At 37.8% G+C, this 121,896-nt stretch overlaps 1 protein-coding gene, 1 long non-coding RNA gene and 1 pseudogene across 2 annotated transcripts; 2 read left to right on the forward strand and 1 right to left on the reverse strand.

The window, feature by feature from the left end:
* Positions 1-56,421: 56,421 nt before the first annotated feature.
* Positions 56,422-66,687, reverse strand: LOC129036721 (uncharacterized). The gene is made up of 3 exons (XR_008502631.2): positions 66,520-66,687; positions 60,824-61,097; positions 56,422-56,718 (listed from the first exon to the last, which is right to left on the reverse strand). It is a non-coding gene; the product is annotated as an uncharacterized LOC129036721 (long non-coding RNA).
* A 132-nt stretch (positions 66,688-66,819) lies between these two features.
* Positions 66,820-121,543, forward strand: SNX2 (sorting nexin 2). Its single transcript, XM_054488259.2, has 15 exons — positions 66,820-67,058; positions 87,369-87,486; positions 91,798-91,961; positions 93,968-94,034; positions 94,180-94,223; positions 95,569-95,710; positions 100,360-100,438; positions 107,218-107,293; positions 108,232-108,345; positions 108,600-108,693; positions 110,130-110,335; positions 117,484-117,627; positions 118,812-118,892; positions 119,008-119,079; positions 121,029-121,543. The coding sequence occupies exons 1-15, from the start codon at positions 66,951-66,953 to the stop codon at positions 121,077-121,079; spliced, it is 1,560 nt and encodes a 519-aa protein (XP_054344234.1). The 5' UTR covers positions 66,820-66,950; the 3' UTR covers positions 121,080-121,543.
* On the forward strand, positions 88,189-88,329 carry LOC129037750 (small nucleolar RNA U13; annotated as a pseudogene).
* Positions 121,544-121,896: the final 353 nt, after the last annotated feature.

The following is a 121,896-nucleotide window of genomic DNA, read 5'->3' on the forward strand; positions in this document are numbered from 1 at the left end:
TTTACTTCTGATCATAATAATTATCTTTACTATCATAAGTGCATTTAAAACTTTAATAGTAGTGTAATTTGTACTTATTTTTCTATCAGGGTTGAAGCTTTCAATAAAGCATTTGTGTATCTGTTCTCTTCTTAAACTAGAAATTTTGTCCTGGAAACATTATTTTACCATTGTTCTTGAGATTTTCTACTGGTATATCAACAAAATCACTATTTTTCTTGAACTACATCAATGGCTTTATGCCACTATATAAAAGTTTCATAATTGACAATGTACCAGGAATTAGGAGCAAATGGACTGCCAGTCTGATTAAATCTAATATTCAAATATTTAAATTTTTTACTTTTTTTTTTTTTTTTTTTTGAGACAGGGTCTCACTCTGTCACCCAGGCTCAGGTTGGAGTGTAGTACCACAATCATTACTAACTGTAACCTCAAGCTCCGGGGCTCAAGTATTCCTCCCGCCTCAACCTCTGGAGTAGGTGGGACTACAGGCATACATCACCACAGCCGGTTAATTTTTTTTATTATTTTTTGTAGATATGAGGTCTCATTATATTGCCCAGGCTGGTCTCAAACTTCTGGCCTCCAGCAGTCCTCCCAAGTTGGCCTCCCAAAGTGCTAGCATACAGGCCACTGTATCCAGCCTTTTTTTACTTCTGATTCACCCTTTTTTATTCCTACTGCCTGTGTGAAATCAGCACAGTTACTAATTTATTTGTCTCAGGCCATGAGTCACATTTAATAGTGACACAGATGTGGAGCCTTTGTATGGCTGTGTTTGTCACTTTTGATCCATTTATTCATTTTTATGAATTGAACATATGACAATATATAATAACTATAAAAAGACAAATTTAGCACATGGATAACAAGCACATTGTGTGTAAATATGCCTCACTTGATGAACTGACTAGCACAATTCTTGTCATACATGCACATTTTTAAGAATGTCATACTTATTGAGATACAAAAGATTCCTGTGAAAATGTTAAATTTCAAAATTTACAAAATATATATGAACAAAATTGTTCCATTTTTCCCCCTGAAGCCTTCACACTGTCTGTGGAAAATTTAATAGGTCACTGAGACCCCCAGTAGTCCATGGACACTTGAGGAACATTAAAAAATACTTGGGCTACAGTTATTCCAAACATAGAAAGAGGAATTTTTTTTTTTTTTTTTTTTTTTTTTTTTTTGAGACAGAGTCTCACTCTGTCGCCCAGGCTGGTGTGCAGTGGCGCAATCTCGGCTCACTGCAAGCTCCGCCTCCTGGGTTCAAGCGATTCTCCTGCCTCAGCTTCCCGAATAGCTAGGGTGACAGGCACGTGCCACCATGCCCAGCTAATTTTTGTATTTTTAGTAGAGACGGGATTTCACCATGTTGGCCAGGCTGGTCTCGATCTCCTGACCTCGTGATCCACCCGCCTCAGCCTCCCAAAGTGCTGGGATTACAGGCGTGAGCCACCGTGCCTGGCCAGAAAGAGGAATTTGAACTCCAAATCTATGGTCATTTCTGACTTGAAAGTTCTACACCTCCCATTTAATTACATTTAAAGGAAAAGTATTCCTATAGCAAACAGCAAAGGATGTTATTAGATTCATGAGCTTGACTTTATAGTTTATCCCTCCTAACTTCTTTCATTTTGACTTACTCATTAACTATGAGCACAATTCCAATTTCCTACCTGCCTAGAATCTTTGAAAATTCAAAAAGATGTCAAAGCACTTTCCCAAAATCTGTCAACGTTTAGGCTGTATTAGTATTGATTTGAGTTCATCGTAAATGCTCTAGACTGGAAGACAGAAAGAAGACCAACATGTAGAAGCGACAAAGTAGTGTTTTGTTTGTGTGTTTGCGGAGAGGGGGAGAAAAGGGGATGTGGAGGACCAGCAAAAGCTAGTGCTCTCTGTGAGTGGCAAGGAGCTTCCAGAAAAAGCAGAGTGCTTTTTGGAGGTATTCAGTGAAACCATCAGTCATAATCTACCTGGGACTCTATAGAAGAGATTCAACACTAAGAAGGAAAGTAGGGTGATCTCTAAAGTCCTTTCCAACTCTAAGATTCTATTACAAGTAGAAAACAAAACAGGACCTTTGTTGTAGCACTGGACTCTATAAAGTTTCCATAAATAACAGTATTATCACAATAGAATTGATTGTAATCAAAAGAGTGAAGCAGTCATTTTTATATAATGGATCATAAAAATAGTATTGATTAAAAAATATTAACACTGTACATATTAAAATAAAATCCTGTTTATAACATCACAATATTGTTCTTAATTTCTAAAAGAAACCCCAAGGGCTGTGGCACCTGAATAATCTCTAACAATGAACATATTGCCTTAATTATTAACATGAGCAATTAAAATATAGGAGAGGCAAATTGCTCTTTTTTCTCTAAGAGCTTTATCTATTTCTCTAAAGGACAGCTAAAATCATCTAAGCACCATAAAAACTGGTGAAATCCTAAAAGGAAATTAGCAATTTCTAAGGTAAATATAAATTACTTTCTTTTGGACTCGTTTTTTGATTTGTTTTGTTTTAGACATTTTCTTTCTGTTTTCTAATTAAAGCTTTAGCTGTAAATACAAAATAAAGCACAGGAAAAATGTTCCACAGTATTTGTCTCCAAAAAAGACCTAAGATATTTCAGTACTTTAACTCCAGCTTCTAATGTCCCAGTCAAATGTTACTACAGCATTTTTGCTTTTGACAGATGTTAGAAAACAAGCCAAGGCAGAAAATATCAGATACAGTGAATACAGTGGTATTGAATACAATAGTAATAGTTAACAAAATGTTCCTTTTGGTAACAGATTACCAACCAATAAAAGCAAATTTACTGAGATAAAAACAAAATATCTGAATTGTTAATTGTTAGAATCTGGTGCTATAGATTTGAGATGTCATGAATTTGCTTATATACATATATACACACACTATATACTACAGATATAGTATATACTGTATATATGAGATATATATACACTATATATACTATATAGAACACCATAATATAGTATGTATACTATATATACTGTATAGTATATATAGTAATAGTATATAACATACTATTAGCATAGTATATATAGCATATATAGTTTATAATAGTATATATACTATCATATATACACACTATAGTATATAGTATACTATAGTATATATAGTAATAGCATATATTTTATACTATTATATAGTATATAATAGTATGTATAGTAATATATACTATTATATGGTATGTAATAGTATATATAGTAATATATACTATTAGTATGGTATATAATAGTATATATAGTTATATATATATATATATATATATATATATATCCTAACAGTATATGTATAGTAATATATACTGTTAGGATAGTATACAATAGTATATGTAGTAATATATATACTGTTAAGATAGTATACAATAGTATATGTGGTAATATATACTGTTAGTATAGTATACAATAGTATATGTGGTAATATATACTGTTAGTATAGTATACAATAGTATATGTGGTAATATATACTGTTAGTATAGTATACAATAGTATATGTGATAATATATACTGTTAGGATAGTATACAATAGTATATGTGGTAATATATACTGTTAGCATAGTATACAATAGTATATGTGGTATTATATACTGTTAGTATAGTATACAATAGTATATTTAGTAATATATACTATTACTACAGTATATATTACTATATATACTATAGTAAGTGTGTGTGAATATGTATATATATATATATACTATTTACTTCTTACATGACTCTCTAAGCAGTGTTTAGGAAAGTGGATTAGAAAGCACATGCTGAGCTCTCAAAGATCTGGTGATACCCATGTCTCGCCAAATTAATGGAAATATTTTCTCTTTTTTGCAGAGATCTACATAGGGCTTGCTCCCTTAAAGAAACTACATAACTTGGGGCCAGGCGCAGTGGCTCATGCCTGTAATCCCAGCACTTTGGGAGGCTGAGGCAGGCAGATCACGAGGTCAGGAGATCGAGACCATCCTGGCCAACATGGTGAAACCCTGTCTCTACTAAAAATACAAAAATAGCTGGGCATGTTGGTGCGTACCTGTAGTCCCAGCTACTCGGGAGGCTGAGGCAGGGGAATCGCTTGAACCTAGGAGGCGGAGGTTGCAGTAAGCTGAGATCGCACCACTGCATTCCAGCCTGGTGAAATATATATATATACTATTGTGTGTGTGTGTGTGTGTGTGTGTGTGTATACACTATTTACTTCTTACATGATATATATATATATTTCTATATATATAATTATATATATATTTCTATATATATAATTATATATATATTTCTATATATATAATTATATATATATTTCTATATATATAATTATATATATATTTCTATATATATAATTATATATATATTTCTATATATATAATTATATATATATTTCTATATATATAATTATATATATATTTCTATATATATAATTATATATATTTCTATATATATAATTATATATATAATTATATATATATTTCTATATATATAATTATATATATATTTCTATATATAATTATATATATTTCTAGATATAATTATATATATTTCTAGATATATAATTATATATTTCTAGATATATAATTATATATATTTCTATATATATAATTATATATATTTCTATATATAATTTTATATATTTCTATATATATAATTATATATATATTTCTATATATATAATTATATATATATATTTCTATATATATATATATTTCTAACTTCTTACCATGGGTAAGAAAATAAAAAGAGGGAAAACTGGACATTTTAAAAGAAAAAAATTATGCTACGCCCTGTATATAATGATCATATTGCATTGTTTGAAATGTGAAACAATGATTATGTTGCTGATAACTGAAAATTTCTAGATAAGAATTAATTTCTGCTCCAAATTATTTTAAGATCCCTCTTTACCTTAAATGCTATGAATATTTCTCTTCTAGGATGCACAGAGATTGAATGAAACAGAAAGATACTGTATGAATAGAAAAAATTATTTAACAAAATTAAATTCCATAAATATCTATGCTCCATGTGGCACAGTAACTCCTAATACATGAATGAAAAGCACTATTTCCTGATAGGAAATGCTCTCCCCACTATGGATACAATTACTTAAGTCCATAATTCCTTGCATTACCAAGCCAACTGAATAGAAGCCAAAGCTGCTCTAAAGATTACATTGTAAAAGAAGCAAAATTTGTTGATTTGTAACTATTTTGAAGTTTAGTCTAATAGCTTAAATTTTCCCATTCCCAGGCAGTATGTAGAGATTCAAAAAGTACTATTTATTGGATGTCAAAGAGGGTGTAGTTTTTTTTATTTTTTTATTTTTAAAATTTCTTTCTTTCTTTCTTTCTTTATTTTGAGACATGGTCTCACTTCATCACTCAGACTGGACTGCAGTGGCACAATCTCGGCTCACTGTAACCTTCGCCTCCTGGGTCCAGGTGATTCTCCCACCTCAGACTCCGAGTGCCTGGGACTACAGGCACATGCCACCATGCCTGGCTAATTTTTGTACTTTTTGGTAGAGACTGGGTTTCACCATGTTGGCCAGGTTGGTCTCAAACTCCTGACCTCAAGTGATCTGCCCACCTTGACCTCCCAAAGTGCTGGGATTACAGGTGTGAGCCACTGCACCCAGCCAGGATGTAGTTTCTTAAACTGAGATCTAGAAGTGGCTCCTTAGAACTTTTTTTAAAAGCATGAAAATGAGCCAGGCACAATGGCACATGCCTGCAACCCTAGCTACTCAGGAGGCTGAGATGGGAGGATCATTTGTGCCCAGGAGTTCAAGATCAGCCTGGGCAATATAGTAAGAGCTCATCTCAAAAAATAAATAAAAAATAAAACATTAAAATAAGCATATGCTCAAACCAAAAGTAATTCGAAAAGGCCTGACTCCAAATTAGGCCAGAGATCTATAGAAAATTAATCAATTATCCAAAAAAAAAAAAAAGAGCTAGTGAGTATACTTTCTTCTCATTTTACTCCTTTTTGGTTGATGTTCAAAGAAATCTGATTCTAGAGGGAATGGGACTCCTATTCAATTTTGTAGAAGTTACTATATGCATCAGAAAGCAAAAGGCAGCTAGTATCTGTTGGAGATTTTCTGGGATTTACCTGAAGGTTTAAGAATCATGGCATACAGGAAAAACTACAAACTCTAAAGTTTGTAGACAAAGTTCAAAGTCACAGTTTTCTAGGTTTATGTAAACTCTTTGGATCTCAGTATTTTTTTTTTCATTTAAAAAAATGGGTATACTAATTCCTCAAAAGATTGAAGATAATATATTTAAATGTATAGAATATAAGGGTCACTCTCGCATATTATATTAAAAAGAGAAAACAGAAAGCCACTTAAGGAGCTTTAAGCAAAATTATATTCATAAACTGTTTTGAAGTCAGAGATATTAGATCAAATTGTAAATTACATGAGGTTCTAATCCTATTTAATTAATTACATTAGTATGTTTTAGAGATGACATATACCCATAAGTCTTGAAAAACTTAAAGAAAAATGTCAGTTAATGGCAGAATTAACTATTATAGGCAGTAAATGGTAAAGAAAGGTAATATATTAAAAAGTAAAAGTCTTATTGTTTCATTTTTAAACTTCTAATAAGGACTGCAGAAATTTAACATCCAAACTAAACAATCTAATAGAATTACTGAATATATACTTGACTGAAGGAAAATAAACATTATTTTGTAATCAAGAACCATATCTGAGTATGGTAATAGAGAGGCTAAAGAGGTAAGTAACAAGGAAAAAAGATGCATTTTATTTAACCTCAAATATACAGTGTTCTCCTGGGTGTCATGATCTTCCTCATTCCTGGACCAGATTCTGTAATTCTACCCTAGTGACCCTCTAGCCCTTAGCTTTCAAACTGCAGAAGAGGGGCTCCCTACATTTTTGTGTAACATTATTGCAAGAACTCCAATACCATGGTGTTGAATATATGTGACATAATTCAGTAGGGCAGCTCTTAGTCATTTCACTCAAAATCTTCTTGCTCTGCTGAAGGGGCTTTGCTGAAAGACAAATCCTGATGACTGACAGCATATGGCACTCAGATTTTTCTGTCCTCCTCCCTAGAACTTGTATCCTGAGTCATGCTCACATGTCTGGAGCTTCACCCATAGGAACTCTCTTCTGGAAGAACTTTCATTAAATTTTGCCAACAGCCTTCTGTAAGATTGCTCCACTCTACTGTCAGAAATGCTGATTTGTCTGAGGATCAAGCAAGGACTCACAGGAGTACTTTTCCAGGAAGCTCTTCAACCCCCATGCAAATAAGTTTCCAGCCCATTATTAAATAGATAGCTCCAACCATGTCTGAGATGCCAGATTCAACCACTTCCTGCACTGCAGAGAAATCACTGTTAGTGAACAAAAAAGTAAAAAACAAAAAAATCATGTTCTGCCTTATAAGAGGCAGCTAAACAATGGGTACACGTGGACGTATAGAGGGAAATAATAGACATAGGGGACTCCAAGAGGAGAAAGGGTGGGAAACAAGTGAGGGTTAAAAAATTATCTATTGGGTACAGTGTTCACTATTCAGGTGATGGATACACTGGAAGCCCAAACTCCGCCATAACACAATATATTCAGGTAACATACCTGCAAATGTACCCCCTACATCTATAAAAATTTTTTAAGATTAAAAAAAATTTAAGGCAGAAGGATTCATGTAAATTGGGGTAATCCATGGCGTGTTGGTTGGGCACAGATAATCCAAGCCCCCCCCCAACACAATTTTAATGCTCTTCTTTTGTCATAATCAGGAGACTGATTTTTTTTTTTAATTTTTTTTGTGGAGACAGGGTCTCACTTATGTTGATCGGGCTGGTCTCCAACAGCTGGCCTCAAGCTATCCTCCTGCCTCAACCTCTCAAAGTACTGGGATTACAGGAATAAGTCACTGTGCCTGACTGAAGCTGGATCTTAAAAACACTATAGTTCTCTAAAAGTATAGAGCCAGTATGGTGCTGTAGCCAAAGGTAAAGCCATGCTTTGTCAGAATAAGGTATTGAATACAAAACAGTAGCTCATTCCAGTATTGTCATATATGGAATACTGCATACAGTTCGGGTTGCTAAACTACAACATAGAGTCAAGAAAAATAAAATTCCAGGGAAGGATGGATAAGAAGTTAGCAATATATAAGTTTTGCTAATAAAGCATATGAACGCAATAAGAATGCTTTCAAAATCCAACTCAGTTACATATGAGGGAAGGAAGAACCTACTCAATACCTGTGATTACCTCCCAAGCCTTGTCAGCATTTTATTTGTTTTGAGAAAAATGCTTATTTTGGGTGGGGCATGGGGGCTCACACCTGTAATCCCAGCACTTCAGGAGGCCAAAGAGGGCGGATCACCTGAGGTCAGGAGTTCGAGACCAACCTGGTCAACGTGGTGAAACCCTGTCTCTACGAAAAATACAAAAATTAGCCAGATGTGATGGTGGGCGCCTGTAATCCCAGCTACTCAGGAGGCTGAGGCAGGAGAGTCACTTGAACCCGGGACGGGGAGGTTGCAGTGAGCCAAGATCATGCCACTGCACTCCAGCCTGGGCTACAGAGTGAGACTCAGTCAAGGAAAGAAAGGAAAGGAAAGGAGAGGAGAGGAGAGGGGAGGGGAGAGGAGAGGAGGGGAAGGGAGGAGAAAGAAGCTTATTTTGAGATAGTTTTAGACTTAAAATAGAAAAAATGTATATAAGTAGTATACAAAGACTTCACATATACCCTCTACCCAGCTTCCCTAAATGTTAATATCTCTCCTAACCACAGTAAAATTATCAAACCCAGGAAATTAACATTGATATTATACTATTAACTAGTGTACAGTATTTATTCAAATTTCACCAATTGTCCCACTAATACCCTTTTTCCTGGTCCAGGATCCAATCCAGAATCTGACACTGCACATAGTTGTCATATCTCCTTTGTCTCCTCAGTCTGGACACTTCTGTAGCCTTTCTCTATCTTTCTTGACCTTTACATTTTTTAAGAGTATTGGCTAGTTTTTTTTTGTAAAATATCTCTTAACCTTAGTTTGTCTGATGTTCCCTCATGATTAAATGCTATTTATACATTTTTGGCAAGAATGTCTGGCTATAAGATAGAAATATATATAGAAAAATTACGAAAAAGAATGCCCATAGAAGTTCTGTTGAGCCCTTCTCAGTGCATCTTATCTAAAAGAACGTGATGCCAATGTGTCTCATTACTGATGCTAACTTTGATTTCTTGTTTAAAGTCAAGTCTACCAAGTTTCCCCTCTGTAATAATTTCTCACTGTAACTAATGAGTATTTCATGGAAAGATACTTTGAGCTTCTGTGAATATCCTTTTTCTCATCACTTTTACTCATTCATTTTAAGCATCCATTAATAAATCTTACCTATAGTATCTATTACTGAGGTGTTTGTCAAACGATGATTTTCTATTTCCTCATTGTTTCTCTTTTTTTTTTTTTTTTTTTTTTTTTTTTTTTTTTTTTTTTGGTGGGGTCTCACTCCATCACCCAGGCTGGAGTGCAATGGCACAATCACAGCTTACTGCAGCCTTGACTTCCCAGGCTCGGGTTCTCCTCCCCACCTCAGCCTCCCGAGTAGCTGAGACTACAAGTGCATGCCACCACACCCAGCTAATTTTTGTATTTTTCGTAGAGATAGGATTTTGCCATGTTGCCCAGGCTGGTCTCAAACTTGTGAGCTGAAGCAATCTACCCACCTCAGTCTCCCAAAGTGCTAGGATTAGAAGCATGAGCCACCACACCAGGCCTGCTTCAACATTTATTAATCGCGATTTTAAAATAAGAAAAAACTGTCGGCCAGGCACAGTGGCTCATGCCTGAAATCTCAGCAGCACTTTGAGAGGCTAAAGCAGGTGGATCACCAGAGATCAGGAGTTTAAGACCAGCCTGGCTAACATGGTGAAACCCTGTCTCTACTAAAAATACAAAAATTAGCAGAGCACGATGGCGGGCACTTGTAATCCCAGATACTCGGGAGGCTGAGGCAGGGATAATTGCTTGAACCTGGGAGATGGAGGTTGCAGTGAGCTGAGATCATGCCACTGCACTCCAGCCTGGGTGACAGAGTGAGACACTGTCTCAAAAAAAAAAGAAAAAAAAAAGAACTGTCTACCTATTCCTGTTTTTGTTTATTTATTATTTATTTATATCAATATAGACTCATGAATGTTTATTTTATGGTTTATAATCAATTACCTAAAAAAATTTTTTTTTGCTCAATTGTTCTAGATTTGGCCGAGTACTTTTCCCAATTAACTCCTATATCCTTTTGGTAAGACTCCACATCACCTTTTGAATACTTCTTACTTTCCGGCTGTGGAAGATGTTTCAAATTTTTATTGTACTTTTCTTGCTCTCGCCCTGGAGTCAATCACTTCTTCAAATAACCATTTTCTGTTTGTGCAGAAAGGGAGAGAGTTAAGCAGAATATTTTTAACTCTAGAGTCAGTCCTGGGCTTTTTCAAGTCTCTTTCTGATTCTACTACTTGGAGATACTTGCCAGAAAGTAAGTTATTTGAAAAAAATTTAAAAGGCTTACAGGACCATTTTTAAACTTTGGCTGAGGCAAACTCAGATGTAATTTCCCCATCTAACTTCTGGTCTCCTTGTTATTATAAGTTCCACATACATCAGAAATAAAGTTCCCTTGGAGACTGGAGAACTCCATCTACCATTTTAACAAAATATTGAATTATGTGATTCTTGGTAGAGAGTAACAGAAGTCTTTTTTTTAAGGGAGTTTTTTCAACATTCAGAGAGTTCCAAAAGGCTAGCTAGATCTCTAGTCTGAGTTTTCTGGGGGATAAAATATTTCAGACCCACTGAAGAAAACTGAGGAGCCAACGTAACTCATTATTGTAGGGTTACAGACATCAGACTTTTTAGAGAAATATGATTCAGATTCAGGTTTAACGTGACAAAGATTGCTGACTCTTTCCAATATTCATTCTCCTTTTTTTTTTTTTTTTTTTTTTCTGAGATGGAGTTTCACTCTTGTTGCCCAGGCTGGAGTGCAATGGCGTTGTCTCAGCTTACTGCAACCTCTGCCTCCTGGGTTCAAGTGATTCTTCTGCCTCAGCCTCCCAAATAGCTGGGATTACAGGCACCCGCCATCATGCATGGCTAATTGTTGTATTTTTAGTAGAGGCAGGGTTTCACCATGTTGGCCAGGCTGGTTGTGAACTCCTGACCTCAGGTGATCCACCCACCTCATCCTCCCGAAGTGCTGGGATTACAGGCATGAGCCACCACGCCAGCTCCTCTTCTTTCTTAATTAGTAAAGCCCCAAAATTTCTCAGAAGTAGGTTAACCAGAGCAATTCCATCTTAAATAGGAGCTGGATAAAATGAGGCTGAAACCTACTGGGCTGCATTCCCAGACGGTTAAGGCATTCTCAGTCACAGGATGAGATAAGAGGTCAGCACAAAATACAGGTCATAAAGACCTTGCTGGTAACACATGTTGCAGTGAAGAAGATCGCCAAAACCCACCAAAACCAAAATGGCGACAAGAGTGACCTCCGGTCGTCCTCACTGCTACCCTCCCACCAGCACCATGACAGTTTAGAAATGCCATAGCAATGTCAGGAAGTTATCCTATATGGACTAAAAAGGGGAGGCATAAATAATCAACCCCTTGTTTAACATGTCATCAAGAAATAACCATAAAAATGGGCAACCAGCAGCCCTCAAGGCTGCTCTGTCTATGGAGTAGCCATTATTTTATTTCTTTACTTTCTTAATAAACTTGCTTTCACTTTGCACTGTCAACTCACCCTGAATTCCTTCTTGAGCGAGATCCAAGAGCCCTCTCTTGGGGTCTGGATCAGGACTCCTTTCCTGTAACATAGCCACCCACAGTAGTAGAGCTATACTTTCCAAGCTTCTTTAAAGCCAGGTGTGACGGTGTCACCATGGTCTGGCCAATGAGATGAGTAAGTGACATTTATAACTCCCCAGTTATATTCTTAAAGAAATGGGTCATGCCCACCACTTTCCTTTTTTCTGCTTCCTCATGATTGAGACATGGACATTCTAGCAAAAGCTAGAGAAGTCATCTTAACACAAAAAACATGGAAGTCACATGCTAAAGAGGTCACACATTAAAGACGACAAGCTACAGCCTTGACATCATGGAGCTGCCATGTTAGGTATGGTCAGCTTACACTTAGGTTGAAACATGAGAAAGAAATTAACTTCTGTTTTTCTTCAGCCACTGGTATTTGGGGATCTTTGTTATAACAGTTAAACCTATATCTAACTAATATAGAAGCAGTATCTGGAAGGGGGACTTCCGCAACAAAAGACATATGTAATATTAATATAGCAATTGAACAGGAAACAGCAAATATTCAGATAAGCCAGGGTGGAAAGCTGGTGACTTATTATGTCATAATGAAACTTTGGCTAAACTGTTACCTGCCATACATTGGACGGTAAGCCATAAACTGTCAGAGTCTGTAACTCTAAGGCAACTAGTTGGAAAAACTCAGGATCTTGGTGTGTGTTGGCTGCTTCTTGCCACTTGAAGCAAAATCTTACAGAAGAGATAAAGTCTGAAATAGTTTCCCCTAAAGGAGGAGAACTCTATTTTATGAAAAGAGGCATTTTCTGTCTTGCCTGAAATATAAATTGAGTGAAAGTGCAGTAATTTGGGTGCTCAAAGCTTTAAAAAAAGTCTTTTTGGTTTTTTGTTTGTTTTGTTTTTTGGAGAAACGGTGTCGCTCTGTCACCCAGGCAGTGGTGCAGACAGAGCTCACTGCACCCCCAGCCTCCTGGGCTCAAGCGATCCTTCTACCTCAGCCTTGGGCCACCATATCTCGCTAATTTGGGGGGTAGAGACGGATTCTTACCATATTGCTCAGGCTGATTTCAAGCTCCTGGCTTCAAGCAATCCTCCTGCCTCAGCCTCCTAAAGTGCTGGGGTTACAGGTGTGAGCCACCGTGCCCAGCCAAAAAAGCCAATTCTTCTTTACTGAACACAAGCAAGAATAAAAGGCAGCTCTCAAGAGCAGCTGTAAGTGGAAATTAGAATGTGGTCCCCCATAAAATGGAGAAGGAAAGGAAGGAAGGAAGGAAGGAAGGAAGGAAGGAAGGAAGGAAGGAGAGAAAGAAGAAAAAAAGAAAAAGAGACAGAAGGAAAGAAAGAAAGAAGAACGAAAGAAAGAAAGAAAGAGAAAGAAAGAGAGGAGGAGGAGGAGAATGTGGCCTGCAAACCTTTTTTGAGCACTTTTGATAAAGTCCCTGACAGTCAGTGAGTGCCAACTCAGTCCAAATATCAGATGATGGCTGTGGCCTCCCACTCAGTCCATTGTTTTAAATGGCCTGAAGATGGCCATATTAAAATTGAGAGGGCAAATGGACAGAGCACAGAGGGCAGTAAGTAGGTCAGATACTTTAGTTTCAAAACTGTATTAGGGTCAGATCTATGTTTGTGGTTACTTGTACCTGAAACTAATGATGCAAGTAAACCAGAAAATTTAACTGGGGCAGGCAAGGAGGGGGATATTTTATTTCCAAGGAAATTATAGTCCTGTTGTTTTTTGGCTTCTGCTCCTGTATTAGTCAGAGTCCCATTAGGAAGGACTTAAATTCTGTAATTTGAGGAGAGTTTAATTAAGGAATTATTTGTACATGGTGAGAAGAAGTAGCAGACGGAAAGGAAGAGTAGGTCACCCCTTCAGCTTGGAACAGTGGGGTGCTATTACCATCCTTTAGTGAGGAGAGAAAACAGTTATTGAAAGTAGCAGACAAAAAGAGATGCCTGACAGGCAACAAGACCTTTGCTTGAGGGACACCAAAAGCCTAGGGCAACCCTGTGAAGGAGAGAGCCAGGGGAAGAAATACCCCAACATTTCCCTTCCTCTGATCTTCCTCCAGGGCTCCCCATTGGCTGAACCCAATTGAGAACAGAACAAGGAAGTTCTATTGAGGTAATCCTGTCAGTCTCCCAGAAAAAAATATTAGGGTAGAGAAGGAGAAAAATAAATAATTTAGAGGAGTAAATAAATAATATTCCACATAACTGCACACCTACACCAGCAGGAAAATGGGGTACAATGCTATGCAGCCTTTAAGAAAGGTTTATTCTCCAGTGTCCACCACAGATGAGGCCATGGGAGACTATAAACAGAGTTCCTCCTAGAAAACAGAACAAAATGTTGCCATGTGAAGATCTATTCCCAGGGAAGGGGTCCTAGCAGTTTCTGTTCATCTGGACCAGTGACAGCCTCTTTCCTTTTCCAAATGGAGTCTTAACTGTGGTTATTATGTTGTGAAGGAGAGATAACTTATTTTTTGGTTCATAGGTTGCTAGGCCACGAGGAAACATACCCAGACAAAATGAGAGCATTACACATAGACTTTGCTCAAGATGTGGTAATTAGATAGGACCTTTGAGTTATCTCCTCTTTGATAGGAAAGGAAATAAATATGCTTTGTTTGTGAGAAAAAGCGTGTGCACAGATATTGATGTAGTTAAAGGCACTGACTGTGGCAGAGGTTGTTAATTATCCTTCAATATCTATTCTCCCCATCTTCCTTTAGAAATAGAATCCCAAAATTATATCTGGGCACATGGCCATCAGTCTCCTTTGCAGCCAACTTTGGTCATTTGACTAAGTCTTGGCCAATAAAATCTAAGCAGTGGTAATGTTGGAATTCATTCTTATGTCCTTAAAGTAAAGGAAAAGATCTCTGCTTCCCTCTTTTCTTCCTTCCTACTGACTGTGATGTGGACGGACATGTGCAACAATGAGAGCAGTCATATCTGGCTATAGGTAGGAGCCACATGTTGGAAATGGCAGAGCAATGAGATGGATGAAACATGGGTCCCAACATTATGAAACCACAATTATCCCCAGACAACTTATTCTTGAATGTTATTTAAGGATAAAAGAAAAAGTCTCAATTATTTTGAGTATACATTACAGAGGCTGAAACCTCTACCTTAACTAATACTTAAACCAGGTGTAACTAAAGAGAACAGGAAATGCAGTCACCCTGGAGAAAGCCAAGAGAAAGGAACCTACTCAACATTTAGGGAGGACTATGCCTTCTCTCACACCCAGAACACTCTCCAAGACCATGACCATTTGGGAGAATATTGCAAATATATGTTGATATGAAAACCCTAGACATTTCCTCATTGGAATTGCAAGTGAAAGAATCTATCAGATACTCAGTCCGGACACTTACCAGATATTTATTTTCTGCTCCTAAACTGAGGTGGCCCCATATACAAAAAGGGTCCAGCATGGCCCTAAAACCAAGAATTACTTGGGCAAACAGCAAATTCTCCCTTCTTTGAGGGGACAAAGAGTGATTTTTTTCTTTCTGGCATACAAAGCATAGGGGGAGGAAAAAATACACTTGGAAATGACAAAGAGTACTTTATTGAGATTGGAGAAAATCGTGTGAAACCCAGGGCAAGGAAGGAGTCTCTACAATGACCAGTGAAGGGGGAAAGGAGGAAGAGGCAAGCAGGACTATTACCAAGAGAGAGAGGCATGGTGGAAGTTGATTCAGAGCTGAGCCAAATGTGTAATTGAAACCAGAACTAGTTAGGACAAAAGTACAAGTTTAAAAGTGAGATCACAAAACCAATTCCAAGTAGCCACAGTGTTTATATGTAGAGATGGAATGGATCCTAAGAGCCTTAGGAGATCTCTTGCCTGTTTTCTAAGCAAGACTCATTCTAATGCCCAGCAGGGACACTTGAGGGCAATGAGTAAGTACATCCCCATTTGATCTTCCTATCAGATGGGAAATTCCCATGTGCTTTATATAGTTTGAAGTTTTCTTTTGAAATGCAACTATGGAAATGAAATTAAGATAAGAAGCAACTATTAAAGTCTTGCACTAGAAACAATGAGTTTTACTTGACTATGGAGTTTGTTTAACTAAGGTGATTTGGAATACCTTAAATACCCAGGAAGGAAGATGATCCCCTTAGGGACTTACGGCCTGTTGTTCACAAGCAGAACTAAAACTAGAGACTCACAGGATTGGTAAATATCTTTTTCTTCTTATTCCCTTGACAAATGTTTGCCTGCTTGACAGAGTCCATTACTCATTTTAAAGGATGCTCATTGCCAGTTTCCTAAGTATACTATTATTAAAAGATGAGTACATTTTTTGAAAATGTCAATAAAACTTTAAGTTAATTTTAAGACTGTAAGATGGAAATATCTATGCAGATGTTGTATATTGATTTCTAAAAATATTTTCTTCCCAATGGCTGCTTCTCAATTTTGGGTTTCGGGATCTTTTCCCTCATCTACATTAACTGGAAAATTAGCACAGGGAATTTAAGTAATGCTATATGAATTCTCAATGGTCAATAGAACTGAATCAGAAGGCCCAATTTGTTATCTGCTAACCAAGAAATTAATTCTCTCTAATACTACTTCCTATCTATATGGTCTCATACAAGCCTCTAAACCTCTCTGTTTTATTATGTTTAAAACGAGAATAAACAGCTCAAAAATTAGCTGGGCGTGGTGGCAGTCGCCTATAATCCCAGCTACTAGGGAGTCTGAGGCAGGAGAATCACTTGAACCGGGGAGGCGGAGGTTGCAGTGAGCCAAGATCGCACCATTGCACTCCAGCCTGGGCAACAAGAGCGAAACTCCCTCTCAAAAAATAATAATAATAATAATAAAACAAAAATAAATAAATAAATAAATAAATAAAATGGGAACAAAGGCCGAGTGCAGTGGCTCATACTTGTAATCCCAGCACTTTGGGAGGCCTAGACGGGCAGATCACTTGAGGCCAGGAGTTCGAGACCAGCCTGGCCAACATGGTGAAACCCCATCTCTACTAAAAATACAAAAATTAGCTGGGTGTGGTTGCACACGCCTGTAATCCCATCTACTTCAGAGGCTGAGGCATAAAATCGCTTGAACCCTAGGGACAGAGGCTGTAGTGAGCTGAGGTAGCACCACTGCACTCCATCCCGGGGAACCAGAGCAAGACTCTGTCTCAAAAAAAAAAAAAAAAAAAAAAAAAATTAAATTAAATTAATTTTAAAAATAAGGCCGTGTGCAGTGGCTCACGCCTGTAATTTCAGCACTTTGGAAGGCCGAGGCAGACGGATAACGAGGTCAGGAGATCGAGACCATCCTGGCTAACACGGTGAAACCCTGTCTCTAATAAAAATACAAAAAATTAGCCAGGCATGGTGGCGGGCGCCTGTAGTCCCAGCTATTCAGGAGGCTGAGGCAGGAGAATTGCTTGAACCCGGGAGGCTGAGGTTGCAGTGAACCAAGATCGCGCCACGGCACTCCAGCCTGGGTGACAGAGTGAGACTCCATCTCGAAAAAATCAAATAAATAAAAGTAAATAAATAAAATTATTTTCTTATCTACATAGGGAAGCACAATTGAAAGAATACATGTGAGGCCAGGCGTGGTGGCTCACGCCTGTAATCCCAGCACTTTGGGAGACCAAGGAGGGTGGATCACGAGGTCAGGAGATCCAGACCATCCTGGCTAACATGGTGAAAACCCGACTCTACTAAAAATACAAAAAAATTAGCCGGGCATGGTGGTGGGCGCCTGTAGTGCCATCTACTCAGGAGGCTGAGGCAGGAGAATGGCATGAACCTGGGAGGCGGAGCTTGCAGTGAGCCAAGATCGCGCCACTGCACTCCAGCCTGGGCGACAGAGCGAGACTCTATCTCTAAAAAAAAAAAGAAAAAGAAAGAATACATGTGAAACTATACCATAAACTCAAATGCTGGTAGACTCCAGGCCTTTAGCTTAGGTAGAGCTGCCTCCAGAACTCAGCATCTCCAACTCTTTCTCTTGTTCAACGGCATTCTAATGCCAGCTTCTCTTCTTGCCTTCTGAGTTCTTACATTCTCCTTGCCTTCATTCTCTCTGTGTAAGAAATTGGAATTATATTATCTACCTAATGCAATTGGTATAAGGGCAACCTAGAAAGCTCCTGGTGCAATGCTTAGCATAAGGTCAACTCAATAAATCCAACTAGAGATGGGCAAAAGCAATCAGAGGCCATCTAATCCACTTCTCTTATGCAGTTGAGGAACCAGTGCTGAGAAGTGAGGAAACTGTGCAGTTAAGCATAGAGCAGCAGATTTAGATCCCAGGTTTCTGGACTCTCAGAGCTCTTTCCACTGCAGATTGCGGCAGTATCAAAACAAATAAATGATCAAGGGGGAAATCATCCAGGCGTGTTTCCCAGTAGAGTCTTTCAGTGAAACCAGTATGAGAATGAAATGAGGGGCAAGGAAGGGAAGGAAAAACAAAATAAACTCCTTTTCTCATGGTTCAGTGGGCTATTATAGCTATATACATCACACAAATCTTCTAATGAAAGTTTTATAATTTGATAAAATATATTCTGATACATCACATAATGGAAGATTATCCAGCCACCAAAGAGTCTGAAGTAGACCCATAAGCACTAGCATAGAAAGGTGTGCCCAATATTTAAGGGCAAAAGGTGCTGCGTGGTATCTACAACATGATCCCATTTTTGTTTCATGTATGTAAGTCTTATGGTAGTAAGTCTGGAAGGACATCATCCTGATCATTAGCAGTGGTTATCCTTCCATATAATAAAGACCTTTCCTTTTCTATTTTATTTCTGTATTATTTAAATTCTCAGATTTTGATCATTAGGAAAAATAAATCCTTCTTAAGTAAAAAAAAAAACTTTTGAAATAAAGATCAATTGCATGAAAGTGCAATTATTCAGTATTACGAAAGATTAAGAGCTTTGGCAAGAAGAATGAAAATATTCACCCCCTTTCTTGAAGATTATTGCATTTCCTTTATGTGAGCAATATGAGCAAAAATAAAAAATAAAAATAAAACAACAGAGGCAAGCACTTAAAATGGAATATCTTTTCCCCACATCCCTAACTAAATTAAAAAAATGCAAAGCAGGCTATCTTGGAAGCAAGTATAAAAACTCTTCCCAGCCCCATATCTAAAAAGGAAACAAATCCAAATTATGTCTCACAGCACATGCACAATAGCCCTGCAGCGTTTTAATCCGCTGTTACTTGGTATCTTAGTCCTAAGGATCTTAACCTTGTCTGGGAATCCCCTGAAATATACCAAAAGGTATACATAGTGCATGTGTACAGTTTTCTGGGGAAAGGAACTATAATCTTCATCCAAACCTACGAATATTAAGAACCACAGTATTCATGTATTCACACATATTCATTCTACAAACACTTGAGAATTGATTTCTTCCGTGCATTGTTATACATGCGGTAGGAATATTATGAGTCACTCTACACACATCATTTCTAATTCTGCCAGCAATACTGCAAGTAAAGATTATCCCTTTTTTACCAGAGGGGAATATGGAGAATTAAAGGTGTCTACAAATTCTTTTTTTTTTTTTGAGACGGAGTCTCTGTCCCCAGGCTAGAGTGCAATGGCATGATCTCGGCTCACTGCAACCTCCATCTCTCAGGTTCAAGTGATTCTCCTGCCTCAGCCTCCTGAGTAGCTGGGACTACAGGCATGCACCACCATGCCCAGCTAATTTTTGTATTTTTAGTAAAGATGGGTTTTCACCATATTGGCTAGGATAGTCTCAATTTCTTCACCTCGTGATCCGCCCTCCTCTGCCTCCCAAAGTGCTGGGATTACAGGTGTGAGCCACCACGCCTGGCAAAGGTGTCTACAAATTCTTTGACACTCCTTCCATTGAGAGTTGGGGCGCGACGCTCCTTCCCCTTGAGTCTAGATGGGCTCTGTGACTACGTTAACTAACTGAATATGTTGGAAGTGACACTGTGTCAATTTCCAGGCTCAGGACTTAAGACACAGGCATCTTCCAGTTAATGTCCTTTGGAATAATAGCTCTTCAAAGCCAGCCATCACATTGTGAAAAAGCCAAAGCAGCCCCCTGGAGATGCCCACACAGAGAGGAGCTGAGCTCACCAACCTGCCAGCCACATAGATGGGCTGTCATGGAAGTCGATGTTCCAGTCCCACTCCAGCTGCCCCAGGTGATGCTGTGTGGCATAGAGATGAGCCATTATCCCCAATGAGCCTGTGGTAGGCAGAATAATGGGAAGATGTACATATCCTAATTCCGAGAACCTATGAATATGTTACATTACATGGCAAAGGTGAATTCAAGTTGCAGATAGAATTGCTAATCAGCTGACCTTGAAGTAGGGAGATTATCCTGGGATATCCAGATGGGCCCAATGCAATAAAAAGGTCCTTAAAAGAGGAAAAGAGAAGCAGGAGAGAAGGTCAGAGTGATTCAGTGGGAAAACAACCTGACCAGCTGTTGCTGGCTTTGAAGATGGAGGAAGAGACTGTGAGCCAAGGAATACAGGCATCCTCTAGAAGCTGGAAAAGGCAAGAAAACAGATTCTGCCCCCGGATCTTCCAGAAAGATATATACCCATGCTGACACCTTGATTTTAGCTCAGTGAGAACTGTGTTGGATTGCTTGCCTACAAAACTGTAAGATAACAAATATGTGTTGTTTTAAGCCACTAAATTTGTGATAATTTGTCACATAATAGAAGACTAACACAGAGCCCTTTCCAAATTGCACATTTATGAGCAAAATGAATTATAGTTCAAAAACCACTGTGTTTTGGGTTGGTTTTTTCCTCCGTGATAGATAACTAGAACAATAAAATTAAGCTCAGGATAATTAATCTTTCCAAGTGACCCAAAAAGTTCAATTACTTGGCTCTGGTATGACATTTTTCACTGTGAAAACCTTCATGGTCAAAATGTCACCAGCCATTCCCCCCTGCAGGCTTCCTGGACATCACTTATCTCCTTGCCACCCCCTGAATCTGCTCTCCCAGGGGTTTCAAGTGCTCTCTTTGCATCAAACCCCATGTGGTCTTTTCTCTGTCCTCATTCTCAGTGGTGACATTGTTGACCACCACTTCTCTTTCTTTCTCCAAGAAGAGGTTCTTACACATACCATTACTTCAATGTCAACATATTAAAATCCAAACATATCATTCTTAAAAATAATGACTACTTAAAAAGTTAATAGTACACAACAGCAAAATTAACAACTTTTTAGTAGGCTATCAAACATTTTTATGAATGCCTAAGCCTCTTGTTTTAACTTACTTGAAGATGTTTCACAGATTTAATTTTCTATGTTTAAGTATCTTTTTTCAGTGGAACCATAAATGCCCTTTTAAATTAGTGGCAGTGAAAGTAGTTATCCTGGAAATAATTATATTTAGCAATTCAGTTTTACAACAAAGCTATTTTAATCAGCTGAAATAACACTCTTCACTGGTCATTATATTAACTAGAGAAAGAGAGTTACATTTTCAGTCAGGGATAAGATCACTTCAGTTCTTCAAAAGGAACTTTCATAGTAAGTCTTCCCACAAAGTCTCCAAAGTAAAGTGATAATTGACTGGAAAATAGGATCATTCTCCTTCATTCCTCCTCATTTGTTGAAGACCACCATTTCTTGATGTTTTTAAAGACCGATGATTTAAAGAAAGTCCATTTCTCCTAAGTGAAACCAGTGAGAGATATTTCAAACCCCAGAGAAACTCCCTCTGGCCTACCAATCCAAACACAGATTAGGTGCAAGCATGTTTAACTTCAGAATATAATGAACCAAGTAGCCTTTTGATTCAAATCTCTGTGATACTCCCAGAAGTGTAGCTGTGAGTCAGAAGAGATAGCAGGGAAAATATATCACAAGGTGTTATTTGTTAAAAAGATAAACATAAAATATAAAATTTATGTTTTATGGTGCTGTGTGGTATCTACAACATGGTCCCATTTTTGTCTCATGTATATAAGCCTTATGGTAATAAGTCTGGAAGGACATCATCCAGATCATTAGCAGTGGTTATCTTTCCATGTAATAAAGACCTTTGCACCAAATATTGAGTGTTTATAAATATTGCTCATATATGAAGCATACATGAATGTATTTCCCTGTAAACCAAGTCTCAATTGAATTTTTGTGTTCTTATTGCAATTTTACCAAATAAGGAGAATTGATAGTGTGAATCAAAAATAAAACAAAAATAGTATTTGAAACTAGGCTTTCATTATTAGGAAAGTAAAAAGGACTTCCAAGAACACTTGGGGAAACCTTTCAATATACAAAGATTAAAAAGTCACTGGGTGACAGAGTAACTGGTCTGTTTCCCTACAGGCTGCAGGAGTGAGCTAATAAGGATACAAATTATTTTGTTGGGCTCCAAAAAAAAAAGAAAAGAAAAGAAAACTGTGAAGGTGTAAAATAACTCTACCAGTTAGCACTCTGTAGTAAATGATGGAAAATCCAACTCAAACTTGCCTAGTTAATTAGAGAAATATATTGGTTCATATAGCTGAAGGCTCAAGGACTAAGCTTCAGGCATAACCTGATTCAGGGGCTTATGCAATGCTATATGAGGTCAGTTAATCTCCAAATTTTGATTTTGTCATTCTCTGAGTGTTGGCTTCATCCTGAGGCTGTCTCCCATTGTGACAGTAGCAATGTCAAGCCTCATGTCCTTACATCACTGGATTCTGTGGAAATGTGAATGCTCTTCTTTCTCAGGAGCCCAGCCAAGGTCTCCCCATGTCTCCCTGTCTCTGATTGGGTTAGATGCCCATCATCAACCCCATTACTTGACCAGAAGAATGGGATATGCTAATTGGTTTTCCCAGTTTCTCCCTGGCACCAAGGAAACAGTCACACCCATACAAATATGGCAGAACATAGCGGGGTAGTTTCCCAAGGGAAATTTAATGTATTAGAAAGTGTGAATGTTTGTTAGGCAATAGTGTCCACTGTAATAAACTGGTATCAGATGTTAGTACGAGACATTTTTTATTGATACATGTTATTTGTATAAATTTACGGGGTATATGTGCTATTTCATTACAAGCATAGAATGTGAGAATATTTAGGATATTCATCACTTCGAGCATTTATGATTTCTATGTGTTGAGAACATTTCAAGACCTCTCTTCTAGCCATTTTGAGATACGCAATACATTGTTGATAACTAGTCACCCTACTCTGCTAACTAACATTAGAAATTATTCCTTCTATCTAACTGTAGGTTTGTATCCATTAACCAACCTCTCTTCATCTCCCCTTGCCACACACACACACCCTTCCCAGCCTCTGATAATTATCATTATCTCTCCCTCCACAAGATCAAGTTTTTTAGCTCCCGCATGTGAGTGAGAACATGGTATTTGTCTTTCTGTGCCTGGCTTATTTCACTTAACATAGTGACTTTCAGTGCCATCCATGTTGCTGCAAATGACAGGATTTTATTCTTTTTATGGCAGAATAGTATTCCATAGTATATATAATATATATCATCACATATATGTCATATATATATATATGTATCATCATATTTTCTTTATCCATTTGTCCATCCTGGACCCTTAGGCTGATTCCAGATCTTTGCTACTGTGAATCATGCTGCAATAAACATGGAAGTGCAGGCATCTCTTTAATATACTGATTTTATTTCCTTCAGATAAATACCCAGTAGTGGGATTGCTGAGATCATATGGATAGTTCTATTTTTAGTTATTTGAGAAAACCTCATACTGTCTTCCATAATGGCTAAACTAATTTACATTCCAATAGTGTGTAAAAGTAGTAAAAGACATTTTGAGTATTGTTTGTATATGTGTAAATGAGAAGTAAAGTCATTTAGGTTTATAAGATGGTTTAATATGCAAGTAAACAAAATGTTCAGCCCAGCCACTTTGATACCTAATGAGATAATGATTTTGTTGCTCTTTCATTCTCTGTGTGTTTTTTTCAACTTTGTCTCCCACAACATCCATCCATGCAAACTTTGCTGTAGCCTCATCCATTGGCTTATCTGGATTGCTTACTTCTATACCTTGATCTTCCCAATTCCTAGTGTCTGGAATGTCCCTTCCCCTCTTCATCCTCTAATATTCTAAATTCTCCTTTTCCAAAGCCTGATTCATAGCTACTTTCTCTCTGAAGCAATTTAGAAATAATGACCGTTTCTCCTACATTTTCTCATAATTTTTAGGTTAAAATTTGCGATTTACTACCAATTCCCACTCTCTAGATCATGGACGATATTATTTTGATGGTGGAAGTCATGCCAGCTGACCTTGATATGATCCTAAGTTTATTCTCCATAGAGCACTTCTGGAAGTCCCTATCAATCAATCAATCAAAGTTTGCTCATAAAATGAAACTTACTGGCCGCTTTGCATGAACACTGGGTATTACATTCTCATTCTTTTCATTTATAACCCTAACAGCTTGTATGTTATGAGTATATAAAGCTTTGTCCCTAGAAAATGTTCAATAAATGGGCCGGGCATGGTGGCTCACGCCTGTAATCCCGGCACTTTGGGAGGCCAAGGCGGGTAGATCATGAGGTCAGGGGCTCAAGAGCAGCCTGGTCAAGATAGTGAAACCCTGTCTCTACTAAAAAAAAATACAAAAAAATTAGCCGGGCATAGTGGTGGGTGCTTGTAATCCAAGCTACTCGGGAGGCTGTGGCAGAGAATTGCTTGAACCCACGAGGCAGAGGTTGCAGTGAGCCAAGATTGTGTCATTGCACTCCAGCCTGGGTGACAGAGTGAGACTCCGTCACCAAAAAAAAAAAAAAAGAAAAGAAAAGAAAAGAAAATGTTCAGTAAATGTTTGGCAGATGGCACTTAATGGAATGGAGTGCAAAATCTAAGGGTAAACTAAATGATGGTGGTAACTGGTACAAAAGCTAATTATGTATTAAGGATATACACTTCTGTGATGAGCATTTAAAATGTGAGCACTCCAGGTTTCCTTTCCCCAAACAATATGTTTTCACAAAGTAGGAAATAAAATTTTAATGTACATGAAAGCTTTCCCTGAGGAAATGGTCGGAAACCATTTAAAGCAAAATACTGACATTTAACTATTTTTGATTCTAAGAAATAAAATATTTCAGCAGATTCACTTATTTAGAAAACACAATCTGTGGTAGGTGATATATTTGAGGAGAGAAAAAAAAAATCCATCCTCACAACCAGATCTGGTTGGGGAATGATTTCTGGAATTGTGAACAATTATTGTGTATATTTTTAGCTACGGTTTCAGATGGCCTTATAGTGTTGGGAATTATAGCATTTTATAGCCCAGAAGTGATTACATAAAATCATGTTAAAGTGATTATAATAAGAACTACGAAGGCAGTAATGTTTGCTGCTCTGCAGAACACTTTGCCCAGGAGACTCTTTAAAGCTGAATGGAACAGAAAATGCTGGTAGTCATATTAGACCTGTTCCTCCAGTAAAAGTCCACACTCACTAGCAACCACAACCTGGCAACATTTTCTTTGAATCTCACATCTCATCTACTACTGAACATCAAAACAGCCAGTTACATCCTTGTAAAACAAGACAGATTAGCAATTTAGCAGCATAAGTGCCTCTTCCTTCATCTCCCTATCATTTTTATTTTTATTTTATTATGTTTCTTTGTTTGTTTGTTTTTGAGACGGAGCCTCACCCTGTCGCTCAGACTGGAGTGCAGTGGCGTGATCTCGGCTCACTGCAATCTCCATCTCCTGGGTTCAAGCGATTCTCCCGCCTCAGCCTCCAGAGTAGCTGGGATTATAGGCACCCACCATCATGCCCGGCTAATTTTTGTATTTTTGTAGAGATGGGGTTTCCCCATGTTGGCCACGCTGATCTTGAATTCCTGACCTCAGGTGATCTGCCCTCCTCGGCCTCCCAAAGTGGTGGGTTTACAAGCGTGAGCCACCGCGCCCAACCGCCCCTCACCCACTCCCCTGTCATTTTTAATTTAAAAAGTTCTGATTTGAAAACACTGGTTTTTAATTCATTTAGAATAGTCAGTGAAGGGAATATAAAAATGTAAAAATTACAAATTTCAAAACGTCTTTTTTTTTTTTTTTTTTTGTGACTAAGTCTCCCTCTGGCACCCAGGCTGGAGTGCTATAGCGCGATCTCGGCTCACTGCATCCTCCACCTCCCGAATTCAAGCGATTTTCCTGCCTCAGCCTCCTAAGCAGCTGGGACAACAGGCGCGCGCACCACCACGCCCAGCTAATTTTTTGTATTTTTAGTAGAGATGGGGTTTACACCATGTTGGCCAGGCTGGTCTCGAACTCCTGACCTCAGGTGATCCACCCGCCTCGGCCTCCCAACGTGTTGGAATTACAGGCTTGAGCCACAGCGCCCGGCCTTCAAAACGTCTTTCAATTCAAGCTATATGAAACTCCCAAGTTTTAAGCAGTTTTTAATATCAAATAATTAGTTCCTTGTCATTTTTCTACATTTATTATTAAGAAACTTCTAAGTAGGACATTTATCATGGTTTTCCTACACAAATGGCATTTCAGTGTATCCATGTAGTTGATTAAAGAACTTTTTTTTTCTTTTCTTTTTTTTGAGATGGAATCTCTCTCTGTTGCCCAGGTTGGAGTGCAGTGGCGCAATCTCGGCTCGCTGCAAACTCCGCCTCCTGGGTTCACGCCATTCTCCTGCCTCAGCCTCCCGAGTAGCTGGGACTACAGGCGTCTGTTACCATGCCCGGCTAATTTTTTGCATTTTTAGTAGACACAGGGTTTCACCACATTAGCCAGGATGGTCTCGATCTCCTGTCCTCGTGATCCGCCTGCCTCGGCCTCCCAAAGTGCTTTACAGAAGAATCTCAACTAATAAAGGCAGAAGAAATGGTAACAGAACCCCCAACGAAATAATAAATCTAGTCAATGAAACATCAATGGGTACTAATACCACTAGGTGAAATGTTCATGGGGAACTTTATAATGGATAGATCAGGTTGATAATACCTGAACATATTGATCGATCTTAGCATTATTAAAAGTATGTCAAGCAAACTGTATGTGATAAACTGGTAAATGTTTTATCTATTGCTGCATAATAAATTACTCCAAAACTGAGTGGTTTGAAACAACAGTAAACATTTATCATCACCCACAATTTCTCTGTGTTAGGAATTCTGGAGCAGTTTAGCTGGTGGTTCTAGCTCAAGGAATCTCATGAGGTTGCAGTTTAGGTGTCAGCTAAGGTTATTGTCATCTGAGGGCTTTGACTAGGGTTGGAGGATCCATTTCTAAGATGGCTCACCCATATGGCTGTCAGCAGGGGGCCTCGACCCCGTGGCCTTCTCCATAAGGCTGCTTGAGTTTGCAGCTGTCTTGATTGGCTTCCCCCAGATTGAGTGATCCAACAGGGAGAGAGAAAGAAGTCACATGCTTTTTATGACTTGGCCTCCTAAGTCCCATGTCATTATTTCTGCTATGTCCTATTGGCTCACAAGTCATTCTTCCTAGTCATTGTGGTAAAGGACTACACAAGGACATGAATATGAGAAAGTGAAGATTACTGGGGCCATCTTGGAGGCTGGCTACCACAAATAGGAAGTAATCCTATGAAGTATTCTTGCCCTATCCTCTGTAAAACAATTCCAGGATCTAATCCAACCTGTAGGTCTAACTACCCATTAGTTATAGCAAATGGAAGGCAAGAGGAATGGGTAGAGGAACAAATTAAACAACACCACAGGGAAGCAATCAGTCTCTTCCACGATGTGGGACTATTTAAAGAGCAAGCTCTGATTTCCTCAGCCAATAAATGATACGGGGGTAGGGGAAGGTGGGGAACAGTTACAGAGTGAAAGAGATTTAAGAGATGTAACAACCAGAAGATAATGATTCAAACAAACCAATTGGAAAGTACTTCTTCTGTACAGTTGTGAAAATGTCAAGGACTGGATATTAGCTTATATTAAGGAATTGTTAGGCATGTTCAGGAGGATAATGGCATTGTGGGTGGGTGTGTTTAATATCCTTATTTCTTATATGCTGAAGCATTTACAGTTGAAATGCTGTGATGTCTGAGATTTCTTTTAAAATAATTCAACAAAAATAACAGATAGTTGGGAATAGATGATATGAGACTGACAAAAATTTAAAAATTGTCATCGCTGACTGACAGGGTAAAGGGAGTTCATTTTACCACTCTTTCCAGTTCTGAATATGTTTTTTAAATCTCCACAATTTTAAGCCATAAAAAGTTTGGGATTAGTCACAGCAGTTAGCATTACGCAGAGATATCTAGAGGAACTGCAAGGTGGTTAGCTGTGTTTGGGGATGAGGCGGGTCTGCAGCTGTGGTTCTATACTTTCATGAACTTAGAGTCTGTGGCAGGACAGAAGATGAACTGCAATGCCAGGGAATGATGGGGGAGGTAGGGCGGTCAAGTGGGAGTAAATTGCAAAGTCTGCACAAATTGATGATAATGGTCTCTTCTGGGGAAGTGGCAGCAAAACTAGAAAGGAAGGAAAAATCCTAAACTGGTGCTTGGCCACAGCCTACAATAATCTGCAGTTGCTTCCTGTCAGATCCCCACTATTTCCTGTGTAACTTCCCTTCCTGGAGCAACACTTATATATTTTTCCCTTTTAGTAAATCTGTTACTGTTCCAACTCCAATTTCCTTAACTTCATAAAAGTTTTTTGTTCTGTTTAGAGTTTAAGGTTTGTTTGTGAGGGTGCTAAAAAGGCCAGGGCAGGGAAAGAGGATAAAACTTGTTTTTGCTCTTCCTTTTAATCTATCTTTGCCATAGGAATATTTCAACAATCTTTTAAAGCATATGATACATGTTGGGAAAGTTGGAGAAAGTCACCGTATAAATATGAAGTGATAAGTATCATGAGGATAGAGCAGGGATTACAAAAGAAGACAAAGAAAGACTTTGATTTTTATAACTCTTTTAAATCCTCACATTTTAAAAGTACTTGTATTTGAGTTGAACGAAAGGACTCAGAGCCAATTTTAGAAGGTTGTTTAAAATGTTTATATCTTCTCAGGCTTTCCTGGATGGAAACATTAGCAATTAAAAAACTCCAAATTATTCATGGAGAAGAATAAAGTATTGTCTAAGGGATTGGAAAGCCTCAGAAGAAATCATCACAGAAGTTGTTTTATCAAATTCTTGCTACTAAAAGACTGTATTTTATCCCAAAATAGAATAGGGTTACCTAGCTATTCATGGCTCAGAAAAAACAAATCATCTTGTTGGTCAGCCTCAGATATAATTTGTAATTAAATATGGGAGTGAAGCAATAAGAAAAGTTATCAAGTTTCAGTGTCCATAACTGAAATAAAGTTAATTACATGACTGTTCAGAACATATAAAAATACCTTATTGTATATATAATGCTTTTGTTTGGGAAATTTGTTTTAATTTCTTTCTATACCTTCTACAACAAGGATGTCACAATGATTTCAAATAAAGAAGTTAAAAATCTGAACCCCTATGAAAATCAAAGCACAAGTTGTAAAATTCAAAATTATGTCAAACTGATCACTTGGGGCTATATAGAACGATAAAACCTGATTTAATTATACCAGGGTGCTCAATAAAGAACAGGTTTTTTAAAAGAACCTGTATTTTCTTACCAAAGGCCCCTGTTTCCTTACCCCACAGTGAGCTAGATTATGTGTGGCCATGAAGGACCGATGTCTCTATCTGTGCTCTCTCTGGGCTGAAGGGTGGAGGTGCCCAAAAAAACAAGTATTACTGCTGCTTTCTAACTTCTTGCACTTTCAGTGTGGCCCCTGGATCAGCAGCTACCATGCTACCTGGGAGTTGTTTTCTTTAAGAAATGCAGACTCAGACGGGCACGGTGGCTCACTCCTGTAATCCCAGCACTTTGGGAGGCCAAGGGGAGCAGATCATGAGATCAGGAATTGGAGACCAGCCTGGCCAACATGATGAAACCCCGTCTCTACTAAAAATACAAAACTTTGCCGGGCGTGGTGGTGCGTGCCTGTAATCCCAGCTACTCAGGAGGCTGAGGCAGGAGAATTGCTTGAACCTGGGAGGCAGAGGTTGCAGTGAGCTGAGATCATGTCACTGCACTGTGGCCTGGGTGACAGAGCAAGACTCTGTCTCAAAGAAAAAGAAAGAAAGAAAGAAAGAAAGAAAGAAAGAAAGAAAGAAAGAAAGAAAGAAAGAAAGAAAGAAAGAAAGAAAGAAAGAAAGAAAGAAAGAAAGAGAAAGAAAGAGAAAGAAAGAAAGAAAGAAAGAAAGAAAGAGAAAGAAAGAAAGACAGAAAGAAATGCAGACTCTTAGCGCCTACTCAAAACCTACTGAATCAGAAACTATATTTTAACAAGATCTCCAGGTGACTCATATGCACACTATATTGTGAGAAGTATTGTTCTAGAACACACAAGAATGTTTCAGATTCCAATGCTCACCTTTCACTTCAAATCTCACCTATCTGATGTTTCCATCTGGTTCGCTGAGATGTTTCCTTCTTGGCTCCATGCCCTCCAGCCCTGAGGTAGGTGCTACCACTACATCTGACCTAGGCTTTCAGGATAATTAATCCTGGCTCAAATCCTAGAACCTAAGGTTGGGAGTCCCTTGAGGGCAGGGCACAAGTTGAAAGAATGTCTACATCCATTTCAGGACCTGCCACACAGCAGAGACTCAAGTACTTTTTGAAGAATTAATAAATGATAGATAAGAACATGGCCTTTGATATCAAACTGAGCTAAGTACAAAACCTAACTCTTCCACTTACTAGCTGCATAACCTTGAATAAATTACTTAATTTCACTGAACTTCACTAAAATGGGAATCATAATCCTATCTCAATGAATTCTACTGAGGATTGAAGAAAACTGAATGTACCTAGCATTATGTACATATTTCATTCTAAGGGGTCTGGGTTTTTTCATGTATTAATAAAATAGTACTGTTTTTCCATTTTTAACTGTTGTCTCCTTCCTGTTTAGTTTACTTAGGCTGCCATAACAAAATACCATAGACCACCAAAATTTTTACCTTGGACTTTCCAGCCTCCAAAATTGGGAGAAAATTAATTTGCTTAAGTCACGCAGGTTCGGTTTCTAGCTAGGGCTCTCTTCCTGGCTTGCAGTCAGCCTTCTTCTTGCCTTCTCCTCACATGGCAGACAGAGAGAGAGAGCTCTTTTCCTCCTCTTATAAAGACACCAAACCATTAGGATTAGGGCTCCACCTTCATGAACTTACCTACTCATAACTACCTCCTAAAGGCTCTGTATCCAAATACAGTCACATTGGGGCTTCAACATTTGAATTTTGAGGAGACACAATTCAGTCCGTAGTATCTCCAATACATAGCATTGCAGTGTTAACAGTTGTAACAAAAAACTTCTGTGTTAGACAGATTTACATTCCTTATAGCAATGCTATTATTTCTTTGGCCCTATAATGTCCTGATATTCCCTTTATTTAAGTTTTTCGGTTTCCTCGGCATTCTTTACCCATCTTAATATAGAGTCTATTTGGGTCTCTCCTCTAATAATTATTACCATTTTTTTTCTAGAAAACTGTTTATTCTTCTAGAAAACTGTTTTTTCTAGAAAACTGTTTTTATGCTTCTTAAAATCCTTAAACCTTTGATTAAGTCAATAAACTGCCAGAAATACAAGCGATACTTATAAGCATTTTCTTACAGCGCATCAAGATAAAAATAGGTTAAATATATGATTAGAAAAATTCTTTCTTTGTTTCTTTCTTTCTTTGGTTAAATATGTTATTAGAAAAATTCTTTCTTTCCTTCCTTTCTTTCTCTCTTTCTCTTTTTCTCTCTCTTTCTTTCTTTTCTTTCTTTCTTCCTTCCTTTCTTTCTTGCTTTTATTGAGATGGAGTTTTGCTCTTGTCTCTTGTTGCCCAGGCTGGAGTGCAATGGCGCGGTCTCATCTCACTGCAACCTCTGCCTCCTGGGTTCAAGCGATTCTCCTGCCTCAGCCTCCCAAGTAGCTGGAATTAGAGGCGTGCACCACCACGCCTGGCTAATTTTTGTATTTTTAGCAGAGATGGGGTTTCACCATGTTGGCCAGGCTGGTCTAGAACTCCTGACCTCAGGTGATCCACCCGCCTCAGCCTCTTAAAGTGCTGAGATTACAGGTGTGAGCCACTGCGCCCAGCAACTTACTTTCAAAAGGATTAGGCAATCTAGCATCCTCTCCTTTACTTTCTGAATTCATTTCTGACTTTCCTTCTGCTTCCTTATTCCAGTGCAAAACTGCATAATTCTTTAAAAAGAGCCATTACCAGCTGGGCGTGGTGGCTCACACCTGTAATCCCAGCACTTTGGGAGGCCAAGGTGGGCAGATCAAGAAGTCTGGAGTTCGAGACCAGCATGACCAACATGGTGAAACCCCATCTCTACTAAAAATACAAAAATTAGCTGGGAGTGGTGGTGGGCGCCTGTAATCCCAGCTACTCAGGAGGCTAAGACAGGAGAACTGCTTGAACCCAGGAGGCGGAGGTTGCAGTGAGCCGAGATCGCGCCACTGCACTCCAGCCTGGGTGACAGAATGAGATTCCGTCTCGAAAAAAAAAAAAAAAAAAAGAGCCATTACCAACTGGGCACCGTGGCTCATGCCTGTAATCCCAGCACTGTGAGAGGCTGAAGTGGGTGGATCACTTCAGATCAGGAGATCAACCTGGCCAACATGGTGAAACCCCCATCTCTACTAAAAATACAAAAATTAGCTGGGCATCGTGGTGGGCACCTGTAATCCCAGCTACTTGGGAGGCTGAGGCAAGAAAATCGTTTGAACCCAGGAGGCGGAGGTTGCTGTGAGCTGAGATCAAGCCACTGCACCCTGGCCTGGGCGAGAGAGCGAGACTTTGTCTCAAAAAAAAAAAAAAAGCCATTACCTATTTTCAATCCATGACTAACAACAATTATGAAGAATATGAACAGCCTTTCCCCCTAGTCCTTAAATGCTAATGTATTTTTTGACTGCTATGATCATTTGAAAACCATGCCCAGTTGAAGTCTTAAATATTTCCAAGAACCTTATAGAGATAGACAAAGCATTTAACTCAGAGAAGCACTTAATTAAAGGTGTTTATTATTCAATAAATATCTAGCTCATGCATTGTGTTTGGCAAGAATAGAAAGATGAGAAAAATACAGATTCTTCCCTCTGGGTGCTGGTTGGCTAGTGGGAAAGACATACATATGAACAAAAATAAAATATTTGTTCCTCATGAATGTATCTGTAAGATACAAATGACTGGCGGTATTTCAAATATACTTGGACTGGGGATATAAATTCACATTGGTGGCAGGAAAACTCCTCAGTAGTATTGTCTAGGTTTGCTACCTTCAATTCCTCTTCTCCCATTTTGTCTCAAATACACGCCAGGTAGGCTTTAATCCTCACAGCTCTACTGAAACAGGTCTTGTCAGGGTCACTGGGTCCCTAGGTAATCTCAGTGTGCCTGTGGTTTAAATTTCATTGTAACATCTCACAAGTGTGTTTCTCCACCCTGAATCTTTCCTCATCTGAACTCTAGACCATTCATTGGAGTGTAAAATAAATGTTTCAAAATTATATCTAAAACTAAATCTTCAATTTTCTTTCACAAATCTTCCTCCATGGCCATTCCTCCATCCTACTATTCACCTTGCTGCTCAGGCCAAAAATCAAGAATCATCCTTCATTCTTCTCTTTACCTTACATTCTTCAAAATTTTCATCAGCAAATTCTGTCAACTCTACCTTGGAATAATATTCCAAACCCAACACCTATCACCACCAATGCTCCCACTGCTCCAAACCATCACTATCTTTGCCTGAATCCTAAAATAGCCTCTCAACTGTTCCCTCAGCTTCCATTCTTTCCACTTTGCAGTTGATTCTCCACACAGTTGTCATAGGCATTCTGCTAAAATGTCAGCCAAATCGTTCACTTCTCTGCTCCAAAATCCTCTAATAGCTCCCCATCTTACTCACAGTAAAAGTCAATGCGCTCAATGGCCAAAGATCTATGCAGTCTATAGTTGCCACCCCCACCCCCTGAACTCATCACCAGCTCCTCTCCCCACCCTGATTGTGATCTCACCTCACTGGCTTCCTTGCTATTCTTCAACCACACCAGGCATGCTTCTGCTTTAGGGCCTCTGCCTTTGCTGTTCTCTGCCAGATCTCTATCTGTATAGCTTGCTCCTTTAGATATGCACAGCTCACCTCCTTTAGATCTTTGTTCAGATATCACATTTTCAGACAGGACTTCTGTTTTAGACATGTTTCAATCAAAGAAGCAGAATTAGTTGAAGAGAGAAGGAGAGAGAGAAAATGAATTTGTTACATGGATTTGACTTAGTCAATTGTAGGAGCTCATTAACCAGACTCTGTAAGGCTGTTTTCTTTGCATTTCATGCTGGAGTTTGAAGTCTATAGATTAGAGAGTAGGAAGGAGAGATGGATATAAAGTTGAGGAGAGCCTGGTCAGTGGGCCGGAATCCAACAGGGCACGCTGGACCCCCTATCAGTTCTCATTGCCTCCAACCAGATGATGGGGCTGTCCTACATAAGAAGCCAGCTCCCTTCATCACAGAACTAAACACACACCTGGCCCAGGAGTCAGAGAAGCTGCAGGAGCATGCCAGGGAAGGTGAACAGTTGCAGGCCCAGCTTCTGTGCTATATTAATGAAGTGAGCCAGTAGAAGGGCCACAGCATTACCTGTCCTGACTTTCTAAACATAAAAAACAACGTGGTGGCTGTTTCACATCTTCCCTCCAAATATTGCACAAAAAAACACACAGGAGAGACATAATTCAGCCTAGTCAAGTTACACATTACAAAGCCACCGCCTCTTTTATGATTGCTCAGTCTAAAATTGCAGCCCTGCCTCCAGCATTCAGTATCCTTCTCTTCTGTGTTATTTCTTCTCCATGCCACTAACATTCCATATATTTTACTTATTTGTTTTATTTAGCATCAGTCTTGTCCTACTTCAATGTGAGCTTCATGAGGATAGAGATTTTTTTTTTTCATGTTTATTCACTGCTCGGTGTCTCATGCCCAGAAAAGTGTCTAACACACAGTAAATATCTGTAAATATTTGTTAAATAGAAGAATAAATGAATTATGTAAGCATTTAGATGAAAAATTTTAATAGCCTATAATTATGATTATTTGTCAATAAAACATTTACACACAGATTTTCTAAATGAAGCAAGTGAGCATTACAGATATAGGAAATAAATTCACAATCTATAAAATAATAAGGGAGGTAAAGAACTAATGGCCTATAATTATTTTCACTCCCTGTTCCTTGGAAACAGGGAACAAGTTTATAGACAATAGCAGAAGAGCAAAAAGGTTTTGTAAGATCTTTCATGTAATATATGGAATAGTGAAGATAATACTTTGTTAAATAAAAAGGGCTGCTTATCACCAGACTTCTCACATTAAATAATTAGGCACTTAAAAAATTTACTTGGCTGCTGCTTTTTTTTTCCTTTTTTTGAGACAGGGTCTGTGTTCTCTCACCCAGGCTGGAGTAGAGTGGTGCAATCTCAGCTCACTGCAACCTCCACCTCCCAGGCTGAAGTCATGCTCCCACCTCAGCCTTCTGAGCAGCTGAGACCTTTGTAACAGCCAGCTTAAGGTGTAGCTGCAACCTTTGTAATAGCCAGCTTAGGGTGACCTCTCAGGGTAGTTAATCTGTCATCTCTGTGGAAGTGATCAGTTTTACTGTAATTACTGCAACGGGTCTTGAGTGTAACGAATCAAGAATCAGCCTGGAAGGCAAGAATCTTCCGCTAAGTCATGTGGGAGGTTGGGGGTAGGGTTGAAGGGTAAAACCGACCTCTGAAATATTCATTGGTCAGTTGGTATGCTGACCAGAAGGTGCCAACACAGTCCTCCTCATGGGAGACATAGGTGAGAGGCATGGGAATGGTGCACTGCACTCTCAGAGGAATAAAACTGTTCCTACAGTAACATGCCTTGTGGTGAAATACTATGGGATGTGAATTCCTAGACTGGGCTTCACAGTATGGCACAGGTCACTGGCAAACTCCTCCCTCAAAGAGGGCTTTGACCAGGGTCTCACAGGTTTATCTTTTTTGTTGTTGTTGTTTTGTTTTGTTTTGAGATAGAGTCTTGCTCTGTCGCCCAGGCTGGAGTGCAGTGGCACAATCTCAGCTCACTGCAACCTCCACCTCCTGGGTTCAAGTAATTGTCCTGCCTCAGCCTCCTGAGTAGCTGGGATTACAGGTGTCTGCCACCATGCCCAGCTAATTTTTGTATTTTTAGTAGAGATGGGGTTTTACCATGTTGGCCAAGCTGATCTCAAACTCCTGACCTGGTGATCCACCCACCTTGGCCTCCCAAAGTCCTGGGATTACAGGCATGAGCCACTGTACCCAGCTGACAGGTTTATCTTATTATTACATTACTCTTGTAACCTTATAACTTTATATGTATGATTTATGTGTTCTCTTTAAATGTTGGTCAGTGATAGGTTTAAAGGAAGATCAATAAAGGAAGGAGAATGATGCCTAAGAACTTTGGAACTTAAGTTTTTAAATATCAACTTAAAGAAATCAGACAGGGCACCTAGGAACATATATCTTAAAGACCAATTTGCATTCTACATGCCTGTTATCAAATGGATACCTCCTTTACCTAGCAATATTGCTTTTACTCAACAGCCTAATAACCTGGAAAGTAGTAAAACTAAATGTGTACCTTATTGATAAGCCATCAAAAATATTATAGTATTTCACCTTTCTCATAAAATACATGCTAAAAACTGTATTAGGATATTAACATACAAGTTTACCTCTCTAGTGGGATGAGCTGTGAATCCAAAACAAGATGATTCCTTTGGTCTTTTCAAAAGTAGCATTCTAGCATAGAACTGCAGAAAAAAAAATATATATATATATATATATGGCAGTTTTCATAAATCAGGATTTATCCTCGAGCCTTTCACACATGTCTTTAGTTCTCTTTCTAGGGTTTTAAAGTAGCATAATTTATTTATAATCCCTTAAAGATCTTAAAGAAAGAAAGAAACAGTATAACAGTATAACAGCATCAACATGCATTAAACAAAGCTCATTTTTTCATTCCTGGAAACATGATGAAAATTAAAATTACTATGAAATGATCATATTTTTCTCCCAGAAGTGGGGCAGTGTTTTATTTAGCTTTGAGTTCTCAAAGTTAAGGCTAGTGCCTGGCATATCATAAGTGTTTTATAAATGTTTTTAACCTGTGTTGTGCCATGAGGCCCAGTCCAGGAATTCATACTTTGTAGTATTTTACCACAGGGCATACTGCTGGAGGAACTGTTTTATTGCTCTGAGAGTTCAGTGTTCAGCCATTCCCATGCCTCCCACCTATGTCTCCCACGTAGAGGACTGTGTTGGCACCTTCTGGTTAACATACCAACTGACCAACACGGCATATGACTATATGGCATATACACGAAATATGTAGCTACATGCCTGTGTTGTTATTTAAAGGCACACTCTAATAATTATCAAATGACTGTAAATGTACTACACACATGGCTTACACCAAAATATTTGAGATGTCAGTAGCACATTGTACTGATTAGAATGCTTTCAGCTGCTAGGAACAGAAAGGTTTGTCTTACTTTGTTAAAACAATACGAAGAAACATTTTCACATGGTAAGAAGTCATGAGGTAGGGTGGGTTCAGGGCTGGTAAATTCAGCAGCCCAATGATATTTCCAAGGATGCTTTCTCATGTTTCTGCTCTGCCCCTTCAGTATATCAGTCTCATCCTCAGACTAACTCCCCAACCCTGCCAATGGATAATTCCAGGAATTAATAGAACATTCAGAGACAGAAGGGAAAGTCCGAGTTTCCTTTTAGGATCACGGAAAATTTTCCCAGAATCAACCATTCACACATCCATCAAACTTCTCCACAAGTCTCATTGGCCAGAAGTGCGTCACATGCTTTTCCTGGACCAATCATTATCAATGGTGATAAGACTGCTATTGGTGGTTTAGAGCAATCAGGATTACCACATTCCCACACCTGCCAAGATGCAGAATATGTGGCCAGGCGGGAAAGAAGGACACCTGAACAAAATGAGGATTTTACAAAGATGGAGGAAGGGGAAATGGTCGTTGGGCAGGCATTCTACTACAGGAGTAAAAATATAGCTTTTTAAAATCTTTAATTATAATGAATATATTAGTCACAATTAAATTTTTAGCAATATTCTTTTCTGGCAGAATTTTATCTTTTTATTATATAAGGAGAGTTAGGGGTCAACATCTAGGCATGGATGGAAGCGAGACTGTGGAGATCAGCTCATTCTTTACAACATTAGCAGCAGGAGAAAATGAGAAGGCAAATAGGGGGTCAAAAAAGGGAGGCAGAAGGGCCTGTAGCACTTAGAGGAGAGTTTTCTGCCATCTGCAAGTGTGAGCCAGCTTTTGCTGGACAAAAGACTTGATCTGGGATGAACTGTTTGCCCAACCTGGCGAGCCTGCTGATTATTGGCTGTACATGTAACCTGGAAGCTTCTGGTTCTGTGAATTGAGCAAAAAATCTACCCATAACATTTGGAAGTACAAATGGGAAGTACAAGTGGTGTCTCCTCAGAGAATAATGGTAGGGGCAGAGATCTCAGAGCAACCCTGCTCTGAACTGACTTCCAGCGAGCTGGAGTTGATAAAATGGAATGTTGTCAAAAAGTCGGTCTCAAGAGTCTTGATCTCAATGGTGTCATATAAGGATATTATACTGTATGGTATTATCTCTTATGTTATACTGTGTTGTGTTGCGGGATTTTATATACTACATATCTACATTTGTATCTACACCCACACACACCTGTATGTGTAAGAAAAAGACAAGGAAAGAGGGAGTTTGGAATGCGTTACATGTCACTTGAGCAGTTTTGGCCAGAGGCAAGAGCTTCAGGGAACTCCTCTCGTGGTTCAGCTGTTCCAGCACATGGAGTGCTTCTGCAGTGCTCTGCAATCCTTCAGGAGCCCATTGTGCTCTCTCTCCCCAGCTCTTCTTTCTCGAGGTCTAAAGGGGCTTCCTTGGTGTGGCTGCGGGATCCCTGCTCTCCACATAGTCCTCCTCCCTCTGAGCAGTGTGGCCCATTTAGGGCTCCTGTAAGTTTCCTGTGAAGTCCTGGGCAAGCTACTTTTCCCTCAGGATGCTTTGTCCTGCCAGCCAAATCATGTCCCGTTGAGGTCATGGGAGATGGAGTCTTTTACACAAGACATTTGCAAATGAGGGCTCAAACTTGAATCTACAAGTTGGTGCTGGTGGCAAAAACTTGCAGGTGTCTGTTCCCATCTTCTAGCACTCCCCACCTCAGCGTCCATTCCACATCTTTCCGCTTGCAGAAACTCTCTGGTCTCCTTTGAGTTTCTGTCTTCTCTGGGGTTCAGTGGGAGCCACGACATGTGTGGACCCTGGAGCTAGGGGTGGCTGGGAGCCTCAGATCACCCTGGATGTTGCATAAAGGGTCAGGGTTCAATGGCACTGGCAGGAACCTCCAAAATATGTTTCAAACCCATCAGCTTCTCTCCACATCCTAGGGAAGGGTCCATCCTTTCTTCCTGGACCATTTGCTGGTGTCTCTTAACTAATCTTGCTATTGCTCCCACAATCTGCTCTTCATATTGTAGCCAGAGTGACAGCTCCACATGGCTGGGGAGTCCTCACAATCATGGCGGAAGGCAAGGAGGAGCAAGTCACATCTTATGTGGATGGCAGCAGGCAAAGAGAGGTTAGCAATATTCTTTTTTCTTTCTTTCTTTCTTTTTTTTTTTTTTTTTTTGAGACAAAGTCTCACTCTGTTGCTCAGGCTGGAGTGCAGTGGTGCGATCTCGGCTCGCTGCAACCTCCGCCTCTCGAGTTCAAGCGATTTCCCTGCCTCAGCCTCCCAAGTAGCTGGGATTACAGGCCCATGCCACCATGCCCAGCTAATTTTTGTATTTTTAGTAGAGACGGGGTTTCACCATATTGGTCAGGCTGGTCTCAAACTCCTGACCTCTGGTGATCCATTTGCCTTGGCCTCCCAAAGTGCTAGGATTACAGGCATCAGCCACTGTGCCCGGCCAGCAATATTCTTAATTGCCCCATGAGAATGTAGGAAGATGTTTCTGAAACAATTAAGATGTTGTTGTTTTCTAAAAATAATGTTTCAAAAATGCTTGTTCACTTTTTTCTCTTTTTGTATTGTCAGCAGAGGTCTTCATGATTATCTCACTCATGTTAGTTCATATTATTATGTACTCACAATATTTTGTTTTTCTTCACTGAAAAGCATTTTTTAATCCACACTTTTCTATGTACTTTGAATACAATTGTGAACAAAACAGACCAAAATTCCTGCACTTATGGGGTTTACATGGTGTTACTAGTAGGATGTGCCTCATATGAAAGACATTTTAATAATGGGTAATAATTTTAAAATATAAAACATCAATTTTTGATAGCCTGAAAGAACAACCCAGTTTCTTGAAAGTTATCCTGAAAAAAAAAAAATAGGTAAACATGGATGCAAAACTATTCATTAAGTAGCCACTCACCACAATAGTCTATAACAGGGAAAAATTGAATACAGTCTAAATGTTCAAAAATCAGAGACCTAGCTAGGAGAGAAAATTGTGTATCTGTATAGATAATCATTAAAAATAATTATGCTAGGCCAGGCACGGTGGCTCATACCTGTAATTCTAAGTTTGGAAAGCAAAGGTGTAGGATCCCTTGAGCCCAGGAGTTCAAGACCAGCCTGGGCAACATAGTGAGATCTCATCTCTACAAAAAAAATTTTAAACATCAGCTGGGTGTTATGGCACACACCTGTAGTCCCGGCTACTCAGTGGATCACTTGAGCCTGGGAGGTCAAGGCTGCAGTGAGCAGTGATTGTGCCTCTGCACTCCAGCCTGGACAACAGAGCAAGAACCTGTTCCCCACCCCCCACAAAATTATGCTGTTTAGTTATTATTTAGAATATTGAATAGTCATTAAACATAATTATGTGAAATAATATTTATTTGTAAAAATGTTAATGATGTAATAATACTAAATTTAATAGTATGGAAACAAAGCAGCATGGAAACCCTCTAATGACTCCTTTTTTTTTTAATTGAGATGGAGTCTCGCTCTGTTGTCCAGGCTGGAGTGCAGTGGCGTGATCTCAGCTCACTGCAGCTTCCACCTCCAGAGTTCAAGCGATTCTCCTGCCTCAGCCTCCCGAGTAGCTGGGATCATAGGCGCATGCCACCACAGCCTGCTAATTTTTGTATTTTTAGTAGAGACGGTGGTTTGACCTTGTTGGCCAGGCTGGTCTCGAACTCCTGACCTCAAGTGATCCACCTGCTTCAGCCTCCCAAAGTGCTGGGATTACAGGCAGACGTGGGCCACCGTGCTGGCCTCTAGTAACTTTTTATCACATATGAATAACACCAAACTGTTTTGTTGTTGTTGTTTGTTTTTCAGACAGGGTCTCGCTCTGTCACCCAGGTTAGAATGCAGTGGCATGATCACAGCTCACTGCTTCCTCAACCTCCTGAACTCAAGAAATTCTCCCACCTTACCCTGAGTAGCTGGGACTACAGGCACACACCACCATGCCCAGTTATAATAATTTTATTTTTTGTAAAAGCTGGGTCTCACTATGTTGCCCAAGCTGGTCTCCAACTCCTGGGCTCAAGCAATCCTCCCATTTTGGCCTTCCAAAATGTTGGGATTATGAGCATAAGGCACTGCACACTAAACTATTAACAGTAATTTTTCCTAGATGTTATGATTTGGAGTGAGGTTTTTATCCCCTCTGTTGTCCAGAATTTTTTTTTTTTTTTTTTTTTTCCGAGACAGAGTTTTGCTCTTGTTGCCCCGGCTGGAGTGCAATGGCATGATCTCGGCTCACCGCAAGCTCCGCCTCCCGGGTTCAAGCGATTCTCCTGCCTCAGCCTCCCGAGTAGCTGGGATTACAGGCATGTGCCACCATACCTGGCTAATATTTTTGTATTTTTTGTAGAGATGGGGCTTCTCCATGTTGATCAGGCTGGCCTCAAACTCCCAATATGAGGTGATCCACCCAACTTGGCCTCCCAAAGTGCTGGGATTACAGGTGTGAGCCGCCACGCCCAGCACGTTTTCCATATTTTTATTTTCAAACATGTATTGACATGATAAATTAAAAGGGAGCAAATTAAAGTCATCAATGCTGACCTGAAAGTCTCATTATAATAGCATCAACCATTTATTTAGTGTTTTCCATGTGCCAGTCAATGCACTGAGCACTTAACATTTGTTAGCTCACTTAATCCTTTCAACATCCTTATAGGTTGGGCAAGCCATGTTCTCCATTTTCTCCTCAGGCTGTAAATGATAAATTTAACCATTTATTATATTAAATATCTTGCCCAAGATAACACTAGGAAGTGGTTCACCCTGAATTCAATCCAAAGTAGCCTGACTCAGAGTCTGTTCTTTTTTTTTTTTTTTTTTTGAGACAGAGTCTCACTCTCTTGCCCAGGCTGGAGTGCAATGGCGCGATCTCGGCTCACTGCAAGCTCCGCCTCCCGGGTTCACGCCATTCTCCTGCCTCAGCCTCCCAAGTAGCTGGGACTACAGGTGCCCGCCACCATGCCTGGCCAATTTTTTTTGTATTTTTAGTAGAGACGGGGTTTCACCGTGTTAGCCAGGATGGTCTTGATCTCCTGACCTCGTGATCCACCCGCCTTGGCCTCCCAAAGTGCTGGGATTACAGGCGTGAGCCACCGCACCCAGCCAGAGTCTGGTTTCTTAATGGTTGATGCTTTTCTGCCTACAAATACAGACTGTTAAAAGCAGGTTGAATATGGCAGAAAATCAATGAATTAGATCACAAAACTTAGGGAAAAATATAAAGAGATAAGCAGAACTGTATCAAGAAAGCAAAATGACTAGAAGCTTCTCCAACGTAAAATAAAATGATCTTTTTAAAAAACCTAAAAGCTGCTTCATAAACATTTATTGGATTAATAAATATGTAAAACACTACTGGTTTGGCTAAAAATTATTTAAAGAATAACTTTCAACTTTTCAGTTCATTAATCAATTGTGGAAAAATCCTGTCCATTGCTTCTTTTATTTCCTCCTTCCTTTCTGTTGCTGAGGTTAACTCTTTAATAACCAGAGATAAAACAAATGTGTATTACCTGCTAATTGACTACTATTCTACTGAGAATGATTTTATGGTGAAAAGGTTAAGACTATTCTAATAGAAAACAGTCTTTTTCTAAGTTTTTGTTTTTGTTTTTTTGTTTTTTGTTTTTGTAGTTTTCACCCAGTGCAAGAAATCATCAAAAGACAAATGGGATATACACTAATAAACAAAACAAAACAAACATGATCTCTCTACTAACACAATTTATAGTCACCTAGTTGGAAAGAAAGATCATAGCTCATGATTAGAGAGAGCTGTTAGAGAATTGTATGAGACACCTCCTGTGCGCTGCTTCTTAGCCTCTTTTCCTCGATTCTTAATCCTGTCACAGCTTTGGTGACCAGTAGCAAGTTCTACCACCTTCATGCTCAGCCTGTCAGCAACAGCACCTCACCTCAGCCTGTTTTAAGTACCTCTTACTCCCTATCCCGGGGTCTCTCTGACACTGTCCCAGAGGACATTCACAGAACTCACTTAGCACTCACACGAATACAACTGCACATGTGTGTCTTCTGCTCCCCAGGGGAGGTGCCCTCTAGAGACTGCAACATCCACCCCCTCTTGCCCTCTGGCTAATTGTGTTCACCCAGTGAGAGGCAATGGCAGGAGATCAGCGAGCAAAAAAAAACGTGGATCATTTCTTCTTTCATTCCTGTCCTGTTCCAGCAGAAAGTTCCCATGGTGACTCTGTCGCTTTATAACTACAGCTCCTGTGGGCAATCCCTCTTGCTTGCGTCAGCACGTCAGCATGTAACAGGCCATTTCCTCCCCTGGTCCCTTCAGGCGGGGCAGTGATAACATTCCACTGTTGCTAGTCCCTGGATGCCTCAGCAATCCTTGCTGGTTCCCTTAGCCCTACCTACACCTCTGTAAATAGCTCTCTTACTAAATTATCTTCAAAATCTCAGCTTAGCATTCCTTCTGTTACAATTACAGACAGTCTTTTAAGAGCTAATAAGCTACCTCCTTTGTAAGAAAAGTACAGGCAAAAAGAATACAAGTAATAAATTAGCATAGTTTAATCAATGAACTCTATGCTAGAAAGCTGAAAGAAAGAAATCAGGTTGAAGAAAGTATATCATAAGAAAAAGATATTGGGGCCGGGCACGGTGGCTCATGCCTGTAATCCCAGCACTTTGGGAGGCCAAGGTGGGTGGATCACCTGTGGTCAGGAGTTCGAGGCCACCCTGGCCAACATGGTGAAACCCTGTCTCTACTAAAAATTTCAAAAATTAGCTGGGTGTGGTGGCGGGAGACTGTAATCCCAGCCACTCGGGAGGCTGAGGCAGGAAAAATGCTTGAACCCAGGAGGCGGAGGATGCAGTGAGCCAAGATTGTGCCACTGCACGCCAGCTTGGGTGACAGAGCATGATTCTGTTTCAAAAATAAAAAAAAAGAAAGAAAGAAAAAGATATTGGTTGGGCCGGGCATGGTGGCGCATGCCTGTAATCCCAACACTTTGGGCGGCCAAGGGGATAGGATCTCTTCAGCTCAGGAGTTTAAGACCAAGCTGGACAACATGGTGAAACCCTGTCTCTATAAAAAATACAAAAATTAGTCAAGCATGGTTGCACGTACCTGTAGTCCCAGCTACTTGGGAGGCTGAGGTGGGAGGATTGCTTGAGCTTGGGAGGTCGAGGCTGCAGTGAACGGAAATTGTGCCACTGTACTTCAGCCTAGGGAAGAGAGTGAGACTCTGTCAGGGAGAAAGAAAGAAAAGAAAAGAAGAGAGGAAGGAAGGAGAGAAAGAGGGGAAGAAGGGAAGAAGGGAAGGAAGGAAGGAAGGATGGAAGGAAGGAAGGAAAGAAAGAAAGAAAGAAAGAAAGAAAGAAAGAAAGAAAGAAAGAAAGAAAGAAAGAAAGAAAGAAAGAAAGAAAGAAAGAAAGAAAAGAAAAAGAAAGAAAGAAAGAAAGAAAGAAAGAAAAAATTGAGCTTATAAATACAAGTCAAAAGTTTGATAGGGAAATGAGATAAAGATCATTCTTATTTCTAAAGCTGAAGATACAATTACAAGGCTAGTCAAAAGAAATCTAAATACAAGAACTGGACTTGTATTTAGTGTTTTTGATGTTTAACCAAATTAACTGTTATTGTATCCACATAAACAGTTCCTAAACATGTTCCTGGGAAGAGATACAGTGAACTAGCAATATTATTCATTCTAACAATATGTTGTCAGCAATTCACATGTTTGAAATTGTCATAAACAATGACTTCAAGTCTAAACACTATTAGCACAGGTCACTTGATTTACAAACACTAGATAAATAAATGAGCTTTTAGTAAATACTAACAATAGGCCAGGCCCTGTGCTGATGTGTTCATGTATATCATCTCCATTTATTTTCTTTAAAACTGTGCTGGAATGTGCAGTTGTCAACTTATTGGACATTCTCTTTCACAGAATCACCTTCTCTGTATTGTTACAAATTAGGGTTGGGCAAAGAGCTTGTTTAAGATTTGGAAGGCAGAGCAAGCAACAACAGTGACTCTTGGGAGATCGTCAGACACAATAAGAAACAGATGCAGAGGTGCCCAGCAGGTCCCAACTTGTCTTCTCTGTCCCCTGACCAGCTGTGGCCCCAGGCTCACCATGCGATGCTTGCCTGTGGACTAACACAGCCTATATCTTGGATAAGAAAATATTTTCTCCTGTACCACCTTACTCAAGAATCAAATCCTCCAGAGGTGGGGGGTGGGAATCCAGTCAGTCTAGCTTGGCTTACTTGCCTTCCCATGAGGACAAGCACTTTGATATACAAGGGATTGCATATTGAGAAATAGGTAACTCCTGGGAAAGGAAATTAAGGCTAGAGAAAAGGGAATGGATGCTAAGGGGCCAAAAATAACAAGAATATCAAGTGTCCAGCCTATGCATTTACCCACTATGTTCTGTGTCACTGACTAGCTAATAATAATAGACAAAATTTATTCAGTATCTTCTCTGTGCCAGTAACTCAGAATTTATATGTACTATCATATTTAATCCACACAATAATCATGGGAGGTAGGTACTTTTCTTTCTCTATTTTCTCCTGTAAACTGTAACTGACCAGAGATGGATCTAGTTAGAGGTTTGACTCTAATATCAGAACTACTAGATTTTCAACACCGATTTTGCTAATTTAGGGGGAACTTTGCTGGAATTTTTATGAATCCATCAAGCAATAATCCCAGTACTGCTAATTTATATTGTAGTGACTAACTGTATAGCATAAATCTCATCCTTCATTACATAGGAGGGTTCTAAGCTGTACAAGATATTTTATTTTATATTATTTGTTAAAGTTAAAATTTAAAAACCTACTTTTTCCTTAAGCTTTTAATTATAATTCATAAATTCTATATTCTATTTAGTGAATTTTAACACTCACTTTTAAGGGAGCTTTTATATGTTAGTTAATCTAATGCTGTAAAATATTTTTAAACTGAACTTAAAAGTATATTACTTTTTTTAACTTTTAGTATTACAATTGACTCAAAAATCTCTATATCAAGTAATTATTTTTTAACAGTTTCGTTGAGATATGACTCACATGCCATACAATTCATCCATTTAAAGTATAAAATTAAGGTGTGCAACTCAAAGTACATAATTAAGTGACTTTACTATATTTCTAGAGATATGTAACCATTATTGCAATCAATTTTAGGACATTTTCATCACCTCACAAAGAAATTCCTCACTGCTTAGTCAAGTGATTCTTATAACTCAGCTGAGTTAAATTTATAGATAAGGTTAATCTTAAATTCTCTTAATTGTGCTAATACTCCATGAACTTAGTAAGATTTTAACTTAAAATCACAATTATAAAACCATTACCCAATTACTCATTTTATTTATTTATTTATTTATTTTAAGATGGAGTCTCGCTCTGTCACCCAGGCTGGAGTGCAGTGGGGTGATCTTGGCTCACTGCAATGTCCACCTCCCAGGTTCAAGCAATTCTCCTGCCTCAGCCTCCTGAGTAGCTGGGATTACAGGCGCATGCCACCATGCTCGGCTAATATTTGTATTTTTAGTAGAGACAGGGTTTCACCATGTTGATCAGGCTGGTCTCGAACTCCTTACCTCATGATCTGCCTGCCTCGGCCTCCCAAAGTGCTGAGATTACAGGTGTGAGCCACCGTGCCTGGCTACTCATTTTATTTATTTTATTATTATTATTAATATTATTATTATTATTATTATTTTGAGATGGAGTTTCACTCTTGTTGCCCAGGCTGGAGTGCAATGGCACAATCTCGGCTTACTACAACCTCCACCTCCCGAGTTCAAGCGATTCTCCTGCCTCAGCCTCCCTAGTAGCTGGGATTACAGGCATGCGCCACCACACCCAACTAATTTTGTATTTTTAGTAGAGACAGGGTTTCTCCATGTTGGTCAAGCTGGTCTTGAACTCCCTACCTCAGGTGATCTGCCTGCCTTGGCCTCCCAAAGTGCTGGGATTACAGGTGTGCGCCACCGCGCTCAGTCCGGCTACTCATTTTAAATTGGAATCATGGGCCCCTTCTAATAGGCCAAAATACCTAAGACATTATAAACATCTAAGTATAGACTATTCCTTGACAAAAAAAATTAATAACATGGTTTTGATTTACTTCATCATTTTTACATTTAATTCCAAATCTTCCCTGAGCTAAAAATACACCTGCCCACTAAAGAAAAATTATGTCAAACAAACATAATTTGAGATTAGCTTTCTAGAGCAAGTTTGGGGAAATATTTTCTTCGCTAGATGAAAATGCATACCAATAAGATATTTTGGCCAGGGTTTGAGATCTAGAACTAGAAACACACTCAGAACAACTTATCTCATAATGGTGAGTGACAAGTCACGCCCAATTTGATAGACACTATATCAAGAGAAGTGGCCGTTGGTGGCTTAGCGGTAGCTGAAGGAAGGGAGTTTGGAATAACCTAGAAGACAGAGAGGCCCAAGTCATATGGTGGCAGGCAGAGCCCAGAACCTTGTACAAAAAGAAATTTTATATGATGAAAGAAGCTGAGGAATTTTCGGACAGGAATGTGTAACATTTTGTGTTGTAATTACTCTGTATTGTTGTCATCCATCCTTCAGCAGAAGTATAATATAGTTTTGTTTGAAACATAAGAGGACAACTGGATAGCCAAGAGTGATGTACGGAAGCATCAGCAATGTAAGCATTGATGCAGGCAGCAATGTAAGTTGATGCAGTTGCAGAGAGCAATCCCCTTTCCAAAATATCCTTGGTTTATTAGAGAGGGCTCTGACTGCTGTGAGTGGGATGGAGGCTTGGGCCAAGTTATTTGGCTATTATAGGAAAGGGTGAAGGATGAAGGACTTCAGAACCCCCAGGCAGCAGAGACTTGAGTTAAAGGAGAATGTAACCACATGCTTCTTAAGGAAAGTTTATTCCTTAAAAGTAAATGAAATAGAGAAAAAATATGGAGAAGAGATGATGGCTTATTTCCTATCATTGTTTCTAAGAAGTCATTGAGTATCGAATTTATGCTGAGTTATAGAATTCTACACAGTTACATTCAGCTACTCAGCAGCTCAGCAACCAAAGGAAAGAATTTCTACATTCTCCTTTTTTACCAATGCTGATGAAAGAAGGTTTCAGCCCCTCATGTCATGAGGGAGGAAATGAATCATTTGGCTGCTCCAGCACCTACTTACTTCCCTTGAATTGCATCAACAGCCCCAAGAATTTTGAATTTGGGTCTTTGTAATTAAATGGAATGTTCTGTCAGTTTTTCATAAGAATTGTTTATCTTCATAACCCTCTGATTTGGCTTTGTATAAAGACTTTAAACAGTGTTTCATGTGGGGCTGTGCTTATGTAGCCCCAAACATCTGGTCTGTTTGGTGAAGTCAGTCAAATCACTGGCTGAAAATAATAGAAACAGATAAACTGGCTACTTATCATCATGAAGACTCAAAAATTGGGCCTTATTTCCCACTTTTAATAAAGATACTTCTAATATTAATTACATAAATAGCCCTTTGTATGTAAACCAGGCTATTTGGGTTTGGCACCTTGAGCCCCTAAGTATAAAACAGATTTTTGAGAAGCAATGTCACTTTTATTTTCCTCTCTGCCTAGGTGTTTTGTTAGTAAAGGGATACAAAGGAAAAAGAGCGAGCTGTGCTTCGTGACACTGTGCCCTAGCTTCTGGGAGCTCTTTCACTCGAACCACCATGGTTATCCTGGCCATGCCTAGCATTTGTCCTACCTAGAAAGCCGCCAACTCCCCCACAGAGAAGTCTGTGAATGCCTAGTGAGAGAAGTTGAAAAAATGTGTATCGCGGTTAGTAACTCTTCACACAACCTCGGTAAGCCATTAAATTTACCACAAATTAAATTTTGGTGGCATTTTATACCTAGCTCTGCAGAACGATTCCTGCAGTTAACAGACTTGACAGTCTACTGAATATCTGTGTGGCTTCTCAACTGCTTTGGGGATAGGAGGTGTAGATGGACAATTACATTAATTTCTGCCTGGGAAAGAAGAAATATTCATGCAAGATTGAGCAGAACTATCATAATGAGTTTGCTTTGTTCTTTTGCCGAGGAACACAGCATCCTCTGCATTGCCCTTCTTCATATGAAAAAGCGTTTCTCAACAGAGTGGAGAAGTTCTTTTGGGCCTCGGTATAGGCCATGTCAGCTGCACAGTGAAAACCAAGAATGTGGCATTCCTTGCAAAGAAAGGAGATTCATTTTGAAATTGCTTCTCAACTTTCACGTAAATTATGCCCAATATTTTAACACAATGACAATATGATCAGCTTTCTACTTCAGAATGTGTTGAGTTTTTTCCCTATCTTTATGCAATCGTGAAGTACATATGAAACCAAGTGGGTAAATATAGTGTTATGGGCTGAATTATATACTTCCAAAAGTTCATGTGTTGAAGTCCTAACCCCACTTCCTCACAATGTGACATTATTTGGAGATAGGATCTTTACAGAGGTAATAAAGTTAAAATGAGCTAATTAGGGTGGCTCTTAATTCAACATGACTGGTTTCCTTATAAAAAGGGAAAATTTGGGCAGAGCACAGTGGCATATGCCTGTAATCCTAGCACTTTGGGAAGCAGAGGTGGGAGAATGACTCGAGCCCAGGAGTTTGAGATCAGCCTAGGTAACATAGCAAGACCTCGTCTCTACTAAAAAAAAAAAAAAAAATTAGCCAGGTGTGGTCGCACACACCTATAGTCCCAGCTACTCAGGAGGCTGAGGAGTTAAAGGTTGCAGTGCACTATGATCATGCCACTACACTCCAGCCAGGATGACACAGCAAGACCCTGTGTCAAAAAAAAAAATTTATTAGCCAGGCATGGTGGCACACGCCTGTGGTCCCAGCTACTTGAGAGGCTGAGGAACGAGAATCACTTGAACGAGGGAGGAGGAGGTTGCAGTGAGCCGAGATAGTGCCACTGCACTCCAGCCTGGGTGACAGAGTAAGACTCTGTCAAAAAAAAAAAAAAAAAAAAAAAAAAAAGGCCGAGTGCGGTGGCTCACGTCTGTAATCCCAGCACTTTGGGAGGCTGAGGAGGGTGGATCACGAGGTCAAGAGATTGAGACCATCCTGGCCAAAATGGTGAAACCCTGTCTCTACTAAAAATACAAAAAAAATTAGCTGGGTGTGGTGGTGCGTGCTGTAGTCCCAGCTACTCGGGAGAGGCAGGGGAATCGCTTGAACCTGGGAGGCGGAGGTTGCAGTGAGTCAAGATTGCGCCACTTCACTCCAACCTGGTGACAGAACGAGACTCTGTCTCAAAAAAAAAAAAAAAAAATTAAATATTTTAAAAATAAAATTATGTCATCAACATATTCATTATAAAATTCTGATTAAGCAATCTCATCAGTCATAGCTGTTCTTCTGGACTCTAATTACGGACCTTAATGAGGCGGTGACATTATTAGAAATGTAAAATTTTCTGGATCGGGCGCAGTGGCTCACGCCTGTAATCCCAGCACGCCTGTAATTCCTGGGGAGGCCGAGGTGGGCAGATCACGAGGTCAGGAGATCCAGACCATCCTGGCTAACACAGTGAAACCCCGTCTCTACTAAATACACAAAAAATCAGCCGGATGTGGTGGCGGGCACCTGTAGTCCCAGCTACTCAGGTGGCTGAGGCAGAAGAATGGCACGAACCCGGGAGGCGGACCTTGCAGTGAGCTGAGATGGCACCACTGCACTCCAGCCTGGGCGACAGAGTGAGACTCCGTCTCAAAAAAAAAAAAAAAAAAAAGAAATGTAACATTTTCTGGATATCAGCAAATACCACAGAAAGGTTGTCCCTCTTCTTTGGCCTTGTAACTTGACCTTCAAGCTCTATAAATTCCTATTCTTGAAACCTCTGGGCCTTGTGACTCTTAGATTACTACATATTAACTTCCTTTTGCCTGCTTATCTAGTATCTTTTACTGCTAACACGAATTTATGTTCATCTTTTCTCTCTGTCACCCTTAAGTCCTTTGCTGGCTAATCCTTCCACCCCCACCATCATCGCTTTTTCCAAAATGTCTCTGGAGAAGCCTTTAGCTCATTAAGGGGACTTTCCAGCACTTTCAACATTGTTATACTTCTGTTTAAGTTTTCACATATCATAAATTTCATATTGTAAATTCTTTGAGGGCAAGAACCACATATTTTATTTATTGGTTTATCCTAAACACCCACTGTGAGGTAGGTAGCCTTTTCCACTTAATTGATTACATCTGTATCATTTTAAATTAGTGGTATGTAATTATTGTCATTTATGATGCTTTCCACATTTCTATAGATCAAATACACACCTTTTGTTAAGAAATAAACACATTTACTTACAGAGTAGTATTCATAAACATAGAAACTGATTTTGCTTTTTGCTTGAATATCTGTTGGTTGATTTTTATCTTTTATTGCTACATTTGACAAACCTAATGTCATTAAAGAATTACGTTATCATTTAAGACCTTTAACCATGTGACTGCTTGTCTCACATGTTTACACTTGAAACTATTCACTATGCAGTAAATAAGCAAGTAATGTAGATATTATCTACAGAAAGAATTCACCTGGGATACAGGATGTTACAAAAACAGAGGGTGAGGACATTTTATTGCTGTAGACTTTCCTCATTCAGCTGGAAATTTGCCCTTTTCATTTAACATTAACTTGAATAGACTGAATTTTGCATAAATACAGACATTTTAATCTTCATCTCTGATGCAACTCAAGGACATACATGACTGTCGTGTCCCATACATCACTGCACTGTTCACAATCTTTCTGGATAGATCTCCTGGTCATGGTGATGCAGTGGCTTCTATTTGCTGTGTGATGCTTCACTGTTCTGATGTGTCTTGTGTCTTTGCTCTTTGTGAGTTTGCATCTCTACATTTATGCTCCTGAAGATATTTCCTAATGGGCATTTGACCTGAAATTTAGGTACAGCCTCCTGATCCCTTTAGCAAAATGTCCTGGGGTGATGTGGGAGTGGTTGGAGAGATTTCAAGGCAGATAGGTAATTGGAAATCTAATGAAAGAGTAGTGAGTAGGAGGGCCTGATCTAGGATCAGATAAGAGGTATAGTTTCAGGGATTTGCCCTGGAGATAGTGGAAGGTCCTACAGAGCAGAGAAAGTAGGTGGGGAAAAAAAAAAAAAAAACCAACTACGTGGAAGAGATAAATCAGAGCCCAGTTCTCTGGAAATGGCTGCAGGAATGACACAGAAAACTGGCTAGTGGGGATGAAGGTGAGTTTCTCTTTTTAGGAAAGGTGAAGGAGAACACAGGTACCCTAGAGTCCTGGGCATTAAGGAGGCCAAGCAATCCTGCCATCTCCTCAGACGTGTTATGGGGCCCAACAACATGGCTGCCAGCCAAGAGCACAGCCAGAATGCTCAAAGCTTCAAATCTCGATTAAGTAGCAATTGCAGCAATATTTCAAATTCCTTATTAGCAGGGAGAAATCTAATGCCTGATCACCTTTCTTTACTGAGGAGAGACAGAGCAAACTACAAATAATGGGGTACTTAGAGCAAAGAGCTTGGATGGAGTTAGAGCTAGAATAGAGAGCTGGCATTTCTCATACAAGTGCTAATCTGAGTAAAAATACATAGAACGCTTTTCCACTCCACAGGATTTTATACAAATTTATTAAATTTATGAAGCTTATTTTAAAATAGGATTATTTCTAAATACTATATAAGAATACAGCAAAATGCAAATTCCTAGATACCATTACATTGTATCACTCACTCTAATGTCCTAAATAAATGCTCACTTTTGTTAAACAGAAATTGTAGGAGGCCATTTTTTGGACTGAGCTCCTATACCAGGCTCCATCAGATGAAACTAAAAACCAAAAGAGTCACTCAGGTCAAAGTTCCATGTCACCAAACTGAAACTGAGTTGTTATCTGGTCTTCTGAGAAATTGGTAGTGAAAGATCAGGCCAAATTTCCCAGACAGACCAGTTTCAATGGACATAAAAATGAAATTCTCTCTGCTTTAATCCTTACCAAAATAAATAAATAAATAACCAGAAGTAACCAATGTTAGTCAGTCAGTTATTTTTCTATTGTTCTGTCTTCCTGTTCCTGCCTTACAAGGGCTATAACTTTGAAACAACCAATGTGCTGTTCTTTCTTTGTTTTTGCTTTCAGCCCTTCTCTGTCTATAAAACCAAGCTCCTCTACTCACAGCTCGTGGGGAAACTTCTATTTTTTAGAATGAGTGTTGCCCATTTCTAGAATGATGATGACTAAAGCCATTTAAGACCTTTAAATTGTTGTAATTTCGTATTCTGATATTTAAAAAATCTATTTATATATATATATTTTTTTTTAATTTTTTTTTTATTTTTGAGACAGGGGCTTGCTCTGTCACCCAGTCTGGAGTGCAGTGGCACAATCATGGCTCACTGCAGCCTCAACCTCCCAGGCTCAAGTGATCCTCCCACCTCACCTTCCTGAGTATCTGGGACCACAGGCATGTGCCACCATGCCTGGCTAATTTTTTAAATTTTTTTGTAGAGACAGGGTTTCACTATGTTGCCCAGGCTGATCTTGAACTACTGGGCTCAAGCTGTTGTCCTGCTTTGGTCTTGCAAAGTGCTAGGATTACAAGTGTGAGCCACCATGTGTGGCCTATTTTGACATTTTAAATCAAGTTGAATTTCCAGTCTTGAGTAGGCCTTCCTTTTTTTTTTTTTTTTTTAAGATGACTCCTAGGCTCTTGATTAGGTTTATCCACAAAATTCCATTCAAGCTGCTGCCATATTTTCCTCTGAATATGCCCGTAGAAAAGGAGATTTGACTGCTTTTTGCTTTCAGATCTCCAGAGGAAAATCTCTTTTGCTATCCTCATGCTTCTTTTTACCTTGTGGTCAAAGCAAAAGAACAACAACAAAACAAACAAAACAAACACAAACACAACACACACACACACACACGCAGAGATAAGTCTTTACAATCTACTTTCATCTGCACACAGCCTTTCTTCTTGTTACAGTGGAAAGTGGGAGAAATGTTTCTCCGGCAACCTAAAGCCAATCCCTCACCTGTGTGCTGAATTCCATCCCCTTTCACCCTTTCAGATTTAAATAATCATGGTGGAGCCTCATGAAGGAAAATTCCACAGGTGATAAATATTCATCTGTAGAAAACTATTGACACAAGAGGATGTTAACAACATATTCTTAAATAAAAAGTCAGGCTGTACAACAATATGTATATTAGAATAGCATTTGAAATAGATAATACAGATACATAGGTAGATAGAAAAGACTGAGAGAATGTATATATGAGTAGTGATTATTCCTTAATAGCAAGATTATGGGTGGGGGTATATGTGTCTGGGGGAGTGTCTGCATTTTCTAATTTGTATGCATAGAGTTTAATTATGTTTGGAAATTAAATTTTAAATACTTAAAGAGGCAAATCATGAGGGTAGCTGTTCACTCCCACTACGAATAAAGTCAAGTCTCCATCCGGAGATTTAGGCTTTGAGTCTTATCCAAGAGCACCTATTTGAATAACACAGTAAGAATCCATAGCGTCAATCTTATGTAGACCTTTTAAGAAAAGCACATTCTTGGACTTATCCCATCCAGATAATTTGAACCAGAAAAGCTGAGGACAGAGCCCAGAAATCTGTGTTTTCTCAAGCCCTGCAGGGGATTCTGATGCACGCTAAAGTTTGAGAATCATTACTCACCATAAGTTGACTTCTACACAAAGACATAGTCCCACGGAGTGTGGAAAAAGCATAAACAAATTGATTGTCATCTGCCCATGCTCTCACGAACAAATGGGAGAGAAACAAAAGAATCCTTAACTAAGAGAAGGTTAAGGGTTCGTTTCTCTCACCACCCTGGGCAAATGGAAGAGACGGATGGGTGGAAGCATTCCTACAGCCAACAAGTCTTCAGGAAAGTTGAGCTTGACCATGCCATAACAAAAAGGTCAACATGGGCCAGGCATGGTGGCTCATGCCTGTAATCCCAGCACTTTGGGAGGCTGAGGTGGGCGGATCACCTGAGGTCAGTAGTTCAAGACCAGCCTGGCCAACATGGTGAAGCCTCATGTCTACTAAAAATACAATAATAATAATAATAATTAGCCGGCATTGTGGCACACGCTTGTAATCCCAGCTATGCAGGAGGCTGAGGCAGGAGAATTGCTTGAACTTAGGAGGTGGAGGTTGCAGCGAGCTGAGATCGTGCCACTGCACTCCAGCCTGGGCGACAGAGTGAGACTCTGTCTCAAGAAAAAAAAGGTCAACATGAATTAACTGGTAGCCAACTGGGTATGTGCTCTACTGTGTTATGCTGTCCCAGAGAGATGATTATTGGACCCTCCTCCCATTGGGCTGGCTAGATGTAATCCTCTTATTGACAGGGGCAGGAAACTAGAGGCACTGCCCAGTCACATCAAGAGAAATCAGGCATCAGGGAAAGGCTGCCAGGCAAAGGGGACTCTCCCTTTTAAAAACATATCACACACTAACATTTTAAACAGAACATTGGTACTAAAAATGCTGCATTTAACTGACTCCCATTAGCCTGCTTTCTATCTAAAAGATATGGTTTAAAACATTTTAAGGGAGAGTCATTACAATTAGTATTTGTCTGGAGCAGCATGCCCCGGCCCCATCCAAAGTGGCTATCCTAGGAAATTCTCATAAAATCAAACTGATAACTATAATAAAAGAATATGCCCATAATTGCACCCTAATAGAGTTTTTAAAATTTGGGAAAAAAATTGTTAGTATAATCCCTACCAATTACAATATAATTTCTCAGATCATTTTAGGCCTCTTTTGTGTAATTTATTCATTAAACATTATGTCATAATTAAACATAAAGATTATTTAATTAGAATATGCCCTTAAATATGGAGGGCAGCTAGGGAACATGTCAAGGCTATTTCTTCATTGGTAAAACGACAACTTTAATACAAAAACATACTAAAGAATAAGATGTTCTCACTACGGACACTATAAATAATAATGAACAAAAATGTCACAGTCTAGGCCAGTCATGGTGGCTCACACCTGTAATCTCAGCATTTTTGGGAAGCCAAGGTAGGAGGATCACTTGAGGCCAAAAGTTCAAGACCAGCCTGGGTGGTAGAGCAAGACCCCATCTCTCTGAAAAAGAAAAATAAAAAGTCAAAGTCTTAATCTATGTAAATAACATATTGACTCTTGGTATAACATTCATTTCCCACTTATGCAAATATTTTCCATTTATTCCATATTTTCAAAAATAAAACCATTTTAAAAATACTTCCTTAAAATTATACCATCTCCTTAAAATTATACCATCTTCTTTATTTCCTCAAATACCTATATTTACTTCCAAGTAATAATTTTTTTTTAAGTTTTAGGCTTTGCTGGATATTATTTTATGAAAGGATTAGTATTGCCCTAGGAAACTTTAAAAAACAATTTTATAAAAATTCTTTCCAATGGATACAATTTTTCTCTGTTTCTAGTTTGCTAGAAACTAGAAAAGCATTGGCTTTTTTTTTTAAGGTATGCAAATGTATGGAAATGATTCTTTTAATAGGAAAAATATCTATGTTCATTATTCTTGTTTCATGAACCCTGTTCTGACAAGGAGCTCACTCCAATACCAGAAATTAAGTTTCTTGGTAAACTCAGAGCTATTTTGAAATTTTATTTGTCTAATAATGATGCCTTGAAAGAAACATAATTCCCATTCAAATGCCATCAGGCTCACTGATTTTCGAGATGATTTCATGTGTGATATAAAAACAGTAGGATCTGAGATTCCGTTGTTAGTCTTAGCCTTCCAATAGATCCTATACATGCTGGCTTGAAATGACAATACTGAAATACCGAGCTCTTTCATGATCACATAAAAACATACCACTGTTATTTCCACCCATTTTAATAGTTCATGGTGGGGCTGGGTGCGGTGGCTCATGCCTGTAATCCCAACACTTTGCGAGGCCGAGGCGGGTGGATAACTTGAGGTCAGGAGTTCCAGACCAGCCTGGCCAACATGATGAAACCCCATTTCTACTAAAAATACAAAAATTAGCTGGGCATGGTGGCACACGCCTGTAATCCCAGCTACTCAGGAGGCTGAAACAGGAGAATCACTTGAACCTGGCAGGCGGAGTTTGCAGTGGTGAGCCAAGATCCCACCACTGCATCCAGCCTGGGCAACAGAGTGAGAATTTGTCTCAAAAAAAAAAAAAAAAAAAAGAATAGTTTATGGTGTAGGAAGAGCAGATTAAGCAGAAAGTAAAATGAACCTCTAGCTCCATATGCCTTACCACCTCCAGGCCACCATTCTGTCTCATCTGCCCAGAATTTAAGGATTGAGATTTTCCTATTGGTTATGCACATTATGTTGTCTAATTTTCCCAAGAATCCATTAAGAAAGTTACTATTTTTATTATCCTCATCTTATAGATGATGAGACTGAGTCACAGAAACTCCAAAGCCTGCATGCTTCTCCACCACACAATATTACCAGAGATAGAGGAACCCCAACCCATTTACACTCATGGAATGCACAACTACCAGTTTTAAGCTATGGAATGGCCTGCATACACTCTTCTTTCCAAAGACTTTTTTTATAGTATTTACGTTTCGATAGTAGCAACTGTGATAAAGAAGAATTCTGCTTCTCAGCAGTGATATGTAGTTGTATTATTTAGGATTAGATTTGGCTGCATGTGACAGAAGTTCTCAAACAATGGCTTAAGGAAGATCTCAGTTTGTTTCTATCTCATGTAAAAGCCTAAGGCAGGCATCTCTGGGCTGCTGCAGCAGATTCTCAGAACCAGGGACTCAGGCCCTGCCTACTTTGTTGCTATACCAGTCCCAGGTTTACTTTATGGTCCAAGATAGCTGCTGGAGCCCTAGCAATTACATTTGAATTCCAGCCTGCAGAAGGAGAAAGTGTGGGAAGGGCAGGCCTTCCTTTTTTAAGACATTTTCCAGAATTTACACGTATAACTCCGTTTGTATTAAATAGGCAGGCCATACTTATTCACATGGCCACCCCTGGCTGTAAGGAAGGAGGAAAAGTTCCCTTTGTTCTGTGTTGCCATGATGCCTGCCAAAACCTGGGTGAAGTAAGAATGGGGTAGGAATGGATTTGGGGAATCAACCAAGTCTTCGCCACAGGAGAGGAAAATGCATTCATGTTGAATGGACACAGGGTGAACTGGGGACCACGGTATACTGGAGAGCATATGCTCACAGAGATATGGGCTACATGCAGCCAGATTTAAAGAGAAGCCAGAAATCTAAATTTTTATGTAAGGTTTCTTGATTCTTAAATATTGCCAGTTGATTAAAATATAAAAAAACAGTGCTGGCCAAATAAAAGCCATCTGTGTCAAACCTACAGGCTGACAATTTGCTTCCTTTGATCTGAAACAACGGACTCTGTTTCTCTTTGAGATTTACTATTTTCAATCAAACAACAAATATTGATTGAGGTCTACAGTGTATAAAGTACCATGTCAAGGGTGATGAAGGACAGAAAGATATAATCTTTCACTGGAACAAGAAAGTCTCTCATGTAGGAGACAGGGTTCATGACTAGAATTGAAAAAAAGAGGTTGCAGTAAACTACTCTTTAGTTTTGCTTCATTTTGTTTTGGTTCTGGTCCAGTTTCTTTACCTAGCCCCTAACACTGTATCTTATTTCCTTAGGTCTTTTCTCAGTGTTTAATAGTTTCCATTCTCATTTTAACTCACTCAAGTAAATGAATCTGTCCCTAGAATTCCATACTTCTAAAATGTATCTCTTGGAAATACTGAGTCTCCTCTTCCTTATTTTGTTGCTAATGTTTTGGTTGACAGAAAAATTGTTTTAAGCCTTTCTTTACATGTGCTAGTCCTTGTAAAGATAACCATATACATATACATATCATAATTTATGTCTGAACTTGACTTATTGTCCTCAAAAGGATGTGTGATGGGACAAAAATTATTAATATGTAAATGTCTATAACATTCATTCCTGCTCCTCCCAGAAGTAGAGAGTGAGAGGTATTGATGGCAAAGACCAAAGTCACCCCATCAATTCTCTTGGGGAAAAGCAGTGAGTGGAACACCAGCTAGTCTTCCCCTGCCCTAGGGTGATGAGTCACTAAACATTCCTGGTGTCGTCTGGTGCTGTCATGACTGGCAGATGGGAATCAGGACCAGCTCCATAATTTGCAAGGCCCAGTACAAAATGAAAATGTGGGTCCCCTTGTTCATAATTATTAAGAATTTCAAGTCGGTTATAGCAGAGCATTAAGCCAAGCATGAAGCTCTTCTGAGCGTGGGTCTTGTGTTGCTGCACAGTTGGCGGTGACTGTAGAGCTGCATCACTGGACACTTCTGGCCAGGGAAGTGGGGAGCAAGTGGGCAGCAGGAAAACATAGGCTCAGAGTTGTAGGGTGAAGCTTTTGTTTCTGGGGAATCTGGGAGTGACAGAAGCACAGGTGCAGTTTACAGTATGAGATTTTTTCTTTTTAATGGAGGGGGATCAGGGTTTTCTTTTTTCCTTGTTTGTTGAAGTGTTCCTATGATGTGCATGTCCCCCTTTATGGTGTTCAAGAAATGTGGCCGGGCGTGGTGGCTCATGCCTGTAATTCCAACACTTTGGGAGGCCGAGGTGGGTGGATCACCTGAGGTCAGGAGTTCGAGGCCAGCCTGGCCAACATGGGGAAACCCCGTCTCTACTAAAAATACAAAAATCAACCAGGTGTGGTGGCGGGCACCTGTAATCGCAGCTACTCAGGAGGCTGAGACAGGAGAATCAGCTTGAACCCGGGAGGCGGAGATTGCAGAGAGCCGAGATCGTGCCATTGCACTCCAGCCTGGGCAACAAAAGGAAAACTCCGTCTCAAAAAAAAAAAAAAAAAAAAAGGAGAAGCAGAAGAAACAGTTATTATTAAAGGATTCATTAATCTGCAGCACTCCACTGTCATTCAGGCACTGAGACATAGGAGTCACACTACACAATGGACCCTTGGACAGTGCAGGGATTAGGAGCCCTGACCTCCCTCCCCCACAAAACAAAATTGGCATATAAGTTGTGACTCTGCAAAAACTTAACTACGAATTGCCTCCTGCTGACCAGAAGCCTTATCAATAACGTAACAGGTGATTAACACACATTTTGTTTATGTATTATATACTGTATTCTTACAGTCAAGTAAGCTAGAGAAAAGAAAATGTTATTAAGAAAATTGTAAAGAAGAAAAAATATATTTACTATTTATTAAGTGCAAGTAGATTGTCATAAAGTTCTTAATCCTCATCATCTTCACGTTGGATAGGTAGAGGAGGAGGAACAAGAGGAGTTGGTCTTGCTGTCTTGGGGTAGCAGAGGCAGAAGAAAATCCAAGATTAAGTGGATCCACAAAGTTCAAACCCATGCTGTTGAAGGGTCAAATGTATAACCATTTCACAGTTCTTAGTAATGTCACTGATTAAGGGTTGGCCCACACTTTTATAGTAATAGGAATTTATTTGTTTGCATTTATGGCCTGTGGAAAAAAACAACAACATTATACTTGGCCATCTATCTCCCTCCTTTCCTCTCTCCATCCCTCCCTCCCTTCATCCAGCCCTCTTTTCTTCCTGCCCTCTCTTCCTCCCTTCCTTTCATCTTTCCTTCTTTCCTTTGCTTTCTTTCAAACAATTGTGAAGACTTTCATTATTTTCCAATAAGAATCTTAAAACATCTTCACTTAATGATAACCAATCATACTTATTTAAGCAATCAAATGATTATTTTTCCCAATACCATTGCAAACAAGACCATAATAAATTCTTATTTGTTCAAGGCTGCCGTCCTATATGTAACCTCACTCACCAGGAGCTATGTTCAAAGATAAGTTCCCTCCCTTCTCTTTCTATATATTTTCTAATTTTTCACAGAAAGTTCCCTCAACCCTTCTGCCTAGGGTAATAGGTCACTCTATCCCCTAAATACAGCTTGTGTTGGGTTCCAAATATCACTTTTATACCGTCACTTTTTTTTCTTAAGAGATGGAGTCTTGCTGTTTTGCCTAGACTGAAGTGCAGTGGCACAATCATAGCTCATTGCAGCCTCAATCTCCTGGACTCAAGGGATCCTCCTGCCTTGGCCTCCCAAGTAGCTGGGACTAGAAGTGCGTGCCACCACACCTGGCTAATCCATCAATACTCTTGAAAAAAAATCCTCCTTCTTTGAAATATATGACACCTGCTATCTCTCCTTGTCATTGGAAACCACATATTTCTGGTCACTCCTACTGACAGGCTTCAAAATCCTTAGTTCCCTTGTTCTCCACCAAGATCATCCTTAAAAAGCCTAACATTGAATCAGTCCAACTATCCACCTCCACTCCTACACCAACATTGCTAGGCTACTGGAGAAAATCTCATAAATGTGGAGATTATTTCTATCACATTGTCTCTACCTCATTTGGGCTTTCAATACTACTTTTCAATCCCTTATATGTCCCTAGCGAATGTTCTCTCCAATTCTACTCACAATCTACTGAAAATGCTCTTCCTCATGTCACTTATGCTGACATTAATTTCTTTTCTCTTAGTAATCAACTTCCCCTCTACCCCCGAAAAATATTGCTTTTGGGTATTGACTTTTTCCATTTCTTGCCCCTATATTTACAAACAAGTCTATGAATACATCCACTGAGGTACACTGATTGCATTCATTGCCCCAATTAACCACCTCCCTTTTCCACACCCTTTGCCCTACAATTTTGTAGTCCCTTCCCATTCTGATCCTGTGCTTGCCCATGTAACTTCCTTTTGTGGAGGCTTGAAGAAGTGCTTGCCTATTTCTGCCTTCTGTTTGGAGCTCTGCTAGGACCTTGAACAGAAGCCCAAGCTAACCTGCTGGAGGGTGAGAGCACATGGAGCAGAGCTGAATTGTCCTAGCCAAGACTGTCCTAGTCCAGCCAGTCTCAGCCAATCTATCAGCTGACCACAGAGCATGAACAAGCCTGAAGATAAGAGTTGCCAAATCTGGTTCAGTAGAACTGCCTACTTAATCTGCAGACTCATGAGAAATAATAAGTAGCGGTTGTTTTCAACCACTACATTTTGGGATGGTTAGTTATGTAACAATGGCTGACTAATACAAACTCTCACCTCCATCTCTCCGCTCTCAGAGGAAGAAGAATCCTTTCTCCTTTTTAAGACAAATTTATCTACTTGCCCTTTATCCCATTGCTGCATTTCAGATCTCATCCTTTTGATTATCTCTCTCTATACTGCATTTTCAACCTCTTGCTCCCTTTTGACCTCTTTCCCTTATATATTAATATAAGCATGTTCAAATCTTTCCCATTAAAATAAAACAAACGTACAAAAATAAACCTGTGTCTTCCATAAGTTATTGACCTATTCTGTCATTCTTTTCATTTATATTCCTTGAAACGATAATAATTTATACTAATGCATTAGTTAGGGTTCTCCAGAGAAACAGCACCAACAGGATGTATATAGTTATAGAGAGAGATTTATTTTAAGCAATCGGTTTATGCAATTGTGGAGGCTCAGTGAATTTAAAATCTGATGATGTAGGCTAGCAGGCTAGAGACTCAGAGAAAAGTTACAATTGGAGTCCACAGGCAGTCTGCTGGCAGAATTTTTTTCTTGCTTAGAGGAGGCCAGTCTTTGTCCTACTATGGCCTTCAATTTATTAGATGAGACACACCTACACGATGGAGGGTAATCTGTTTTACTCAAAGTTTTCCAATTTCTATGTTAATCTTATCCAAAAAACAACTTCACAGAAACAAACACTATAATGTTTGACCAAATATCTGGGCACCATAGTACAGCCAAGCTGACGTATAAAATTAACCATCACAACTTGCTACACTCTTTTTATTTCCATTAACCATTCACCTTTTCAGTTATCATCTTATTAATCTACCCAAGGTATGTGATACTACAAATGCTCTCTTCTTTGTCCTTTTACTTTCTTTACAGCCCTCTCTCATAGATTGCTTCCTATCTCTCTGACTGCTGCTCTTCAGGTTTATTTATGATCTTTCTCCTTCCTTCCTTCCTTCTTTCTTTCTCTGTCTTTTTTTTTTTTTTTTTTTTTTTTGAGACAGGGTCTCTCTGTGTTACCCAGCCTGGTCTCAAACTCCTGGATTCAAGGCGTCCTCCTGCCTCAGCCTCTCAAGTACCTGAGATTACAGGTCTACAACTGTAAATCATCCTTAGGGCTGTGCTTCCCAGACTACCTGGGCCTTCTCATGTAACAGTGGCTCCAGCTACCAAATCTATATCTTCCACTTAGCTCGCTCTTCTGAGCTTCATTTCATTCATTCTTTCATTGAGGGTGTTAATAGGGTATCTATCTTAATGAATGCAATGCACTATGGGGCCTTGTGGCAACTTTTAAAATGTCCCCCCAAAACCCTGCCTCCTGTTATTCACACCCTTGTTTTACTCCTTCCTTTGAGTGTGGGCTTCCAATGAATAGAATACAGCTAAAGTAATGAGATGTTACTTATGAGATTAGGTTACAAAAATACTCTGGCTTGTTTTCTTATTAACTCCCTCTTACCCTCTCTTAGACCTGTCTCCTTCTGTCTTTCTCAAAAGTCTTTGCTCTGGGAAAAGCAAGCTGACATGTTGTGTGGGAAGCCTTACGAAGAGGCTTATGTGGCAAGGAGCTCAGGTTTCAGGCCAATAGCCAGAAATAACTTGAGGCCTGCCACCAGCTATGCTAGTGAGCTTGGAAGCAGGTCCTCTCCAGTTGAGTCTTGAGATGACTGCCTACCTGGTCAATACCTTGATTGCAGCCTTCTGAGAGACCCTGAGTCAGGGGCACCCAGTTAAGTTGTATAAACTAATGAGCTGGTCAAAGGGATGTGGACATAAGTGGTGTGTGCAACTTCTGGAATGTGCCCTTAAAAGGACGGTAACATCATGTTTCCCTTTGACTCCTTTTCTGCTGGCTGGAATGCAGTGTAATTGTTGTGGTGAGCTGACTTGAACTGTGAGGATTCTTGATCCACAAAAACCATGAGAAAATAAATATTTATGGTTACAAGCTGCTATGTGTTTATGTAATTTGTTTTACTGCAATAAATAACGTATACAGGGCTGGCTACTCAGGATCCATCCTCAAATAATGAATGCTCCCTGACATCAACGATCCTTCAGTCCATTAGGGGTGATAGAACAGTGTCTGTGACCACAGCACAACATGGTAGGTGTTAAAATACACACAACAACCGGTGGGTGCACAAAGAGAAGATAATTTCAATCATACTTGAAAGTGAAGTGATTCACTCAGTGATTTTATTTTGTCATTGAATGAGGAGACTAAATCATTTGATGAAAATGAAGAGAAAAAGATGGTGGGATACTTGAGGAGAAAATGACTTTTTAGCACCTATGCTGGGAAGAATAGTTGAAGGAATTGGAAATGAAACAACTAACGGTATTTAGGCAGTGTAGAAGTCAGAATTGGAAATAATGGACTTAAAGGATCTTCAATCTGAGGTTGGGATTTATTATGCAAATACTTTAGCAATCTGGATATACGATTAGAGAAATTGATGGCTGAATTTGGGATTTCATAGAAGATGAAACAGAAAAGCAAGGAACCAAGGAAGAAGATGAGCTGAGAAAAATAGCAAGACAATTATTGCAGTTCTGGCTCATAGGGTTTAGGCTGACTAGGGAAAGAAAGACAATCAAAGCTTCTGAGAGTTTAGGGAAAAGGCACGTGATTCTGACCCACCACAAATCACTGAGACTAAGGAGTCAATGCTATGTTTGGTTTAAGCCTAGGTGATGTATTCCCTCCCTGAGGTGGAGAAAACTCACAGCTGAGAAGAAAGTTCAGGTATGCTACCATGAAAACCATGAATGCACTAGCAGAGACCACTAGTTCCCTACTTTCTTCTAGGGTAAGTGAGCCACTAATTTTTAGGGGGAGAAATAACAACTTCATTTCCTAATGTCTTCTGTAGCTAGAGATGGCCATGCAGCTAACGAGCTGGTCAAAGGAATGTGGACAAAAGTGGTGTGTGCAACTTCTGAACTGTGCCCTTAAGAAGAAGGTGACATTATTGTTTTCCTTTCACTCTTTTTCTGCTGGCTGGAATGTGGTGTAACTGTGGTGGTGAGCTGACTTGAACCATGAGGAAGAGACTACGTCCTAGGGAGGGCAGAACAACAGAAGGGGCCCATGTCCCTGAACGATCTCATAGAACCTTCACACCAGCCCTAGTACTACATGAGGGACAATTAAACTTGTTAATTTTTCAAACCACTTTTGATGTGGGTCTCTGTAACAAGCATCAGGACCTATATTTCACCTATTTCAGATGTCCACTAAAAAAGATAAGCTGGGAATATATATGACCATAGCATAAGACAGAAAGTAGTAAGCAATAAATAGAGACACATGTAAAAATTAAGGATGTGTATAATCATCACCTCAAGTCAGGCTGGGAGCTTTCATAAGAGGTTAAAGTTTCTGACCCATGACAGACTCCAGACTTTCCATAAGGTGGTGGATTTGCAGGCCAGGGAATGTGACTATGTGTTCTTAAGAATCATCCATTGATTTTCCTATCATTTTTCTAGACCTTTTGACTTATTGAGAAAAAAATTATGTGGCTCATGATAAAATTGGAGTGAATCGCAGACGAGAAATTATTCAGGGCCCTTTCGTTATCTAGAGCTGCAATCACTAAATAGGTAACCACTGGCCACATGTGGCTAATTAGATTTAAATTAATCAAAATTAAATAAAATTTTAAAACTCAGTTCCACACACCGGCCACATTTCAAGTGTTCAGGGGTCACAGGTGGCCAGTAGCTACTGTATTGGACAGCACAGATAGCGAACATTTCCATCATGTCAGAAAGTTCTATTGGACAGTTCTAGAGAGATCTAAGAGACAGTACGTGTCTCTCACTCACCAATACTCCATCTCGCCTCAGCCTGTGTGCAATCCAAGCCCAGAGACTGGTCCCCAGGCTCTACCACTTCCTACAGAAGATTTAAAAACTGGTAGTGCCAACAGAAATTATTTAGCCTAGTCCCGCCAAGAAGGTGATGTGGTAATAAAGTCCAAGATTCTGCCACATAAGTCGGGTCAGCAAGTCGGCGGCGAAAAGAGGGCCACGTCCCAGACTTGCTGGGAGGAGACGGGACAAAGGGGCGGGGCGAGCGCAGCGCGCTCCGGGTGGGCGCCGAGAAGAGGCCGGGGGCGGGGCCTAGCGCGGCTGGGCGGGGCCTTGAGAGGCAGGCCAGGGGCGGGGCAGCTGTCGGGTCGGCGCGGGCCCAGCCGTGCGTGCTCACGTGACGGGTCCGCGAGGCCCAGCTCGCGCAGTCGTTCGGGTGAGCGAAGATGGCGGCCGAGAGGGAACCTCCTCCGCTGGGGGACGGGAAGCCCACCGACTTTGAGGATCTGGAGGACGGAGAGGACTTGTTCACCAGCACTGTCTCCACCCTAGAGGTGAGACCGCGTCGCTGTGGGTGCTGCGCTGCGTCGCTGCCGCGCGTCTCACCTTTCCCCTTCGCCGACTTGTCCCTCCCCACCCCCCGGGTTTGCAAGGACCGTCTTGGGGTGACACCTGTGACGCGAGCCCCACCTCTGGTGCCTGTCAGAGGGCTGTGCTTGGGCTGAGCGCAGGGCCTCCTCAGGAGAGCAGCCTGCGGCCCGGGGGTGCCGACCTAATCCTCAGAGGGGCCAGGACCGAACCGAGCATTGCAGCGGCCCTTTCCCAGCTCAGCTGGCCTTCCTGGGTGTCACTTGCACCTCCTCCTCTTCAAGCCAGAGAAGGGTTTGCTCTGCATCCCAGTAAACCTCCACCGAGCTCTCCGGGGGCTTCAGTGGCCCTTTTGAAGGGGTGCTCGCTTTTCCTTTCCCGAGGGAGGGTGTGCCGCTGCCAGGGGAGCGCAATGAAGTGAGCGCTGAGGGGCCGAGGGTCTGTGGGGAACGAGTGGGTGCACTTTCCCAGGAATGGCCCTTCACGGACTGCTGGTTCCTCTTGAGGGAGCTGCTTCTGATTTGGACTGTTAAATTGGTAAATGCGTTTGCCTGTTTTTGTTTGTCTTTAGTTCCTAGACTTTTAAAAGGTTATAGTATTTATAAAATGTAAAGCTGAAGGCAGGATTAGTCCAGGAAACTGCTGTGTGTGTGTTTTCTTCTAAGTTACCAAGGGAGAAGTAGAAACCGATCTCCACTCCTTTTTCCTCTTTTCTCGCTTGATCAGCGATCTCTGAAGCTGTGTGTTCCTGTTTTTGTCAAAGGAAACACCCTCTATAAACTTAACTGTTTTGGGCCCTCCTATATCCAGTTCACATTTGAATTGCTTTGCGTTTGATGAGAGCACCCGCACCTCACAGCCTAATTTTAAGTGTGTGTTTGTGAATTAAAATGTACGAAATTTCCCAGAGGATTGTTTACCGTGGGCTACACTTGCTTTTAAAGTACTTTTAATAAGCTTTCTTGGCTTGTTCAACTCTGCACCAAATCAATTGGAAATTACTGTGAAATATCCATTATCTGAAATTCAGTTACCTGAAACTGGAAACCCGGAAACCGTTTTCAGCACTGATCACATTCTGCTAATTGCATGTGCAGTGTCGCAGCCAAACCCCATCTCCCCTCAGGTTATAGGTTTCCTGCAGCTTAGTGTTAGTTTCCTGATCATCTTTGTGTCTCTCACAAAATCTTGAACATGTGTATTTATTAGGTTGGTGCAAAAGTAATTGCGGTTTTTGCCATCCCTTTTAATAGTCAAAAGCCGCAATTACTTTTGCACAAACCTAATAGTAAATGTTTGCCTGAGTTAAAACCAGCACCTCCTAAAATTAATAAAAATTATCTTGCAGAATATATTTTCGGGGATTAGTATCCTTTTAGCCCTTTCTACTTACTATACAGCTACTTTAACATGTACATGTGTTGAAAGTGTCTGCAGGATCCTAAGACCTGTATTCCTTTTGGAGGATACAGTTTTTCTACCAGCGAGCATCAGAACAAACTTGATTGACCCTAGTGTGAACTAGAATACTGTGAAGGCTAAGCATTCTGTGGGGGTAGTTTAGAGTTGAGTAGAAAGAACTATAATCTGTATTTCCCATGTGAATAAAACTTTTTAAAAAACAGTGTTACAACCTTTTTTCAGTAAGTCTGCAAAGTTCGATTATGAATAATTTATCTTGGTTAACGCACTGTAAAAGTTGTAAACACATTTGTTTTTGATTGTTCATCTCAGCACCTTATTTAATGTACTCATTTAGGGTACTAATTTTCAGAAGGTGGTGTGGCTGTGAGATTTGTAGTCAGATTTTTTTTTTTCTTTTCAAATTTGGGAAGGATAAATAGCAGTATTTCCTCGTATACCAAAACTGCTTTAAAGGAATGTTCTTTCAGTGCTTCACTTTTCTTTTAAACAGTGCTTCTCAAACTGTGGTGTGCCGGAGTATCCACAGTATTCATCTTTAAAATGCAGATGCCTGTGCTTCACTGGAAACTGCATGTTTAATAAGTGTTCTAGATCCATGTTTTGCAATCTTTATAAATAGGGATCTTGTTGAAGTGCAAATTCGGATTCTGTAGGACTGTGTAGAGCCCAATATTCTGCATTTTTAACAAGTTTTCCTGATATCAATGCTTCTGGTCTATAGACAACATTGAGTTGCAAGGCCCTACGTGATTCTGATATAGATCATCAGGCTTGAATAGTTATTACCTAAGAAAATATATACTACTTAAACCATAAAATCGAAAGTAAGACATATAAATTAATGTCTTTTAACTTAAAGTAAGTCAGAGTTTATTATATTATTCATATAGGAACTTTTTCATTTAAGAGCATTTAATTTGCAGGGGGATCAATTGAAATTTAAGTGAAAATCAAATTATAGAATAAAGCTTCAATGGCATAATTGTTAAGCTTGTAACGCCTATGCATTACTATATCTGTACATTTATGTGTATATTTTTACATTTATTATTTTTAATTGACACAATGTACATATTTAGGGAGTACAGTGTGATGTTTCAATACCTGTGTACAATGTGTAATGATCAAATCAGGATAATTAGCTTATCCATTACCTCAGATGTTTATCAGTTCTTTGTGTTGGGAACATTCAAAATCTGCTCATCTAGCCCTTTGAAAATATACAATAAATTGTTAATTTTAGTCAATGTATGGTGTTCTAGAACACTAGAGTTTATTCCTCCTATTTGGCTGTAATTTTGTATGTTAACCCATTTTTGACTGTTGGCCCCTTCCCAGACTCTAGTAATCACTAGTCTACTTTCTACTTCTGCAAGATCAACTTTTTTAGCTTTTACATATGAGTAAGAACATGCAGTATTTGTCTTTCTGTGCCTGGCTTATTTTACTTAACATAATGTCCTCCAAGCTCATCCATGTTGTTGAAAATGACAGGATTTCATTCCTTTTTATAGTTGAATAGTATTCCATCATGGATATATACCACATGCTCTTGATTCATTCGTCTGTTGGCGGATACCTAGATTGCTTCCAAATCTTGGCTATTGTGAATAATGCTGCAGTAAGCATGGGGGCACAGATATCTCCAACATACTTATTTCCTTTCCTTTGGATATTTACCCAGTAGTAGGATTGCTGAATCATACGGTAGTTGTATTTTTAGTTTTCTGAATAAACTCCATACTGTTTTCCATAATGGCTATACTAATTACGTTCCCATCAGCAGTATATAAGATAACTCCTTTCTCCACATCTTTGCTAGCATTTGTTATTTTTTGACTTTTTATTTATTTTTATTTTTATTTTTTTGAGACAGTCTCGCTCTGTCACCCAGGGTGGAGTGTGGTGATTCGATCTTGGCTCACTGCAGTCTCCACCTCCCAGGTTCAAGCAGTTCTCCTGCCTCAGCCTCCAGAGTAGCTGGGACTACAAGCATGCACCACCATGCCCTATTTTTTGACTTTTTAATAGCTACTCTGACTGTGGTGAGATAATATCTTATTGTGGTTTTGATTTGCATTTCCTTGATGATTAATGATGTTGAGAATTTTTTTCTTATGTATATATTTTTTAACTCAATATTAAACTCCTCCCCTTTCAAAATTAATAACAGCCACATAAAGCTATATCAGTAAATAAAACATTTCAAACTCCTACTGTATGTTTCTGTTGTGACTGTGAAACAAAAAAGGGATGGAGACAGAGAAGGGGATGAGAAGGGAAAAAATCTGGCAAAAGCCTGTTCTTTTATGGTACCTGAGAGGCAAGGCTTTAACTTGTTTATGAATACTGTTTTATTCCTTAAATGGTACAAACCTAAGCTTAATGATGCTTGATCTTTAAATACAGTTTTGCATGGAGTAGTAGATAGTACATTTTTTAAAAAAGGTCAGGAATTTATATTAACTACCTGGTTCTTTTTTAAAAACAGCTGTGTTGAGATATGATTTATATATCATATAATTTACCCATTTAGTATGTACAATTTGATGGTTTCTAGTGTATTCACAGATATGTCCAACATCACCTCAGTTTTAGAGCATTTTCATCACATCAGAAAGATACCCTGTACCCTTTAGCTATCATCCCACGCCTTAATTCCCTCATCCCCTCTGCCCTCAACTCTAAGCAACCACTAATATACTTTCTGTCTCTAGATTTCCCTATTCTAGACTTTACATGAATGAATCGTATAATACATGGTCTTTTGTGATGGGCATTTTTCCTTTAGTACAATGGTTTCTAGGTCTGTAGCATGTATCAATACTTCATTCCTTTTTATGACCAAATAATATTCTGTAGTATGGCTGTACCACAGTTTGTTTAACCATTTGTTGATGGACATTTAGGTGGTTATGAATATGACCGTGAGTATTCAGCTATTGTGAATAATGCTGTTAACATTCGTGTACAAGTGGAATTGCTGGGTTATGTGGTAACTCCATGTTTAATCATTTGAAGAGTTGCCAGACTGGTTTCCCAAAATGGGATGAGTTGGAGGCACTTTTTTAAAAAGTTATTTTATTTTTTCAAGTTCTGGGGTACATGTGCAGGATTTGCAGGTTTGCTAATAGGTAAATGTGTGCCATGGTGGTTTGCTGCTCCTATCAACCCATCACCTAGGTATTAAGCCCAGCATGTATTAGGTCTTTTCCGTAATGCTCTCCCGCCCTCCCCTTACAGGCCCCAGTTTGTGTTGTTCTGAGTTGGAGGCACTTTAAACAGTCTGAGGTTAAAGGCCTAAAGAAAGAAAGTGCAAATAATAAAGGAGAAAAGAGAACTTATGTAATAGCAGATTAAAAGATAATATTCAGAAGACTTATAATGCCTCCCTTCAGATGATTCTTAGGGGAGGGAATAATAAGTTTATTTCACTTGAGGTTATGTTATATCAGTGAGGATAGCATTAGGCAGCTAGGACTGCTGGATGGGCTAGAGATGTAGCTTTGGGAGTCTATCTTAAACTTATTGAAAACACTAAACTGAGATCTTTGTGGAAATCTAGTCCTCCTCTAGTGGAGTGTATGAACCAACAGAAGTCAATATAATAAATACAACCGTGTGAATAAATACCTGCCATACCAGGTGATATATGTGTAATTAAAAATCTGCACAAGGTACAGAAACAGGTGATATATGTGTAATTAAAATAGAAATAGTATAGAAGACTGGGGTGACTTGATTGCATAGAGATGATCTTTGAGGCCCTGAAAGTGGTTGAGAATTATCAAGAGAAAGTAGAATAAGACAAGAGACACTTTTGATAAAGAGGAACTGAGAGCAAGTTTAGTATCTGCTGTTCTAACGTAACAGGTGGTAAAAGTGTATATAACTTCTTTTCTTTTCTTTTTTTTTTTTTTGAGACGGAATCTTGCTCTGTCCCAGGCTGAAGTGCAGTGGCGCAACCTCAGCTCACTGCAGCCTCTGCCTCCCAGGTTCAAGCGATTCTCCTGCCTCAGCCTTCCAAGTAGCTGGGATTACAGCTGCACGCCACCGTGCCTGGCTAATTTTTGTATTTTTAGTGGAGACGAGGTTTCACCATGTTGACCAAGCAGGTCTTGAGCTCCTGACCTCGTGAACTGTCCACCTCGGCCCCCCAAAGTGCTGGGATTACAGGCCTGAGCCACCGCGCCCAGCCTTGTTTTCTTAATTCTGTTTTCTAATCATTGGGCCTTCAACTTTAAATGTATGAAATTTTTGAAGATTTCATTATGAATTATCTGTTTCAGAGGGAAAAATTTGTGAACAGGTATTTAAATGCATTAAGCATGGAAAATTACTAGAAAGAGATTTATGAAGAAGCATAATTCAAGTTGACCACTTTCTTTTGAAACCATTAAATTTAAGGAGTTTTGAATGAATTATTTTTAGATCCTATAAAAATATGTTATTTTATGAAGTTGCTTGAGACAGGGATGCTCAGCTTTTCTTGAAGAGATTTTCTTAGCCTCTTCCCAGCCTCTGGCAACCACTGATCTGTTTTCTGCCTAAAGTTTTGTCTTTTCTAGAATGTCATATAGGTGGAATCATACATTATGAAACTTTTAGAGTTTGACTTTCTTTAACTTAACAGAAAGCATTTGAGAGTCATTAAGTTTGTTCTATGTATCAATTGTTAATGGCTTGTTTATGATTGAATTTAGTATTCCATTGTTTGTATGTAACAATGTTGGTCAGCTGAAGGACATTTCAGTTGTTTCCAGTTTGGGGTATTTATGAATAAAGCAATATAAACATGTATTTACAGGCTTTTGTGTGAGCATGAGTTTTCAGTTTTGCAGCGGACATACTTACAAAGTAGGGTGGCTGGGTTGTGTGGTAAATATAAGCTTAATTTTAAATAAACTGCCAAACTATTTTCCAAAGTGGCTGTACCATTTTGCATTGCATCAGTAATGACTAAGAATGACAGTTTTTCCATATCCTTGTTAGCACTTGTTATTATCAATTTTAATTTTAGGCAGTGGTGAGCTTAAGGCTGGTGTTGCTAGCAAGAACTGCATGTTACATTTTTAGGAATTTTATGAACTAGTTAATAAACAGCCATTATTAAAAATTAAATGCAATGAATTTAATATTAAATATATACATATGTAAAGATTATAAATAATTTTATAAAATTTTTATTAATGTTATAAATATGTAAAAATAATAAATATATAAAGCTCCTTGCTTTCTAATTCCTTTACTACATTTCAGTATTACCTATGCTCTTGAGATTAATTATGTCTGTTGTGTCTGTATGTTGGAAGGTATGTGTCTTCCCAACTCTACCACAGAAATCAGCAAAAGCTAAAAATCTGGATCTTCTCCTCTGCAGATCTGATTGCTAAACATTTACCAGCACAACACTGATTTTTAGCCATTCTAAGAGGTGTTTAGTGTTACCTCGTGCCTTTAATGTATATTCACTAATGACTAATGTTGCTGAGTATCTTTTTATGTACATACCATCTGAATATTATCTTTTTTGGTTATGTGTCCTTTTACATCTTTTGCTTTTTTTTTATTTTATTTTATTTGAGACAGAGTCTTGCTCTGTTGCCCAGGCTTGGAGTGCCGTGGTGTGATCTCGGTTCACTGCAACCTCCACCTCCTGGGTTCGAAAGATTCTCCTGCCTCAGCCTCCTGAATAGCTGGGATTACAGGCGCCCACCCCCACTCCCAGCTAATTTTTGTATTTTTAGTAGAGACAGGGTTTCACCATGTTATCCAGGTTGGTCTCGAACTCCTAACCTCAGTTCGCCCTCCTCAGCCTCCCAAAGTGCTGAGATTACAGGCATGAGCCACCACGCCCGGCCTATTTTATTTTATTTTATTTTATTTGAGATGGAGTCTCACTCTGCTGCCCAGGCTAGAGAGCAGTTGGCGCAATCTCTGCTCACTGCAACCTCCACCTCCCCAGTTCAAGTGATTCTCCTGCCTCAGTCTCCCTAGTAGCTGGGATTACAGGTGCCCACCACCATGCCCAGCTGATTTTTGTATTTTTAGTAGAGATAGGGTTTCACCATGTTAGCCAGGCTGGTCTTGAACTCCTGACCTGAAGTGATCTACCTGCCTTGGCCTCCCAAAGTGTTGGGATTACAGGCATGAGCTACTGCACCTGACCTGTTTTGCTCATTTAAAATATTGAATTTTGAGAATTATTTATGTTCTGAATATTTTTTTTCCCAGTCGGTGACTTGGGTTTTTTGTTTTGTTTCTTTGTTTTTGTTTTTTGTTTTTGTTGAGATGGAGTCTCGCTCTGTCACTAGGTTGGAGTGCAGTGGCGTGATCTCAGCTCACTGCAACCTCCACCTCCCCAGTTGAAGCGATTCTCCTGCCTCAACCTCCTGAGTAGCTAGGACTACACGCACGTGCCACCATGCCCAGCTAATTTTTTTTTGTATTTTTAGCAGAGACAAGATTTCACCATGTTAGCCAGGATGGTCTCAATCTCTTGACCTCGTGATTCGCCCATCTCGGCCTCCCAGACTGCTGGGATTATAGGCGTGAGCCACCACACCTGCCCGGTGACTTGTTTTTTTGTTTGATTAACAGTATCTTTCTCAGAGCAGATGTTTAACATTAACATTTAAAGGAAAGCTATCTTTTCTTTTTTTTATTGATAGTATTTTAGATGTTGCATATATGAAATCCTTTGCTAACTTTAACCCACAGTCACAAAGATTTTGCTTATAGTTTCTTCCAAAAGAATTTGGAATTTTATATTGTACATTTGGGATTCATGTTGAGTTAATTTTTGTATGAGATATGGGTTGACATTCTTTTTTAAAAATACAGATAATTATTCCAGCACCATTTGTTGAAAGTCTAGCTTTTCTTTATTGGGCTGTCTTTTTCAGAAATGAACTGACCATATATGTGTGGGTTGACCTATTTCAGTTTTGTTTCATTGATCTATTGAGAATCCTTTCCCAGTCTAAACTGTCTTGATTATTTAATCTGAATCTTGAAATCAAGTCGAATGACTCCTCTTTGTTATTTTAAAAATTGCCTTGGCTATTCTAGTTCTTTTGCTTTTTCTTATAATTTTAGAATCAACTTGTTGATTTCTACTGAAAAATCCTGCTGAGATTTTAATTGGGACTGTGTGGAATTCATAAATTAGTTTCAGGGGAATTAACCCATTAACAATATTGAGCCTTCAAGCTATAAGCATAATCTCTATTTATTTAGTTAGATCTTACTTGATTTTCTTTCACTAATGTTTGTAGCTTTCAGCATACAGATCTAGCACATTTTATTATGTGCTAGATGATTTTCTGTGTAGATAATCATATTGTTTGTGATTGGAGTTTTATTTCCTTCTTTCAGTCTTTATACCTTTTTTTTTTTTCTCTTGTCCTAATGGCTGGGTAGGACCACCAGTATAATATTGAATAAAAGTGGTGATAGTGAATAGTCTTTCCTTTTTCATGATCTCAGGATATAAGATGTTATCTGTAAGGTTTTTTTTTTTTAATGAGCTTAATCAAATGAAAGAAGTTCTCTGTTTCTAGTTTTCTGAGTTTTTATCCATGAACGGATGTTAATTTTGACAAATGCTTTTTCTGCATTCATTATGATAATCATATAGTTTTCTTCTTTAGTTTATTGATAAGGTAGATTATATTGATTTTTTCTTTTTTTTTTTAAGCCCCACCCTTAGAATGTTTTTCAAACTGATTCAAAAAGGTTGAATCAGCATTGCATTCCTGGGATAAGCCCCACACAATCATAATGTATTTATCCTTTTTATATATTGCTGGATGCAATTTGCTAGATTTTGTTTAGGCTTTTGTGTCTGTGTTCACGACAGATACTTGTGTTTTCTTTTTCATGTGTCTTTGGTTTTCATATGAGAAATGCTAGCTTCATTAAGTGATTTGGCGAGTGTTTCCTCTTATTTCATATTCTTGAAGAGGTTGTGTGGAATTAGTCTTATGTCTTCCCTAAATTTTGATAGAATTTACTAATGAAGTCATCTGAATTGTAGTTTTGTTTGTTGGAAGGCTTTTAATGACAAATTCAATTTTTAAAATACAGGACTATTTCATGGTGAACTTTGGAAGTATGTATCTTTTAAGGAATTTATCCGTTCAGTCTCAGTTGCGAAATTTATGGGCATACTGTTTTTTGTAGTACTTATCATCCTGTTAACATGTTTGTGGAGTCTGTGGATGGTAAACTTTTCTCTTTTTTTCCTGATACTGGTAATTTACATCTTCTGTTTATTTATGTATTTTGATTTGGTAGAGGTTTGATATCCTCTTAGGATCTTCTCAAACAATTACCTTTTGCTTTCATTGATTTTTTTTCTCCTGTTGTTTCTGTTGCGAATTTCATTGATTTCTGCTCTTTGTTTTCTTTCTTCTGCTTGCTTTGTGTTTAATTTGCTCTTCTAGTTTTTTTTTTGTTAATTTTAATTTTTTATTTTTATTTTTTATTTTTTGTAGAGATGGGGAGTCACACTATGTTGCCCAGGCTGCTCTCGAACTCCTGGCCCCAAGTGAGCCACTTACCTTGGCCTCCCAAAATGCTGGAATTGAAAGTGTGAGCCACTGCACCGAGCCTGGTTTTCTAGTTTCTTATTAAAGTAGAAGCTTGGATCATGGATTTGAGACTTTTTTCCCTTCTCTTGCTGTTTAGCTATGTATTTCCCTCTAAGCATGACTTTGGCTGCATTCCACAAATTTTGATAAATGTGTTTTTGTTTTCATTCAATTTAAAATAATTTCTAGTTTCTCTTGTGACCTCTTAGTTGATCTATGAGTTATTTAGAAGTACATTATTTAATTTCCAAAATTTGAGGATATTCCAGATAGCTATTACTGATTTCTGGTTTCATTTGGTGATGGTAAGAGAATGTTTTATGCTTTTCATGTTTTTAATTTGTTAAAGTCTGGTTTATGGCCCAGAACATGTTCTATTATGGTGAGTGTTCTGTGTGCACTTTTGAAAAGAATGTATAGTCTGTTTTGTTGGGTGGAGTGTCCTATAAATGTTAGGTCAAGTTGGTTGATATTTTTCTATCTTTTCCTGTTACCTATTTACTTGTTTTATCAATTACTGAGAGAAAAGTGTTGAAGTCTCCAAGATAATTGTATATTTTTAATTTTTATTTCTTGTTTTAGTTCACTTAGTTTTTCTTTTATGTATTTTGAAGCTATTTTGTTACATAGATGCTTAGGATTGTTTTGTCTTCTTGGTAAATTGACCCTTTTATCATATAATGTCCCTTTTTATTGATGGTAATATTTCTTATTCTGAAGTTTACACCTTCTGATGTTTAGCACAACAGCTTTCTTGTAGATTGTCTGCATGACATATCTTTTTTATTGTTTTACTTTTAACTTATTTAATATGTCTTTAAAGCAGGTTTTTTTTAGGCAACATGTGTAGTTATTTTTATATCCAGTCTAGCCATCTCTGTTTCCTAATGGGTATGTTTAGGCTGTTTATTTAATTATTGATGTGGCTAGATTAGATCTACCATTTTATTTGCTTACTGTTTTTCTCTTCAGTTTTTTTCGTTTTCTCCTTTCTTGTGTATTACTTTATGTTTATTAGTATTTCATTTTATCTACTGGGTATTTATTTAATATCATTATATTTAAATATATATTTTAGTGGTTGCTCTGCAGCTTAAAATATACATACCTGAGTTAATATTATACTTCACGTAAAATGCCAAGCTTTACAACCACATAGGTTCATTTACCTTCCCTCCTTTACGCTTGGAAGTCATTGCTGCGCGCACACCAATAGCATAGTTTTGCAGTTGGCACCATCCTCAGGAAAAGTTAAGACAGAATACAAAAAAAAATGGCAAAATGGATCTTTGTAAGGATGGGCCATTTTTTACATTTTGGCTCCCTCCTTAGTCGGCCTGCTATTTTTTACTTTTATATTGTTGCTTTTTGTATTCTATCCAGAATTTTTAGTGTCAGTCTGTTGGGGAGGGAGGCTTTAGTGGTCCTTGTTGATCTTGTTTGGAATCCAAAGTGCCACTTTTTAATTGAAGAGATACTAGCAAAAAAATCTTAAAATTTTTTATCCTGCATACTACCAGGTGATGGTGTGGGGGAATAAAAGAATATTCATTTATTAAGAATACAGATGTCTACTCAGTTGTATATCTTGGACAACTGTAGTTCTGATCATGAAGAACCTGTGCCACAGGCAGAGAAGCCATCAGTATTCCTTTCCACCATCACTTTCTCATTTCTCCACACTCTCCACACTCCTTTCCATCCACTAGAAAATAGCTCTTTTCCCATTCAGTAGGAGCCTGGAAGAGGCATGGAGAGGCAGGACAAAGATAAGTAGGTTTTTGCAACCTTTAAAGAGTGACAGCTCCCTTGGCTGGGTGTGGTGGCTCACGCCTGTAATCCTAGCACTTCGGGAGGCCGAAGCAGGTGGATCACTTGAGGTCAGGAGTTCGAGACCAGCCTAGCCAACATGGTGAAACCCTGTCTCTACAAAAAATAAAAAAATTAGCTAGGCATGGTGGTGCATGCCTGTAGTTCCAGCTATTTGGGAGGCTGAGGTAGGAGAATTGCTTGAAGCTGAGAGGCAGAGGTTGCAGTGAGCCAAGATTGCACCACTGCACACCAGCCTGGGAGCAAGACTGTCCCAAAAAAAAAAAAAAAAAAAGAAAGAAAGGAAGAAAGAAAAAGAGTGATAGCTCCCTGGCAGTTGAGCAGGGCACTCCAAGCTGCTGATGGTTGGACACTTGAAGGAAGTAGATTCCTCATAGCCTCTCCATAGTGATATGACTGCTCCCCAGCAGCCTCTACTTGAGTTGCCCACTGCCCACATCATTCCCATTGTGCAGTCCACTCTTGGGCTCTGGACTATGAGGTGAAAAGGTTGTTTTTGTTATATAAACATGTTTGTTTTTCTTTCTTTGTTTCTGGTGTCAAAACTATGAGTACCCATGGTATTAGTAATATGAACTTTCAGTTATGATAAGAATACATTATACATTGCAAATAGTTTACATGTATTATAACTGTATACTGTATTATAATCTTTACTTCAACAGTAATGTCTATTTTAAAGAACTTAAGAGGAAAAAATAATCTGTTTTATTTATTCAGATATTTACCATTTTTGTTGCTTTTCCTTTACCCGAGGTTTGCTCTTGTAATTTTTCGTTTTAGCATAAAGAATTTCCTTCAGCATTTCTTTTTGAGCAGATCTGTTGGTGATGAATATTCTTAATTTGTACTTCATCTGAAAACTTTATTTCACCTTCAATCCTGAAGGGTATTTTCACTGTTTATAGGTTTCTGCATCAATAGGTCTTTCAACACTTTGAAAGTGTTATTCCACTGTTTTGTAGCCTTTGTGATTTCTGATGAGAAATCCACAGTTGTTTGAATTGGTATTCCCCTGTAAAAATATGTTGTTTTTCTCTAGCTGCTTATATTTTTTCCCCTATAGCTTCCATTTTCAGCAGTTTGAGTCTAATGTGTGTAGGCATAGTATTCTTTGATTTTAGCCTCAATGAGGTTTGCCAGGCTTCTTGAATCTGTACATTTATATTGTTCACCAAATTCGGGAAATTTCAGCTACTGTTTCTTTAAATACTTCTGCAGCAATCTTTCATCCTTCCTTCTGGAACATTTTGGTATTGTCCCATAGATCCTTGAGGCTTTGTTCATTTTTTCAGCTTCTTTTCTCAGGAGAAGTTATCTTTGTTATTCAGATCGGATATTTTCTATGGATTTATTTTCAGTTGCACCAACACTTTGCTCTGTCAATAACAATAACAACCCATTATTCTCTTCGGTAACAGCTCATTCTGTTATTGAGCTTATGTGAATTTTTTGTTTCAGGTAATTTTTTTTTTTCAGTTCTAACATTTTGTTTTCTTTCTTTTTTTGTAGCAGCTTTCTTTTTTTGCAGCAGCTTCTGTTTCTTTGCTGAGAGCTGTCATTTCATTCACTTCAAATATGTTTACCTTTACTTCATGCAATATAGTTAGAAATGCTTTTAAAAGTTTAAAACAATAATACATTCAACATCTGGGTTATTTCTAGGTTGACATCTGTTGATTGTCTTTTCTCTTAAGATTTGGTCACATTTTTTGGACTCTTTATGACAAATAATTTTGGACTGTATCTTAAACATCCCAAATGTTATATTGTGTAGGCTCTGCATCCTGTTATAATCCTCTGGAGACTATTGGGATTTTTTGTTTATTTTTTTGTTTGGTCAGGCAATCAACTTGCTTAGGTTCAGATTCCAAATTTCTGTTTTGCCTTCTGTGGGCAGTGGTTCTAATCTCAGTTCAATTTTCAAAGCTTTTGCTTCTTCAGGTCTGTCTCATGCAGGCACCACTCAGGTCTTAGTCTGGGACTTTGACAGTGACCTAAGTATCAATTGAGTTTTCCAGTCTGTGAGAATTGCTGTGCTGTTTGGCTGCACATGTGCTGCTGCGGGTTGACCCTGAGATTTGCACACATTCATTCACAGAATTAGGAGATCCCCTTCTCCAGTTTTTTCTCTGGGATTTTCCCCATATTCTTCAGTTTACAAGACCGCCCCCCCTTCCCCACCACACACACACACGCACGCACGCACGCACGCGCACACACACACACACACACACACTTCCTCTAGCCTGAAAGATGAGGTTTCTTTTGGCGTTTTGTCTACCTGTGCTGTAGCTCCTGTAGTGCAGCTCCATGCCTGGGACTTGCTTTCAGCAAATCTTACAAGAGAAAAGAGGGGGAGAAAACAGGGATTTATTCATATACACATACTCCTTAGCTCATATGACCCCTTTGTCTGGTTCATCTGGCCATAAAGATGAGATTTCTACCAGAGTTTAGCTGTCTCTGTCTCTATACCATTGCACAGGTCTGTGACTGAGGCCCACTTTCAGGACAAAACTATTAGAGAAAAGAGAAAACGAATAGACTCTCTACCTTTTATGATCTGTCAGAATTTGTTTACTTTTTAGATTCCTCAAGTACCTTTTTAATTTTATCTATAGGCTTTAGTTATAATCAGAGAGAGAGGCTCTAGTTGGCTTACCACTTGTATGAGTTATCTGTTGCTGTGTAACACATTAGCAACTTAAAATAATAAACATTATATCACAGTTTTTAAGGGTTGGAAATCCAGGAGCAGCTTAGCTAGCTAGGTATTCTCATCCAAGGTCTCTCATACAATTGTAGTCAGGATTTCTGCCAGTGCTGCAGTCATCTGACAGCTGAGGAGGATCCACTTTTTTTTTTTCTCACAGAATCTTACTCTGTTGCCCAGGCTGGAGTACAGTGGTGTGATCTCAGCTCACTGCAACCTCCGCCTCCCGGGTTCAAGCTATGCTCCTGCCTCAGCCTCCCAAGTAGCTGGGACTACAGGTATGCGCCACTATGCCTGGCTAATTTTTTTGTATATTTAATAGAGATGGGGTTTCTGTATGTTGGCCAGGCTGGTCTTGAACTCCTGACCTCAGGTGATCCGCCCACCTCAGCCTCCCAAAGTGCTGAGATTACAGGCGTGAGCCACCGTGACTAGCTGAGGAGGATCCACGTCTAAGCTCACTCTCATGGCCATTAAGAGGAACCTTCATATCCTTGCCACATGACGTCTCTATAGACTGCTCAGCATCTGACAACCCATTTTTCCCAATGAGTGGTCAAAGAGAAAGGGTAAGCACAAGACCAACCAAGTTGGAAGCCACAGTCATTTATAACCTAATGTCAGAAGTGACATACTATCATTTCTGCTGTATGCTGTTGGTCACACATATCTACCCTGATACAGTGTGGAAGGGAGGATACATACAAAGATGTGGATTCTTGGAGGTAGGGATCACGTGGGTGGATCCTCCTGGGGGCTAACTCTTGGCTGTAACTTGACCTCTTTGTATTTCTGTTTTCTACAAAAGCAAGATAAAATACAGTATGTTATATTGGGAGAACTGCAAACAATTTCTCGTTACATCAGTGAGCATAAAATGCACATCATAGAAAGATGGTGTGTGGCAGCAGATGAGGGTTTATGGGAAAAACTAGTTACTTACTTTGTATGTATGCAAAGGGGGTTAGCTTTTAGACCATAGTCAATGAGAAGTCATTGAAGAACTATGAGCAACACATAGATTTTTAGATTTCCTTGTAGCAATATGAAGAATATACTGGAAGTTGGGGAAGAAGATAGTAAGACAGTTCACTTTGGTTGGGCAAAAAAAAAAATGGTTTTGGGTTGTCGCAGCAGAGATACATATAAGTGAGAGAAAGGATAGAAGATAGGGGAATTGGCTAGTTATGGAAGATGTGGATGGTAAGAGAGAAGTAGGACTTTGGGAAAATGTCTGGATTTCTGAATTGGGTCACCTACCAAGAAAGGCAGTTGTTTCTTCTTCCCAGTCTTTCTGCCTTTTACTTCCTTTTCTTGTCTTTTTGCATGCAGCTAGAACTTTCAGTATGATGTTGAAAAGAAGTGGTAAAAGGGGACAACCTTGTTTTGTTCCTGATTTTACTGGGAAAGCTTCAAATTTCTCACTATTAAGTATGATGTTAGTTGTAGGCTTTTTGTAGATATTCTTTATCAGGATAACCTCTATTACTAGTTTACTGAAAGTTTTTATCATTAATAGATATTGGAGCCACTTTGCCTTATTTTTATGTGGATGCACTATAGGCTATTTCAATTTTTTTTTTTTGTTTTTTGAGACAGAGTTTCGTTCTTGTTGCCCAGGCTGGAGTGCGATGGTGTGATCTTGGCTCACCACAACCTCTGCCTCCCGGGTTCAAGCAATTCTCCTGCATCAGCCTCCCGAGTAACTGGGATTACAGACATGCACCGCCATGCCCGGCTACTTTTTTTCGAGACGGAGTCTTGCCCTGTCGCCCAGGCTGGAGTGCAGTGGCACAGTATCAGCTCACTGCAGTCTCTGCCTCCTGGGTTCCAGAGATTCTCCTTCCTCAGCCTCCTGGGTAGCTGGGATTACAGGCGCCCGCCACCACGCCTGGCTAATTTTTGTATTTTTAGTAGAAATGGGGTTTCACCACATTGGCCAGGCTGGTCTCGAACTCTTGACCTCAAGTGATACACCTGCCTTGGCCTCCCAAAGTGCTAGGATTACAGGCGTCAGCCACTGCGCCCAGCCTAATGTATTTTTAGTAGAGATGAGATTTCTCCGTGTTGGTCAGGCTGGTCTCGAACTCCTGACCTCAGGTGATCCGCCTGCCTTGGCCTCCCAGAGTGCTGGAATTACAGGCGTGAGCCACTGCGCCTGGCCCTCAATTTTTATAGTAATATAGAACATCTGATTGACAAACTTGTGGTTAATTCTTTGACATATCCATCATTGTTTTCTTAAAACTCAGTTAAATGATAGTCATTGAGTGTTTCACTGCCAGATACTGAGTAAAGAGTAGTGAACAAGATGAGATACTCTTCCTTTCTATGTACAGCGTGCAGTCTATAAAACAGATAATACTTATAATGTGGTAAGAGAAATTATGACAGAGGTAGGTACTCTATAGACGCATATAGGCCAGTCACCCAGTCAGACTTTTCTAGAGTTACAGTTAAGGTTGTCAGGAGTACTTTCAGAGGGAATAATACACAAACTTGTTCTTTAAATTCCTTTAAGTGAAAGTTGCTAAGTTAAAGAGAGGCCCACTTTTGTGAGAATTTGGGACTTTAAAAATTAGTTCTCGAGAGAAAAGAAAGCCTCTTTAAATTTTCCTATAAGAGTTTGAAACTACTTTGAATGTTCTAAAGAGATATTTTTGTGCCATTGAGGGTAGTTTACTTAAAAAGCTGATGAGAAAATCTTATTAATTAGGAGTGGCATCAAAAGACTATTGATCCTACAAAATGCTTAGTAACTGTTGGGCGCGGTGGCTCACACCTGTAATCCCAACACTTTGGGAGGCTGAGGCGGGTGGATCACCTGAGGTCAGGTTTTCAAGACCAGCCACATCAACATGGTGAAACCCCTTCTCTACTAAAAATACAAAAAAAATTAGCTGGGCGTGGTGGCGGGTGCCTGTGGTCCTGGCTACTTGGGAGGCTGAGGCAGGAGAATCGTTTGAACCCGGGAGGTGGAGGTTACAGTGAGATCGTGCCATTGCACCCCAGCCTGGGCAACAAGAGTGAAACTTCATCTCAAAAAAAAAAAAAAAAAAAATTGCTTAGTAACTATACAAGAAAATATTGATACAATTTGCCTTTAATTAAGAAATTCTATTGCACAATCTACCATTAAGAAAGTAAAAAGGTAAACCAAAGATTGGGAGACTAAATTATTAATATATATCTGACAAAGAATTTTTATCCAGAATATATAAGGAACTTCTGCAAATCAATAGAAACAATAGAAAAATGAACAAAATATTTGAAGAGATTCTTCACAAAAGGATATCTAAATTCCCTTTAAACATATGAAAAATTGCTCACCATCATTACTTATCATGGAAATGCAAATTCAGAACACAATGGTACATACTCTACATGCTAGAGTAGCGAAAGTGAAAAAAAATGGAATGTATCAAAATGTTGGCAAGGAATTGGAGCAACAAAGTTTCATATGCCGCTGGTGGGAGTGTAAAATTATACAACCACTTTAGAAGATTGTTTACTAATAACTTCTAAAGCTGAACATTCATCTACCCTGTGAGCCAGCTGTTCCATTCTTAGGTTTATACAAACATTTGTTTACATGTTCACTAAAAGATGAACTAGAAAATTCATAGCAGCACTATTGATAGTATTAATAGTAAAAAATTGATAAACATCTAAGTGCTTATCAACACTAGAGTGGTTCAAGTATGGTATTCACACAATGAAATATTATACACTTATGATAATGAGTGGTCTGCTACTACACAGAACAATATGGAAGAATCTTACATACATAGTAACATTAGGACCAAAAACCAAACACAAAAAATAAGTACCATATGGCTGTATTTTATGAAGAGCAAAAATAGGAATAATTGATCCATACTGGTAGAAGCCCGCATGGTAAAGAATGGGAGGGAGCATAAGTGGAACTTCTAGGTTTGATGGTAATGGTCTTTCATGATCCAAGTGCATTTGCATAGGTATGTTGAGTTTTTGAAACTATCTAGCTGTACACTTTTGATATATACAGTTTTTTTGTGTTATACTTCAATAAAAAGGTTTTTAAAAGACCTGGTTTTGGCCAGGCACAGTGGTTCACGCCTATAATCCCAGCACTTTGGGAGGCCAAGGCAGGTGGATCACCTGAGGTCAGGAGTTCGAGACCAGCCTGGCCAACAGGGTGAACCCCATCTCTACTAAAAATACAAAAAAAAATTAGCTGGGCGTGATGGCGGGCACCTGTAATCCCAGCTACTCGGGAGGCTGAGGCAGGAGAATTGCTTGAACCCGGGAGGCAGAGGTTGCAGTAAGCTGAGATCACGCCATTGCACTCCAGCCTGGGCAAGAAGAGCAAAATTCTGTCTCAAAAAAAAAAAAAAAAGACCTGATTTTAACTATTGTAATACAAAAACCATAATAAAGATAAAAGCTACACACTCTAGGTTTCATTGTGTTACTCATTATACGTTAAGGTTAAAGAAGTATAAGAATGGCTCATTCCTGTGATCCCAGCACTTTGGGAGGCCGAGGCGGGTGGATCACCTGAGGTCAGGAGTTCGAGACCAGCCTGACCAACATGGTGAAACCCTGTCTGTACTAAAAATACAAAAATTAGCCGGGCATGGTGGTGCATGCCTGTAATCCCAGTTATTTGGGAGGCTGAGGCAGGAGAATCACTTGAACCCAGGAGGTGGAGGTTGCAGTGAGCCAAGATTGCACCATTGCACTCCAGCCTGGGCAATAGAATGAGACTGTGTCTTTAAAAAAAAAAATGGTACAAGAATAGTCATTAGCTTAGATGAAATATAAATGTCTTGAGAGGTCACATTTTTAGTTTGAAGCAATAGAAATTTTAGAATAATTGGTCTTAATTCAACTAGTAGTAAGTTTTCCTCTTATAGTAAAATAGTGCTTTGAACTTCTTGGACATGTGACATGTTTTCAGGATCTGTTGAGTTACGTGGAATTTTGGTGTTTGGGTGTATCTGCCCCCACCAGGAAAAAAAAACAAACAAACATGGCAATAACAAAAACAAAATTAGGGATTTTTGAAAATCAAGGGACATGATGTGGTTTTGGTTCTATTGTATATGACTGTGTAAATTTGGTTTTTGTTAATTATAACTCAGTATGATAAACTAGTACCTCCAAAAAGGATGACTAGGAAAGGTTTTCTGGCCAGGGGCGTTGGCATACACCTGTAATCCCGGCACTTTGGGAGGCTGAGGTGGGAGGATCACTTGAGCTCAGGAGTTCAAGCTGGGCAACATGGTGAAACCCCATCTCTACAAAAAATAAATAAATAAATAAATAAATAAATAAATAACCAGGTGTGGTGACGTGCACTTTTAGTCCCAGCTACCCTGGAGGCTGAGGTGGAAGGATCATTTGAGCCTGGGAGGTCAAGGCTGCAGTGAACCAAGCTCACATCACTACACTCCAGCCTGGGCCATAGAGTGAGACCCTGTCTCAAAAATGAAAAGAAAAAAAAGGTTTTCTTTTTTAAATCTTAAGTGACTTTTTGTTAAGAAGGATGATGAGTTAAAAGTGTGTTATTAGTTCATTCTTACTCTCAGAGGAGGAAATATAAATAGCTGTTCTTGTTCTTTCCTCCATTCTTATCAAGAGAATGTTCTATTTCTGTAGTACATGGTGACAGAATTACAACAGGTAAACATGCCAATCCATTACCTATTATTGTTCTTTTTTAACAGTCAAGTCCATCATCTCCAGAACCAACTAGTCTTCCTGCAGAAGATATTAGTGCAAACTCCAATGGCCCAAAACCCACAGAAGTTGTATTAGATGATGACAGAGAAGATCTTTTTGCAGGTAATTGTCATGTATTTATTTTTTAATAATGGTCAATTGCAGTATATTTTCTATTAGATAGAAAATGTCTAAAACAAAACAAATTCTATATAAAGTGTTAGTGGCAGCTCTTGTAACAACTTAGAAGGATGGGGAATTTCCAGTCACATCACTCTATGAAAAATGTGGACTGTCCAGAGAAGCAAAAATGTGGTTCTTTCTGGCTGTAAGCATTTGAGAATAAATTATATATTATAATTTGATTGGGGGCAGTACTTAGATGCAAAAGACTAATGATTGTGATGTTCATACTTTGAGAAATAGCAGTGATTATACTTTTTTATTGCTTAGAAGTTGTCCCAAAGCAAAATTAAACTATGGATTTAAAAATTATTCTATATTTATGTTTGAAAGCTGTTTTAATAAATTGCTGTACTATTTACCATCTGTTCCATTTGACCCACTTTTAGGTGAATAAATTGATGCTTAAGGAATTTGTTTTTGATACAGGGGAAGGATTTGGTGTAGTTCATCCTAACTTAAGAAGGACTCTCTTTAACAATTATCTGCTTTAAAATTAAAATTAATGTTTTAATATTAAAAAGTAACATCTTCCTTAAAATTAATGACACAAAAAATGAAAATGGTAAATTTTATTTTTTGTGTTTAATAGCCTAATTTACCTGAACTGGCTTTCATTGAGTTAAAATTTAATATACATGGATTCTTTTGTGGCTCAGAAGCTTGGGATTTTCACACTAAACATTTTTAACTTATGAGATTGGGACTTCACATTAATCTCTAATCTTTGAGATGTGCCTCCCTCAAACCTTGCTACAGTATTGGCACATTACCCATCTCACATGAAAAAGGAAAAAGAGAAAAAGAGAAAAAATGAATAATTATGTTCTCAACTTTCATAGTGGTTCAATATTCAAACCATTCTGTTTTTTTGTACAAACGTGTTTGAAGATACAATCCTCCATCACAAAAATCCATATAATTTACACCTTGATTCATTCCATGAGAAGTTGTCACTGGAGATGAATTCACATATTTTATTATGTCACAAAACTAAAAGTATGATACCAAATACCAATCATGTTCTCTTTTTAAAATTTTAAGCCAGCTAACAACTTAGAGTCAAAATCACTGTTAACCAGAGTTGTAATATTTCAGTATTTGTTATTGTGTCCTCTCATGGACTTTTTTCCAGGCAGTCTTTCAAAGTTGTTTCATAGTATTTGTATCTTATGCTAAAAGATGACACAAGTTCTTTCTCTGCTTAGCAAGTACTAATCTAAAATTCTGTGTATTCCTTTAATAGTATAGGGTCATACATAGAGGTTTTAAATTATCCATTTTCTTAAAGACTCCTTCACGCTATAGTCTCAGATTTCTATGTAGATGAGTATGTTTAAACCGTACTGTAACAACAGAACTGTGTCTATGTGTGTTTGTGTACATGCAAGGTTTTTTTTTTTCTTAGCAGTATGCACAGCTGATCAAAGAGTTAGCCAAGTGAGGACTGTACAGTGATATTTGCCCACTTAGCTTGGTTGGAAAAAAATTAAAAACAATTTTAAGACAGGTCTCACTCTGTCACCCAAGCTGGAGTATAGCCGTGCCATCATAGCTCACAGCAGCTTTGAACTCCTGGGCACAAACAATTCTCCAGCCCTTGCTTCTCAAGTAGCTAAGACTTCAGACATGTGCCACTATACCTGGCTAATTTGTTCATGTTTTGTAGAGATGGGATCTTGCTATGTTGCCCAGGCTGGTCTTGAACTCCTGGCCTCAAACAGTCCTCCCACCTGGGCCTCCCAAAGTATTGGGATTACAGGTGTGAGCCACTGAGCCCAGCCAGAAAAATCTTTATAGTGTTTTATTCTACCTAGCAGTCTATACTAAATTCTGTGAATCAAATATGGTGAATATCAGTGTTTGTTTTAAAAAAAGAGAGAGATGGGAACTAAAGAACAATAAACATAGTCATCTGTCTCCTTTGTTAACCCAAAAATAGAAACATTTTTTATGCTTTAGCTTTCATCTTAAACTCAGCTGTATTTCATAATGACATCATTAAGTGACTGAAGACCTAATCTGATCATTTTTGTATGAATGAATGAGTATTATACTTGGTTCTTATTTATAATACATTTTAACAGGTGTAGCATTTCTCCTTCTGTGGAGGAGTATGGTTCTAGGAAACTATAATAGGGAGCAGCATATGTTACTGGGATGGTGAAAACTATTGTCCAGTAATGAGAAACCTATACTCGATTTGTCCCTCCTATACCAGAGGAGAGAATATAGATATTGCTCTAGTGACATTGACATAATCAGTTCATACATGTCTCAAAGTATGTCTCCAAGGAAAAATTAATCTTTATAGTTAGCACCTATGAAGCATCTTCCTGAACCTTTAGGTCTGCTTTAAATTAAACCTTGTGAATTTGTAATATATTGGTTTACTTAAGCTAAAAGGTGTCATGAAGAAAATTTAAGACAGCTTATATATATGTATGTTGAATCTAAATCCTACAATTTTTGAATGAAGCAGCCTGTTAGTGTTAATGACACAAAACTCAGTATCAGTAAAGTAAAATGTGATTAAAAAGTTTAAATGACTTTATCTGTACTGATTTCTCAATAAAGTTACTATCTCTCACAATATTTTGCCTGTGGGTCTGTTGCCAAATAACAGTGCCTCTTTCAGATTCTGGGGTTTTTGTTTTGTTTGGCGCTTGTTGTTTTGCTTATTGTTGTAAATATCTCACACTTGTAGCTTTGATATACTACCTTTTTTTTACTTTATCATATTACTCACTGGTTTCATTTCTTTACAAAAAGAGTAATAAATACCAGCAATCACCACAGCCTGAAGTTGCATATAAGCTTTTATTTTGTTACGGTGGGCTTATCTATAGCCTGTTTCAACATATATAGTCCATTTTCCTTCCTCTGGTTACCGTAGTTTGAAAGATTTTTAGTTACTGATCATTTTCGCTTTTAATATGAAAAAGTAAAGAGATCATCTATACCAAGTAAGGATCTCATCAACATGAGATAACCAGTAAGAATAGCTTGATAAAATGTTGACATGTATAACCTTATTTCAGGTAAATATGCTATTACTGCTATACCTTGAGGTATTAAAATTAAAATTGTTCACTGACTATCATTACCACCATCTTGAACCTCTAAGAATCTAAGAACCTCAGGTTAGAAACCACTGGCCTGGTCCTGTGTTTTCCTTGAGGTCCTGCCTTCCTTTCCTAGTATCAATTCTACAAACTAGCAAAGTTGTAGTTTACATTATGGCCACCAATTGTAATTTTCCCTTTCCTGGCTCTGTTTTTTGCATATGCTATTATTCCATTATCATGGAATTCTTTCTTCATTTTTTCTCTACCCATTTCAGTCTTCTCAGATCCATTTTGTAAACTGTTCCTGATTTTTGTCTCCCAGCTCAACTCAAATTGTAGTGTTTGTTCTGTAGCTCATGTAGCAATTAAATGTCTTGTAACATTCTTATCATTGTTTGCCTGGCTATTATTTAAGTCTTTTATTATTATTTAACATCCCACATGCTTATGTCTTGTTTTCCCCAACTAAATTATAAACTCTCTGAGGGCGGGTATGATATTTTACATTTTTGTGTGTTTTTCTGTTGCACTTAGCACAATGTTATGTAGCCTGTAGACATTCAGTTTATTGATTTGGTTTGATGTTTTAAAATTATTAGTATTAGATTTTTCAAGTGAGTGGGCATGTTAATTTAAAACCTAAACACCTATTTGTTTTGTGTCATATTTGTGTATCCAACTAATTAATATCCAGTAATCTTTAGCAATTAATTGCTTTAGATTACTAACTTTGTAGCTTTTCCTAACCAGTTTTTAATCCAAGTTAAAATAGTTGTAGACAGACTTCCACCATAAAATTTGTGTTTATATGTATAAAATAATCATAATATTAGTGTAAATAAATATTTGAAAGGTAAGTTACCACAAGTATAAGATGTTACAAATCCAAACATGAATGTGGAATCATCTGCATCATTGCTTTTCTTTCAGCCTTATCCCTACCACTAGTATAATTAAGCTAACTTAATAGGATTCTTTCTAAAACCAACAGAGTTACAGTTGGTTTTAAAGTTGTGATAAATAAGGATGCATAAAATTCCTTTGTGACAATTATTTTTAAATGACATTATTTTTATATTTGTGGGTAATATAAAAATATTTTTTATAATCCATTAACTGCTATGTAGAATATTGGGGGTTTGCTTGCCAGTGTTCTTAACTAACTTGTTTAATCTATGTCTAGAAGCCACAGAAGAAGTTTCTTTGGACAGCCCTGAAAGGGAACCTATCCTATCCTCGGAACCTTCTCCTGCAGTCACACCTGTCACTCCTACTACACTCATTGCTCCTAGAATTGAATCAAAGAGTATGTCTGCTCCCGTGATCTTTGATAGATCCAGGGAAGAGGTACAGGAAAATGTGTTCTAAATTAATATGTAAATATATACCTTTTTTCCCCACCCAACATCACTCTGCTGTTAGTCATTTCTAATCAAAGCCTTTCAGACATTTGGGGAAAAGAATATTGGACTAAATGAGTTATGGGATCTGGCTTCTATCTTCCCCCACTCTACCCAGTGACCTGGGCATATCATTTACCTTGTTAAGTGAAGGAGTTTTTCATTTCTGATTTTATGATAATAGTGTGCGTTTCCTAGGGTGTCTCTGTTGGTCAGATGATATATAAAAGTGCTTTGAAAACTTAATCACAATAAAGTGATATTTTGAGTAAATTTATTTGATAAAATTTGTAATAAATGCTGTTAATACTTAAAGGTTGATATTGAAAAAGAAGGGAGGATGTATATCAGTTAAAGGTACATTCTCATGATTTGGCAGTAATTTCTGACAAGGTGAATTTGGAAAAGAAAAATTATACGGAGATTATTTTAATGGCAAAATTATATATTTAAAAGTCATTCATGGAAATATGTCCTTAAAATGACCATGATTAAGTAACAACCACATGAAAAATATGAACAATCTCGCAAACATAATATTAAGAGAAATAAGACATAAAAGAATACTTACATAATTCTAATAGATGAACTTTAAAAACAGGTAAAACTAAGGTACAGTGCTAGATGTCAGGGTAGTGGTTATGTTGGCAGGTAAAGAATGGGTTGTAACTGGAGGGGAAGCATAAGAGGGCCTCCTGAGCTGTAGTGATGATGCTTATTTCTGATTTAGGTTCTGGTTACAAACGTGTTCACTTTGTGAGCTTTGTTGAACTGTACACTTAAAATTTATATACTTTTTATGTAATGATTTTTAAAAGTTTTACTTTAAAAATATCTGTACAAGAAGACAACCTTGAAATAAAACAATTATGGTTCGAAACACTTTTCATTTAGATAGTGTTAGACTATTAATAATTGCCTTGAAAAATTTGCAAAGTTGAATAATCTCTGAACTTTGTGCTTGAGAATAACAAAGCTTTCCTGCAGAGCTAATGTTTGGATTGCTTATTTTTAATGGCATTTACAAGGGCTTCTCTGAAGTCTTGACATAGGGTTGTCATTTTTCCCACTTACTGCTTTTTCACTGAGGTTTATAATGCTTTCCTTCGCGTCCAGAAGAACGTGTTTATTAGATAATTAGAGAAATCTTGATACTGAAGTTGCTTTTCAATATAATCACTTCTGCTGGTATGTAAGGTTGTACTGGTAAAAGTAATGACTACTACCTCCTTGGTATTAAAGGGTATAGATAGAACTTTGAAAAATGCTAGTATTAAAATTAATTAAGGAGGTAATTTTTTAAGAACCTGAATCTGAAGATTCAGTATATAGAACAATTCCACAATATTTGTACAAAAAGACTAAAACATTTTTTCTACATCTGAGGAATTAACATGAGATTTTGGGCTGGGCGCAGTGGTTCACGCCTGTAATCCCAGCACTTTGGGAGACCGAGGTGGGCAGATCACCTGAGGTCAGGAGTTCAAAACCAGCCTGGCCAACATGGTGAAACCCCGTCTCTAGTAAAAATACAAAAATCACCCGGGTGTAGTGGCAGACACCTGTAATCCCAGCTACTTGAGAGGCTGAGGCATGAGAATTGCTTGAACCCAGGAGGTGGAGGTTGCAGTGAGCTGAGATTGAGCCACTGTACTCCTGCCTGGGCAACAGAGCAAGACTCTGTCTTTAAAAAAAAAAAAAAAATTGTTACTTCTCCAAATGGTCTTTTTCGTGTGTGTGTGTGTGTGTGTGTGTGTGTGTGTGTGTGTGTGTATTTTATTTATAAAGTCAGGAAATGTGAAAGTTTTTATTGTTTTTCAAAAATGAAGTGCTAGGTGGCTAAATTATTTGTTGTGACAGTGACTCTTACAGAAAATAGGTGATAAAAATTAGTGTCATGACAATAATTTAAATTATAATTTTTAATGCCAAAAAATAAATTATACTTTCTAGATTGAAGAAGAAGCAAATGGAGATATTTTTGACATAGAAATTGGTGTATCAGATCCAGAAAAAGTTGGTGAGTCAATACTTACTATATTTTGTATTTACTTTTTATTAGTTTGTTGGTTTTGTATTGTTTTTCTTTATACATCAGTATAGTATTAAATGAGTTTTATTTTTATGCATGTGATTTTAATAGTAGTGTTTGACTTTTTTTGTAGGTGATGGCATGAATGCCTATATGGCATATAGAGTAACAACAAAGGTGAGCTTTTTGTGCTTTTAAAAAAACTATCGAGCCCTCATTATGTGTAGTATGAGGATATGGCTATGATTAAGGTAGAAGTGATCCCTGTCTTTATAAAGGTTACCACCTAATAAAGATTGCCAAGAAGTAGGTACAATGAGTTGTGAGTGGTTTGATATGTAGTGTTCAGTGAGAGTATGCAGGATGGGACCTGATTTAGACCTCTGGATGCCTAAGCCAAGACATAGGTGAGGGAAATGATGGGGAGGAGTGGGGGAAGAAGAAGAATGCTTGTTCCAGGTGAGGAATTTGCTTATGCAAAAGCCAAAAGTCAAGAAAGCATTGTGCTTTCTAGACTCTCCAAGAAGTGATGCATAATTGAATTGTTCGGCAGTAAGCCTTTGTGTATTATGAGCAGCCACATTTTAAGGAGTTTGGCTTCATCCTAAGTATAATGGAGAGCCATTAAAGAAGTTCAAAGAAGAGTGTGGCACAATTAGGTTTTTGTTTTAGAAATATTTCTTTGGCCTCAGTATGAATTGGGAGGGTCAAAGTAGAGGTCAGCATTTCCAGTTAAAGGGACACTGCAATGATTAAAGGATTGTATGCCTTTAAATCTTAAAAGAGCGTGTCTGTCACAGCAATTCTAGCTGTAAGCAGTAATACTTTATACTAAGAAAATGGTTCTGGAGATGAGCAAAATAAGTGGCTTCTTGAGTTATGTAGGCGGTAGAATTGACAGGACTTGGATGTAATGGGTGAGGAAGGAGAAGGATGCCTAGGTTATTGACTAGAGGGACTTTGCAGCTGTGAGCGTGATCCATGGAGAAAGGCAACATGGGCAGGAACACAGTGAGGTCGAGGATGACAGTTGTTAATTCATTGGATAAATATTCATTAAACACCTACCATGGTGTCAAGCTTTGTTGCAAGCACTGGGGTATAGTAGTAAACAATACAGACAAGGGTGGCATCTTATAGAACTTATGTTCCAGCAGGGGGAAATAGGGTAAGTTTGAAGTGCCAGTGAGATTTAAGTGGAGGGGTATTTGGATATATTGGACTGAAGCTTTGAAAGACATCTGGGCCAGATGTAAAGATTTAAGAATTATTAGCATAAATAGAGTGAATAAGATCAGTTAAGATAGAATAATGCAAATACTTTTTTGTCCTATTAAGATTCTGTAAAATACATCTATGGTTTAGGTTTTTTTTAGTTAGAACCGTATATACCACATTAGTTAGATACTCTGCATTCTTTTGCAAAGTAGATATATGTATGTGTTCACAATTATGTATAACATTAACTTGTGGAATAATTGCTTGCTATTCAAAATTTGAAATACCTCTTCTTCACTTGTAGACTTCTCTTTCCATGTTCAGTAAGAGTGAATTTTCAGTGAAAAGAAGATTCAGCGACTTTCTTGGTTTGCACAGCAAATTAGCAAGCAAGTATTTACATGTTGGTTATATTGTGCCACCAGCTCCAGAAAAGAGTATAGTAGGTAAGCACAAATTTTTCAAAAATTAATTTTTGTTACTGTTACTAGTTCAGTTTTAACTGTATAGATTTGTGGATTTCTTAATCATTCACTGTCAACATTTTATAATGTGTAGAGATAACTGAATTTAAATATTTCATTTATACTAATCATGCATGGATTGAAGAATGTATTGGTAATAGTTTTATTTTCTAACACTTGAAGATTTTTGTTTATGTAATACAGTAATGTTAAATATTGGGTTGAGGCCGTGTGTGGTGGCTCACACCTGTAATCCCAGCACTTAGGGAGGCCAAGGTAGGAAGATCACTTGAGGTTAGGAGTTCGAGACCAGCCTGGCCAACATGGTGAAACCCCTGTCTCTAGTAAAATACAAAAATTAGCCAGGCATGGTGGCACGTGCCTGTAATTCCAGCTACTCGGTGGGCTGAGGAAGGAAAATCACTTGAACTCAGAAGGCGGAGGTTGCAGTGAGCTGAGATCACGCCTGGGCAACAGAGTGAGACTCCGTCTCAAAAAAAAAATTGGGTTGAAATTTACCAAGTTAAAAGCAGTTGGAAGCCCTAACCTTTTAGGGTCATTTGATTACCATTTTACTGAGGCACAATCAGAGAATACTTAATATTATTAATGTGTTAACATTTTTCTAAGGGATGGAGGTGTTAGACCCTCACTAGCCTTGGCTCATATAAGAGCTATTTAAATTCATCTTAGTTCATTTCGTACCTCAATTTAAAGTTTAAAAACATTTCTACTTTTTTTTTTTTTTTTTGAGATGGCGTCTCACTCTGTCATCCAGGCTGGAGTGCAGTGGTGCGATCTTGGCTCACTGCAACCTCCGCCTCCTGGGTTCAAGTGATTCCCCTGCCCCAGCCTTCTGAGTAGCTAGGACTGCAGGCACACACCACCACGCTTGGCTAATGCTTTTTGTATCTTTAGTATAGACAGGGTTTCACCATATTGGCCTGTCTGGTCTTGAACTCCTGACCTTGTGATCTGCCTGCCTTGGCCTCCCAAAATGCTGGGATTACAGACGTGAACCACTGTGCCCGGCCACATTTGTACTTCCATAAGCGATAAAGACTTAGTTAAGAAACTGCAGAAAATTACAAAAGAGGAGGAAACCTCCATAGGCCTACCATTAAAAGACATCTGTCATCTCAAAATTTTGTAGTATTTTATTCAATGCTTTTTCAGTCATAGGTTTTTATTTACCTTTTTCTTTTTTTTTCCTTTAAAGTAATTATCTTCTCTGTATTCACAGTTTTAGTATATGTGCTGCTGAAGTGAGCACTACCATTACTTTTCTTTATACTTAGATGAATCTGAAAGTTTTTTTTTTTGAGACGGAGTCTTGCTTTGCTGCCCAGGCTGGAGTGCAGTGGTGTGATCTCGGCTCCATCATGGTGGCTCATGCCTGTAATCTCAGCACTTTGGGAGACCAAGACGGGCGGATCGCCTGAGGTAGGAATTCGAGACCAGCCTGGCCAACACAGTGAAACCCTGTCTCTACAAAAATACAAAAATTAGCCAGGCATGGTGGCTCCTGCCTGTAATCCCAGCTACTTGGGAGGCTTACAGGGGAGAATTGCTTGAAGTGGGGAGGCAGAGGTTGCAGTGAGCCAAGATTGTGCCATTGCACTCCAGGCTGGGCAGAAGAGCGAGACTCCATCTCAAAAAAAAAAAAAAAAAAAAGAATTTTGCTGATTTTTTTTCCCCCAAGCTGGTGTCAAACTCCTGGCCCCAAGCAGTCCTCCCATCTGGCCTCCCAAAGTGGTGGGATTACAGACTGGAGCCACCATGCTCAGCCAAATTTTGCTGATTTTTAAATTATTGTTTTTACTTTTGTAAACATTAGGTTTATAAAGCAATGTTATTACTACCTGTTACAGTTTCAAAACCTAACGTATTTAGATGAATTCGTTGTATTCTTTCTTTTTTTTAATTCAAAAATTGAGTTTAGTGGTTCTTTAACTTTTTGGTCTTTCAAGACCCCTTTGTAGGGATGGTTCAATCCAAAGTGTTGAAATCTATAGGGATGGTTCTATAGGGACGGTTCAATCCAAAGTGTTGAATCAGGGATGGTTCAATCCAAAGTGTTGAAATTACAGGCATGAGTCACCACACCCAACTGAAATATATTTAATGTGGATTAAATGGTTTAAAACTTTTTTGCTTTTTCTTGAGATGGAGTCTCGCTCTGTCACCCAGGCTGGAGTGCAGTGGTGCTATCTTGGCTCACTGCAAGCTCTATCTCCCGGGTTCATGCTATTCTCCTGCCTCAGCCTCCTGCGTAGCTGGGACTACAGGCGCCCGCCACCACGCCCAGCTAATTTTTTGTATTTTTAGTAGAGACGGGGTTTCACCATGTTAGCCAGGATGGTCTCGATCTCCTGACCTCATGATTCGCCCGTCTCGGCCTCCCAAAATGCTGGGATTACAGGCATGAGCCACTGCGCCTGGCCTGTTTAAAACTTTATATATATATATATCTATATATATATATATATAGATATATATATATATGCACACACAGACACATACACACACACCCCACCATTCTAAAAAGGATTTCAGGCAACTACATGTAATACAGTTTATATAGAGAGAAATTATCAGGAAAAAAATAAATGTAGTCAAATAGTAATATGAAGCCAAGCAAAACAATTTCTTCAAAGTATGGTGAAGTCTTGAATAATTATTAAAGGTGAGTGACAAATTAATCTTTGAACTTCTAATTACATAGCTGGTGGTTTTCAAGTAACTTACACTTATAGCAGGGAGTGTGGAAAAAGAGTCATAACTTCTCTTTGCTGGGAAGCTTTATAACTGCCACTGAAGGGAGAGTCTTCATTAGCACATAACTTACTACTTTGGTAGGACCTTAGTTGACCTAAGAACACTATTCCATTTAAACTATTAGAGCAACAAAGTTGAAAAGTATTAAAAGTTAACTAGTTATGGTAGGTTGTTTGGGGTTTTATTTATTTATTTATTGGTCACAATGTCCCTTAACGATTACCTCTAAAAAGTAGAATGGATAGAAGGTCTTTAACTTCATTGAAGAAACTACCCAGTGGTGAGATTTTTTTTCAGGGAAGTAGAGTTTATGAAACAATTCACATCCCAATTCCAGTAGTTCAGTCAGAGGTAGTTTTAAGTTTTCCTTTTCAAGCCATTGTATTCCATTGGAATTTTAAACAAAACATTAATAGGTGATTAATAAGTTAATTAATGTGCCAAATTGAAGATGTACCAAACTGAAGAATTGTATGGTTTTACATAATCCATTTTTAAAATTTAGGCTTTATTGGAATATAATTTACATACCATATAATTCATCCATTTAAAGTGTCTAGGACGGGTGTGGTAGCACATGCATGTAATCCTAGCACTTTGGGAGGCCGAGGCAGTTGGATTGCTTGAGCTCAGGGGTTTGAGACCAGCCTGGGCAACACAGCAAAATCTTGTCTCTACAAAAAATTAGCTGGGTGTGGTGGTGCGTACTGGTGGTCCCAGCTACTCAGGATTGCTTGAGCCTGGGATATAGGGGCTGCAGTGAACCGTGATCATGCCACTGCACTCCAGCCTAGGTGACAGAGACCGTGTTTCGAAAAAGAAAAAAAAAGAAGGTATCCAATTCACTGGCTTTTAATATATTAAGAGTTGTGCATACATTACCACAGTCAATTTTAGAATATTTTTATTACCCCGAAATGGAATCTGGGATCCCTTAGCCATCATCCCCTAATGTCCTCATTCTCCCCAGCCCTAGGCAGTCACTAATTTACTTTCTTTCTCTAAGTATTTACCTATTCTGGACATTTCATGTAAAAAGGATCATGCAGTAGATGATTTTTTTGTGTGTGACAAATTCCTTCCACTTAGCATCATATGTTCAAGGTTCTTTCATGTTGTAGCATGTATCAATACCTTGTTTCCACAGAATACATTTTTGAAAGGAAAAAGAACAGGAGAATAAAAGAGAAAAATCTGCAGTCTGAAATTAAATTGCCCATACAGAAATAATTAACATGACTTATTTTTTAAATCTGAAGTTATAAATAACTCCATGAAAGAGCTTTTTCTTTCAACCATTGTAAAACCAGCTATGATAAGTAAATAAGAACATTAGTAAATAAGTAAATAGTAAATAAGTAAATTAGAATCTGCAGGAGGGAAAACATAAATTCATGGATTACATTTACTTTTATTTTTTGTCATCCCAAAGTAAAGAATTTTAATTATTGCTCATGAGAAATGAAAATGTTAATTGAGCTTAAATTTATTGATTTGAAATTCCATTATGTATATCAGGTTAGAAACACATTTTAATTTACCAGGAGTATAAAATACAACAGATAAGGGATCTTTTTGATGTAAGCTTTTCTGTAAACAAAAGCAGTATGGGTCAGAAAACTATAAACATTTTATCTGTTCTCTCATGTTTTAAGTCTTTACCAAGTAAAGATGTTAACGTATCATGAGATTTAATTCCTCAAAATGTTTTTGCTTTTTAGATAAGATACCAGTTACAAGTTTAGGGCTGTTAAGTTCAAATTTTGAGTGTATTTTAAATTATGAAGAAATGATTATGAAAGACTTTCACAGCAATATAAAGTCATCATGAATCTCATTCAACTTCTTCAAAGGGATGACCAAGGTCAAAGTGGGTAAAGAAGACTCATCATCCACTGAGTTTGTAGAAAAACGGAGAGCAGCTCTTGAAAGGTAATTCTAGACAGCTATATTTTATTACTCTCATGTTTGTACTTTAATATAAATGTAATTCCATTATATGGCACAACTGTGTTTTAATGATTAAATTTTTTCCAAAGTACCACTTGATGGCTCTTAAGACTGCTATAAACTTTTTTAAGAAAATTACTTCTTTTAACAAAATACTGTATAATTGTTCTGTATAATTTTTATTAATCCTCATCAGTAGTCTAACAAAATAACACCTGTTTTTCTATTATATGCTACAAGCAGAAGCATATAATGGAAAACATATAAAGACATGAGTTAGCTGGGGATAGAATTGTATCATAGGTAGTCACCAAGAGTTACTAAGTAACTGCTAAACTTGGAAAACATGGAAGTTGTGAATGGGGGGAAAAATAAAAATTTTTGGATGCAAATAATCCCACTTTGGTCTTATTTAGGTTTCTAGGAAGTTATACCACATTCATGTACTGTGTTGGATAGTATAGCTAATTATAGTTCATCTAAATTAACTTTTCTGAAGAGTTTTTACTTAGAACATTATTAAATACAGTGAGAAGTACAGTTTGTGCCCCCCTTGTTTTTGTATAATTGATTTTTACTTGAATGTACAAAAGTATTAGTCTTTGCTTGAGTTGACTGTATACAGTTGGCCCTCCATATCTGTGGGTGCCTTATTTGTGGATTCAACTAACTATGGATGGAAAATATTTGAAAAAAAAAATGACATCTATACTAAACATGTACAGACATTTTTGGTCATTATTGTCTAAACAATACAGCTTAACAACTGTTTTCATAGTATTTCCATTATATTAGGTATTATAAGTCTAGAGATGATTTAAAGTATATGAGAGGCTGTCCATAGGTTATTATGCAAACACTATGCCATTTTCTGTCAGGGATTTGAACATTTGCAGATTTTGGTATCTGTAGAATGTCCTGGAACCAGTCCTCCACTGATACTGAGGGACAGCTATACTTAAAGACTAATATATAAGCTCTGTTTTCCTTTAGAGTACTTGACTCTACACATTTCCTATAGCTTTGAAGACTTGTATTCATTGAAGCAGACTAAAAGGGGGACGGATGGGAGGATGGGAAGAACCACACTTCCATAATCTTAGAATTATTCCTTCCTTGCTGTGCTGACAAAGTGAGAAAACAAATATAAATTATCTTAAAGCCCAGCATTTAAGACACAAGTTGGTAATTACCTAGGCTTGAAACTTTCTAATTTCATTGGTTTTTTTGTTTGCTTGCTCTTTATTTTTCTCTGGCTTAAAATCAGTGGTTAGGGTGAATAGCGCAGGTCTTGGGAATGGTATCTATTTCTCTAGGTCACAAATTATTTTTTAAAACTATCTCAAGGCAACTTATTTCTAGTTTTCAGTAGTAAATTGTTTAAATTTTAAGAAAAATGGCACAGTGAAGTTAGATTTGAACAATTTACATTAAGAAAAGCAAAAGAATATGTAGTTTAAAATCTTAGAGAAGGCTTAAAGATGGGATTATGTCTGTGAGAATCTGCAGTTACCCAGAAAAAGGATTTAAATTGCATCAAGAGAAGTTTGGGTTAGGCATTTGAATTGATTCTATTGTAGGAGAGGTCATAGACTGAATATTTTTAAGAATAAAGGTAGATAATGGTCTGCCTTGATTTCACTTAGTCTTTCCTGAAAATGTAACCATGACCCTTTGAGAGACCTTTCAAGTCTTATTTTTCTATGAGTAAATTTGAAGTATTTCAGATGGCATGCCTGATAAGGAACTTAATGAAGATTTATTGTACCAAGGACATATAATTTGATTCTACCTTTACGTTTCTTCCAACTTGACTGCATTGCATAGTACTTACCATACCTTCATATACTATGAAATGTTGAGGAGAGTTTTAAGGGATATTGAAACTTGACCCTGTTTGTATAAAGACACTTTCTTTACTGATAAATGCTACTTGTTAAATGCTACCATAGTGGCATTTGCAATAGTGAAAAAAAGAAACAGTATAGTATGAGGGAAAAGTTCATTTTCAATTAGAAAAAAATCACTGAAGAAAATGTAGGCATAAAGGTATAGAAGCAAAGGAACTGGAATGGTTTCTTTTAATCTAATCTTAATTCTTCTGTCCAAGCTAATTTTCCTGTACACATTTATTTTTTAATCTGTACAGGATTTTAAAACTGCATTTTTCTTGCCCTTTCATATAGCCAGCTTTTCTAAAGTGATTTTTCTGTGGTATTTCTTAAACTTTAAACATCAAACAGGTACACCTGTGGGATACCCAGCCCAGTTGGACCTGGTGGGTTAGGGAAGCATTTTTCTTTGTATTATTTTATTTAATAGTATGATATTTACGTATTCGTTCAAACTTAGATAATCCAGATGACTACCTTGAATGAAAGGATAAATATCTGGTATTAAAGGTTAGGAAGAGAAAAGAAGTGGTTAAATACCCAAGTATTCCCCCGTGCCACACTCAGTAAAGTAAGCAGAGACTGCTTCTATTAAGAGTAGACCTAACATCACTTGCTTGGTTTTCTTGAGAGTGCTTCAAATATTTAGATCATATTGAGTGTATTTTATAGGTAAGGATACACATCTGCAAATACAAAATGAGAAATTTAGAGCATAATAATAAGTGTATAAGATTTATAATTCCTTTTCAGTTGAAACCTGTACTAATACTACACACTTTCTATGTGACCTTAGGTAAATTACTTACATGCATTCCGTCTTTAAAGTGTAAGTGTGAGGCTGGGCGCGGTAGCTCACGCCTGTAATCTCAGCACTTTGGGAGGCTGAGGTGGGTGGATCACGAGGTCAAGAGATCAAGACCATCCTGGCCAACATGGTGAAATCCTGTCTCTACTAAAAATACAAAAAATTGGCTGGGTGTGGTGGCGCATGCCTGTAGTCCCAGCTATTTGGGAGGCTGAGGCAGGAGGCTTGAACCCAGGAGGCAGAGGTTGCAGTGAGCCAAGATCGTGCCACTGCGTTCCAGCCTGTCGACAGAGTGAGACTCCGTCTCTAAATAAATAAATAAATAAAATGTAGTGTGTCAGGATTGTGTTCATTTCAAGCATCTAAAAATCCAACTGGCCTAAACAGTTAATGTAGATTAATTAATTCACTCTTTCAAATCAAAGAGTTTGGAGTAGGCAGCTGTTCAGGATTATCTAATTCATCAGGAAATTCTATTGCTTCTTTCTGATATCTGATAATACAACCTTTTCTCACCAGTCTACTGACTGAGTCCAAAGGTGTTAATTAACTGCAGTAGCCTCCTAATTGGTGTCCCTGATTCCATTCTTGGCACTTCTACTTTAATACAGAACTTTACAGTAGTCATTCTAAAATATAAATCAGATCATTTTAACCCCTCCCCACCCTGGCCCCATGCCCCCATTTTACTCAATAAAAGCCAGAGTCCTTTTAATGGACTACAAAACTTTATATGACCTGCACGCCTTACTGTGTTACCCATTTGATCTCATATCCTCCGTGATCCCTCACTCTGCTTTAGGCCAGACTAACCTTTTGCTGCTTCTCAAACACCCTAGGCATTTTCCTACCTTAGAGTCCTTTCAACTGTCTGCTCCCTCTGCCTAGAATGCTTTGTTCCTGGGTATCTGCATAGCTAACTCATTCCTTGTTCAAGTTCATATGTTCAAATAACATCTTTCAAGTGAAGCCTATTCCAGTCATTGGCTTTCTTCTGACCTATTCTGTTTATATTGCCACCAACCACATCTTAAATACTTGGTCCCATTTACCCCATTGTTCTGTCTTTTTTTCCCATAGCTTTTGCCACCTTGTCACCTGCTTTATCATTTGTATGTTTATTATGTTTATAGTTTATTGTCTATCTTGTACTAAAATGTAAGCTTCACCAGGGAAAGAATCTTAGTCTCTTTTGCTCACTGATGTGTTCCAAGTACTCAAAACAGTACTTAATAGGTAGTAAGAGCTCAGTAAGTATTTGCTGAATGAAAAAGTGAATGTTATCCAAGACCCAGGCTCTTTCTACCTTTTTATTCTCCTATTATGTGCGCTTGTGTTTTAGTTTCAAGCAACATAAATATTTGTAACTCTGTTGCTCTCAAGCATTTTATATAACCTACTTTATTTTGTTTTGTTTTGTTTCTGGCAAATAAATAAGAATTTGAAAGCCTTGAGTGATTTTTCATCAGTAACTTGAAGTAAATTTGAAGAACAATTACTGAGCACCTCTTATTGGATGTGATATTGATCAATTCCATTGTCTTTTATTTCTGTCTCTTTTCAGTGTTTCTGTTTCTCCCCATACCTCTTTTCCTGTCTTCTTCCTACACTCATTTACCCTTTTTGTCCCGTGTCTTTCCTTCGTATTACAACCATCTCTGGTCTTAATTCCGAACTGGCATATGTTTATAAATATTTATTGTTTTAAAATCCATTTTATGTTTCTGTTCTTAATTAAAACATTATGTAAGCTTATATGTATAAAAGCAGATAAGCTTATATATGAGAAACATATATATAACCTAAAAAGAAACATATATTTTTTAGCATATGTATTTAGTATATGTATTTAGCTTTATTTTATGTTGCCCTTGAGAAGGAAAGTTTTATTCCCTTTTTCTGAATATCATTTTTCAAAATTGATTCTTCAGAATGCTAATTTGTAGTAGAGTGGAAAAGATCTATAGTCAATTGAGCTTTGTCAACATAGGGTTTAACAAAGTTAAACTAGGGGTATTTTCTGTAGGAGTTCTCACAACACTTAATAAAATGCTGTTTGATACGAATTTTAAAAGACAGGAATATGTATATGTTTCAAACTTTCTTGATATGGAATCAGTCTTTTTCATGGAATAGTATGTGAGACTAGTAGTATTCTACAGAACTCACTTTGGAAAGCTGTTTTAGAATATAAATGATACAAGGTATTTCCACTTAGGTTTGAAATATTAGAATATTTCCTTTTCTTTTTTTTTTTTTTCTGAGATGGAGTCTCGCTCTGTTACCCAGGCTAGAGTGCAATGGCGCAATCTCGGCTCACTGCAACCTCCGTCTCCCAGGTTCAAGCAATTCTCCTGCCTCAGCTTCCTGAGTAGCTGGGACTACAGGTGCATGCCACCACCCCCAGCTAATTTTTGTATTTTTAGTAGAGGCGGGGTTTCACCATGTTGGTCAGGCTGGTCTCGAACTCCTGACCTTGTGATCTGCTTGCCAAAGTGCAGGAATTACAGGCATGAGCCACCTCACCGTGCTGGAATATTTCTTAGAGGTTAAGTACTAGATGTTTTGTCTTTCTTGGGTTTTTGTTTGTTTGTTACAAGTATCTGAGTGCCTGCTATTACCTAGCTGTTGTATGCACAGAGATGAGCAACTTATGCAAACTGCCTTCAAGTAGTACTCAGTCTAAACAACTAAATAACTTATCTGATATATTGTGAGAGAACTTCAGTGTTAAAATTGTAAGTCAAATTCAAGTGGGGAAATACCAACATTTCTTAAACCTGCAGGATTAGTGTTCTTGCTGCATCCCTTTTTTGGCTTCATAATATAGGTAGCAAAAATTTTTTTAAACCCAGCATAGATTGTATTGAAGATATCTGTTAAATGCTCTGGTTCTAGTATAATGACTTCTTATGTGGACTACTGACTTAAAATGAAGTTTAGTATGCTGTATATTTTATTTAAATATATAAAAACAGAAGTTAACATTTTGATACTGATAAAATAGTCATTTTGATCAATGTATAGAATTTGACTTTAGAGAAGATTATCACTTTTTTGGAAACATTAATTTTAGGCATATTTTATAATCTTACAAAAAGGTAGAAGAAATTACGGACTACATTTATTCTAAAGAAATAAAATAAATGTGTTATTTTGAGGAAAAATATTATAACTGAAATATTACTGCATATGGTTATTAACTTGGGGAAAGATAGCAGTTGTTTTTAATGGGATTAGATAAGTAATCGAGAATCATCAAATAGTTGACCTTATTTCCTTTTATGAAGTCATGATTGGTAATTTATTATGGGTGACAGGCACATGTGAGCTTTTCTAATAAAGGGAAATTGATTTCATAGTGGTATTTCTAACTTTTTCATTTTTATTCATTTTATGTGGTATTCATTTATTTGATTTTGTATGGTATCATATTAGATAAGACATTTACCAAAAACAGCAAACCCCTTAAAAATAGAAATACTGAATAAATACCTTTGAAGAGGTATGGGGAAAATATTGAAGAAAATTTAGTTCTTGTCAAGTGAGGACTAAAGCTAATTGTGATCATTTAAATATGCTGACATGCAAAAAAATGTTGGTAGACTCTTCCCCATTCTGATGATAATAGCAGTTTAAAACTTGGTTGAGTAGAATATATATAGTAATATTAATATGTTTCTTAGAACTCTAAAATTATAGTTGAGAACATGACTCTACCCAAAGATAAAATTATGCAACAAACTCACATACCCCTTTACAACATTAATACTTTGCAATGAGAAGTTTGGTAAGTTATTTAACTTCTCCCCACTCCCACCCCTTGCCATTTCTCTTTTTACATAGTTTTGAAAAGTGGATAGTATATCAATTTTCAAAAGATGAACAAAAACCTTTTTAATTATTAAATTGCTGTAAGATTCTAAGTAATTACAGCGAGAGCAGTCTAATAGGAGGTAGTGAGGACACCTTTTTTCCTAGTATTTCTATTTTTTTATCATTTTGTTGAACTGTAATTCAAGATGCTACTGATAAAGGAGCATTTTTACTCTTAAATCTAGGTATCTTCAAAGAACAGTAAAACATCCAACTTTACTACAGGATCCTGATTTAAGGCAGTTCTTGGAAAGTTCGGAGGTATTATTTCTATATTAAATTTTTGTATATGAACTCGTTATTTGTCATTGTAATTTATATGACTATATATAGTAAATAATTGGGTCAATAGATAGAATAAAGCAATTATTATTATTATTTTTTGCTTAGTGCTTTAATTACCCTGCTAAATTAGTAGCAAAATATCTTTGCTTTGATATGTTTAGGGTGATTAGTCCCTTTCTCGAACACTTAAAACAAGATTTAAGAGAGTGATTTATAAGTAGTCTAACTCTGAATGCCCTAAGTTGTTCCTCAGGCATCATGTTGAAATAAGTTTATTCAGACTTCGTTTTAGAGAAAGAGAAAGTTGAATGTGTATTTGCTTGTCTACATTTTGGTATCCTTATTAAAGTTTTGAAATGCAAATTTGTGACTTGAAAGAGCCTAAATTCTAAACATGATGCTCTTTTTATTTGAAATGTTTCGTATATTTTTGGCTCTTAAGAGCAATTTGAGTTCTAGTTTGCGTTTTTTTCTTTAATTTACTTGAGTTGCAGAATTTTAAAAAAACTCAAAATCACACAATGCTAACTGAGCATAAGGAGATTTTTCTCAAGACTTTCTTCTTTCCTTATAAACAGTTTATTTCTGTTAGCAAACAGGTGGCCAGTGTTAGGGTACTTGGCAATTTCTTAATGTATTTTGACAAACAGGGTGTTTGTTCCATCTAAATGTAAACGTGCAGAAGAAAAGCAAATGGAAAGTCTATTTTTTAAGTTTTCCTTTGAGAATGTACAAGTAGTATATTTGAGAAATTAGATCTCACTATTGAAATGTATGAGAGTGAAGAAAATACAACCTCTTTTTTAAAATTTGTATGTGGGGGGAGGGGGGAGGAGGGGGGATCACTTTTGTGCCTAGTTAAACCTCCAGGCTTTTAACCGGTTTGTTTGCCCTTATTTGTCATTCAATTCCAGCTGCCTAGAGCAGTTAATACACAGGCTCTGAGTGGAGCAGGAATATTGAGGATGGTGAACAAGGCTGCCGACGCTGTCAACAAAATGACAATCAAGATGAATGAATCGGATGCAGTAAGAGCTGATTTTTCGACTTGAATAATGAGATGAATTAATGAGCCCAACAATTGCATTTTAAAGCTGTACAAGTGGAAAATAGGATATTAATTTGCTTATTGAGTTTAGTTCTCAGCCACATCAGTTGGCCACCATGGTTATACATGGTTAATTTGTTGCTTTAAAACAAGGAATGTAGCTTGCTATTGGTAACCTAATTTACAATGGTTTGGTCTTCCTAAATTAGCTCCATTTTTCATTTTTTTTCATAGTGGTTTGAAGAAAAGCAGCAGCAATTTGAGAATCTGGATCAGCAACTTAGGAAACTTCACGCCAGTGTTGAAGCCTTGGTCTGTCATAGAAAAGGTTTGTTTGCCTTACTACCTACGTGGTTAGCACCATAAAACTAATGAAAATATTTTATTTAAATTTTATGAAAATAAATATTCTTAAGTTATTGCAGAAGAGAGAAAACAGTCGTTTAAGACAATGTTTTCTAGTTCAACTTTATTATTTAAATTTTTTTGTTCTATTTTGATTTAATAACTAGTTTAGAAGTAGAAAAATAACGAGCTTAGAAAACTGTTAACTGGTACAGATGTGAGCTAAAAAAAAAGAACAAAGAAAACTATATTTGAATTTTGGATTAAAACTTGGTCACTTGATTAACTTTTTGTTAAGTATAGTTACAGTTAAATGGATGAAGAGGTCTTATCAATTAGTAACTGTGATTATAATAAAAAAACAAGATTTGAAAATTGCTTTTTGAAAATTTTTTGGAAAGTATTTGTTTTGTGTGTCTATTTCCTGTAAAACCCTCTGAAGTATTTTCTTCATTTTTGAACTGCAACATTGAAAAATCTGGAGCTTTTGTTAAAAATTCATAGAAAATTTGAGTTGTAATATTTTAATCCACAGTGAAATTATAGTTTTTTGGTTTTTTAAAGAGTCCAACAATGTGCATATCAATTGTCCAAGATATTTAATAAGCAAATAATATGTAACATTACCAGCAGTACATTTTATTAAAATAATTATAGAAACTTATTAATACATTTATTATTGAAAGTAGTTTGTAACAGCTTTTGCCATTTGAATTACATATATCTCTTAGGGAATGGGCTTTTTTGGAGAACTTTACATAATGTAGAGCAACAGAGCAGTTTCCAGGCAGTGTAATTGTTAGTCATTGACAGTATTTAGCCTGTAAACATCTACTTTTCTTTATTTGAAATATCTGAAATGATCACATTCTAAATCTTTTTAGAAATTCTAATATTTTACTGAGATTGTTGTACAACAAAGGAAACAAACAATAAAATTTGTTAATTGTGTATATAATTTTACCTTTGCTCCTGTTAGCTAAATAATATTCTCATTAAAATTATAGACATTATTTTCAATGACAAATGTTTAAAGGCCAGAAATGTGGTATAAATCAATTGTGAGTATTACCAGTTCTTCTGATATTAAAAATATATTTCATTTTTAGGAATGGACAGAGAAACAGTGAACACTGTGGGAGAAAAAACAGGAGGCAGATTTTTATACTAAATGATTTAAACATAGTTCATCCCTTTGGAATATAAGCAGTGATTTGTCCGTGTTTTCAGTAGATCTCCGAGCACTTGGCATTTATGCCTGAGGCATTTTAATGACTAATTGTTTCATATTAATTAATTTAAAATATTATTTGAGCAACTTGTGAATAAGTAAAATTTAGAGAAAAGTGGAAAATCAATACAATATTTTAAAATTTTATGAGTGAACACTAAAATTGCATACTTTTTTTTAAATTTCAGAACTTTCAGCCAACACAGCTGCCTTTGCTAAAAGTGCTGCCATGTTAGGTAATTCTGAGGATCATACTGCTTTATCTAGAGCTTTGTCTCAGCTTGCAGAGGTTGAGGAGAAGATAGACCAGTTACATCAAGAACAAGCTTTTGCTGACTTTTATATGTTTTCAGAACTACTTAGTGACTACATTCGTCTTATTGCTGCAGTGAAAGTAAGCCCTTTCTTGCATGCTTCTCACTTGTGTCGTGTACTTTAAAAAGTATTTTGTTTCCTATTAATTATGTATTTACATGTCTAAATTCCTCCTATACTAGCATGAATAAAATGGCTTCAAGATAAGTATACATAACTTAATACTTCATTCCCTATGACATGCACAGTATAATAGATAGAATTAATGTTTTTAACAGGTCTAAGGAATGACAGATAAGATAGAAAACATTATACATTTACTTATGTATTTGCTTATACAAGTTTGGAACTGACTAATAGCATTTGTTTGCTCATTCTAGCACTAACTGAAACTACTCACCGGACTCTATTACCATTAGTAAAGCTGACTGTGTAATAAATAGGATAAAACCAGAAACGATTATTGCAGTGAATATGTTTAATGGGGGCTTTATCATGAATTTGGATGTAATCAGACCTTGTATCCTCAAATGTGTAGTCACCATGTGTTTATAGATGAGATGGGAGTAGATTAGATCATAAATTGTGTTATTGAATGGTAATATTTATATAATAGTCCAATTTCTGAATAGTTGAGAAAGTTAATCCAGTTAGTAAAAATTAGTATTCTACAGATATCTGCAGTTTTCAGACAGTTAAACTGAACTGAACGTTACCCAGTGTATCATGTTTCAGAAGATACTTTAAGATCTTTGAATTTTTGTTATGGATATTAGTTATCATGGGGTTTGAGGGGTACTGGGTATTTACTTTTTACCTTGAATTTAAACATCTAGAAAGTTAATGAGATCTTGTTTCTCTCTTATGCAAAATTTTTTTAGCTAAAGTCTGTGATCAAGTCAGTACTCATCTACAATGAGAATATTTATTGATGGTTCTGTTCTCAAGCGACTGGTGACATTTATTACTAGAGCATTCTTAGCACTTCAGAATGGTGCTTTCTTTTATTTGGTAAAATTACCAATTTTACTTGTGTTTTACTGTTTTAAATGTTGTTCCTTATGCTGTTGGTGATTAATTTTTCAGTATTTAGAAATGTTAATATAGATAGCAGTTGTCAGAGTATATATACTTCATTATATATAGGCAGCTTGTGATGTACGGAGATCCAGTTTACAGATTTGTCCCACCTACTCTCACTTCTTACCAGAGCGCCCAATAGCATGAGAGCTGTTGTAAAAAAGTGTGACACTTCCAACAAACCTGTGGGTCAAAAAAGGGGAGTTGGGCAGTGTCTGTAAGAATACAGGCGTGAGCCAGGCACTGTGGCTCACGCCTGTAATCCCAGCACTTTGGGAGGCCAAGGCGGGTGGATCACGAGGTCAGGAGATCAAGACCATCCTGGCCAACATGGTGAAACCCCGGCTCTACTAAAAATACAAAAATTAGCTGGACATGGTGGCGTATGCCTGTAGTCCTAGCTACTCAGGAGGCTGAGGCAGGAGAATCACCTGAACCGGGGAGTCACAGGTTGCAGTGAGCCAGGATCACGCCACTGCACTCCAGCCTGGCGACAGAGACTCCATCGCCAAAAAAAAAAAAAAAAAAAAAAAAAAAAGAATACATATCTGCTAATAAGAGCTAGCCTGGAAAAAGACCCCCTGGCAGTGATGGCCTGCCTGGGTAATGGATATTGATCCCTCAAAAACAGCTTTCCTCATACCCTAAATCTTTTTGCTGTGTTACTATATTTCCTGAAATTACAGTTGTATTCATGTTTTCCAAAATACTTTCTATAGAACACTGGCACCAAAAGATGGATTACAGTTAGCTTAGTTTGGGAAATTATGTATATAGTATCCCTGTTTGCGAAATTCAGAATGCCTTTTAAAAGCTTAGAACTGGTTAGGAGTGAAAAAGAAAACAAATTTTAATCCAGAGGCTTCTAAATTCATTTGAACAAGAATTATTTTCCACCAAATATCTATTTACATATATGGAACACATTTGTGGAAATACTGAATTAATGATTCATTGACTAAAAGAGTTAAAGAGCTGTGGTCAAGTTGCCTTCAGGTGAATTAAGCTCTTTAAGATTAGTTTCTACTGAAACCTAGCCCAGATCAACTACACAAAGGAATTAAGATATTATGGAAGGAGGCGACAGGTAATTTTTATGGTTTTTGTTTTTGTCCTATTCTTTATTTTAAACTAATTCACTTGTATTTGAAAAAATAATGCACATACATGATAGTTCTAATAGCTCAGCAAGGTAAATTTGCCTCCAGAACTAAGACCTGTAGTCTCTGACCTCAGTCATAAACTGTTAGGTTCTTCTGTGTCTTTACAGAATTAGCTATGCATGTACATGAAGCTAATTCTCCCTCTGTCTATTTATTCCTTCCATCCCCTTCTCTCCCTCCCTTCCTTTCTCAAAAAGGAATAATATACTGTGTGTAGTGTTCTTTGTCTGCTTTTTACACCCACTCCACTTAATAGAGCGGTCTCCCTATCAACATAAGTAGATGTCTTTTTTTTTTTCTCTCAGATGGAGACTCGCTCTGTTGCCCAGGCTGGAGCGCAGTGGCGTGATTTCAGCTCACTGCAAGCTCCGCCTCCGGGTTCACGCCATTCTCCTGCCTCAGCCTTCCGAGTAGCTGGGACTACAGGTGCCCACCATCACGCCTGGCTAATTTTTTTGTATTTTTAGTAGAGACGAGGTTTCACCGTGTTAGCCAGGATGGTCTCGATCTCCTGACCTCATGATCCGCCTGCCTCAGCCTCCCAAAGTGCTGGGATTACAGGCATGAGCCATTGCGCCCAGCCGGTAGATGTCTTTTTAATGGTTGTATAGCATTCCACCATATAACATTTAGATATACCTTGAATTATAGTCTAGTCTTTTAAAAAATCAAGTATTTTGATAACTCTTTGGACATAAAGATTCTATAAGTAGAATTGCTGACCAGAGGGTATATGCATTTTAAATTTCAGTAAGTATTGCCAGATTACTGTTCAAAAAGATTTTACTTTGTACCCTAAGCTACCTAAACCTACATGTTTCTTTTTACTACCACCCAAGAATGAAGGTTTTTTGTTTTATAAGTTGTCATTTACTTAGTGTGAATCAAGACATCTTTACAAATGGTAAACCATTTACATTTCTTTTTCTTTCCTTTTTTTTTTTGAGATGGAGTCTTGCTTTGTTGCCAGGCTAGAGTGCAGTGATGCAATCTTGGCTTACTACAACCTCCACCTCCTAGGTTCAAGCAGTTCTGCCTCAGCCTCCTGAGTAGCTGGGACTATAGGCGTGTGCCACCACAGCCAGCTAATTTTTGTATTTTTAGTAGAGACGGGCTTTCACCTAGCCAGGATGGTCTCCATCTCTTGACCTCGTGATCTACACACCTCGGCCTCCCAAAGCACTGGGATTACAGGCATGAGCCACCGCACCCGGCCCTACATTTCTTTTTCTGTGAATGAACTCTTCATGTCCTTTGCCCAATTTTTGTTTGCTTATTATCTATTTCAAATAGGTGCTTAATATTAATTAACCTTTGGTTTTATCCATATCGAGCGTACTTTTCTGATGATAGTTCTTCAAATTAGGAGTACTTTGGGGATTAATATAGAGCCATTGTTAGGATCAAAGAACATCAGGAATTGGAACACTAAAGAAAAAGCTAAATTTTACCCATTTCAAAATATTGCCAAAGTCTGGCGTTGTGTCAGGAAACTCCTGTTTTCCTCTTTTGTATAGTACATGGTCTCTGCAATTTAGAACTATAAGTTTTGGCTGTATCCTTACAAGCATTGTCATGTATTGGGTTTCTTTGAACCACTAGAGTAGGGTCAGAGATTTGAGGACAATGGTTCTTAATGTTTTTAGCACTAGAACTCTTCATAAATAATTTTTGTAGGGGATCCCAATTTATAAAACATACTAAAAAAATTTATTTAACTAAAAGATGGGTTCCCAAAGGGGTTTAAACGCTTTATTGTTTGGCTATAAATACTCAGCACCTCTTCAAAACTCCATGAAGCTGGGCAGCATATTTTCAGATTAACTGAATTACAGTATGATAATAATTAAAATTGTAGCATCAAATTTCTTGATGGGCCAAAAAAACTGTTAGACATCTGCAATCTTGTCTAACTGAGAGCAGCTTGCATACAAATGTATGCCATAAATTAGCAGAGTAATGGAGGTCCTAAATGGATGATCCATGTAAACTTATCCCTCTTATAATGGTTCTACTAGAGTGGATTAGTATCTTGACATACAAAGGGAAACATTGTTACGATTTAATTGATTTAATATAGCATTGTTAGAAGTTTGACTGGTGCTGGTTCTTTTTTATTTTCTGTTATTTTGTTACAAAGGAAAGAAAACAAAGAAAAAGTTAATTTGTATATTTAAGATTAATTTTTTTTCCTGAAATAACCTGACTTTAGTAGTCTTACCTTTATCATAGCTCCCACATCTGTACCACAATAAACATGTCCTGGTTCTAGAATACTATGAGATAATAAATTGGACAGGGACCGCATTAGTTTAGATTTAGCATATCAATGGAAAAGCCCGTTGATGTATATATTGAGAACTTAAGCAAATATTGAATTAAAGGGCATGTTCATTAGCTTTTTCCCTGTATTGGTACATATTTTAAGGAATCAAATTTTTACTGAACAGAGGAATTTATAAATGAAGAAAAGATATGGCCCTGTTCACCTAAAGCAAGACTAGGCCTAAAATCTTACATTACTTTTTGGTGGTCGTGTGTGGGGGCGGGCGGGGGGGAAATGAGAGAGATTGTTTGTCTTAAGCTTTCCAACATGTGGTCGTGTGTGTGTGTGTGTGTGTGTGTGTGTGTGTGTGTAGGAAGTGAAAGGGATTGTTTGTGTTAAGCTCTCCAACATGCGGCCGGGTGTGTGTGTGTGTGTGTGTGTGTGTGTGTGTAGGAAGTGAGAGGGATTGTTTGTGTTAAGCTTTCCAACATGTGGCCGGGGACAGCTTTGAATGCGGCCCAACTCAAATTCACAAACTTTATTAAAATGATGTCATGGCCGGGCGCTGTGGCTCATGCCTGTAATCCCAGCACTTTGGGAGGCCGAGGCGGGCAGATCATGAGGTCAGGAGATCGAGACCATCCTGGCTAACACGGTGAAACCCCGTCTTTACTAAAAATAAAAATAAATTAGCTGGGCATGGTGGCGGGTGCCTGTAGTCCCAGCTGCTCAGGAGGCTGAGGCAGGAGAATGGCGTGAACCTGGGAGGCGGAGCTTGCAGTGAGCTGAGATCGCCCCACTGCACTCCAGCCTAGGCGACAGAGCAAGACTCTGTCTCAAAAAAAAAAAAAAAAAAGAAAATTGTAAAAAACACTGATGACATTTTTTTGTTTTAAGCTCATCACTTAGTGTTAGTATGTTTTATGTGTGACCCAAGACAATTCTTCTTCCAATGTGGCCCAGGGAAGCCAAAGGATTGAACACTGCTGTTTTAAATGATAGTGACTTTTTCTGAATCTATTTGTGTTAGATGTGTTACTTTTGGATTTTAGCCTAACTTAATTTGACTAAAGCAAAGTTAATTTATAATAAGGGATGTTTTAGGAAAAACATGGTATTTTAAATATAAGAAAAGCAGACAAAGGGGACAGTAAGATTCACTTAATAATGTAAGAAAAATTAAAAGACAAATTAAATATAGCAAAGTGGATTTAAATACCCATAGATAAGGTGCTTTGACTGCCAGTTTGCCCTGGATATCTGTTGTCCTGGTTAATTTAAAATGTTCATGATCCTTAAGAATTCGTTTGGAAAAATGCTTTGGTTTCTGGTTGATTGGATTTTTTAATGCTATTATCACATTTTTAAAAATTGCCATATGATGTAAATGCTGTTTAGTTATACATTTTTTCCATAATACTAAGCTATCCTTTGCACTTTTAATAGAAAGCTTAACAGTTAACTACATTTACATGTGTATGTTATTTAGAAGTAATCCATAATGGCTGTACCTACTGATTATTAAGCATCCACTAGGTTAAGTCACTATGCAATAATATACTCCTCATGTTATTTCTAATCCATAAATGTAGACATCACTTCCCACCTTCATATTTGGGATCATTACAGCTTGGAGAAGTTCAGTGAATTTACCCATGGTCATGTGGTGACAAAACTAATATTAGAACGAAATTTGATTTTCTCCAAAGCCTGCTTTTTTAAAAATACACTACCTACATATTTTTCTCTTCAGCAGATCCCTATAGGAACATGTATTTTTACTGTTTCATGGTTCAAAAAGTTTTTTATTTGGAATAAATTAAAATAACTTGGATTTAGTGCTTCCTGGTTCACCCAATTTATTCATGTTTACTTCATGAATGTTTGATTAGTAATTACTAAAATAATTTTAATATTTCTCTAACATCAAGCCAGAAAGAGGATTCTTAGTGGGTTCTCCCATCCATCCATCATTTTTTTCATGAGACTTCTAATTACTCTTATTTGTCCATATTTCATTTCTTTTCTCTATTCACTTGCTCTTGCTCTGCCAGACTCCTTGAGAGAAGTCATGGATTTGGTTGACTTATTGTATTAGGATCTTTTTGTCTATTTCTTTAGTTCTGCAGTGTATATATAAAAAAAAATATAGTCCTCTTCATCTTTTGCCCTTTTCATCTTAAGACTGTCTTTTTATTCATTTTGTTATATTTTACTTTTTGATTGCTTTGCCTTTTTTAATTTGCTATGGTAATTTCGTCTACCACATATCTTATGAGTTTTTCCCATTTTTGTCTTTTCAATTTCAGACATGTTTCTAATACTTAATATGCTTCTAATATTATTTAGCGGGAAAATTTCCAGTGTAGGTATGACACTAGCGTTTTCCTATTAAAGACATCTTTCTTCAAAGCATAAAACGCTGTTATAAATCTTATAAACCATATTTAAAGCCCTAAAGGCTAGTGATGAAATGGGTTTTGAATGTAGTTTTTATTCTGAAGATGTTTCATCCACTGACAGGGTTTTTTTGTTTTAAGCAAATGAATATGGAGATTATTTTCTTTGATATTGGCATACTTATTTTCAGTATCTTAGTATATTAGAATAGCACTTAAATACTTAGTTTTATTGCTTTCAGTATTATAACACTTCTAGTGTTATGAAAGTATTTTAAATGTTACTCTTACTTAATAGCATTATGTCATTCACTTATAGGGTGTGTTTGACCATCGAATGAAGTGCTGGCAGAAATGGGAAGATGCTCAAATTACTTTGCTCAAAAAACGTGAAGCTGAAGCAAAAATGATGGTTGCTAACAAACCAGATAAAATACAGCAAGCTAAAAATGAAATAAGAGAGGTGATTACTAAATGCTTTATCTCTTTACTTAAGTTTTTCATGAGTCATTCATATATACATAATTTTTCATAATTTTTTTCTAAACCATTCAACACGTAGCTATTTTTGCATATTTTTATGAACTGTGTTAGAATTACTTTAACATTTTGATCATTATTAAAATCTCCAGAGCCCTTTGTTACTTATGGAATGGATAAAGAAGCATACAAGGAAAACAGCTAAAATTAACCTTTACATTAATAATTACACATTTATTAATAGATGGTTAATTTTATTTCAGATTATTATTTTGTGTCTAAAAATGGTTTTAGAGCTAGATTTCTCCCACATTTAGCTGTCCAGGCAACATTATCCCCCATATATATGTATTATATATGGTATTTTAGTGAATTTGTATAAGTTTATTATAATTTATACACTTTTCTTACCATGCTTCAATAAGGAAATTGAAGAGGTAGGACAACCTTTATATTACTAAAAATAAATGTACCTGCCCTTTGAAGAGTATGTACCAGTGTTTTGGTTACATAGTGGGAAAAATATCATTTCATTGCTTAAATCTTCAGTTATTTTAGTTATTTCATTATTCACTAATCACAACATTTTGTTGTTTCTGTACTGAATTTAATATTTATTGATGGTCTTCATTAGACTATAATTCCACATTTTTTTCCAATCTGGTCATTTTACTATTACAAAAATATTTTTAAAATATTTATCATGTAATTTTCCTAATTTAAAGTGTTTCCATCAGCATATAAAATTTGATGAGCACATATCCTTGGATTTAACAGTATTGATATATTCTGAAATAATTATTGATATAAAAAAGTAATTAAGAAAATTACACTGTAACACTGATAATTTATTTTGTGGTGAATTTTATGCACAAAATCTTTCCTCTTAGTTATATTTAATTAAGCTTTGGACATTGTAGTTTATTAAGTACAGTATTGAAATATCTTAATATTGAGCAAATCTGTGGAATATTAATGGAAATTAAGCTAACATGCATTTCTATTGGTTGAAAGTTAAATGCAATTTTTGTTGGTGCTAAATTGTGCATTGCCAATATTGAGCTTTTTCAGGATTTTCAGGCATTGTGATTAAATTAAGTGAGCGGTCTTGACAGTACTATACTTTTTTTTTGAGATAAGCATAAAATGTTTGTTTGTTTTTATTAGTGGGAGGCGAAAGTGCAACAAGGAGAAAGAGATTTTGAACAGATATCTAAAACGATTCGAAAAGAAGTGGGAAGATTTGAGGCATGTATAATAATTTTGTATTTATCTTAATAACATGGTCACATTTTGCTGCAGTTTTGTGGTAAAGTTGAATTTAGCTTTCTACTAACGGACTTTTTAAAATGTACTTCAACAGAAAGAACGAGTGAAGGATTTTAAAACCGTTATCATCAAGTACTTAGAATCACTAGTTCAAACACAACAACAGGTAAGCCATTTTTGTTTATAACTTAAACTTCTAGAATTTGTTTTTGGTATACTTTCTTATTTTAAAAAGATGATTAATGAACTGGGCATTTAAACTCAAGAATAAGAAATGGAAGACAGAAAGCCAGTGATGGTAAAGGATAAAGGGGTAAACTAATTGGAAACTATCTCAGGGTTTTTTTTTTTTTTTTTTTGCCTCTGCTTAACACTAAGGCAGAGATAGACTTTTCCCAGTTTTAGGCCATCAGAAACCTCATGGGCAACTTTCCCCTTTCACTGTCTTTCTAGTTTGTTTTCCTTGTTGGTCAGACCTGTTTGAGTAAATTCTCATAGTAAGTTCTTCTCTTCCATAACAAATAGAACTTAAGCTAAACACTTTTTCAGAATTAAAAAAAAAACTGTACTGTTTTCATTTTTGCTTTATTTTGTTTGGGGCTGGTGGTGGTTGAATGCTGCAAGTGGCATTTGTCTCATTTACCATGGATTTTAATGGTATAGTAAATAAAAAGATAATCGCAGAAAATTTTCCTGTATATTTTAATGTAAATTAGAGTAACAGGTCAAGTAATTTAATATCTTGAAGGATTTTTTCCTTCCAGTTTTAAAATATGTGGATCTAGAATGTCATTTGTGTAAAACATAATAGGTTGTTTTTGAATTAAGTGGTATGATGTCTTCAAATTGTCTTTAATTTTTATTTAAACAGCTCATAAAGTTAAATGTTTTAAAATATGAAAATAAGTCATATAAGCTTGTTTTTAAAGGAATTGTTTTAAACATGACTTCAGTTTATATTTCAGTCTGTTCTCTGGACTATTCAAGGAAGACTGGCAGCTAATTCTATCCAGTCCTTTTTTTTTTCTTGTTCAATATTTTCTTTTCTTCCTCCTTATATCCCATTTTTTTTTTTTGTCTAGCAATAACATAAACTGTCAATATGCTCTGAATTGGGAAATCCTGTCACTTTATGCTGGAAAAGGTCATGTAGTTGTATTATTTACTTTCATATATGGTAACACTGTTCTATATAAAATTTTGCATAAAACAAAAAATTGTACATTAAAAGAACTCTATTATTTTACATCAAAAACTAAAAATAGCCAGGAGTAATTAATGTTTTAAATAATTTATATATGAAATATATTGATGGACTTCAGATAAGGAAATTAAAATGATTACTTTAAGAACCAGACATTGGCCGAGCGCAGCGGCTCATGCCTGTAATCTTAGCACGTTGGGAGGCCGAGGTGGGTGGATCACCTGAGGTCAGGAGATCCAGACCATCCTGGCTAACATGGAGAAACCCTGTCTCTACTAAAAATACAAAAATGTTAGCTGGGCATGGTGGCGCGCCTGTAATCCCAGCTACTCAGGAGGCTGAGGCAGGGAATCGCTTGAACTGGGAGGTGGAGGTTGCAGTAAGCCGAGGTCATGCCTTGCACTCCGGTCTGGGCAACAAGAGTGAAACTCTGCCTCAAGAAAACAAAACAAAAAAAACCCAGATGTTAGTAAATATTAGTCATTGTTAGTTAGCTATTTGTATGGTTTTTTTATGTTGTTTTTGTTTGTTTGTTTTTGAGACGGAGTCTTGCTCTGTTGTCCAGGTTGGAGTGCAGTGGTGTGATCTTGGCTCACTGCAACCTCTGCCTCCTGGGTTCCAGTGATTCTTTTACCTCAGCCTCCCCAGTAGCTGGGATTACAGGCAAGCGCCACATTGCCAGGCTAATTTTTGTATTTTTAGTAGAGACAGTTTCACCATGTTGGCCAGGCTGGTCTCAAACTCCTGACATCGGGTGATCCACCCACCTCAGCCTCCCAAAGTGCTGGAATTACAGGTGTGAGCTACCCCGCCCGGCTTATGTAGATTTTTTTTTAATGCTGTACAGGATATATGCATATAAATGACAAAAAGGTAATGAGAATAACTTATATTTTAATTATCATTCACAGCTGATAAAATACTGGGAAGCATTCCTACCTGAAGCCAAAGCCATTGCCTAGCAATAAGATTATTGCCGTTAAGAAGACCTTGGATGTTGTTCCAGTTATGCTGAATTCCACAGTGAAATCATTTAAAACCATCTAAATAAACCACTATATATTTTATGAATTACATGTGGTTTTATATATATATATATATATATATATACACACACACACACACGCACTCTGACATTTTATTACAAGCTGCATGTCCTGACCCTCTTTGAATTAAGTGGACTGTGGCATGACATTCTGCAATACTTTGCTGAATTGAACACTATTGTGTCTTAAATATTTGCACTAAATAGTGCACTGCAAGACCAGAAAATTTTACAATATTTTTTCTTTACAATATGTTCTGTAGTATGTTTCCCCTCTTTATGAAGTGAATTATCAATGCTTTGAATAATGTTCACTTATACATTCCTGTACAGAAATTACGATTTTGTGATTACAGTAATAAAATGATATTCCTTGTGAAATATTAGTAACAAATTATTTGGGTATTTAAACATTAGGAATCTTTTCAAAGCATTTTCAATAGGAAGAAATTTTTCTTCTAGATGTATATAGGTGATGCCATGATTCCTTAATTATTTTAATTGACAAAAAAAGCTGAACTCATTAAATGACTAAATGAAGCTTAAGTTTTCTTATGAAACCATCATAAATCAAAGAACATTTGTCTCTTGATTGTCTTGGGTAAAGAAGAGAATAATTGTCTTTGCTTGTTTTTAACCATCTCTATCACAAGTGCCCAATTTAAGAATTAGGAAAAAAATGTATTTATATACTTTTACAAGTCCCATGGATTTTGTTCATCTTCTCGTTATCT

Source organism: Pongo pygmaeus, chromosome 4 (assembly GCF_028885625.2).
Source record: "Pongo pygmaeus isolate AG05252 chromosome 4, NHGRI_mPonPyg2-v2.0_pri, whole genome shotgun sequence".
NCBI classification, from domain to species: Eukaryota; Metazoa; Chordata; class Mammalia; order Primates; family Hominidae; genus Pongo; species Pongo pygmaeus.

Coding starts and splice junctions, on each gene's coding strand:
- SNX2 (XM_054488259.2), top strand. CDS start 66,951: ATGGCGGCCGAGAGGGAACCTCCTCCGCTGGGGGACGGGAAGCCCACC. Junction 95,711..100,359: donor TCCAGAAAAGAGTATAGTAG/GTAAGCACAAAT, acceptor ACTTCTTCAAAG/GGATGACCAAGGTCAAAGTG. Junction 108,694..110,129: donor CTTGGTCTGTCATAGAAAAG/GTTTGTTTGCCT, acceptor TTTAAATTTCAG/AACTTTCAGCCAACACAGCT.